General features: G+C 42.5%; 2 protein-coding genes across 4 annotated transcripts; one reads left to right on the top strand and one right to left on the bottom strand.

The window, feature by feature from the left end:
- Nucleotides 1–29,831: 29,831 nt before the first annotated feature.
- On the top strand, nucleotides 29,832–88,169 carry LOC147432173 (zinc finger CCCH domain-containing protein 41-like). 3 transcript variants are annotated; one of them, XM_086492157.1, is made up of 7 exons: nucleotides 29,832–30,373; nucleotides 30,574–30,692; nucleotides 31,143–32,116; nucleotides 32,198–33,445; nucleotides 33,587–33,976; nucleotides 86,251–86,689; nucleotides 87,436–88,169. In XM_086492157.1, the coding sequence occupies exons 1-7, from the start codon at nucleotides 30,303–30,305 to the stop codon at nucleotides 87,471–87,473; spliced, it is 3,279 nt and encodes a 1,092-aa protein (XP_086348283.1). In that variant the 5' UTR covers nucleotides 29,832–30,302; the 3' UTR covers nucleotides 87,474–88,169. The 3 variants fall into 3 exon arrangements, with proteins under 3 accessions (XP_086348283.1, XP_086348286.1, XP_086348284.1); XM_086492160.1 differs by lacking the exon at nucleotides 87,436–88,169 and adding an exon at nucleotides 86,825–87,241; XM_086492158.1 differs by lacking the exon at nucleotides 87,436–88,169 and having other exon boundaries at nucleotides 86,251–87,257.
- Nucleotides 88,170–132,710: 44,541 nt separating this feature from the next.
- Nucleotides 132,711–133,361, bottom strand: LOC147432172 (uncharacterized). Its single transcript, XM_086491779.1, has one exon. The coding sequence runs from the start codon at nucleotides 133,359–133,361 to the stop codon at nucleotides 132,711–132,713; it is 651 nt and encodes a 216-aa protein (XP_086347905.1).
- Between the last annotated feature and the right edge of the window lie 10,818 nt (nucleotides 133,362–144,179).

The following is a 144,179-nucleotide window of genomic DNA, read 5'->3' as shown; positions in this document are numbered from 1 at the left end:
ATGATGCATGCTTGTCAGTTGCTGCAGATTCACATGTGTGGTATTTTGACAGTGGTGCTACAAAGCACATTACCTCACATCGTGAATTGTTTACCTCTCTTGAGTCTGTTCCTCATGGGAATTCAGTCACTTGTGCCAACAACGCCTCTTATCCAGTTCAGGGAGTTGGAAAGATTGTGCTCACTGCTGCTAATGGCAGTTCCTTCACACGTGTTGATGCACTTTATGTACCTGGGATCAAGAAGAATCTCTTGTATGTATCCGCACTTGCTAGACTTGGACTTGTAGTCAAATTTGTGGATGACAGATGTACAGTTCATGATCTCAGTTTTGGTGATGAAATTGTTGCATCTGGGCTTTTGTGCCGTGGGCTGTATAAGCTCACTTTGTATGACAAGTGTGGACAAAATTTTGCAAATGCTGTTGCAGATTCAAGGGCTATTTCAGATGCAAAACTTTGGCATGCACGTTATGGTCATCTGAATTTTGCCAGTTTGCTGCGTTTGCAGAAATCTGATATGGTTGCTTCTTTGCCACCTCTTGAAGCACCTGTCAAACATGTTTGTGAAGGCTGTATTTTGGGTAAGATGCAACGTTCTAAGTTTCCAAAGGATGGTTCAGTTCGGGCCACATGCAGGTTGCAGCTTGTGCATAGTGATGTTTGTGGGCCCATGCAAACTCCGTCCTTGGGAAATTACCTGTACTTCGTGACTTTCATTGATGATTACTCCAAGCATGCATGGGTATTTCCGCTTAAAGCGAAGTCCGAAGGTTTTATGTACTTCAAACAATTTCTGGCTATGGCTAAAAATGTCTCGAAATGTACTATGGGCACCCTCCGTTCCGATCGAGGGGGGGAGTATATGTCTCATGAATTTAATGCATTTCTGGCTTGTCGTGGGATAAAACACCAATGTACAGCGCCTTATACACCTCAGCAAAATGGTGTTTTTGAGAGGAAAAATAGGTCACTGACGGAAATGGCACGATGTATGGTCAAAAGTCAAGCTTTACCGCATTCTTTTTGGCTTGAGGCCATCATGTGTGCCACTTATGTACTTAACAGGTGTCCTACAAAAGCTTTGCAGTCTACTACTCCATATGAAGCATGGCATGATAGAAAACCTTCTATTGAGCACATGCGTGTTTTTGCCTGTTTGGCATATGCTTTGGTGCCACAAGTGCAGCGCAAAAAATTGGATGATAAGGCTGTCAAATGTATTTTTGTTGGTTATAGTGCTGAAAGCAAAGGTTACAGGTTGTATCATCCGCAAACAAAACGTATTCTGGTTTCTCGGGATGTAGTGTTTGTGGAAGATTCTGTTCAGCCCTTGCTGTCATGTACTAGAGACAGTAATGTAAGCTCACAGGACATTTATGACACTTTGTTGCCTCTTTTCAGTGGTGGAAATATGAATGTAAGTTTCAATGAGGTAAGTGTACAGCCTATGGGGGTTTCTAAAAATGTTATAGATCAGCCTATTACTGATGCAAATGTACATGATGTACTTGATGAGGAAAGGGTTGAAAATGAGCAGGCTAGAGGTATGCCAAAATGCCTGGTGCACACTTTGCGTGATAGTAAATTGGATGCACCTTTGTCTAGTCGTACTCGTTCAGGCTCTCGCCATGCATCTTATGCATCAAATTGTTATGCTTTGGCTGTGTCTAGCTTACATGATGTTGAGGAGCCTCTGACTTTTGATGAAGCACAAAATTCAAAAAATTGGATGGCTGCCATGCAATCAGAATATGATGCACTTATAGAAAATGACACATGGACTTTATGTGATTTGCCTCTTGGAAAAAAGGCCATTGGTACGAAGTGGGTTTACAAGTTGAAACGCAAGCCGGATGGTGAGATCGATCGCCATAAGGCTCGACTTGTTGCAAAAGGTTATGCACAGCAAAAAGGCATAGATTATGAAGAGACTTTTGCTCCCACTTGTCGTATGACTACTGTGCGTTTTCTATGTGAATTGGCAGCTCATTTTGGTTGGGATGTACATCAATCAGACATTGTTACTGCTTTCTTGAATGGTGACATATTTGAGGAAGTTTATGTAACGCAGCCTCGCGGTTTTGACATAAAAGGAAAAGAGGACAAAGTGTGCAGATGTAAGAAGGCTTTGTATGGGTTGAAGCAATCTCCTCGTGCTTGGTATGAGAAAGCTGACACTCATTTGGTTAAACGAGGCTTTCGTAACAGTCCAACAGAACGCACTTTGTATGTAAAGCGTGAGGATGATGTACTTCTCATTGTGGTTCTTTATGTTGATGATTTGCTGATCACTGGACCAAATGAGAGACACATTGCTGAATTTAAGGCTGATTTGAATGCTACTTTCAAGATGAAAGATTTGGGGCTGTTGCATCATTATTTGGGTATACAGTTGAAGCAGTGTGATGGTGGTATTGCCTTGTGTCAGAAAAGTTACATAGAGACATTGCTATGTAAGTTTGGACTTGAGGATTGCAAACCTATTGCCACTCCCATGGAAACAGGTTTGAAGTTGAGTCTACATGATGCTGGTGATCCTGTTGATGTCACTCTTTACCAAGCAGCTGTTGGCTGCCTCATTTATGTATGCAACACGAGGCCAGATATTCAGTTTGCAATCTCACAGGTCAGCAGATTTATGCATAGCCCAGGGTCTAAGCATTGGCAGGCTGTCAAGAGGATTTTCCGCTACCTTAGTGGCACTTTACATCTTGGCTTGTTTTATCCCAAGGGGGGATCATTGCCACCAGACTTACATGCTTTTGCGGACTCAGATTGGGCTGGTTGTTTTGACACGCGAGTGTCCACAAGTGGTTTTTGTTTCATGCTTGGCAGTTCATGTATATCATGGTTGAGCAAGAAGCAACCTACTGTGGCCACTTAGAGTTGTGAGGCTGAGTACAGGGCAGTCTTCACAGCTACGGTTGAGTGTGTATGGCTCAGACGCCTTATGGATGATTTGGGTGTTGGACAGGACACTGCCAACACTATCTACTCAGAGCACATTGGCAGTTGCGAGGAACCCATTTTTTCATGCTCGCACAAAGCACATTGAGGTGCATTACCACTATGTCAGGGAGAGGCTCTCAGTAGGAGAGATCAGCTTGGCTTATGTGCCAACACAAGACAACCTTGCAGATCTTTTCACAAAGGCATTGTCTCGTGAGAAGCTTGAAGCTTTCCGCAAAGCTTTGGGCTTACTCCCCTTTGTGGACTGATCCTGTCCTCAGGGCATGGCACTTCCCTTTACTCATGTGCCAGCTCTCGTTCACCGCATCACTCTAGGGGGGATTTGTTACCATATACATGTGGTAGTGATGTGTGTGAACACACTAGGACCGTCAGGGCATTTTTTCCCTCTTTAGGAGGTTTTTTCCCCCGTGCATTGGATATACGCCCATCACTCTAGGGTTATCTATCTTTCCATTGCACACTAAGTAACACACTCTCTATTGTGTGCCTTGAGCTTCCTTCGTCTTCTCCAAGCTGTGTGTGTTTCTCTGCAACCCTAATTCCAACAAAGTATTCACTGGAATATTCCTTTTCATTGGAATATTATGGTCGGATGGTGGCTGGAAAGTGAGTGGAAAACAGTCGATTGGTTGGCCGGTGGCCAAAAAAATTCAACTCATAAGCTACGATCCTCATTTTATGTACGTTTCCAATTCGGATTGAAAACATGTGTTAAACAATCATCAAAATAAGATATCTTTCTGGAAGCAAAAGTCCTATTGTGGTCCCCTTAGCTTAGAAATTCATTTGATTCCAATGGACACGTGCTGGTGGCCAGTAGTCAATGGCTGGTGGTCGATGGTCAAAAGTCAATGGTCGGTGGCCGATTTAAAGATGGACTTGTCTTCTCAAGGGCAGCCACACATGGGCAAATTGGAGAGTCCAAGTTGAACTTGTCAACACAAGGGCGGCTACACCACATGGCTACCTCTCATGAGAGAAGGCAGTCCCTTTGGCCCATAAAAGGAGGCCTCTTCTAAATACAAAAACGGATTGTGAAGCATTGTGGTGCATTGTGAAGTTGATGTGAGGTGGTGAGAGTGAAGAAAGGCGGAAGCTCCAAAAGGGTATAATCCCTTTGTAATCTACTTCTTGTTTTGAGGTACTAAAGCCATTGAGTGGGTGCTTTCCTGTGGATGTAGCCCACATTAGGTGAACCACATATATCGTATGTGCTCTCCCTCCCTCCCTCCCTCCCTCCCTCTCTCTCTCTCTCTCTCTCTCTCTCTCTCTCTCTCTCTAATCTCTCATGTGTGAGATTATCTCTCCATTAAGTAACTACTCAATTATCTACTTAGCTACGTCGTATTTCCTAACAAGTCATTTAGCCATGCACTTATATTGTTGCAATATAGGATTGTTCTTGATATTGGAATCAAAGACATTTAAAGTGGTTGAGGTTGAAAGTTCACGCATTGTAGAGTGTAGAGTAGCACTACTTGACCAAGATATTAATGGATTATCTAGCACTGACCCACGCTCTAGTAATCCGTGTGTTATAGCATGTGTAGTTTTTGTCACTTTGATTGAGATGTCGATAATGCTGAGCAATTGTATATGTAGTTTTCATGCAAAGAGAACTCTTTGTATGTAGTTAGGTGCATGGATGACAACATATCTTCAATGGAAATTAGATGTTTTACAAGAAATGCAAGAAGTCCATGTGTATTTGACTTCTGCATGTTCTAAAGCACCAAGCAATCACACTGAAGTGACGGTAGCATGATTGTCTATTTCAAAGTTTGTCACCATGCAAGAGAAAATATTTCTAGATTGTGAGCAAGAATGTCACATTGCATGGTCCAATCTTTATACGATGCAGTAATTTCAAACCATGCCTTAGCATGTGGACGGTGAGCTCATTTTAAATTAATTGCAGCTCCCTCTGTAGCTTTTTGACGCTTAGAATCTAGTCTTGTAGACCTTGAGATCCTCATATTGAGACCTAGTATGTGACAAACAATGACATAAATAGAATGACGTCAAGTATTTAAGAATAAAGTAAATATGCATAAGGTGCATCAACAAATGTAATATATAATCGTACAAAAAGAAGTGTGTGTTTAATTAATATGTGCAAATGTTAATCGAGACCGAGTGTTTACTAGTGAAAATAAATGTAGGTAAACTAAACTAAAGGACGCATTATGGTATTATAAAAACAAGCAAATAAAACTTTCTAAAATTCCTTAACAAAAATCCAAATAAATCATGCCACAACAAAAATCAAATGGATGACCCAAAACATTTGAAACCTTTGAATTAGAAATGCTTGTAATTGTACAAAAAATTGGTTTTGAAAATTTGGAGTAGGCAAGCAAGAGTGAGTCCATTAGGTAAAGGAAAGTTCTATTACCTGCCACCATCACCAAAAGAAACAAACAAGAGTTAGATTTCTCCTGGTGGAAGGTAGGTGTCATAGAAATTTCCTACTTGTCATTGATGTCCACCTAATAAAATGACGTAGCTAATGCTAAACCTATGTAGGATGCTCCATCTTGAGAGTAGGACAAGAGTGTTGTCCTTTGCACAACTTTTTGTGAGGACCTTGAATTGCATTTCTCTAAGGACATATACTCCTTATGTTCTTGGTGGCCAATTCTTTAATGCAAGGGGAGTTTCTTGAACGGTTAGGAGAGGTGGAGTAAGGTAGTGGGGAGGGCCCATTTTGTTAGAGGGGCCTTTATGGTTCTCCAAACAAATGAGAGGAGATGTGGTACATTACTAGAGGTGGAAGAGGGAATACCCATCAATAATTGCCCAAACCAAAAAAAGAGATTCTTAAGGCAAGCTGGGGGGGGGTTGTGAGAATAAAGGAGACCCACCACCACGCACACTAGGGTGGTTCATCCCTCTTTAGGGGCACTAGAGGGGTCCTAGTGCCCCCCAATTTTTAGTAGGTCCAACAATTCCATGGGGTTACATGCAAAAGAGGAAGCTGAAAACCCTTTTTAGAAAGCACCTAACAAGTCTCCAAAGACATGCTCTTTCATAACCATTAACACAAAAGGCATTTATGAGAGTTTTGATATCATCAGCAGCTTCAAATGGGAGGGTATTGCAATACAATATGGGTTTTATTTGGAATATAATTACTTTGTGAGCCCATAATGAAGAACTATTACTATACCTTTTTAAATATCTAATAGGGGGATAGGGTAGGTTGGCCTCCTTTTTAGTCAGTGTTTTGACCAGAACACCATGTTGTATTGTGAGATTCAAGTTGAGAAACTTGGTGGTGGTGATATTGTTTTTGCCTTCTATTGTGAGACACTTGGGGAAGATCCTCTTTTGTTCCATGAAGCATGAGGGGCCTTGTGTGTTTACAAGTAAGATGTCATCAAAGTATCTGAAGGGGATCCCAAGTTTAGGGAGCATATGACGTGTAAGGGGATCCATTAAAGCTTTATCCAGGAAATCAAATTCAAGGGAGTGAAGATAAAAGTTACATCAAAGTGGGGAGCATGGGAGCATACTAGTCCCATGGGTATGCCATTAACCTACCTAAAAACCAACCCTTGACATTGTAAAAACATGTTGTTAATGAGCCAAATGTTAAGTTCTACTAGCTCCTCTAGAGTGAAGGACTCTGGAGTAAAGGAGAGTCCAGATTTGTAATCTTGTGTAGACCATGTGCCTTATATGCAATGAGTTGGGAGTTTTTTGAATGATATGTAATTACCACGCATGGAGAAGAATGCATAATTGAAGAGCTTGGTAAGATGGTGTATCAAGCGCTATGTGCCCATATGTGGGATGTTTTCATAGCATCTTTTAACATCCCCTTAAAAAAGCAACGTTGCAAGATTGGGAAGATTAATCACACAATCATAAACCAAGTCTATGATCCACCATGATTGCAAATGAATATTATGACATAAAAGTGCTTTTTGATTGAGTTTTCTTGCCCGAGTCTTGAGTGGTAGTATGCATGTTTTAAAAATGCAAGCCATCAGGAGTGAGACCACTGAGTAGCAACACAAGGAGCCACATGTAATCCATCTAAAGGCGCTTGCGTTGCTTATAGATGGTTGTGAGGTAAGGAAGAGAAATATGAAGTGGTGAGAGAATGGGAGCAAGATGCTCATGTATTCTTCCCAATGTTTTGTTTATTTCCTCATGCCAAAGTGAGAAGGCATTCTTCTTTTTTGGCTTCCAAGGAAATGTAAGATTTGCAAACTATTCCCAAATTATTCGGTGCTATGTCTAAGCATCTAATGAAGAAGTGTTCCCAAAATAGCTCAATCTCTAAATTGAGGTCATTGTGGGGTTGATGTTTCCTTTTGAGAGGGAAGTGTGATAGACAATATGCTTCAAAAAGCCTTGATGTCTCAAAAAGCAAGAGATTTTGTGGGAGTATCACATCGTCTCTTGAGAAGAGTCACTAACACTTGATTAAGTTCAACAAACGCATTTTGAAACTCGTGTTCTTTTGTAGGGATGTGTCCCAATCCATTTTCACAAAGCATGGCTAATTGTATGCTAACAAAAGGCTTGATATGTGTGGTGAGTACGTGTGTTGTGCCATCGCCATGATCATGCAAAAAATCGCTACAAAAACACTTAGAATCAAATGAGGTAGAAAAAACTTCTTTTGAATTACCAAGCGTGGCCTTCAAAGGAGAGTCAAAAGTCCAAGAGGACATACATTCATCCCATAGTGGGGTAGTAATGATATGAAGACCAAAAAAGAAGACAGAGAAAAATACCCTTAGGTTGCCAACATCAAGGAGCAGGTTCTTGAAGTAGACAGGGACTTAGCGCTTGTAAGACAGTTTGGGTTGAAGGCTGTCCGGTTCCGAATGGGAGGCACGGACTGTTGGGTGATTTGTTGAGGGTAAGTCGGTGTTATTTGGGGTGTACAGTTATTGCCTAAAGAATCAATTGGAGGAGGGGCTTAAGAGGCATGGCATTTTGGAGTATATTGCCTTCCACGGCCTCTTGGGGTCCGTCCACCACCATCACCTCGTGCACGCTTGTGGTTTCGAGAGTCTGAAGCTTCCTTGGGAGGGGTGATGGCCAAGTTAATGTAGTTATCCATCTCTACACGTAGATTGAAGGTTGGAGGGAGTTGATTGAGTGAGTGAATGAATCCTTTAGCTTTTCCCTATAATAGAAATGCACCAAAAGAGAATTAATCACCTCTTGTCCTTCCTTTGCCACCCAGGTCATAAAAGAAATTGTAGACTTTTTTAAGGTAGGGCTATGGAAGAAGGTGGAGAGTTGATTATGAATCATCCATAAAGCATGGTTGAGCCATAGGGCTTGCAATGGCCTCCTTGGCCTCTATTCTCACAAGCACATTTGAGAAAAGGGAGGTGGACGTTCGAAACCTGTGTAGTATAATCCATATCCCTTCCTGAGGTTGAGATCACATCCTTCACACCCACAATGCACCCAAAAGAAGCATTGCACCTCTTATTTTTAAAACAAGACATAGTAAAGGGAGTGGCAATCAAGGTGTTTTCCATGATGTTAGAGGTGTTAGTATCAAGAATTTGTTGTAGACCAAGCTTTAGAGTATTCTTGTCCAAGCTATTGAGAAGGGTGAACAAGAAGTTCTCATCAGTAAAAGAAGCAAGAAGAGTAAAGTTACCAAATGACCATGCTTTGTGATGTTCCTCCACAAGGTAGACTTCCAAAGTCCTTGTTGGCATGAATGGATCAGTGTAGGTCTCAAAGGGTTTGGTGGTAAGACCTCGACAAGGGATTGCTATCGTGAACTCTTGGCAAGTGATGCACTGCTCCTCCTCATCAAGATTTGCTAGGAGAAGAGGGCTATTGATAGAAGAAGGTGGCAAGGGTGTGATCTCCGATAGACCAGAGAGCATATGCTTACAGTTTTGCCTTACCAATGGGTCGTTGTGGAGTTTATGGCCATGTGCATCCATGAAGCGATGCATGATAGCCAAGGCGCTTTCGAGCCACTCCTTTTGTTCACAAGCATCATCAGTGTTAGCTATGTTATGGAGATTCACACTAAGGTCTTTCAATTGCCCTATAGCCGCAGATGGGTTCTCTCTAGCCAATGCATAGAGACGAAACCATGCACTGATGTCAAGTTGGCTAAGGATTGAAAAGTTAAACTAGGCCTCCTTGCGTCCCACCGTGGTAGATTCAAGCTCGATCAATGTAGTATGAAAAGCAGGGTCGCCGATGCAGAGCATCAACCCTACAGAGGAGGAGGTGAGAGATTCACATAAACAATCTGGGAGAGTGCGGGATCCCATTTCAACAAATTTCTCAGTGTAGCAATCTGAATGTTTTTAAGAGACATTAGGAAATTAACAACAAAAACCGTTCATAAGTCATGATGGTCTATCTTCTAAACAAAACTATTACAAGCATAGCGCAACCAAAAAAAACATAAGCAATCTACGGAGCATCCTGAAAATCAAGGATAAGCTACAAATACCAATTGACAAAAACAATCCATCACTTAGGAAGAAGCGGTCTCAATCACCTAGTGTATCACCTTGTACATCCCCAAAAGTGCAGCTTCACAGTTCATTAGTACCAGTTTGATTAAAAACGCAGACCAAGCCATCAAACCCTCAGTAGTCAGTGCTGGAAATCTAAAATGAAAGGAAAAATTATGTTGTCTCAATCTCTCTAGTGTGTATGACAATCTCTTTATGAATGAGAGTATGATCTAGCAGCAAGCGCCTGAACATGTATTAGAATAGGGTTAGTCAACCCAAGATTTGCCAAAAAACACAACCTCTAGTGGTAACAATAAATGTAAATTGTAATGGGGCATACAATATGCAATAGACCGTACCCTATAACCCCATGACCAATAGCAAAACAATAGTTAGGAGCATCAATTAAGTTTAAATGTACATATGTCATTCCATAAGGCAACCTGTTAGGAGTGTCATATCTTTGAAAGAACCTTGCAACTATAACATCCAAAATAGCAATGACAAGAAGTAGGATGTTAAGGACAAGAGAGATTCTCCTTGTTGTGGGGGCAAGCCAAGCCTAAGGCTGCATCAGAATTGTAAAGTTTAGAATCAGGTTGCACAGGAGAAAAAGGGATTCGGCCTTACTCTAGAAGGTGATGGAGGGAGAGAGATGGATTATCTATTAGCCAGTTGCATTTTGCAAAGAGAATCTCATGACCTCACTAATTCATGGGACGACATGAATCTGCTAAGAGAGCCTCAAGGCATATAATCTCTTGTTTTATTTAAAAAAAAGGAAAAACTAGTATGACTACCTTCTTTTTGGTGTTGGGAATCTTTCTCCTCTTTTCATGGGTGATATGATTGTTTTAAGATTCAATTATATACGAGTCTATCTTCAGAGGATCTGCTACTTGGTTTGATCCAGTTGTGAATAAGATTCTAACTTGAGAGGATCTTATCTTTAATCTATAGCACTGATTGTGGCTATGGGAGTGGTAGTTCCAGGGGTGTGACCCTGCTAATTTTAAATCACTCCATGAGTGTTGATGGTCATTGATTGACCTCTTCACACTTGTACTTTCACAAAAAGTAGTTCTTATTTGCCAAGGGATAGTGGCTAAGTTCAACTTACCAAGTTTTTTTCAAAATCACTATTGGTGACACACTAGACTATGTTGGTCACAGTTCACTGATAGTTTAAGCAGTTTCGATGCAAAATCTAACCAAAGGGTCTGGATTACAGAATCTAACCAAGGGGTTTTGATTGCCAGGCAACACTCAAGGTTACTAGTTAAATATTAGTTTATTTTCACTAATCTCTCATTTAGTGTTTAACAGGTCATAGAAGTATTGGGCCTTTTGAAGCTGGACTTTTGGTAATGTACCTTTCATGCTCGGAAAGTTCACTTGACTTTGGGCCAGTGAATGTTATTTTCCACCTTCTTGTAAGCATATGGTTTGGTTTCATTTCATTTCTGAATATGCTTTGATCGAATTTCACAAGTGGTATATGTTGGAATGTATCCAACAATAGTGTATCAAATACAGTTATGCACCTTGCAGTTATAGGCCTACATAGTAGAATTTTGTTTGGCATGTGTTGTTAGTCACAAGGTACGCAACATGGTCTAGGATCTCATGGAGTCTAATTTAACCAGTGTGGAGTAAGGTTTATGAGGGTCCCTCTCACTCATGTCTAAGAGTGTTGATAATTACCTCCACACACTAGTACGTCTCGTACTTGATAGATGTCATTTTTTCAACATCATTATATGAGACATATTCCACACGTGGAGACATATGAGTCTCTAGGCTTGACATAGGTGTCTGCTTACTTAATCATGTGCTTTGACAGCGTCTCTAAGTGCTGGTCAGATTCGTGTATTAGACCATTTTGAGCATGTCATACCAGGAACAATTTCAATAGCCAAAAATTATGTCAAATACATAGTAAGAATAATGAAGATTACAAGTACTATTGAATAACATTCACGGATGGTTGTTTTTGCATCTAGCAAGGCTATATATTTTCAATGAAAACGTTCATTCATTGTACCTAGATATGATTTATGTTTCACATTCTATTATGGTTCGTACGTTTTAGCAAGGTTTTCATGTGATTGCAGTGGGAAGTATTTAGTTTCTTTCATAGAGCTATTCAACCTCCTATTCCATGTGTGCTATGAGCCTACATTTTCCATAAGCATTGGCACCTATCATCATAAAAATGCACGCTCAGATCAAATTTTGCTAAATGCATGCACACTAGGTGTTATGGGCCCTAGTGTTTAGCAAAAACAGATTTGGAGCGGCATGCAAAATCATGAACTGGATAGCTTATAAAGCATTTCACACTATATGTGCAATATCTTTGTGAGGTTTATTGTGGGTCTACCAATCACCATAAGAGGTCATGGCTCAGTTTGAGAGCTTGTAGATAGGTTAACTAACTTTTGTAAAGTTTATTCAATTCCCTATTAACTCGGAGATCTACTCGTACATCTCGTGCACCTGAGCGTTTTGAACCAGAATTTGTCTATTTACTAGTCACTGATTGCGGTGACCCACCTGCTACAAAGAGGCCATTTAAATGGACGATAGTGTGAAGTGGGAAGAGGCTATGCAATTTGAGTATAACTCAATTTTAGTAAATGAAACTTGGGATTTGACAGAGTTACCTGCGGGTAAACAGGCATTGCCATGCAAATGGGTGTACAAGAAAAAGTATATCACAGATGATCCCGAGCCTAAATATAAGGCTAGATTGGTTGCAAAAGGGTTCAAGCAAACAAAAGGCATGGATTTTGATGAAAGATTTTTTCTCCAGTGGTCAAGATGACTACATTGCGTCTTGTGCTTGGTCTAGTAGCCATCGAGGACTTGGAATTGGTCCAAATGGATGTGAAGACAACGTTTCTTCATGGGGATCTTGAAGAGGATGTTTACATGAAATAGCCATAGGGTTTTGCGATAAAGCCTGAGAAGCCAACATGGGAAGAATTGGTGTGTAGACTCAAGAAAGCTTTGTATGGATTAAAGCAAGGATCAGGACAATGATATATCAAGTTTGATAAGTGCATTCATTCCCAAAGTTACGTCCGGAGCCAAGAGGATCACTGCTTGTACACAAAGAGGTTGAACGATGGTTCCCTCATCATTCTGGTTTTATACGTTGATGATATGCTCATAGCCGGGAAGTCAAAATATGAGATTTCACTTCTCAAGGATGCCTTTGTTGGGGTATAAAGCCCAATGTGGTCGCCCAGGTAAGTGGGTGGGCCGCCAGGTATGTACACATATTCTTTTGTAAAAACCTAATAAGAACTCACTATGCTCTACACATTACAGTAGAGCGAGTTCACCATATCGTCGTGCTCTTCTTCTCGCACTCTCTCTCGCGTCACACTTTCGCTCGTACTCCTTCAACTGGTATCAGAGCTCAGATCGAGGCTCGGGGTAGCACTGCAGGAGGCTAGAGTCACCAACTCAGATTGGAGTGAAATTCGACAGGCGAAGACACGGCCCCAAATCTCGTGGGCAAGCCCGAAAGGGCTTGGTGTTGTCAGAATTTCATTCTAAGGTCATCTCAACCACCGTTCGGCTTCGACAAAGGTCTGCGCAGGCCATTTTCGACTACGTGGTCTCGACAGGTGCAAATCCGACTCTGCAAATTTGGGGTTTTCGGCCTACGACTGCAGGTGCTGAGGATATCGACACTCCCAGAGTGTTGATTTGTGGCTGTCTACACATCGAAGTACGGCTCACAGTTCTTGGAGGCGTGTCACATACGACACGGGCGCATCTACACACAGACTGTAGGCGACATCCACTAGTTCATCAGGTAGCTTGTGTTTGCTGCTTGATATTCCAGATTTCATCCTGACATTGCACGTACTTCCACATGGGATGTATTGTCAGAGATGATGTATGTTTGTTGAGGGTTTGCTGGCTGTGACTCACGCAGCAAACAACCGCCACAGCGGTTACAGCATACAGTGGGAAATTTGTGGATGTATGACTTTGTGGGAAGTCTATGTACTGTCAGATTTACTACAGCCTTTGTTGAGGGTCGAGTGAGGTTTTATTGAGCTGGGGGTTTCTCGAATGTTGAGATCCTTTCGGTGATACAGGTCTTGGAGCGATCCCTCGAGCACCCTTAGATAGGCAGCTAGGATGTATTGATTGTGAGTTAGACAGTTGGGATTGCATCTTTGCTTTACTGCCCTTGAGGCATTGTCGCAGTCTATGCTTATAGGACAGTGACAAGACACTGAGAGATAGTACAGGTGCAGGACACGTTTACCTGCAGCTTACAGTGTCAGAGAGACAATGTTTTTTGAGCTGTTTTTTGGTCTGTTTTTAGTACACCAGAGCCATTTTACAAAGGAGACTCTGCCAAAATTTCTGCAGAATCTGAAGCTTTCTTGGTTCATTTGACAGGTTGATATTGGTTCAGAGGTCAGTTTACAGGGGAAACTCTGCCGAATTTTTCCCAGAAAAGTAAACTTCTGTGAAGCGTAGCTATGGCTGGATCACAGGACACTGCTCTTTACAATATCAAGAAGCTGGATGGAACCAATTTCCCATTGTGGAAGAAGCAGATTTGGCATGTGTTGGTACAAAAGAAGCAGATAAAACCTATAAAGCTCAAGGGGATAAAACCAGAAGATATGGACGAAGATGAATGGAGCGAAATGGATGAATTGGCACTTTCTACCATTATGCTGACTTTGGCAGAAAGCGTTTACTTCAATGTAGCAGACGAGATGTCGGCTTATCAAGCATGGTTAAAGCTGAGTGATCTTTATGAGAAGCAGAGTGCAGCTTCACAGGTATACTGGCTTAAGAAGCTTGTTGACTTGAAGATGAAAGAAGGGACACCTATGTCCAATCATCTAAATGAATTCAACACAATCTATAGTCAGTTGTCAGCTCAAGGTGTCAAGTTTGATGAACCTGTTAGAACTATGTTCATGTTGATCACATTGCCGAAAAGTTGGGACACTTTTCGCACAGCTTTGAGTAATTCTGCACCTCCAGATGGTTTGAACATAGCAGGTGTAGAAGGAAGTCTGCTTACTGAAGAAACCAATAGAAAGACAATGGACAAAGGCCAAGGAACAGCCTTAGTTGTCAGGGGAAGGACCAAAGAAAAGTACAAAGGTGGAAAGAGGAATCAGTCTCGTAGCAAGTCCCGCAATGCTAAAGGCAAGAGTGACATAGAATGCTACCATTGTGGCAAGAAGGGTCACATGAAAAGAGACTGCAGAGAATGGAAAGCAGAAAAAGGCAAAGAGAAAGTTGAAGACCATGGTGAGAAGAACAAGTCCTCAGTGAAGATTCAAGAAATAAATGTGACAAACACTGTTGCAGAGGATGACAGTCTAGTGTCAGGAGACATCTACTTCTTGAAGAATACAATGGACTCAGCTCTTCTTACGGCATCTGATGGAAATGCACTGAGTGACTGGATTATAGACTCAGGGGCATCACTTCATGTGTCTCCAAACAAGGAGTGGTTTACTTCTTATGTGACCACTAAAGATCATGTTCGGCTAGGCAATGGGCATGCATGTGAGATCTTAGGTGTTGGAGATGTTCAATTGAAGTTTCAGAATGGCTCTTCTTTCACGCTGAAGAATGTGAGACATGTTCCTGCAATTACAAAGAGCTTGATCAGCACAGGTTTAGTTGATGATGCTGGCTACATCACCATTTTTGGACAAAACATGTGGAAGATATCCAAGGGTTCTATGACAGTAGCACATGCAGTAAAGTCTGGAGGACTTTACATGATTCATGTATCAAATGTCTCTAAAAATGTAATCAATGTAACCGAGCAGCCGAACGTTTCTTTGTGGCATAGCCGGTTAGGACATATGTCCAAGAAGGGAATGGAAATCTTGTCTCGTTCTGGTTATTTGCCTGGCTTTTCATTTAATGATTTTGAATTCTGTGAACCTTGTCTGTATGGTAAGCAAACACAGCAGCCACATAAGCATAGAAGCAGTAGAAGAGATACACAGTTGGCACTTATTCATAGTGATTTGTGTGGACCTATGCCTAACCTATCTCTAGGGGGAGCTTCTTACTTTATGACATTTATAGATGATTACTCGAGGAAAGTATGGGTTTACTTTCTCAAGCACAAGGATGAAGCGTTTAGTGTTTTCAAAACGTTTGTGATACTTGTGGAGAATCAGAGTGGCAAGAAGCTCAAATGCTTACGCACTGACAATGGTGGAGAGTATGTTTCAAAGGCCTTTCAGGACTTTTGTGAGTCAAAAGGTATAAAACGTGAACTTATTGCTCCTTACAATCCTCCTCAAAATGGTGTTGCTGAGAGGATGAATAGGACCATACAAGAGAAGGTCAGAAGTATGTTGTCTAATGCACAGCTGCCAAATGGGTTTTGGGCTGAAGCTGTATCAACAGCTGTTCATCTTGTAAATAGATCTCCTAGCAAGGTTTTGCAGAAGGATTCAGTGCCAGAGATGGTATGCTCAGGCAAAATGCCCTCATACAAGCATCTCAGACTCTTTGGCTGTGAGGCATATACTCACGTTCCAAAGGAATTTAGGAACAAACTTGAGCCAAAGAGTAGAAAGTGCATCTTTCTAGGCTATGGTAATTCTGGTGAAATGGGGTACAGACTTTGGGATCCCGAATCCAGAAAGGTTGTCCGCAGCAATGATGTTCACTTTAATGAATCCAAATATCATTCTAAACCAGAGAGGGTTGAGGAGATTAGAAGAGTTGTCTTCCAAGAAGATGGACCTGCACGTGCAAGACAAAATGTCAGGGCTCAACAGGAGCAAGGACAGGATAGATTGGAACCACAGGTTGTGGCTGAGCCTGAGCCACCTATTGTGCGTAGATCTAGACGTGTCACGCGACCTCCTGATAGGTTTGTTCCATCTATGAACTATGTCATGTTGAATGATTGCAATGAGCCTTCATGTTACAAGGAAGCAGTGCAAATGAAGGACTCCGGGAATTGGCAATTGGCCATGCAGTCAGAGATGACAACTCTGCATAAAAACCAGACATGGAAGCTAGTTAAATTACCACGGGGCAAAAAGGCTCTACCCTGTAAATGGGTTTACAGGTATAAGATCACCGCTCATGATAGTCAGCCAAAGTACAAAGCAAGGCTTGTTGCCAAGGGCTTTAAGCAAGAACAAGGCATTGACTTTGATGAAGTCTTCTCTCCGGTGGTCAAGATGACTACATTGAGATGCTTTCTTGCATTGGTTGCCATATTAGATTTGGTGTTGCACCAAATGGATGTCAAGACAGCGTTCTTGCATGGTGATTTAGATGTGGAAATTTACATGCAGCAGCCAGAAGGGTTTGTTGAGAAAGGCAAGGAAGATTGGGTATGCCAGTTGTTAAAGAGTCTTTATGGCTTAAAACAATCACCGAGGGCATGGTACCATAAATTCCACAAGTTTATGCTTTCTCAAGGCTACAAATGTAGTGAGTTCGATCACTATCTATATACAAAGAAGGCTAAGGATGGCAGTTGGCTGATCCTTATTTTGTATGTGGATGACATGTTGATTGCTGGCAAGCACTTGGAAGAAATTTCAGCTTTGAAGTCAAAGATGGCAAAATCGTTTGACATGAAAGACATGGGTGAGGCAAGTCATATACTTGGTATGCGCATTGAGAGAGACAGATCAAAGAAGTTGATTTGGTTATCTCAAACATAGTATATTGACAAGGTTTTGCAACATTTCAATATGGAGAAGGGAAAGGCATTGAGTGTTCCATTGCCACCATATGTGAAACTTAGCAAACAAGATTGTCCTGTGTTTGAGGAAGAATAGGCTGAAATGGATAAGATTCCATATGCATCTGCAGTGGGTAGTTTGATGTATGCAATGATTGGTACTCGCCCAGACATTGCATTTGCAGTGGGAGTAGTAAGTCGATACATGTCAAACCCAGGCAAGAAACATTGGGAGGCAGTGAAAGGAATATTGAGATACCTGAAAGCTACAAAGAGTATGCGTATATGCTATGGGAGTCAGGAGCTAAGTGTAAAGGGTTTTACAGACTCAGATTATGCAGGTGACTTAGACAACCGAAGGTCTACGTCAGGGTATGTCTTTACATTGGCTGGTGGAGCAGTATCATGGCGTTCTAGATTACAATGTTGTGTTACTCAGTCTACTACAGAGGCTGAATATGTTGCAGCATCAGAGGCATGCAAAGAATCAATTTGGCTTAATCGACTAGTAACAGATTTGGGAATCAAAGAAGAGATGCCTGTGTTATATTGTGATAGTCAAAGTGCTATACAATTGGCTCGCAATCCAATTTATCACTCAAAGACAAAGCATGTGGATGTGAAGTATCATTTCATCAGGGAAATTCTCGAGGATAAGCAACTTCAGCTTGTCAAAGTTCACACCACAGAAAATCCTGCTGATCTACTTACAAAAGGACTTCCCTCAGAGAGCTTTGCGCATTTTCGCAAGCAGTTAGGTGTAGGGTAGTACATCTCTTGTATATTAGCTTGTATAGTAGCTTCTCTCACACTTAAAGTACCACATTGGACTTTAAGTGGGAGGTTGTTGGGGTATAAAGCCCAATGTGGTCACCCAGGTAAGTGGGCGGGCCGCCAGGTATGTACACATATTCTTTTGTAAAAACCTAATAAGAACTCACTATGCTCTACACATTACAGTAGAGCGAGTTCACCATATCATCGTGCTCTTCTTCTCGCACTCTCTCTCGCGTCGCACTTCCGCTCGTACTCCTTCAGCCTTAAGCAAGCAGTTTCCTATGAAAGATTTGGGCGATGCACATCACTTTCTTGGTATGTGTATCAAGAGAGATCGCAAATGTGGTATACTTGAACTTTCATAGTAAGAGTATATTCACAAGGTCTTGCGACGTTTTAATATGCAAGGGGGGAAAGCATTGAGTACCCCAATGGCTGCATACAAAAAACTTAGCAAGCATGATTGTCCCAAATCATATGTTGAAAAGGCAACGATGGCAAAGGTGTTGTATTCTTCAGCAGTTGGCAGTCTTATGTTTGCCATGTTTTGCACACAACCAAACATTGCATATGCAGTGGGAGTGGTCAACAAGTTTATGGAAAATCCACGCAGAAAGCATTGGGAAGCAGTGAAGCACATCTTGAGATACGTCAAGGGCGCCTCAGTTGGCAAGTGCTTACGCTTTGGGAACAGTGATGCATCCATAGTTGGATACACTGATTTGGATTATGCGGATTTTTTGGACACTAAGAGATCCACATCTGGCTATGTTTTCTTCTTTTCTGGAGCAACAGTTTCTTGGAGATCATGTATCCAGAATTGCACTTCCTCTTCCATCACTCAGGCAGAGTATGTTGCAGTTTCTAGTTCCAGTAAGGAAGCTATGTGGTTATCTCTTCTAGTGGGATATTTTGGTATACACCAAACTCCAGTGCTACATTGTGACAGTCAGAATGCAATTGCGTTAGCAAAGGACCCCGTGTGTCACTCCAAGTCGAAACACATAGAGGTCAAGTATCATGTGGTACAGGAGATTTTGGCTAGCAAACGTGTTGAGTTAGTAAAAGTTCACACATATGAAAACCCAGTGGATGGTCTAACAAAGAGCCTAGCCTCAGAGCGTTTCGCACATTGCATAGAGATGATGGGCGTAGGGTGAAGCTAGCTAGGGTCATGCTTCATATTTTGTACATTTGTACATAGTAGCTCCTACATTCTTTAGCCACTTGGGCCACATTGGCCTTCAAGTGGGAGATTGTTGGGTTTCAGGCCCCATGGCCAGCGAGCGCCCACCCACCTATTCCATTATTGGTTATAATGACAATAAAGAGTGTAATGGAAATGGCCTATGAACTTTGAGAATAGCGAAATTAAGAGAATTAAAGTGAGCATTTTTGTGAGATCACTTTGAGAACATAGAGGCTGAACTTAATTGATAGTAGCAACATAAACATAGTCCTTAATTAACTTGGCATGAACAATACTTTGCAAGAGAGAGAGTATTAGAGAACATGACAATAGCTGAGGACCGGATTTACTTGGAGCCGGTCCCCCCTCCAAAAGGCGTTTGTATTATAGATTCTCCCATCAAGAGAGACTTGGTACAATACAATCTTTGTGTTCCTTGTGACCTTGGTGATGCTATGAAGATGGAAAGCTTCATACATCAGAAGCATAACATAAACTTTGCAAAAAGCATTAACTATCCCAAGCCTCGGTCCTAAGGCTTCAAACACCTTCAAAGTGGAGAGAGCTAGCGGGGAATGAGGGTAGAGAAGAGGAAGAAGAATCATCCATAGTAGAAAGAAATAGTTCCTCACTTATCATCACTATTCTTGCTTAGCATAACATAATAGCATAGTAATGATAATGAAGAAGATGGCAAGCTTAAGCATTGAAGCATGGCTCTTGGTTGGATTTGCATTCCATAGCCAAGAGTGTTGGTGTAGGCTCTCCACTTCTCAACGAGCTTGGAGAAGGAGATGGAGCTCTTGCACTTTGCACTCCACACAATGAGAGTGTGTGTGTGTGGTTGTGGGAGAGTATACCCCCTCTCATGCTTGGTCCACGTCTCTCTCTCTCTCTCTCTCTCTCTCTGTCTCTCTCTCTTGTATTATTTAATTATATCATTTGGACATGTGTCCTCTTTTTTCTCTTTGAGAGAAAGAACTAATTTTTTTTTTTTTATGCATCTAAATTCTCATTGGACTCCATTAAAGCCTATCCAATAGGATTCAAGCACATCATGAGGGCCACATGTGAAGGATTCTAACATGTGTCTTTTATGCTTCTTAAGTCATTTGGTTTGAATTGAACACTTCAAGCACTTAGTCAATTAAGCATGGAAACCGTTTTATGTCTCTTGAGAGTTTATCTTTGAATTGAATACTTCAAGAACCTTAGTCATTTAAGCATGAGAATCATCTCAAGCTTGGGCAAGGTTCCCACAAATACTTTAAGCACTTTAGTTAGCAAGCCGACAAGCACTTTAGTTAGCAAGCCGACAAGCACCTCATGCTTAGGTAGGATTCCCACCTCAAGGTCACAGCCCTAGCTTACTTAAGGTCAAAGGACTTTTTAACACTAACTTTTGGAGGTCTTTAATGAAACTAACCCTAAGGTCTTTTAAGCTTCATTAGATGCACGTTGCTCTTTGATAGACTACCTCCTTTTGGAGCCCTATTGAGATGTAACCATCTCTCGTCTTGGTCCCTTGCTGAGGTAAATCTAGAAGCACTTATTGCACATTGCTCTTTGGTAGACCGTCTCCTTTTGGACCCCTACTGAGATGCAACCATTTCTCCTTTTGGTCCCCTGTTGAGATAGGTCTAGAAGCACATATCTATATCCTAACTTTTGTTCCCCTTTCATCTTTCCATATTAAATGATCAGTTTAATATGAGAAAATCATTTGGTAAAGTTAGATATTATATTATATGACATTACCTCTCTCTTGAAATCATAGTTATCCTTGACTATGAGGTATAGAAGATAAAGCCTAGTCATTAGTCCATGTTTCTTAGCGGGTAGAGGATCCCTTTTTACCCTACAAAATCATCCAGAATGGATGACTAATCCATTTTGTGCTCGAGACACTTAGCTGCCGCAAGCATGTCTACTCTTTAGTCTATGTAATACTTCCAAAGTAGAGTGACAAGTTCCACTTGGTGTTTGGGAGACGTCGTCACCACAAACATGATCCTAAGCATGCATATTTCTTAAATTTTGTGCACAATAAAAGAAAGAGAATGAGTCTTATAAGACAAAAACATTGTTCATTTAAAATGCATTTTTATTTGCTTACTCTAGTGTAGCATTGTACGCATTGACAAGGTTCATATTATCCTTAAGCTAGGTTCCTTGCATCCCTCTAGCATCTTTAAAAGGATAATCCTTAAACTTAACAAGATATCATTGGATAATCTTGCTGTTTCTTAGTACCTTGTCTTGGTGTCAAAGAATCAATTCGAGCTGCAACACCTCTTCTTGATCTTCGATCTCTGGCAGGTCCTCAATTATTGGTTCTTTTTGTGACTCTCCTTTGTAAGGCTTGAGTAGGCTCTCATGGTTAGCATTGTGAATGAGCCAACGGTTGGGCAACTTCAACTAATAAGCCATCTCATTGATTGACTTAAGGATATTTTTTTTAAAGGACCATAGTATCTTTTTGCTAGTTTAGCATAATACTCTTGGTGGCCCGTAGGATTCTTGCCCGGAGTATGCCTTAGACGACGAGCCTTGAGAAATTTTAGCAAGACCCAATTATTTCCCTTAAAGTCTAAGGCTCTTCTGTGCCTATTAGCAGCAACCCTTTTTGCCTTTGGTTTGAGATGGATATAACCTCTTTAACCTTTGGAAAAGATTCTTGTGAGTCTCAGCCTCGTCTTGGCTACATTCATCAACAACATAGATCTTCTCATACACTTTAAGTAGTAAGGGACTTTTAGATCTTTCGTTTTGAACCTCAAAAGGTGCTTTCCCCATAGAAGTATGTACAATGTCATTGTACGCATACTCTATAAGAGGTAGGTAATTCTCTCATTGAGAACATTGATCTACTTCTGTGACATAGGTTTTTAGTTGATACAAGAATCGTTAGATTAGTTATTTCACTTTGGTCATCCGTTTGTGGATGATAGGCCGAAAAAGAAATTTAATCTACTTCCTAGATTCTCAAAAAGACCCTTCTAGAAGTTACTGGTCATTCTAGGATCTTTGTCCGACACTATGGATGTTGGCAAGCCATGATACTTGAAAATTTGAGATCTAAAGAGGGTTGCCGTTTGATGTGCCTTAATAGTCTTTTTGACGGGCATAGAGTGTATTTTTTTGCTAAGCCTGTCGACTGAAACAATCCAAGTTGTGTGGAGTGAGTAACACATAGCCTATTGCCGTTTGGAAGATAACCATCCTTCAAGATGAATGGTTCTTTTTTCTTCCCTAATGCAAAGGTTGCAATTACCTACTTAAAGTCCGGTCAGTAACATACTCATCTATCTTAAAAGATAGATCATTGTTGTGAGTTTCTATAAACACCACATTTACCCTTGGCCGCTGTGAAAGAGCATCAACCACTTGATTGTGCTTGCCATCAATGTGAGCAATATGTAATTTAAATTGCGAAAGAAAATTTTCCCACCTCATTATTTTGTCGGAGAGCTTGGTTTGCGCCATGAAGTACTTGAGGCTTTGTGATTCGTTCGTAGGATGAATGGAGTCCCCAAGAGATAGTGCTTCCATGTGTCTAGGGCATGGAGAACAATTGAAAGCTCTTTTTTGTATATGACCAAGACCCATTCATCGGCATTGAGCCTTCGGCTCTCATATGCTATGGCATGCCCTTCTTGAAGCAAAACTGCTCCAAGGCAATCACCACATTGGACCTCAAATGGCTTTGAGAGATTTGGACGCAGGAGGACTTGTTGAGAGGTAAGCTTCTCTTTGAGCTTGTCAAAAGCATTTGTTCGTTAGCAATCCATGAGTACTTAACGTTCTTCTTTGTTAAGTCATGCAATGGTCCTGCTATTTGAGAGAATTTTGCTATGAACTGTCTATAGTATGCAGACATACCGATAAAGCTTCTTAGCTCATGTAGATTCCTTGGATTAGGCCATGCTTTTATTACCTCCAACTTTGATGGATCCATACGGATACCATCTTGAGAGATAATGTGACCTAAATATTGAACCTCTCATAGGAAAAATTCACTTTTATTTTGATTAATGAAAAGCTTATTCTCTCTCACAACTTGAAAGATTACCTGGAGGTGTCACTTGTACTCCTCAAGAGAATTTGAGTGGCCTGAAGATTTTTGTTCATCGTGAGTTTGAATGCGTATGGAGCATTTGTCAGGCCAAAACTTGTAACTTATCAAATAGATCTTCTACCTGCAGCACGGGATATTTTTTTATTTTTATATAGCGATCCTATTTAGTGCTCTATAGTGGACACACATGTGATATGTGCCACCTTTCTTTTGCACTAAAAGTACTGGTGAATAGAATGGAGAGGAGCTAGGCCTCACCATCCCTTTTTCCACCAATTCATGCACTTGCCTCATGATCTCATCTTGTTGAGCTTGTGAAAGGAGGTTTATTAGGCGGTGAGCTTCCTAGTAGAAGCTCTATTGCATGGTCATCATCCCCTCATTTTGGAGGTAGCTCACTAGGGATGTCATCAATGAAAATATCTTGGAATTCATTTAGGAAATTAGACAATCTAATTCCTCTTGGTTCCCTTTATTTGCTACTTGTGAAAGCATTAAAATCATTTACAGATTCTGTAACAAAAAATCATATACGCAAAAATAGAGCTTTTCATTGACTTATCAAAAGCAAGCATATTTACCAGGGATATGGTGTTCCTCGACTCATTAGCATCTATGTACATGCTCTTTTCCATGTAGGGGTGAAATAAATTCTCCTTTCAGGGAACTTCATGTTGGCAGCCATGTAGTTGAACCATAGTGCCCCTAGGATAACATCCTCATGTTGGAGAGGAGAGATAAAAAAAAGTCTTCTTTGTCGATGTAGCTTTGGACATGAAGCCTCAACTTCCCAATCAAGGGCGTAACGGAGGCTTGTTGTCCCTTGAAAGCTGTGTCAGCAGTTACAACATCTCCCATCTCAAAAGCTTGAATGCCCAACTTCATTGACGTGAAGTTTGAGTAGAGCTAGGGTCAAACAAGATGAAGGCATCATGCTCCCTTACTTTTTCCCAAACATAGGAGAGGTATGAGCCTTTGCAATGAGTATCCTCTTTTGGAGCTTCAACCATGGAAACTCTAGGAGTGTCATTGAGTACATTTCTTTTGGGGCAAGAACAATAACCATGTCCTTGCTCTCCACACTTAAAGCATTTATGGTCTTTATGAAAGGCCTCTAATTCTTCAGGAGAGAGCTTATTTTTACCTTTGTAAGCTCCTTTCTTCTTGGCCTTGTTGTTGTTGGTGTTGGTGTTGGTGTTGCCTTCGGAAGAGTTTTGAGCATTGCTCTTTCCTTTAGCTTCATTTTGATCCTTGTTTTCCATGGACTTGAAATTTCTTCTTGCCCCTCGTTGGAAATCGATCCTTGAAGCAACCACAGTGTGGTGGATGACTTTGGTGATAGTGCTAGGCCGTTGTGAGTTGACATACTTGGCCATTTCATCAGGTAATCCTGCACAAAATTGTTTCTTTTGTTCGGTGAAGTCTATCCTTTGAAGATTGTAGCTTTGAGATATAAATCCCAAAACTTGTCTACATATTTGTGGATAGACTCGTTAAAGAGTAGCTTCAAACTTTTCCATTTGGTGAGCACTTTGTCCTTGGCATCGTTTGCAAGGAATTGCTTCATGATGGAAACTCGTAGAGTTTTCCATGTCTTTGGGGCCTCGCCATTGCCACGAAGGCTAGCCCACCATTTATGAACAAATTATTGGAAGTGCATAGCTACATGGTGTAGCTTGGAGGACTCCGTGAAGCCCTTGTCTCCAAAGGCCGCATCAAATTGTTGGATGAAAGCCAATACTTTGTATGTGGCACCAAAGGTGCCATCATAGGTGAGAAAAGAGATACTCTTTCCTCCCTCTTTGAACTTCTTGAGCTTTTGTGATCTTCGCCATGTAGGGTATGATTTGCAATGTCCTCCCCTCTTGTATTCTCTAGGAGAATAGCCATAGCTTTCGTCGGAAGAGGAGGAAGGTGAAGAAGAAGGAGAAGAGGGTGATCTCTTTCTTGCCTTTTTCTTCCTTTGTTTCCTCTCTTCCCTTTTGGAGTGACGAGGAGAAGGACTATGGGTTGCCCATTTCCTCTTGGGAGGAGTTGACAGCTGTCTACACCACCGTCTTCATGGAGCCACATCTTCAGAGGAACTTAGAGATTCGCTTCTTTCTTGTTCTTTGGATTCCTCCTCTCTTATGGGAGAGAGTCTTCTTTCGGGAGTCTCATCAAGAGACCTCCTAAGCTTTCTCTCTCTCTCTCTCTCTCTCTCTCTCTCTCCTCTTGGAGAGGAAGGGAAATCCCATAAGCACCAAGTTGTTGAGTAACTTTGGCTTGCAAAATAGGATTGCCCATAGCTTGCTGCAACTTAGTAACAAGATAATTGATAAACATGGGGGCATTATCATTAGCACATTCATGTGAAAAATCAAAGTTGTCAATGTTCATTCTACTCTCTTGGTTATTGTCAGCCATGCTAATTATACTTATGTGTTTACTTAGTGTATTCTTTGGCAATTCAAAACCTTAGTTGCTACTCCTCTTAGCCTTTGAAAATAAGCACTTAAGTATCTACACCCACGGTTCGAATTAGTTAATTATAAAGAGTAGTGGGGTGGGTCTAACATAGCAGAATTGCTAAGGGATAGCTCATTTTGGACTTATTATGGCTCAATAATGATAAAGCCGCAGGCAAGTCTAAAAAGACCCCATTATTAAGACCAAAGCTCCCGAGGTGTGCACCATATCCCACATAGTGGGCTCAACAAAACGGATAATAGATCCCAGTCCCACTTACCCTAATATAATTAGCAAAATCAACCATTAATAGGCTACTTAAGGACCTCTCTTCTTAGAGAAACCAGATGCTCTGATACCAATGTAATGGAAATGGCCTATGAACTTTGGAATAGAGGAATTAATAGAATTAAAGTGAGCATTTTTGTGAGATCACTTTGAGAACATAGAGAGTGAACTTAATTGATGGTAGCAACATAAACATAGTACTTAATTAACTTGGCATGAATAATACTTTTGCAAGAGAGAGAGTATTAGAGAACATGACAATAGTTGAAGCCGATTTTCTTGGAACCGGTCCCCCCTCCAAAAGGCGTTTGTATTATAGATTCTCCCATCAAAAGAGTCTTTGTACAATACAAATTTTGTGTTCCTTGTGACCTCGGTGATGCTATGAAGATGGAAAACTTCATGAATCACGAGCATAACATAAATTTACAAAAAAGCATTAACTATCCCAAGCCTCAGTCCCAAGGCCTCAAACACCTTCGAAGGTGGAGAGAGGTAGCGGGGAATGAGGGTAGGGAAGAGGAAGAAGAATCATCCATAGTAGAAAGAAATAGTTTCTCACTTATCATCATTATTCTTGCTTAGCATAACATAATAGCATAGTAACGATAATGAAGAAGATGGCAAGCTTAAGCATTGAAGAATGGCTCTTGGTTGGATTTGCATTCCATAGCCAAGAGTGTTGGTGTAGGCTCTCCACTTCTCAACAAGCTTGGAGAAGGAGATGGAGCTCTTGCACTTTGCACTCCACACGATGAGAGTGTGTGTGTGTGTGTGGTTGTGGGAGAGTATACACCCTCTCATGCTTGGTCCACCTCTCTCTCTCTCTCTCTCTTTTGTATTATTTAATTATAACATTTGGACATGTGTCCTCTTTTTTCTCTTTGAGAGAAAGAACTAAATTATTTATTTTTATGCATCTAAATTCTCATTGGACCCCCTTAAAGCCTATCCAATAGGATTCAAGCACATCATGAGGGCCACATGTGGAGGATTTTGACATGTGTCTTTTATGCTTCTTAATTCATTTGGTTTGAAATGAACACTTCAAGCACTTAGTCAATTAAGAATGGAAACCTTTTTATGCCTCTTGAGAGTTTATCTTTGAATTGAATACTTCAAGAACCTTAGTCATTTAAGAATGAGAATCACCTCAAGCTTGGGCAAGGTTCCCACAAATACTTTAAGCACTTTGGTTAGCAAGCCGACAAGCACCTCATGCTTGGGTAGGATTCCCACCTCAAGGTTAGCCCTAGCTTGCCTAAGGTCAAAGGACTTTTTAACACTAACTTTTGGAGGTCTTTAATGAAGCTAACCCTAAGGTCTTTTAAGCTCCATTAGCTGCACGTTGCTCTTTGATAGACTACCTCCTTTTGAACCCCTAGTAAGATGTAACCATCTCTCATCTTGGTCCCTTGCTGAGGTAAATCTAGAAGCACTTATTGCACATTGCTCTTTGGTAGACTGTCTTCTTTTGGACCCCTATTGAGATGCAACCATTTTTTCTTTTGATCCCCTGTTGAGATAGGTCTAGAAGCACATATCTATATCCTAACTCTTGTTCCCCTTTTATCTTCCCATATTAAATGATGAGTTAAATATGAGAAAATCATTTGGTAAAAGTTAGATATTATATTTTATGACAAGGAGAGTGAGAGTCTATTCTCTCACAAGCTCCACCAAAACCTGTGTCTACTGTCATCCTCCCCTTCCCCTTCTCTCCTTCCCTTGCACTCTCGGATCCAGTCCATCATTAATCTCATGCTAGAGGATATGCTAAGAGCGTACATTAGCAAAAAGAAATCCAATTGGAAAGGTTATCTCTCTAGTTGGACTTTTCTTATCAAAATGCAAAACATGTTGCGATTAGGTTTAGTCCCTTCATGTTTAGGTCATGTTCTCAACCTCGATCGCCGGTTATGGTGGGGTTGTTTACTAATGATAAATGATAGCAAGACAAGGACTCAATCTTTGCTGATGCATTATGTCAGCGTGTCACTTTCATGGAAAATTGAGAAGAAGTATTCTTGCATGTTCCAGTACCTTCAGAAAGTCTGAAACCTGGTCATTCATTTAGACAACTCTTAGTTGTAAAAATTCGTTTAGAATACTCAAGTGAGTTATAAATAGACGTTACACACTATGATGGATATAGGCTGACTACACAAAACGATTGCAAAAAGACAACAATGTGGAAAATCTAGATGTTTTTTTTGCTTTCATGGAACATCCTACTGAACCATGTATCGGTCCAATGGACAACTAGATCCGTGAGGGATGCCATTGTGGAAAACATTAGTGTTCTTATGAAGATAGCACCATTTTTTGTTTTCGAGGACAAAAACAAGGGGGGAGTAACGTCAGGCCTAGGGTAGGACTAGGAAGGCCAAGGGCTGGAACACACATGCAATTCAGGGGGTTATATTTAACATGCCAAGGGTCTATAGATGGCATGGATGGGCGGAGAGATGCATGCGTAAGTTCCAGTCTCTTATTCCCACAATCTCTAACCTACAACGTGCTTTGTGTACCCCAGTGACCATGCAGTGATGACCCTCAATAGTGCAATGCTTCGAGCCCTACGATTCCTTACTCTTTGGCAAGGTCCCCGTTTCAATTAAACATCCTATTTTGCTTCTTGCCTGTGTCAATTGCTATGTGCTTCATGAGTTGCCTATGAATTTGACAAAGGTTGGATTGATTGTAGACTGCCCCTGCGTTGCACATAATAATAGTCATCTAAATGCTGAGTCAATTTTCAACATCGACCACCAGACACGTTAAATACATTTGATTGCATATGTTGCCTCCATTGCATTGAATTCTCCCTAGTTCCACACTCATCATACATCTAAAAGTCAATTTCTCTCTTTATGAACCTATAACCGTAGCTTCTCACAAACAAAGCGACTATACATTCCTTTGTTCTATTTGAAACGGACTACAATAACTCCAATCTTAAGCTTCAATCCCACTCGAAGCTCCTTGCATGCATGCCATCTCGACTCGCTCCCAAACACCAAGCTACTAGCTCTTATACCACTTGTTGCGTAGGAATGCACATGCACGAGAGAGAGAGAGAGAGAGAGAGAGAGAGAGAGAGAGAGAGAGGGAGAGAGAGAGGGTGGAGCATCTACTATCACAACAACTTACAATAGCTCCCTTTTTCTCTAAATTAGATAAGCGTCTAAAGAATGGGTTAATAAAGGGAGTTAGAATGTGGGCAATTGGTCATGGTGACGGACAACCAAAGGCACAGATTGCCTTTAACTCTCAGCTTTAACTCCAACAAACACCACTTCCAACATTAGCATTCGTCTTGGTAAGTTAGCCAATTTGCTATGTTACTGGATTGTTTAAATGACAAAAGCTGTCAATCAAGGAGCAAGAATTACTAGCAACTACCTTTTTAAACAGCTTGCTAAGGAGCAAGCTACGAGTGATAATCCCACCTACAAATTTTGAGATTAACCTTTAAATATAGAACTTTTAAAATTCAAAGAAACCTAGTGTACAAACCTTCAAACGTTGTGAATTTACCTCGAGAATTTTTCATTGATAGATTCTCCCAATGCTTAGAAAAGTTTATTTCAAGCATTGGTAGAGAGAGAGAGAGAGAGAGAGAGAGAGAGAGAGAGGAACTGTGGGCATGCAACAACGAATGTGTGATGCTCTCACACCCGTGGAGCGGCGAAAAAGGAAGCTTCATAGTCGTGTAAGGATCTCAATAGTTGAGCATATAGATCAATTAGGTCCGACAACAGGAGGGTTACCTCTAAGGCACTAGGCTGTAACACAATGTGCAAGCCTCAAGTCCAATACGGTATAGCAGAGGAGGTCGTTTGGCTGTACAAATTAATTAATCTAGGAAATGGTACCCTTAGAAAATAATCAAGTGAGTGCTGCAAAAGAAGGACGTCCTCCTCTCTTTCTCAAGAACAAAGGTATGATCATCTGCTCTCCTGCGTGCGAGAGTTCTCTGATGTGGGTGTTCGGCGCACCCCTTGTGGTTCACACGCCGGAGCTTTTTCAGTTGCCCTCTATGTGCTTGCTACGCGAGGGCCTCTCTCTCCTCGAGATTGTCTACTAGCAGCTTGAATCTTCTCAGAGGTGCGCTTGCTCAATTTTTGCGGCCGCCATTTCCTCGTTCAAGATCATACGCACAGAGTCAGAAAGGTGTGTTTCACGTATACACGTAGCCTCGTGTACATACACATCTCTACCATTGTTGGGCCCAAGGCGCTTATCTTGATCAGAGTTTTGTGATGCCTTTTTCCCGTGATCATGCAAGCTTTTGGCTATCAATCATGTGAAATTGAGGTGGTGGCCGATGGGTTAGCCCCTCTTCTATCACTTTTTCAGCAATGGTGAGCATCATGAAGATTGAGGATGATGCTGCCCTTAACAATTACCTTGTCAAACATCTGCAACCTCTGTAAGTTATATACTTATGCTCCATAGGCGTATGCCTCATTTTTCTACACATCAGGAGCTAGATTCTTTAGGAGTAGCCACATTGTTAGCTTTCAATTCCAGATAATGAGACGGCATTATGCTTCTTTTGTCATCTTCCTCTAAGCAGCTAAGAAAGAAGATATGCCTCTTATTGCGATGCCTCTCTTTATGTGCATACAGGACAGAGGCCGACCCCAACATACTTGCAAAATATGTGTGGGCCTTACTCAAGAATAACAAGCCAAAGGCAGAGCTACAAGCGTTTTGCACGGAAAAATTGGTCGACTTTTTGGGAGAAGGTTTATCTTTTTTCCATTTTCTCAATCAAGCATTTTGTTGCTGTATTAAGTGTGCTGCATTGTGAAAATATAAGGGTTTAAGGGTATGCTGGTGTGGTTATAGTGAGCTGTTGTTTTGCATAAGATCCTTTTGGTCCAGTGTTTCTGTTTCTAGCTTAAATGGGTTAGACTTAGCTGGCACTAGAGAGTGTACCAGTTTTTGCTGCCTGGAGACGATTTAGCTATTGGTATGCTACTTATTGAACAAAGAAGGCTCTAAGTAGTACTCACGCAAATTTAAGTGATGCAAAAGGGTCAACAAAAGTTGCAAGTACTTTGTAGGTCTTTGTTGTCTGTTGTGCCTTCATTGGCTGTTTGCACTAACAAATACTTGGTTTGGTTGATGTTATTCGACTGGTTCTCTGCATTAAAGTGCCCAAGTTCACAATAGTTCTTTGCTGCTTGGTACAGATTCAAAGATCTTCATAGTGAACCTTTTCCGTGCTCTCGAAGACGGCACTATTGCAACACGTCAAGAGGAACTTGACACGAGGGTCGAAGACGAACCAGGTTCGATGCCAGCCCCTTCAATGGCTAGAGTTGCATTAACTGGGGACAATGCAGAACTTAAGTCTTCTTCCCAATTGCAAAAGCATACCGACTCAAACAATCTGGGTAGCACAGATCATGAGGAGGAGGGCAGTGATGATGAGGATGATGACAGAAATCACAAGCACCGAAGACGTGCTGACAGATCCCGCTCGCTTGATAGAGATACCCACGATGGCCCCCTCCGCAAGCGTAGTAGATCTGATGATGAAAACCCCACAGATGAATTTCATCAGGGTCCTAACTTATTGGAGAAAGATGGGCTGCCTAAGAGGCGTTTGGGTCGTGATCATGTGTCTGGCGCTGCTACCAGGCTTGGCATGGATGCGAACCAGCGTGGATTATCACGTGGAGCTCCAGTACTTCGCAACGATGGTCTGGGATCCAGATTTGAACATCAAAATGGTTTATCCCGAGGGCTTATGGGCAGAGGCAGAGGGGGAACTCCGTCTTTGTCGGGCTCTCGTGAGCAAAGAGCTACTCCTGTAGATGCTGACTCTACTGCACTCATGCTGTCGTCAGGCCTTCCTAAGAGTCTTTATTCTGGAAGGTCCGGCTCTAGTCGAGGAAATCCTTCGCACTCCCCATGGCTCGGATATAATCGTTTCACAGGAATGACAAACGGTACTTTGGATCATCCATTGCCTTTAAACACAGGGATGCCAGGCTCTCGAGGCGTTTCAATTAGCCCTGCTGTTGGGGTGGGAATGAATATGGGGTTGGGAATGGCGCTGCGGCCTCGATGTCCAGATTTTGAGGAGCGTGGGTACTGTCTTAGGGGTGACTTGTGCCCCATGGAGCATGGTGCCAACAGGATAGTGGTTGAAGATGTCCAGGTTTGTAATATACCTTTCTTGAGTTTCTTTGACAGATCTGTCTTTATGAGCTTGCCTAATTCTGAAGCTGGTTTTGTACAGTCTCTCTCAAAGTTCAATCTGTCGGTGGCACTTCCAAGTGGACGTGGTATGGCGCTTGGTACTGTGTCTGTTTCATCTTCATCCTTATCTCCTTATTCAGGAGTCTCAAACATGGTTACTAGAGATGTAAACTTGTCAGCGTTGATGGACTCAAGCTTTTCTAAGGTAGGTTCAGGAAGTAATGCTAGCACCGAACCTGACTTGTATGATCCAGATCAGCCCTTGTGGAACAAAGAGCAGCCTGCTCCAATAGTGAAGCTTCCTCCTTTCAGGAAGGATAGTGAGAACGAAAGTTCAGCCTTAGAGCGAAGTGGGCAAAGCCCCGAGGATGAAGCTTATGGGAGACCTTCATTAGCAATGGCCAGGTCTCAAGGTATGGGACCAGGGCAGTCTGTTTGGAATCGCATTGGGCGTGTGGATCAAGGTGACATTAAGGATGGCAACATTCCTCTGTTCATTGAACCACCTGTTGACAGCTCACAGTTTCAGAAGGTCTTCAAAAGAGAGGCTCATGGACCATCAAACTCACCGGGTAAATGGAAAATCGATTCTGAAGAGAGGTCAATGAGAGCATCAAAAGGTACGATTGTGAAAAGCGCAGGTAACAGTACACCAGAAAGAGAGGTTGGATTGCAGCAATTAGGTTATAATCCACATGGGGGAAGAAGTTCAAGGGCTCCTTCTGAGAGGGCACAGAATACATTGTATGTTGGGTGCTTACCAAATAATCCTAACAGGAAGGAGCTCTTAATGTCGCATTTTCAGAAGTTCGGAGATATTGTGGATATCCGGGTTCCTATCCATGGGGATAGAGCTTTTGTACAGTTTTTAAGACATGCGGATGCAGAAGCTGCCCTGAACTCACCTGAGGCTGTGATGGGGAATCGCTTCATTCGCTTGTCTTGGGCTAAACGAGATAGCTTACCCGTTTCTTCAATCGAAGGTACCATGGTTTTACCATCTCTGGCACAGGGGAAGGATTTTGGGCCTGGAGATGTCCATGGGCCAGCTGGTGATACTTCGCCTTCCATATTGAAGGGGAAGAAGCAGGCCGATGCTCTGCCAACTGTTTTTGAGGCTAACAAAATGAAACAAGCCGCAAAATCTGGCACTCTTTTATTGTCAAACACATCTCAAAAAAAACAAGAAGAACTTGAGCAAACGATGGAGGCAATAAGGAAAAAGCAAGAAGAGCTGGCTCAAAGGAGAGATGAATTTCGACGCAAATTGGAGCGACTTTCTAAACAGGTGAATTGCATTGAAGTGGAAAAGGACAGTGCCACTCAAGTGGCGGTTTTTATTAGCAAATAGTACCATGCTTTTTAATGGAATCCAATCCAACTGTTTATAAGAGCTTTTTTTTTCATGGTTTTTTTGTTAATCCAACAGGGCAATGGTACCACAGCTGAACACGAAATCACCGTACTTAGAGGTGCTAAGGGAACTACTTTGGAACAAACAACAAACAAGGAGGCACTCCCAGAAAAGGAGGGAACAGATGACAAGGGTGTCCATAAACAGACTTTGCCTTTTTCAGTTGAGAGAACTTCATCAACATCAGATCAAGGAGTCAAAAAAGACACATCAAAGCAGCCTCTTGGCCTAGGTCAGGGGTCCTTTGGAACTTTGTCTCAGCCTTCTCCCAGAGGTTTGAGAGGCCATTCTCCTTGGCCAAGCCCTGGAGTTGTTGGATCGCAATGGGCTCCCTTGCGTTACAAGCTCGACAATCGCACAACAGTCTTTCGAGTCCTTTCACCCCTTCCAGATAATTTACTTGATGTAAGTCCAAAAGTCTTTTCTACAATTTGCTATGCAAGATGCTGACATTGAACACCTTATATTGGGAGCTGACTTGATTTATGTAGTTTTACAAGGTTGATTGCTATATAACAGGTCTCTTTAATGAAAGAACCTTCATTCTTTCCTGTATAGTTTTTTTGGCTTTAAAAATGGACTGTATTGAATTCATTTTTTTCGCTTTAAATGTATTGCAGAAATATGTCTGTTCGGGTTTTTGTAGCAAGCTAAAAAGATTATATAGCTTCATATGGTTTTCAAAATTTGACGGAAGCATAGTATGCATAGCTTTGTACGAATGTTAGTTGTTTTCTATGTTTGTTTCTCAGTTTCAGCCACCTCGTTGGCTAGATCATAGAGAAGCTCTCTCATTAGCCTATGCCTTGAATGGAACACTTTTGTCACGGAGATATGCGTGGAAATTACGAAGTTTTAGAACAAAGACTTTGCTCAATTTACGTACTGTAGCATTCTCTTGCCCTACGTGCTTGCATAGTTTGTTGTTTTCTTACTCGGGAGTCAATTGCAAGGCGATGGAAGAGAATATGGGCCCCAGGAAAAAAGTGACGAAGAGCTTGGAGCATGTCATTGACATTCATTCGTTTGCAATGCTGTTTCACTTTGAACAATATGGAAGTGTGATATTGTAATCTCATTAATTCTATATACGATTCTGTTAAGAATGAGGAGAAGGCTGAGCAAACTGTTGGCCGTTCCGATTCATTGTTTAGTTCACCTTCTGTTCTGGCTCATCGTTTATTTCACCTTTGTCTTTGATGTCGTAGTATCCAACCTGGTTTTAAGCTCTATGTACTTGTTGCCCGGCCCAATCCAAATAAATTATGTCAAATTCTTATCAATGACTAACTTAATAAACAAGTTAAAAATTGGGCACGTTCACATGAATAATGAGATGCATAACTTTAACACCTCTTCGCAGCTCACATGGACTGAAGCTGATTAAATAGTTGAAGCAGAAGCGACCATGGATACCCTAGCACTCGGGATGTTGGATATTCCTTGAAGGATGCAACTCCTGACCATTCTTCAATTGATTTGTCCCTTATGTCTACACCAGCTGATAAATCAAGGCTCGTGGACACCCAAACCAAGACTCCACGCTCTTGAGTTGTGAACCCATCCCGTTCTTTATCCTCGAATAATGAATACGTTCTGTTTCCTGTTTACTCGAATAGTCAACACATTTTGTTACGAGCATTTTGATAGGGAGAACCATGAGAAAATCATGCCCAAGCCATCCACTCTCGGGTCACAAACACATCATGACTGCAGTTTCTCAAGCTCTTTTTGAGCCTTGTATCAAAGACTTCCCAACATGTTGCCCAAGATACTCATTAGGCCCGGTTGCCAAGCAAGTTGTCTATTCCAAGAATCACGAACACACTTCATTGGGGCAACAATTTGCTCCTTTTGCCTCTCATGTACCGGAATCTGGCAAAAACGTGTGAGAGGGGTTATACTTTAAAAGTATGAAGGATGAATCAATCCCTTATTCCTCTTTACTTCGGTAGCATGAGGAAGATGAGTGAAGAAAAGCTTTTGATCCATGAAGGAATCTAATCAGCCAACCATGCAAGCATCCAGCCAGCCAATAGAGGCTTTCTAGAGCATATGGCTATTGGCAAGACCGGTCTTATCACAAAGGTGTCTCGCACTGTTCTCTGCGACACTCCTAGGTGATCACTCCATTTGTTGACAGTTGGAGAAATTGATCTTGGGTATACTGGCGGAAGACTAGAGAAGCGATTGCAATGCTTATCGGATAGAGTCCAGCGGTTTCTCCTATACAATTTGTGTCAGTAGGGGAGTGGCCGCAAGTGCTCAATGCTCGTTGTTCTTGCAAAAGAGAGAAAACGGGAGAGACATGTTGATAGTTTACCTTCGAGATACTTTTCCTCTTGCTTACAGGCTTCTCATCAAATGTGGTGTCACAAAGTGATGATGTGGCATGCCCAACTGGAAGAGAAATGGTCGAGTGGATAAGGGAAGCTAAACCTTAAAGAACATATAAAGATTGGCCTAGTGGCCTGAAAAGATTACGTGACTTTTGAGGGATTTTGAAAAATCCTAGTTCCCTGCAAACTTGAAGAACATACGGAGCACTGGTCGAGGGGCCTAAAACTTAAACACAAAAGCTTGAACTCTGAAGCCAATTTTCGTAAATCGCATTGGCCATTGGTGACGTGGCAATTGTACGGAATCTCGTGATTTGCGGTGTTGTGATGACATGGCAGGCTGCGATTACGCTATTGGCAACTTTTGGCAGTCACATAAGCTTTTGGCAGGAGATGCTTTTGGGGATTATTGCTTTTGGGAGGAGTGCTTTTGGGGCTCTGCTTTTAGGCAACCCTTGTACGGTTTATAAGGAGCCCTTGGGGCCTCACTTTGCAAAGCATCTGGACACAGTGTCTCAGAGCAAAGGACCCTCGGGAGTTGTACCCTTGCGACATCATAGTAAAGAAATACCAAAAGGGGCGCCGGTCTTTGGGGCCAGTGCTTCTGGACACGAAACTCCACCGTGACGTGTTGACTCTCTTCTTCTTCTTCTTCTCTCTCTCTCTCTCTCTCTCTCTCTCGTAAAGTTAATTGACTTTGCAGTTTCTGTTTGTGTGTTGCTATTGATTTCTTGCTTGGAGTGTCCAAGCTTGTAATAGTGGTATCAGAGCTTTAGTCGTGTGCTTTTCTGAAAGTATACCGGTCCTTCAAGAGCACACAAAGCAGTCAAGATTGTGTTTGCAAAAGAATTCCCTGCCCCGGACTTACTAGCACTCCCACCCTTAGTCCATCACGCATTGGACGCGCTCCCGTGTACATCACTCTGTCTCAAGGGGCTTAACCCATAAAGAATCTGTAAGGATTCTAAGTACTAATCCTTAATTAAGTACTTAAACTCATGATTAAGACTTAAGAAACTTGAACTAGAACTCAGAAATAAGACTCAGAAGACTCTGTGTTTGATTGATTGAATGACTGCTTGAAACTGAGTACAATAGGCTGCTTATATAGGAGACGACGAGACACAAATGAAAAGGCACGTCTCTTGGTGAAGAGACATGACTTTAGATGTAAAGACACATCCTTTCGGCGAAGAGCTGCAACCATTGGGCGAAGAGTCGCACCCATAGAGCGAAGGGGTGTGACCAGTCCTCGAAGGAGTGTGGCTTTTGGCAAAGAGGCACGTCTCTTGGGCGAAGGGGTGTGACCATCCAAGCATAGGGGTCCTCCTTGGCATGGCACTTCGCGTATCTGCAACTAGGAGTAGATGTAATGTTGTTAACATAGTCACAATCGTGACATTCCCTCCCTCTTTAAATAAAACCCAGGGTAGTTGAAGAAAACTTTGGGAGAAGGAAATATATTTTTGTAGTGCTTTTGCATCCAAAGCTCTTTCTGTTAAGTCCCATGTCATGGCACTGGTACTGACCATGACTATTTTGCCAAACTGAAAACTGATCATATTTGCAACTTGATAAGTACCTTTGTCAAAGTCATTTGTAACTTCGAGCTTTGTCCAATAAAAGATTGAATCTATATCTGCTTTGAGTGAAATTATTGGTAAACTGACTTGAGTTTTTTGTTGAGTGATGACCACTAATTGAAATTTGTAAGGTATTCCATTGGTTTGTCTGGAACAGTAAAATCCTCCTGAAGGGATGTCGTAGACGGAGACAGAGTAGTGTTTGGAGGTATATCCATTTGTAAAGGTTTATCTGTGAAACAAGTTGTGTCCAAAGATTCAATTGCAGCGACTGAAGTCATGTTGCAAGAGCCTGCATCTGTTTTGTCCTTTGCACCATTGAAGGTAAGGACTGGAGTCTTCGAGTTTGAAGAATTATCATTCACCATAGCATCTGGTATCTGTTTAGAGACAAAGACTATATTCTACAAGGGCGGTGACGAGGCAAATTTTCCTGCCTGGATCACCGCCAAAGAAGGGGTTATGTGCTTGTCCGTTGTCACACAAGAACTGGAATCTTCTGAATCTACAGCTTTCTCAGCGGGTATCAAGGCTTCCAATTGAGAAGGGGAAGATTGAGGGAGTTGTTGCCTCTTAGACCTCTGAATGATCCTCTTGCACAAGGAAAGGATCAATAAATCTTTAAATTTACCACCATCAGATAAGAAAGACTTAAATGTAGGGCATGGCTCGCGAGGGAGAACTTGTCCAACATCGCAGCATTCACGACCGAGTACTCGACTAGGGTCGGATATATGTGCCACTAAGTAAGTCCATCTTGATATTGGTGATGATCCTTTGGAAGCTTCATGTTGCTGCTTTTGTTGCAGATGATTCCGATAAGAAGTTGGTTGCTTAGAACTGTAGCATTTCCAAGCATATTCATGCTGAGACTTTTGCTGCTCGCACGAAGGTACTTTGTGTCTAGTTGTCTCTGAAAAACCATGCTTTGGGTGAGAAAATTTTGGTTTGGTTCTTTTTGGTCGACCACTGAAGCGTTGGAAGAAGATGCATGTATTGTTTGAGAAGTTGTTGGTTGACTCTGAGAAGAGGTTTGTATTTGCATCTGATCCAAGTGAGTGTGAATCGATGCGAGGCTTGTTGAAATTGCTGCCATCTGCTTTTTGAAAACTGCTATCGGATCTTCGGTAATATATTGTCATCGCCATCTTGTTTCCATCGCCGATTTTGTGTAGCATCAACTACTAGGAAAGAGGAGTGTGGGGAACCACCCGGAAACATCAGGAACAAGTCCGAGAGAACAATTGTTTCTTGCTGGGCTTCGCTTTTCTGTAATCTGGGCACCAAGGTAAAGGCAAAGACATTCTGGCGACCATGGGCGGTCAATCACCAGTGACCAATAACTAGATTGGGGCTGTCGATTGTGCTGAACCCACGCTGAAGGTGTCCCCCAGGGGCTGGTTCGCTGCTGAGAATCATGGAGAGTTCTTACGTTGGAAGGATGTTGGTGGCTGATTGTACGTTGGCTGCCTGATGGTTTATTATGGTAAGTGCCTTTAAATTATGCCAAGTCAGCATATTTTGCCACATCAGCAAACTGGTGCCACGTCATTATAAATTTAAGGCTAGCGCTGGCTGAAATTTGAAGGGCTGCGTCGATTGAGGAAAGGCAGCGCTGAGACCTCACTTGACTGAAGAGGCGCGTCCTTGCGTTGAGAAAGAGGCAGGGATTGGCTGAAAACAGCAGCCCCTGGGTGAAAAGGTACATGCAATGAAGAGGCACAAGTGTGGGCTGAAGGGAGACGCTCCTTCATAGCAATCACCAGCAGAAGGGGGCAGCCAATTGGGGATTATACATAGGCTGCCGCTGTAACCGGCGTGCTAACTTCAAAAAGGGCGGTAGACTTTACTTCAAACCTTGATTTAGCTTTCACCCATTATTATTGTCTATTCTACCTATGCTATAATGACACAAGAGAGGGGAATGGGATACAGATGCTAGAATGCATCTGTATGCGAGTCAGACACTAGATTGGCCCCTAAATAGGCGCCCCTTTCGGTATTTCTTTATTCTTTTACAGTTAAGAGGAAGTACAAAGAGTGCTTATAGCACTAAACCTGTATCCCACAGTTTCTATTCTGTTTGGAGGAATTTGGGCAGCATAACGGTGCAGAACCCTGCCCAAAACAGTCTTCAAGTAGGGAATCCTAAGGAGACCACTGTCCTTGTCCCGATTCCACCTTTAATTGACCAAAACAGAGCATAACCAGTCTCTGTAATTTTTGATTATTGACTGGTTTTTCTCTGTTTTCAGCTCCCTGTAGCCCCTGCACTGTTCCCTGCACCTTGAACTAGTTGCCCCTTGAATCTGGAAGGATTTAGGGCATCGAAACAGCCCCAAACCTGCAAAAATCAGAGTTCCGGGAATCCTAATCTGTATCCAGCAATACAACACCTGTTTTGGCAGCACAACGGCTCCAAAATTGACCCCAAACAATTCCCAACACTGGAACTTGATTCAACTGACAAAAACCCTCTGATTCCAACTCAAAAAGAGCAATTACAGCTCGCTGGAATTTCTGGTTTTTCACTTGTTTTGAGCCCCAACACTTACCAGAAGTGTTCTCTGACAATTGGGCACTGTTCCCAATGCACCTGGCATCCATACGGCTGCAAAACAGTAAATTTCAGACCGCTGTATTTTCTGGTTAGGGCCTGTTTCTGACCTAATTTCAGCTGTCAGCTGTCCCTGCACTGTTCCCAATGCCTTGGACTACGTGCCCCTTGATTCTAGCATGATTCCGAGCACAAAACAGTCCCAAAACAGCCCAAAATCAGCAATAAAACAGTGCTGATTTTTGTGTGTTTACTTGAGAGGTTATCACCCTCTCGTTTCCCTGCTTTGGAGTAGCAGTTAGCTACTCCTGTTCCTGTTCAGGGAGGCTCTTGCCTCAGCAATAGAGCATCAAACCACAAGACTGTACATGGTCAATCTGATGAGCCCACTAGAGGGGCATAACCATAAAGAATAGGGGAGAGAGAGCAGTGAGAGGTGTGCAGGTCATGACATCCTGCACCTCACTGTACATAGAGGGTAAGCCAACACTCCATTGAAGCTCTCCCACCTGTGACAACACTCAAAAACGAGCTCACAGCTGAAAATCACGTTTTTGCCTTCTCTTTAAGTAGTAAACTGGCCTCAGAGTGCCAAGTGTCACTCATTTGTGCATTTTCCCGCTTTAGATCCTCGGGTCTAAAAATATCTCACCTGCAGCCTCTGTTGACTTGGCCACATAGTAACAAAATGATCCCCATGTCAAACGGCACGTAATGACGCGAAGACATTTTGCCGTCCAAAAATAGCAGTCCCTAAAATTTAGGAGTTTCTGCCATTACATTCTTCTAGGTCATCTGACCCTCTTTGTACACTGCAGCCACACCCAGAACTGAAATGTAGCCTATGTAGCAAAGGATTCCGCTTTGGCTGGCCAATGACCCCACTTTGGCTAACCGTAGTCCTTGTCCAACCTTAGTGCTCTTTAGCCCTCAGGCCTGGACTCTCTCTGAACAGTTCCACACTGGCTATGCAATGCAGGGCAGTTAGATTTCCAGAGGGGTGTTTCCAAAAGGTAAAACAAATAAATTCCCCAAAGAAAGAGAAAATAAACAAAAATGGAATTGCCACTGGCTGGTGACAGCCGCCAATAAGCAAAAGGCAGCGATGAGGCTTATGTATGGAAAGGGGTCAGCGCCAGAGAGGAATAGAGGGTGGCGAATGTGTAGGAGGGACCATCGTGAGGCTAAGGGGGGGCTTTTCCTGCCGGTCAGAGGGCCACGTTGAGATTCGATTCTTGCCCACGCTGGTCAAATTTAACTTCAAAAAATTGGTCCAGCTGTTTTAAATATGGCCGCCCTCCATATGAATTGTGCAAGAGGCACAACTGAACGTAAGTGGAAAGACCAGCGATTTTAATTACTTCAACCAGTGTGGCTGTCCAATGAGGGAGTGCGATCACTAGGTGAGGAGGTGCGTTCAACCACGAGAGTCACCACACTTTGCGAAAGAGTCACACAGGGCAAGTTGCATGAACCTTTGAGTACCATTGCCTTCAACACCCATAATCATATGAGTAAACAGAGAACCCATCGCCACCTTTCATAGCACCTCTTCGCTTGCTCTCTCTTCCTTTCGCTCAGAGATTCCCAACTAGGCTTTGAGGTTAGCGGGAAGGGTGCATGCCAAAAGAATCACCCATAGACCACCGTTCCTCTGCTTCCATACAACTCTAGGAAGGAGGTAGAGTGTAGCGGCGAGGTGAGAGGCTCACAACCTTCAGATCTGAGAAAAAAATTTGCTATGATACCATTGTAATGATTCTAGGTACTAATCCTTAATTCAATACTTAAACTCATGATTAAGACTTAAGAAACTTGAACTGAACTCAGAAACAAGACTTAGAAGACTCTGTGTTTGTGTAAGGTGCAACGGAAGTGAATGTTAAACTTTGCTCAAGATAGTGCTCCGAACTGTGCTCAAGGTTCCTTTTACTTACGGAAGGGGGAGCCTTCCGTTCCTTTAGTGAGAGAGTGCAATGGACACAAACAAAGTGGTGAACACTGTGAATGAAGGTGCATGAGACTGAGAGATAGAGAGAGAAGAATACGACACCAGAATGTTGTCAAACCCTCCTCCGAAGGCCCCACTCTCTATGGTGAGAGTGGTCTACTATTGATTGCACAAATCTCTACAATGCTTTGGACTTGCCGACGATGAGGACGACGACGAGATGGGTTGAAATCTGAAAACGCTAAGGGCTGAAATCTGCAAATCTAATATTTGCCGAATTCTGACTCTATGTCGGTGACGATGTCGATGGCGACGATGCTACGACGACGCGCTGAAAACGCAGATGCTGAAATCTGCGTTTTCGGGGTTGAAACTGCAAATTTCGATGGATTTGACTGTGCGGCGAGGATCTGGTGCAGGAAGGCGAGATTTGCGAGGTTCGGGACTTGCGGTGCGGAGTCTTGATGCTGAAAACTGAAAACACTGGTGTTTCTGGTGGTTCTGTCGCGGTGAATCTGCAAAACGCTGATTTGTCTTGCTGATGCAAAAACGCTAGGGCTGAATTTTGTGTTGCTGCAAAAACGCTACGGGTCTGCTGCGTCTGCTAATGCCTGGCTGATCTGCAATGCAAAACGCTAGGGGTTGATCTTGCTGAAAAACGCTAGCAATGTTTGATGCAGAAAACGCTAGGGTTCATCTGTTGCAAAAATGCTAGGTGTCTTGTTGGGGGTCTTGCTAAGAAGGTGCCTGTTGAATAAGTGTTCGTGCTGCCTCTTGTGCCAGATTATGCTAGCGCTAGGTTTCTTATATACATGCATGGCTAAATTGCCCTACCCAGTTCCCAACAAAAGTCACTTAAAAATAATAAGTGAAAATTGGCTAAAATAGGGAAAATAGGTCCACTGTAAAAATGCTCCTGATGGGTTCTGATGCAAATATGATGATCATGCGCTGTGCTACCAGAGGATATGCAACTACTCTTAAGTGCTTGGACATGCACGGTCTATGAACGGACTCACAAAAGTGCCAGAACACTTCCTAATCTAACTGAACTGAACCCATGTCATGAAGTAGCTTGTCTACGTACACATAGGGTTAGATGTGCGCGTGACATCCCCTCCTTTTCAAAGTGAGGTAAGATTAATCAGCACGCATTGTTCGAGTGTTTCATTCGCGATGCTTTCCTGTATTTTAGTCACCGTCCTTATGTGATCCCTTTTCATAGGCATGACGATAAACACGATTCACTCATGAATGAGCGTGGATTTATGCGGATTACTCATGAAAAGATGAGATGTTTGCACCCAAGGAATTCACATTTCATGTCTTCCTTGGCATGACACAGTATCAGAAAGAGCACAAGAAGGATTGAGCATCAAGTACATTGTGATTTGCCACAGTTGATAGATTTAGATCAGAAAGACAAGTTTCGATTCCATTTTTTGCATGTGTTTGATGAACGGTTCTACACTCTGTCTCTATGTTCATCTGCATTGCTTGCACAGTTTTTTTGAAAGAATAGTCTTTTTCAGTCACTTTACATGGAATGGGTATGTTCATGGTTTTGCGTTGGAAATGGTTTCAAGAATTTTCCTCCTCGGAGATTCTTGAAGACGGTGGACCTATGTCCATAGACGCAGTTGGACCAGTGAAGCAGTCTCAGATGACTTTGTGTCGCTTTCGCACGGCCCAAAGAAGCAAGCATTGCAGACCTTTATGAAGTTCAAGTATCGCACGACCCACGCATCAGAGTGGGCCGGCGAAGAGTCCTTTCCAGGATTCCAGACGCTGTTGGCGATCTCCCTCGACGCCATACAATTCGGTACCAAAATCATGTGTGTCGTGCTTTGGAAAAGAAGAGACTAAGAGTCTCCTTCTCTTGATCCTTTGCAATCTGTGCCTGCATACTAGAAAAGAGTCGCAACAACTCTTGCATGTGTTGGGCTCTCTGTGCTTCACACTTTAATCGTCTTTCTTCGTGTTCACGATCCAATGCGGCTTCTTGTACTTGGGCTTCCAAGTGTGCTTGCTCGCGCTCACTCTTTATGGCTGCCATTCTTCTTAGTATTTACGCTCCATGGCTGCCATTCTTTCTGTTGTTCTTCCTTCGCATTCTAACTTCTTGTGCATCATCATCTTGTCGAAGGCCTCCATAGGAGTTAATGCAATCCTTTGTGTAGATGGGGAAGGGGGAGGGTCGGAAAAACCTCCTGGTGGGGAAAACTTTTCTTCGCCACTCCCATGCTCACCACCTCCATGTGAAGTATCCATTCCACTTCGGGTGATGACCATCCACTAAAGTCTTGGGTTCTTAAGTTCACGAGGAACTTGTGTTCTTGTGATTCTTGGGTTCTTGGGTCTTGAGGTTCTGGAGTCTTGAGGCTCTTCTCTAGCTTGCAATCTGTGTTAGAGAAGGATCTTCTCTTCACCCGAGCTCTTCTCTTTCCCGTTGGCGCACTCCTTGGCGGCCTTGCGCTCACATCAAGGTTGCTTTTTCCCACCTCACGTCGAGTGGCCGGCTGCTAAGTGCACAGTCCGCTCTCAATGAGTGAAAAGAGAAATAAGGGGAGGCTGGACAAGCCCTTCTTTTTTGGGTTTCCTGTCACTCTTCAAAAACACGATTAGGAATCGATACGCCCAAGAGGACTTGGGTTACGTGCGACCTCAACAAGCAAAAAAAAATTCTTGTGGTTCTTTCCTTGTGTGATACAGAACACTGCCAAAGCTCTGATACCAATGTAAGGTGCATCAGAAGTGAATGTTGAACTTTGTTCAAGATGAGTGCTCCGTACTATGCTCAAGGCTCCTTTTACTTACGGAAGGGAGAGCCTGTTGGGGGTAAAGGCCCCCTTGTGGCCCCCTTTCTTGTATAGTGTACACATACTTATACTTAAAACTCACTTATAAGTGAGTACACACATTTTTTATTAAGTGTCCGGCCACTTTGGCCGGACAACTTGTAAGTGTACTTAAATAAAACAAAGAACCCTCAAAATGAAGAATTGTGGGTTTCTTTCGCTCTCTCTCTCTCTCTCTCTCTCTCTCTCTCTCTCTCTCTCTCTCTCTCTCTCTCTCTCTCTTTCGATCTGCTGCGCATCCTACTTCCACTCTCCGTGTGCTGTTTGCGTTATGTGCTATCTTGGATTTGGAGCTGGATCAAATGGATGTGATCACTGCTTTCTTACATGGTGACTTGGATGAGGAGCTGTATATGCAGCAGCCTGAGGGTTTTGTCATTCTAGGGAAAGAGCATTTTGGTATGCAAATTGAAACGTAGCTTGTATGGGTTGAAACAATCCCCTAGACAGTGGTACAAGAAGTTTGATACTTTTATGCTCAACCATGGGTTCAAACGCAGTCATGCAGATCACTGTCTTTACACTAAAAAGGTTGAGGATGGAAGCCTTATTGTGTTGGTCCTTTATGTGGATGATATGCTACTTGCAGGAAAGCATAGAGCGACATTAGATGCATTGAAGAAAGAGCTGAATTCAGCCTTTTCTATGAAGGATTTGGGTGCAACTAAAAATATTTTGGGCATGCGCATTAAGCGAGATAGAAAGAAACGATTGTTGTTTCTCTCACAGGACAAGTACATCAAGAAGGTACTTGAACGTTTTCATATGGCTGATGCTAAGCCTCTTGGTGTGCCTTTACCGCCACACACAAAGCTTAGCAAGCTTGATTGCCCAAAAGATGATGCTGCCAAACAAGTCATGAAAGGGATTCCTTATGCATCCGCCTGTGGTTCTTTGATGTATGCCATGGTTGCTACACGTCCAGACATTGCTCATGCAGTGGGAGTTGTTAGCCGGTTTATGTCCAACCTTGGCAAACCACATTGGGAGGCAGTGAAATGCATCTTTAGATATTTGAAAGGTACACAGGACATATGTATATGCTATGGTGGGAGTACACTTGCGCTGCGGGGTTATTGTGATTTGGACATGGCAGGTGATCTTGACACTAGGAAATCTACCAGTGGGTATGTCTTCACACTTGCTTGAGGTGCTATTTCTTGGTGTTCAAGGTTGCAAAAGATTGTCGCACTGAGCACTACAGAGGCTGAATATATTTTAGCCACAGAGGCTTCTAAGGAAGCCACATGGCTTGGCAGGTTGGTTAGGGATTTTGGTCTTCTTGCACATGCTCCAGTGCTTGGTTGTGATAGTCAGAGTGCTGTATGCCTGGCTAAGAATGCCATGTTTCATGCTCGTACCAAACACATAGATGTTCGGTACCACTTTATACGACAAGTCTTGGATGATGGTCTTGTCTCATTGACAAAGATCAAAACACAAGGCAACCCTGCAGATGTCCTCACTAAAAGTCTTGCAAAGTCTCAACATGAGCATTGCATACGCTTAGTGGGAGTTGCATAAAGGTATCACATTGGGCCTTTAAGTGGGAGGTTGTTGGGGGTAAAGGCCCCCTGTGGCCCCCTTTCTTGTATAGTGTACACATACTTATACTTAGGCCCCTGTCACACTGGGGCACCAAAGCGCGAACAAGCGTATGTGGCGCCTCCTCATTCGTTGGCCAAAAAGTAGTTTTGGTCTAGAGGCTTTGTCAGATGGCCGGCCTCACCAGCCCGACACTTTCGAAAGTGATGGACAACCCTCAAAAAGCAGTGTGCGAATGTACGCGGTAGGCATTGAGCCCTGACAGTCAGCGGGAGAGGCGGATGGTCTGCCACCTGGCCTACTGGGGTTGGGTGACTACGGACGCCATCTTTTGAACTAAAACCCAATGTGACTGAAACTGGGGCAGGCGGCCCAGTGTGACAGGGGCCTTAAAACTCACTTATAAGTGAGTACACACATTTTTTATTAAGTGTCCGGCCACTTTGGCCGGACAACTTATAAGTGTACTTAAATAAAACAAAGAACCCTCAAAATGAAGAATCGTGGGTTTCTTACGCTTGAGCTCTCTCTCTCTCTCTCTCTCTCTCTCTCTCTCTCTCTGTCTCTCTCTTTCGATCTGCTGCGCATTCTACTTCGTGCAGTGTGTGCTCATCTCCTCCTGCTCTCACACGCTCCCTGCGCTCAACAGAGCCTTCCGTTCCTTTAGTGAGAGAGTGCAATGGACACAAACAAAGTGGTGAACACTGTGAATGAAGGTGCATGAGACTGAGAGATAGAGAGAGAAGAATACCAAGCCCTTCTTTTTAGGATTACTTGCCCCTCTTCAAAAACACAGATTAGGGATCGACACGCCCAAGTGGTCTTGGGTTACGTGTGCTCACAACAAGCAAAAAAAGTTCTGTGGTTCTTTATGCTTCTTTCCTTGAGTGATGATTTTGAACATTGCCAAAGAGCTCTGATATTAATGTAAGTTGTAGCGGAAGTGAATGTTGGTGTATGTTCAGGATGAGTGGTTAGTCCGTGCCCAAGGTTCCTTTTATTGAAGGGAGAGAGAGCCCCCTTTAACTTAATGAGAGATTGCGCAATGGACTAAAGCAAGAGAGAATGGAAGAGTGTGTGTGTGTGTGTGAGAGAGAGAGAGAGAGAGAGAGAGAGGGAGAGAGAGAGAGAAATGAAATGAAATGTTATATTAACGTCTTCAAAAGGCCAAAGTGACCTATGAGACCAGAAAGCTACAATGCGGTGTATCTGATACAAAGTCAGATAAACAAAATAAATTAAACTAGGATAACAAAATATAAATACTGTGGAATCCTAAACTAAGCTGAGGAAGTAGAGATCCATCTTCATAGAGATCCATCTTCATCTGCACTCTGGACGACGAAAAAGTATGGCTCGAATCCTTTGCTGTAGCCTCCTTCGAAACTGTGAAGCTCCTCTTCTCCATCGGGGTCATCTAGATCTCCCTAGCTCCAATGCTCGGTCTATGAGAATGCCAGTAGTGCGGGCAGACCTCTCCACTGTTGGCTGCTCCTCTGTCTGTTCTTCTGGGTGTACAATATCTAGTGTAAAGAAATCTGTGATTTGTCTCTGGGGTTGTCTCTCTTCAGCTCTCCTCAGTAAAGTTTTTCTATGCCTGTGTAACTCAAGTAGATATAGCCCAAGACATCTCTGATCCTCATAGCTCATGACCCTAGATAGAGGCCCAAAACCTTCTCTGAATAGACAATGAAAACCGCCTCGTATCTCATAGTACACTGTGCAATGACATATGTAATTCACCTCTGTCTTTGGCTCTAGATGGCATAAGCGGCATATCCTGCTATCTGCTGGTGTTTCTGTCACAAACGGGAGCGCATAACAATATAAAATATACTCGGATAAATAGAATTTATCACTTAATATTGAAGCCAAAGGACATAGAGAGAAATAAATAGAGAGAGAGAGAGAGAGAGAGAGAGAGAGAGAGAGAGAGAGAGAGAGAGAGAGAGAGAGAGAGAGAGAGAGAGAGAGAGAGAGAGAGAGAGAGAGAGAGAGTACTGGGGACCAGAAGATGGGCTCGTCCCCCCCCTTAAAGAGAATCCTTATTAGGGAGAATCTTTTTACAAGCACAAGAACTGGAGAAAACCCCTCCGTTCTAATTCTCTGACTTGATGGTCGTTCCTTCCCGTAAGGGAAATCCGAGAGACGAGCTCTCAATCCTTTTTCCGTCTGTACTCAGAGTAGAGACTCCGCAGACAATTTCCGAATTCCGTTCCCGGAATTTCCAAGCGTAGGCTGAAGCCTTCTTGCTTCTCCTTCGCGATGAAGTATCTGCAAACACACACGCAAACACGCGACAACAATTCGTATGGCAAATCCACAATAGATACCTGTCGCTCTTGCGCGGGAAAAGCGACTTCCGTGCTTCGTAGTCTCGCGATCTCTCGCGTCTTCTGGCGGCAGAGTCTTCTCTTGCTGGCGTTGGCAACTCCTTTTCAGTGAGGGCATGTGGTGCTTTTATAGCTTCTTGACCACGGCACGAATAGCTGCTCGCGTAGAGATCGCGGCCGTTTTTTTTAAAAATAAAAATTAAATAAATATTTTTTTTTTTGGTTTTGTTCTACCCGAAATAGGGAGAGAGAATTTGCTGGCTGGTTTTGTTGCTTTATTTTCTACGTGGCTGCCCACTTATTAAGTGGACGGCCGGCATATTTTAAAATTGGTCTGAACCTGCCCAAAAACTCAATAAAACCTTGTAAATTTAAAACAATGCTTTTCACAACACTTCCCAGGCGTCCCTGGATGCAACCACGTGCACGAATGCAATGCAAACATAGATTCCTCGCGGGACAGCGTCTGCTCTTCCCGGAAAACTCTTTAAAATATTCCGCTTTTTAAGAAAAGCTTCTCAGAACCCATCGTTATTCTTGTGCTTGCGTCTTTACGCGTATTCCTCTTTCCAGTTCGGATTTCCTCTCGACTATGGATATCCCCTTTCCGATGCACCCGTCACCCACCTTGTGACGCATCAGGAATACCCATCGCCTAGTCCTTTCCTACCGAACTTACGGTACAATCCCCTTCACGATGCTCTATGTCACCAATCCTATGACGCATCAGAGATGTCTGTTCCTGGATGGTCGGATACTTCTTCTCGATGCTCCTTGTCACCCATCCGAGGTGACGCATCAGAAGTATCCGTTCCTGGTGGCCTTACAGATATTCCCGTTCTCAGTGTTCCTGTCATTACTCTGAATGACGCACTAGGAATACTCTGTACTCGGATGTCTCCAGTGAGAAAAATCCTCTCACTTAAAATTGCAATAATTCATTTAGAATTATTTTTTCCTGGTGTTCCAAGCAAGAAAACTCTCTCACTTATAAATCCAATAATTCATTTAGAATTATTTTTATGTCAGATAAAGCCAATTTAGCAACATCCCTCTCACTTATAAACAGTTGTCCTCAACTGTAGAGGTCCAACTGAACTGTCGAGGAGAAGCCGGAAAAATTCCAAATCTTGCTCAATGGTGAGTTGAGCTACTCCTTTCTGAAAAGAGATCTTAGAAATTAAATTAAACAAAAATTCAATAATTCAATACTTACCTTACCGGTTCATGTCCTTCCTCTAGTACCTCGAGGATATCCTTCACCAATCATCAAACTTACGAGCCATGTAAGAACTCGTCATTCGCGTCTTTCCAACAGATCGGAAGTTTCCTCATCCGAGAATCTGTTAACGCAATTCCACTTTCTCAATCCCGAGAAGAATAATCCTCCTAGAAATGAATCTAGGTCTATGTCCTTGCGCATAACCTTGCGCTATTAGTCATGAGGATATTAAACCTCTTATGTCCTCCCACATAGGGAATGCCCAAGTCATAGGGCATTAAGTTCGATGTCTTTCTTTCACAAACAGGGTTCGCTAAAGAAGGTTCTTGTTTCGGGCCGGCGCTCAACGTAGACAGACGGTTCTAATCCGAAGATTCCTTGTGCAGGGCGGCACTTTCTTCTAATCTTTTCCTCTTGCGAGTTATTACCACCAGCAGTGTTTTCTCGATGCCCATTAGCGTCTCTTCCTTACAAAATCATAAAAAATGATTCACCTTGCAAGCATCAATGACGACTTGCAAAATCTCAAGCAGATAGGATTCTAGCCATAGCATTTTTTGAACGTACATTCAAACCCGGTTCACAATAGAGCAAACTCTCTTTGATTCTTATCATTTTGAAACGGTTGGCGAACTATATTCTTACGAACATAATAGTTCGAATTTATTCCAGCAGCGTGTAAATGCTACTTGACCTGCTCATGGAGAAACATATACCGCAACCAAAAGTTGCTACTGTAATGGTAAAAGCACATAGCGTACTCAATGATCAACGACTATCAGAAAACCTCTTCTCCGTAGAGAAACTCAAATTCCTTCTACCGAACACATCTCAAATAGAGATTCTCGTGTCGGAATATCCTTGGCGCCAAAAGGCGCTCAAGAGAGTATAGCAAACTCTCGTCCAGTTCCTTGGCATAGGTCTGCATCTTCGTGTGTTATCCATATACTCAAAAGTGTACATAATTCTTAAGCTGTTTAGAGTTTCGGTGAACCTGGGAAATTACCTTCCCTTTGTAAGATCCTTAGAGCGAAGACGCTCAACTTGACGATCCCTTGGCTCGATCTTAGAGCAAAACCAGCTCATCAAATAATCTAGGATTTCAATCCTTGGATTCCTCGAGCACAGGCCGTAGTGGTTGCTTGTTCCTTCCCTCGTAAAGAGAGTGTTCATTCACTTGTGCAAAAAGCACTACAATATCTGCCCTTACCGGGTAGGGGTTGTGGGCTTAAAGAGTACCCAAGCTTCATGAAAGCTTTTCTTTGCTTGAAAGCTCAGAATGGTTCCTTCATACTTTCCTATCCACAATAGCAGGTAATTTGTTGGAGAACTATCGGATACCAGATCAATCATGGACCTTCCGGATGGTTAAGCAAAGTAGTTCATAGTATAAAACAATGTTCTGACTCAACCTTACTCTCATAAACACTCTAGAGTGATTGTCCTGGTTAGACACGTGCATATCTCGTGTATAAAAGCAATACGCAGTTGATGAGTTCCTCAAAGATTTAACTTTGATCAAAGACCTACCCTCTCACTTAAAGTGTGAGGGTCAAAAACTCAAGAGTTAGATTGAATTCCCTTACTTCAAACTTTCTCCGGATAGCAATGTATCCTTCGAGGAGAGGTAACAAAAATTCGTTGTTTCTGTGTTCAATGGTTCTTGTTCCACTGCGGGGATTGTATTCTATGTACACTAAGGTGTACACTTTCAACTTTTATTGCTGACTCCACCATCTGTTGCAAAGTATCTTGTAGATGGGTTTACAAAATTCAGGCAAAAGTCCTTCGTTAAATTTGTTCATCTTTCCTTCCTCAGAGAGGATCAAGAATGGAGCTACCTTGGCAAGAGTGAACCACTACTTGCTTTGACTCGCTCGTGTTCCTATTAGGCAAACCGATCCCAATCTTCTTGGATGCCTTCCTCAAAGCGTAGAGGAAAAAAAATTTGTCGGAAAATTCAGCCTTGAATTGAATCCAAGTTTTGTTGTAAGTTCCTTGCAGAGCCTTGGTATACCACCAAGTGCTTGCAATCCCCTTGGGGTGTTTGGTCACATGCCTCACCTTCGACGCTTCTGAGAAATTGCCGTTTGCAATGGCAACTTCAAATTGTCGAATGAAAGCGGTAGCTTTCAGAACATCTTTCCTTCCGTCAAAAGTATGAAACTTGACCGGAGTGTTCTGAGGTCTAAAGACCTTCTTCATATCCTTCCCGAAATGACGGGATTTCTTGGCTATGGTTCTGGATTGATGTCCATGGATATCTTCCAGGTTCTGAAGGATCTTGAGCATTCCGCTCCTTGGATTCTCTAGGTTCTTGAGCATCATGCTCTTGTCGCCTTCTCAGAGAATCCCAAGCCTTGTGTCGACTTCTTGCAGAGAGAGAATTATTTTTTTTCCAACTCTGCGAGCTTTTCTTGCAAGACTTAGGTTTCCGCCTGCTTGCTTCTCTCCTGGCTTGTCATGGCTTCTTCCCGTATCTTCCCAGAGTCGTCCTCCTTTACGGAGAAAGAGAGGAGACCATGCTCTGATACCACTGTCACAAACGGGAGCGCATAACAATATAAAATATACTCGGATAAATAGAATTTATCACTTAATATTGAAGCCAAAGGACATAGAGAAATAAATAGAGAGAGAGAGAGAGAGTGAGAAGATCGACACAGTACTGGGGACCGGAAGATGGACTGGTCCCCCCCCTTATAGAGAATCCTTTATTAGGGAGAATCTTTTTACAAGCACAAGAACCGGAGGAAACCCCTCCGTTCTAATTCTCTGACTCGATGGTCGTTCCTTCCCGTAAGGGAAATCCGAGAGACAAGCTCTCAATCCTTTTTCCGTCTGTACTCAGAGTCGAGACTCCGCAGACAATTTCCGAATTCCGTTCCCGGAATTCCCAAGCGTAGGCCGAAGCCTTCTCGCTTCTCCTTCGCGATGAAGTACTTGCAAACACACACGCAAACATACGACAACAATTCGTATGGCGAATCCACAATAGATACCTGTCGCTCTTGCGCGGGAAAAGCGACTTCCGTGCTTCGTAGTCTCGCGATCTCTCGCGTCTTCTGGCGGCAGAGTCTTCTCTTGCTGGCGTTGGCAACTCCTTTTCAGTGAGGGCATGTGGTGCTTTTATAGCTTCTTGACCACGACACGAATAGCTGCTCGCGTAGAGATCGCGGTTGTTTTTTTTAAATTTCTTTTTTATTTTATTTTAATTTTTTTTTCGTTTTTTTCTTTTTTCTGTTCTACCCGAAATAGGGAGAGAGAATTCGCTGGCTGGTTTTGTTGCTTTATTTTCTAAGTGGCTGCCCACTTATTAAGTGGACGGCCGGCATATTTTAAAATTGGTTTGAACTTGCCCAAAAACTCAATAAAACCTTATAAGTTCAAAACAATGCTTTTCACAACACTTCCCAGGCGTCCTTGGATGCAACCACGTGCACGAATGCAATGCAAACATAGATTCCTCGCGGGATAGCGTCTGCTCTTCCCGGAAAACTCTTTAAAATATTCCGCTTTTTAAGAAAAGCTTCTCAGAACCCATCTTTATTCTTGTGCTTGCGTCTTTACGCGTATTCCTCTTTCCAGTTCGGATTTCCTCTTGACTATGGATATCCCCTTTCCGATGCACATGTCACCCACCTTGTGACGCATCAGGAATACCCATCACCTAGTCCTTTCCTACCGAACTTACGGTACAATCTCCTTCACGATGCTCTATGTCACCCATCCTATGACGCATCGAAGATGTCCGTTCCTGGATGGTCAGATACTTCTTCCCGATGCTCCCTGTCACCCATCCGAGGTGACGCATCAGAAGTATCCGTTCCTGGTGGCCTTACGGATATTTCCGTTCTCAGTGTTCCCGTCATTACTCTGAATGACGCACTAGGAATACTCTGTACTCGGATGTCTCCAGTGAGAAAAACACTCTCACTTAAGATTCCAATAATTCATTTAGAATTATTTTTTCCTGGTGTTCCAAGCGAGAAAACTCTCTCACTTATAAATCCAATAATTCATATATAATTTCTTTTATGTCAGATAAAGCCAATTTAGCAATAGTCCCTCTGAATTTGCCAGTCTCAATCTCGAGCTGATGTGAGGACGTGTGTATCTGGCCAATGGCACAACGCAAACCATGGGAAAGATGCGTGTCCATATAGCTAGGTCGAATCACAAACCCATCCCCCATGAGGTGGAGAAGATGCTCTCTATAGAAAGCCATCTTTGTGCCCAACTCTTGCATCGGCTCTATCCATGTTCTCCTTGTGTCCAGTTGGATTAGATCCCGAGGAATGAGTCTATTAATCTCTACCCGCGTAAGAGACCTCAAGGGTGCCTGTAGAGAGTATTGAAAAGGAGGCAACCTGTCCATGGTGAAACCATGTGTCTGAAACCATGATGCCATCTGTGCATACCAGCATGATGTATCCCCATTAAGAGCTAATTGTCTGGAGGACTCTAGGGCCACCCTGGCATATCTGTCTTTGGTAGTATCCCACAGACTGTGTACAAAGGAGACTGATCTGGTAAGCGCGTCGATCTCCATAGGGGGGGTAGCTAATTCTGCTCGAAGAATATCATGCGCTATGGAAGCCTTGGCTCTAATGAGCCGAGAGATTATAGATACCAGGGGCTTCTCCATACGCCTCTAACCATCCTGGCCTACAGAAGGTCCCCAAACCTGCACCCCATATAACATAGTAGAGGCAACCAAAGTATCAAAGAGCCATAACTTTGTCCTAGGTTCTTGGAACTGAACTTGCGAACACATCCTCTCCATTCCTCCCAGAGCTGCACTAGCTCTAGTTAGTCCAGTCTCTGCTGCTCTTCTCAAAGAAAATCTCGGCCCAGTAAAGACTACCCCCAGGTAAGTGTATGCATCTGTATACTCCACAGTCTCTTGACCATATTTGAAAGTAGGTACTGATCTCCTGACCCATTGCGGTGTGGTGTTAAACACCATCACCTTGGTTTTACCTAGGTTTACACACAATCCACTATCCTCTGCAAAACTGCGTAGTGCATCCAAATGTCGTTGCATACCTTCTGGTGAGTCAGATATCAGCACAATATCATCAGCATAAAGCAACAATGGGATCCACGTCCCTGCCAGCTGGGCACCCCTGCCACCCTCTCTGTCAATGTAATCAGATACCTCATCATCATACATACCAAATAGAGTAGGAGACAATGGGTAGCCTTGTTTCACTCCAATAGTAGAGTGAACTAAATCAGATACCCCTTCCGGAGTGCGTACATGTCCCATCACTGATCTGTACAAAGCCATAATCCCCCAAATCACCTCTATGGGCACCCCCATCTCTTGTAGTTTGCGCATCAATCTAGCTCTTGGGTACCATGTCAAATGCTTTGCGAAAATCCACAAAGCTACAATAGATCCGTGCTTTGCCCTCCTCATTGATGGCCCTGAGTGTCAGAATATGATCAAGAGTGGAGAAACCCCTCCTGAAGCCGGCCTGACCCTTTGCTCGTACACCCTCGCCCTCTGCCCAATTACTCAAGTGTTGCTCCAGAATAGATGCATACAACCGTGCCAATGTGTGTCCAACCATAATAGTGCGGTAGTTCCCAGGCTCTGTAGGGTCACCAGCCTTGAAGATGGGCACAATATTAGACAACCTCCAAGTCTCAGGTAATCCCTCACACATGGCACGATTGAACAACACTGCGAGAACCTCCATCAGCATATCCGTGGCATGTATAAAGTGCTCTGCTACTAGACCGTCATGATCATATGCCTTCCAGGTCCTCATCCTGTCGATGGCCCTTTGTACCATCTCAGGTGTAAAGAAAGTGCTCGTAGCTGGGCAAGGCTTGGTAGGGTCTGGAAGGGGTTCCTTTCCAGGAACCGTATATAATGATGTCGCATATTGGCCCCACACATCAGGTGAAGTAATAACTGGGGGAGGGGAGTGCTCATGGAAGAGTCGCCATGCCTCTCCTGAGTCCCTACTCAAGAACATCTGATATAAGTCTCGCTCCATCTGAGCTCGCTTCTTCCGTTGCACAAGGCGTCGGAAAGCAATCCGAGACTGTCTGTAAGTGATGACTCCTAAAAGAAGATCCCTCTGAAGCTGGGCTCTCATCTCTCTACACTCCTCATCATACCAACTATTCTGGGCATGCTCCCAGAATGTCGTCTCTTGCCCGGTTGAGTGTGTGGGTATGCCACTGATGCAGCCCCATGCAGTGTCTCAGTCAATAGAGTGGTGCACTCCTCCACTGAGAGGCCTGTACCATTTGTGCCAGCTGTGCCTTCCAATAGACGGTCCCAGATCTCCTCTGTATAAACGAAATCAATCTCTGGTGTAAATGTATAGCGGGTGTGTGACCTGCCTCCTGATGTCTGGGTTGTACTATACTGAAATTTAACAGACAGTGTCAAGAGAGCATGATCTACTGCCATGCCTACTGGCCTGGCTCCCACTGTGAAATCCTGAATGCAGGGGACAAAGCTCGGTTGTGTCATAACATAATCCACTGTACTGGCCCCATGTTTGTATGGAAAGCACGTGAAACCGACTGCTCCAGGAAATCGCTGTAAGCCATTAAGTATGGCTAATCCATGTGTAGTCGTCATGAGGTATCTCCCATACTCTGTCTGCTCTCTGTCATGTGAGCATCTGTCAAGTCCCAACTCACCCACATCCAGCTCTCTAAGCATCTCATCTGAAGTGTCGTAGAAGACTGTCTGCGAGTTGCCCGTTCGGGCATTGAAGTCTCCAAGGAGAATGATATCACCATCCCTAGAAAACTCCCATATGTCATTATCTAGTATAGAGAAACGTGATTGACTCTGGATGCAGCATACATTGATGTACTGGGAGGAAAGTAACATATGGCAATATATAGGAATCGACCTGTGTCAGCTCTCAATCTCACCCACATATATCTAGCATGATCATCTCTTCGTACAATATGCAGTAATGGTTGTAGTTCCTCTCTGAATAGCACTGCTACTCCTCCTGAACCTCTACTCCCATGCTCAGATCTCGCATTTGTCCTGTGAGTTGTCTCCCATCTGTATCCCAACACATGTGGCATCACTTGTCCAGGGGCCTGATGAGTCTCTGAGAAGAATACAATGTCCTTGTCTTTGAAATTGTCCTCAAATGCACCCACGTCCAACCTCATAGACCCATTACAATTCTAGGTAGCCATCTTCAATGTGGTCCCATAGGTCTTGCACCGTCATGCAGTGCGCCGCTCTAAAATCACCACCCGTCCATCTCTGTAGAAGGCTATCTTTCCCTTCTCCCTTCCCGCTGTACTCTCTGGCATACCTCTCTCATATATGCGAGCTGTGAGAGAGTCAAGTCATCACACAGAGAGAGAGAGAGAGAGAGAGAGAGAGAGAGAGAGAGAGAGAGAGAGAGAGAGAGAGAGAGAGAGAGAGAGAGAGAGAGAGAGAGAGAGAGCTCAGCTTCCCACGTAGTGTGGCTTGCAGTTTGCTTTCTACTTAGCAGAGTAGGTGTTCAGCATGGATTTCTTACTTGGGGATCTGTCTCATGGTTGATACCGATGCCCGGCCCCCATCTTTTCTACGAGGGCTCAGACACAGATCCAGCCTTTATGCTCACATCGGCTGGTTATCGGCGAGGTACTTTGGCTATGCTACCACAGATTGCTTGGCAGGGGGATTCTCAGACACGTGATGAAGTTTTTTCAGTCATCACTAGTATTACACTATGGAGTCTCCACATTCTAAGTGCGGCTCCACAGCTCCTTCAGGATACCCTCACTGCCATTTGGCTGGACATCATTCATACCCTGATTTGGCAGTGGGATTCTTCCTCAGGTACATCTCGAGCAGCCGAGGCTTGCCGCTTTGCCTTCCTTCGGCGTTGGGCACGATCCCCACTCTTCTTCACACTTACAGGTGGCTAGATTACGTGGCATTATGCCCCTCCTCGGTGGTTTCTCCTCCACTCATCACACAGACCACCATGAGATTGTTCTAGTCGAGTTGTCACTATAGTGGCTCTCCTCGTTACATTCAGCTTGTACACCCCACGTGATAGGCTATTTTGGCATCCGCTGGGGATTATATTGTACTCAGTAATATACAGCCCTGACTTTTTCCAAAAGAGAGAGAGAGAGAGAGAGAGAGAGAGAGAGAGAGAGAGAGAGAGAGAGAGGATCGACACCAGATGAGGTCCCAAACCTCCCCCCTCTCTATTTTTTTTCCGAGAACAAGATCCTTCCATTAGTTAATCAAACTGTTCATAGGGCTACAAACCAACTCTACTAGACAGAGCTACATCAAGAAAATGGGGAGACTCTCCCAGTGAGTAAACAAAATATGTACAATGGGGGACTAAATCACGAGATGGGAGGAGGAAAGAGCCACACAGGTGGATGGTAGTGCCATTTGGGTGCACCGTGGACCATGGTGAAGAAGGGTCCTGGGTGCCAGAGTCGCAGGAAAGCCTCTCTGCGCTCTTGCATGCGGTAAGAGCTGCCCTGAAGTCTCTCGAACTGACCCCTAAGAGTGTGAATCAGCTCCAATCAAAAATCACGAATAGTCTCTACCGATGGAACAGGGCAAGCCTCAAAGATGCGGAAGCAGCGGGCCCTCCAAATGAACAAGAGTGTCAGGCCACAGACGAGCTGCCAACACACCTCTCTCTCACTACACCACTCGTGGGGGCTAAGCTCTGTGGCTAGCTGAATTGTAGGTTGACTCCTTGGATCACTATGATCTTGCTGGTGGAAGCCAACTCAAAATGGAGCACCGGGCGCGTGAGAGTGGACCAGGCTACATCACACCTAGTGTATCGTCGGGCTTTGGAAAGAGCCGGCATCAACCGAAGAACCTGAAGCCAAACTTGCTGTGCCATGCGGCAGTCCCACAGACAGTGTCGCTGACTCTCCAAAGGATGGCCACAAGCAACACAGACTGCCAAAAAGCTGCTGTGTACTAGCCAACTCCCAACTGCTGTAGCTCTGTGTGCAACTAGCCACTGGAACAAATTGGACTCTCCTCAGTTGTCATGAATCCCACAATCGCTCCTAGAAACCTGACAAGAACTCAACTGTGAGACCCTCCTCCTGTGTGAGGTCCCCACCCCGCCATATCAAACAGCGGATCTGATGGTGAACCTGGTGGCCACTAGATCTATAGCGGAATCAAACAAAGTGGTTTAGGGTTCAGCTAGCGGACGATCTCTCATCACAAAGTAAGTCGAGCTCAAGCCTACTAGCAATGAGATCTAGCTCCACCTCGCAAGGGAAGCGTACTTAAACCATCTAGCGATCCTAAGACCCACCTTTCAAGAGGAGAGAAACCCCGAGTGCCTTTTTCTCCATGTTTCAAAGGCACGTACTCTCGAGATTTCACCGCTCTAGGGGCAATGAGTATTAGTAATATCGAATTAAACACTATGGGGACAGAGAGTTCCCGACTAATCGGGACCACCCATCTCATAGGCATTGGCAACCTGAGCCAAGCCCCCACTTTCCACCCCCCACTTCCTTGTGTGTCCTAATTACTACCACAATGGTTGTTCAACATAAAGATTCCTTGATTAGATTCCAAATCACAATGTTCGTTAAGACAGCCCTTCAACCAGTATGGCAAAGCGGCACCAAGATAGAGTTCTAGTAAAAATTCTACTCAAACTTATTCATTAAAATTCCAATGTTCTGGAGGTACAACATCCCTTCTCCAGCGAGAGTTTACTCCTCCCGTTGTCGCCTAGCTGCCCATACAACTAGGTATGTCCACCGCATAGAAAGCACGACATGGACATTCCCACCGCTTAACCAGCAGACGTGGGTTCCCACCGCTTAACCAGCAGTCGTGGGTATCCACCGCTTAACCAACAGTCGTGGATTTAAGAGCCCTTAACTAGGAACTTTGCCCCTTGTGATCAGGAGGGGGTTCATGACTAATTCAACATTGGAAGTAGAATGAACATGCCGAACTAAATTTTCCCTAGCAGACATTCTTTCCTATTGCAAACAGTATATCCGTCAATCATTTCTTTCCTACGTTAGACTTTAATATACAAATGAATTCAATTGCCGAGGTTTCCGTCGGATTTCTTCAACATGTTTGGGGATATGTTCATTCCTAGCTAAACGTATGCAATGTTAAATTAAACAACTTGAATAAAACTGTGATCTACCTCTTCCATTTCTTCGTCATTGGCTCGTGAGATGGCCGGTGCTTGTTCGACCATGGGAGCTTTTCCTTTTCCATTTGTATTGCTCGTTCCCGCCTCGTGGTCGTGGGCACCACCGAAGCGAGTTCTTTTAACCGGGGCCATTTTAAACTCACTACTTTAAATAATTAACTTGGGGAAAAGAGCTAATGTCCGCAAGCGTCATAACAAGCCAAATGATAGATTAGCAACATCAAACAATGCGTGCTACATGAGAGGTTTAGATTTTTTCATATAGCAATCATTATGGACGACGCATATTCCTATGGGAACCGGCTCTAAGGATAATTACTCGACTTAGATGATTAAGAATAATAAGGTCTCATTAATAGATTTACCTGAAAGATGAATCAAGCATAATTAATCTCTTCCTAGCAATTAGAGGATGCAGGTTCACCTCATGCATAGGTGTGAGAAAAATTAACTCTTAGAGACTCAATGACAGCTTTAATTTTACCTTAGTTACATCTTAATGGATAAGAGAATGGATCTAATTTAGCTACATTGTTAATAAAAAAGTGATTTTCATCAATCTACACAGTTACCGGCTTATCGATTAATCATTATGCTACCTAGAGAGAGAAAATTCTGTTAATCATGTACTAATCACTGATTAAGGATGATGAATGGCTGATAATTCAGCTATGGCGTGATGATTACATAATAGAATACGGTTAAAGAGAAATTAGAGAGTAATTATAGAGAATTACGACTAGGAATAAGCATAATAGACGAGAAATTTAGATGGTAATAAAAAGGATTTGCAGAAAGCATTAATTAAACCGTGGTTACCGTGATTAAGGGCTGATAATCCTCTCGATTCTCTGATTTAATTGAGCTTCTTGAAACGAGAATTCGACAACACCTCCCTCCTTGCTTCTCCTTCAAAAGGTGTGTGTACCGGCAACACCTTCCCAGTGTGTGTAGGTGTGTGTGTGAGCATATGTGTGTGTGTGTGTGTGTGTGCAGGCCTTTAAATAGGCTCCTACAGGCTGAAAATCGACCAGCCTTGCTATTTGCATCTGGGGAGCACTGCGTCTCTGCATTGGCAAGTCCAGTTTCCCTACCCACCAAGTGTCCAGTTGGCTTGGTTAACTGGCTCTGACAATTAGCTACTGGCTTGGAAACTCTCCCAAGACTCCCACAAAGAGAGAAGGCGTCCCCTAGCTGCTAAAGCTGAGCTGGAGTGGGTTGGAGCCTGTTCCCACACAGCCTCGGGCCCCTGGTGCCTCCCCGGCCAATTTTGGAAAAAATTGATTTTAGGCTAAAACGGGTCATACGAGTCGGAATTTGATGTCGAAAATTGCTATAGCAAGCTCTAACTAAGGCGTACTGGCCCGAGTACCTACCATATTTAGCAACCCTCGGGGTTCGAAAATGCATTTTTTTTCAAATTTGGAGTACGGGTGCAGTTTTTCGAGACAGTCAAAACTGGATGGGTCGGGTGACCAAAAACTTACTATTTTTGGAAAATTTTTACAAAAATTATTTTAATTCACATTTTGAAGCTTAAAAATATTCTAAACATCATGGCACTGACAGAATTTGAAAAACTGCTAAAAATAGTAACTTTTTTCATTATATTCATTTCAAGGTACAATGGTGCTCTTTTTGATCGGGGTCAGAGACCTTACATCCTGCCAATGAAGTGCTGCAGCAGCAGGGTGAACCTCTCTCTGTGTTGTTAGTATGTGGCGTCCCAGTCGAAGTGTGTATCGAAAGAAGGGGATCCCGGGGTGATCGGCTCAAGAGAAGGGGTCTCTCCAGAACCACTCTCCAGGGTTCCACTCCACCTGTGCCAAAGGGCAACTCTCCTGAGTCCCAAGGCCATAGCGGCCAGTGGCTTGTCTCAAGATCTGCTGGGTTAGGATCTATGACACAGGTCCTCTTACAAATGCCCAAAACTCGTATCCACGGAAAGCAATTGTCACGAGGACGTGGCGATTGCTAACTTGAGTTGTTGGTTTCTTTCAGATGATTTTTGTTTAATTTTTGGGACCCTCTTTTTGAAGTTGCAAATGGCCGGACATTGTATAGCCAGTGTGAAACAGCCTACGGCCAAGAGTCACTGGAATCCCAGGAGTAAAAGGGTGTCTAGGTTCAGTTCAAAGTCATTCAGAACCACTCTCCAGGGTTCCACTCCACTTGTGCCAGAGGGCAACTCTCTTGAGTCCCAAGCCCATAGCGGCCAGTGGCTTGTCCCAAGATGTGCTGGGTTAGGATCTATGACACAGGTCCTCTCACAAATGCCCAAAACTCGTATCCACGGAAAGCAATTGTCACGAGGACGTGGCAATTGCTAACTTGAGTTGTTGGTTTCTTTCAGATGATTTTTGTTTAATTTTTGGGACCGTCTTTTTGAAGTTGCAAATGGCCGGACATTGTATGGCCAGTGTGAAACAGCCGACGGCCAAGAGTCATTGGAATCCGAGGAGTAAAAGGGTGTCTAGGTTCAGTTCAAAGTCATTTAGGCCCCTCGCTATGCTTATAAGTTGGTTGGTACTAGAAAATTAACTCAAAAGAGGCAAAGTGGACACATGGCGGCTCGAGATGCATCTGCCAGAAGCATCAGCAAGAGGGGGCGCCCATTTCAAGAGAGGGGGCTGACATAGTTACCGGGGAACACCCCCTAGCCTCCGTTCCGGCGTTCCGGGGGGCAGTTCCCTTCCCGAACGTTCCGGAACGTCCCAGAATGTCTGACGTTCCGGGTGGCCAATGCAAACCGGAACGGCCGTTCCGGAACGTTTCGAAACGCCCCCGGACCGTTCCGGAATGCCCCTGGAACGGCCAACGGCTACAAACAAATTTGGCAAAAATTGAAAAAATTGAAGTAAATGTTTGGGCTTCTTTTGAAAGTGTGCAAGGCCTCAAGGACTCATAAAATGCACCCCCCTCCCCCTTTCTCTTCACAAGCTAATCCTCAAGGCTCAAGCTCTCTCCCTCTCACTCTCAAGATCTCTCCCTCTCAAGACTCACTCTCTCAAGGCTCAAGGCTTCAAGCCTTCAAGCTCTCTTCCTCTCCCTCCCACTCTCTCAAATCTCTCTCTGTCTCTCTTAGTGCAGCCGTTTTTTGACCTAGTAGACAACAGTCCACTCTTTTGATCATAACTTCTTCATCCGAACTCCGATTTGGGTGATCTATAGCCTCAATCGAAGAGCACGAAGTCCTCTACGCATTGATGTAAAGACAGAAATTTTCAGAGTTATGGAAGGCGTTTCTGTAGCAGCATTTCTGAAGTGAATAGGTTCAACAAAATTGATTCTCATCTCCTATTTTACATACAATGTCTTCCGGCACTCGCAAGGGTTCTTCTTCTTCAACAAGGTCCACAACCATTGTGGAAAATGATCCAAAATCTCCTAAGTATGGAGATAGCAACACAACCACCCAACCAACGACATCGGAAACCATGATCATGGCGTACTTGGTATCATTGCAAGAGACCGTAAACAAACAAGGCGAAGACTTACGAGCACTTGCAATGGAGAATGGCACACTAAGGATACTTGTGGTTGAGAATGAGAATCTCAAGAGGACACTTGAGATGCAAACAACACGTTTGATGCAACTTGAAGAGGAAGTCAAGGAATGTAAACGCTCTCTTGTGGACTTGAATGCTTTGAAGGAGCGGATGAGCAAAGTAGAGCATGACCATGTATTGAAAGAGGAGAAATTTGACACTATGAGCCGGGATGTATGCGACATGAAAAATGTATGCACAAACAAGTCTTGGGCTGATGTATGTGGTAGCAATGTGGTTTCTAATTCCTCACTCATGCAAGCTATGGTTCAAACAAAGAATGTTGAGAATGTGGATGTGGAGGAGTTGAAGGAACGGGAGCGACGTTCCAAGAACATTGTTATTCGTGGAATTCCCGAAGAGAAGTTAGAGACACCTCCTTCTCTTGCCATTGTTATTGAAGATTTCTTCAAAACCCACTTTGGCATGTCCGGACTTATGGTCTATGGAGCACATAGAGTGGGGAAGCAAGGAGCTCCTCGCTCGGGAGAACGGCCAATTGTATGCACCATGCCGGATGAGACGAAGCGAAAGATTATCCTTGATAATAGTTGGATCTATTTGAGGGATACAAAATGTTTTGTATGTGAAGATTGCACTATTAAGCAACAAAATATGCGTCGCAAGGCATATGAGGAAAAGAATAATAAAAACAAGGAGATCTCTCATGAAGAAAATGTACCCAAGGAGGAGGCAAGTCTATCAAGCAAATAGGGATGCGTGACCTATGAGACCGAGTTACAATTGAAAATATGCTTTTGGAATTGTAATGGATATCCATGGAATGCGGGGGTTTGCATTGATGAACTAAGAAGCAAAGCCGATGTTGTACTTCTTGTTGAAACTTGGGAGCATGATACACAAAGGATTAACGGCTTGGAGGATTACAATGTACATTCATTGATGTGGTCAAAGAATCTCAAGCAACGAAGAGGACAAATAGGTTTGGAATGTATGGTTAAGAAAGGATTGGAAGATTTTGTATCAATTGTGAAAGATGACAAGTACAAACGTTATGTATGGCTGAAAATTATGACACCAAAAAGAGCACCCATTTTTGTAGCTGGTTGCTACATTCCTCATCATGATTCTCCCTTTTATGCTTGCATGGATAGAGATCAACCATTTTCTGATTTGGAAGAGGACATTGCTTATTTCAAAGGTGAAGGTGATGTTATTGTATTTGGGGATATGAATGCTCGTACAAAAACATTGCAACATGATACTCAACAATTTGATATGCCATACATTTCAAGGGAGTTGGAGGAAGTTCACTTGTATGATCGTACTTCAATGGATGAGAAAGAGCCGGATCACTATAGAAAGTTACTTTTACACATGTGTAATAGCACGGGTATGCTCATTGCCAATGGTGTATCTTTGTGGAGTGGAACCAATGGATTTACATGTAGAAGACATAATGGGGATAGTGTGATTGACTATATGCTACTCTCTGAAGCCATCATGTATCGCATAAAGGGTTTTATGTTTGGTCAATGGACCCCGGAATCCGACCATCGCACCTTATGTATTGACCTTTCATGTGGAGAAGCAACTAAGCATGATAATCTCAGCCAAAGGAAAGAGAAGTTATCACTATGTATGGATTTCAAACGGGCACCAATGTACATTGAAATGGTTGAGCAAAAATTATGGATGACAAAGCTTCAATGTGATGCACCATTGGAAACTAAATGGGAAGCTTTCAAGAAAGCTATTTGTTCTTGTGCGGAAGAATGCTTTGCCATAAAGCATCTCCATGGTATCAACAAAGATAGATCACGCAAAAGGTGGTTTGATAAAGAATGTCAAGATGCTCGAAAGTCCTTGATAAAGCTTGATGCAACTATGGACAAAGACAACTATCAAAGTCATTTGCATACATACAAGGCATTGATTCAAAAGAAGAGAAGAAGATGGGAAGTAAAGTAACAAGAATTTCAAGTCCAAGAAAAGGCACATGCATGTGGAAGATTTTGGAGAAACTTGAGAGGCAAGCGGGTTGAGAATTTTGGTAACTTGAGTCTAGTGGATATGTACACACATTGTAGGCAATTATATGAGCAAGAAAATACTGAAAAAATGCCATTTTATGGTTCACTCCCATGTATGCCGTCTTTTTTTACTATTGAGGATGTATGCAGTGGGCTTGAAAAGTTGGCCACTCGCAAAGCGGGAGATCTTCAAGGTATCAAGCCGGAGATGATCAAATGGACGGGAGATTTTACCCATGAGTGGATGTGTGATATGTTCAACCTTGCACTTCAACATGGTATGCCTTATGATTGGAGTACTAATTGGGTTAAGCCTTTGCATAAAGGAGGGGATGTAAAGAATGTAAGCAACTACCGGACTATAATGATTGGGTCTCTTACGGCAAAGTTGTTTGGGTGCATAATGGAGATGAAATTGAGTGATTGGGCTGAAGAGAATGACAAGCGTGCAAAGGGACAAGCGGGTTTTCGTCGATGCCATAGCACCATTGATCATCTTGTCACTCTTCGTGTTCTCATGGAGGAAAGTCGGTTGAAAGGCAAGCGATTGTATTGTTGTTTTGTGGACTTTAAGAAAGTCTTTGATATGATTCCACGTAACAATTTGTGAAGAAGGATGGAAGAACTCCAAGTGCCAAGTGAGTTTATGCTTGCGGTTTCTTGAATCTATGAGAAGGTGATTTGTCAATTGCGCATGGGAAGAGAAATTTCAGAAATTTTTGTAAGTACTATTGGGGTTAAACAAGGATGTCCATTGTCACCAACTCTCTTTGGTCTATGTATCGATCAATTGGAACAAATGGTACTTGACTTTATGCAAGAAGAAGGCATTGAAGAGGTCACTATTTGCAATGCGGTAATCATGCTTTTGTTGTATGCGGATGATGTAGTACTTCTAGCACACACTTTAGAAGATGCTCAAAAGCTTATGGTTGTCCTTGAGAACTTTTGCTTGCATAGTGGGCTGATTGTAAATGAATCCAAAACAAAGGTTATGCTTGTGAAAACCAACCATAAGGAGAAGCCATGCATTGTGTACAACAACGAGACACTTGAAGTTGTTGAGAGCTTTAAGTACCTTGGCCTTGAGGTTCCATCCAATCACAAGTGGCATGAATGTGCTATGCGTCATTTGGAAGCGGGAAAGAGAGCATATTATGCATTATGTGTAATGCGGGAAACATCAAGTGTTGGGTTCTCAAGAAGTATCTTTTTGATGCATTGGTGACACCGGTTCTTCTTTATGGAGTTGAAGTGTGGGGCGGGAGCATCTCAAAGTCTACTTGGAAAGAGTTTGAGAATGTCCAAAAGCGTTTTCTTACAAACTTTCTCCAAGTTAAGACACAAACACCATATATGCTCCTACTTCTTGAGTCGGGATCTCTTCCAATTGAGGTTATGGGCATGGAAAGGGTTGTGGAGTACATGATAAAGATGCGTCAAAACCCCTCACATCGACTTCCTACAATTGCATGGGAAGCAAGCAAAAAAGTTCAAAAGACGCATAAAAGCAAGATCTTGAGCACGGGATGGATGCAAGACATAAAGAAGTGGTTTGGGAGATGGGATGCATTACACTTGCTACATGATGCTTCAATTGACTCTCAAGTGAATGAAGCTTTTCTACAACGCCAATGTATTACGGCTTGGGAGAAATCCGGTGGGTCACGCTTCATACATTACACCACCTATATTGCCCCCAACTACAAAACCATGTTCTTTGCTGAGAGAGGAAACCGTACTCACACTTACATGCTTGAGCCTATTCCCTTGTCCGCGATACGCACTATCGCAGCAATTCGGCTTAGCTCCCATTTCCTTCGATGTGAGATAGGGCGTTGGGGCAATGGAGAAGAGTCAAATCGATTGTGCACATTATGCTCACTGCAAGTTCGAGAGTCTGAGTACCACACACTACTAGAGTGCTCAGCTTTTGATCACATCCGAACTTGCTTCTCTCACATTTTCAGCCATAACTTAGACCTACACACTTTCCTCTCCCAGCCAAAGTGTGGGCTCTCCATTGCGACTCTCATCACTACAATTTTGGAGCATCGAGAGTCACTCATTAGCCATACACATACTACATCACATGTAACTTTGGTCCCATAGGTTATATTTGACCTCCGAGGACGATAATAAAATCTATCTATCTATCTATCTATCTCTCTCTCTCTCATCATCTAGTCATAGCAAGGTTGAATGGTCTTCAAAACGAGTTTTTTGTGAGTATTAGAGTGAAAGCACTGTAATACTCCTTGTATTTAAACACAAGGAGCTAAAAATTGCACTATTTGGGTGTTTTTTATACCTCCCGTTCTGCGACGTTCCCGTTCCGGACCCCTAGCCGTTCCCCCGTTCCGCGGGGATTCCGTTGCCGTTCCCGTTCCGCGTTCCGGGTAACTATGGGGGCTGATTTTTGCCCATTAGAGTGCTATAATGTGTGTGAGTAGTGGGTGCAGATGCTCATAGCTTTAATGGAAAGTTTGCCTTCTCCCTTGCTCTATGTAGCGCGATGATTTGCTCTCGCGCACCCCTTTGCATATATGGTAATGCTCCTCTAGTTAGGCTTCTCAGATGACCATGTAAGTTATGGGGGTTTTATGCGCGCTTGCCAAGGAGTGGAATGACTCCTCTCTTGTGCAGCACGGATCGCGCGAGATTCAATCCACACATTCAATGTGCACTTTTGGAATATGCTCAACTAAACCAAAAGCCTCAAAGTAAAGCTCTAGTATCTAAGGAGTATCTGCTAGGTCCTCCTCCTCCTCCTCCTCCTCCATCCACTTTGCATCAAAACCGGATAATCCCTATACTTGACCAAATACCTGTGGACCGGCTTACCCTTCACTTTCCTTACCGCGTACGCTAGGAAATGATCAAGTATAAGAAATTCCTCAATTGCTTCAACCTCTGGTTGCTCCTTTGGCTCATTGTCCTTTGGCACTTCGCCTTTGAAAGGTCTCAATAGACTCACTTGAAAAGTAATGTGAATCTTCCAAGTATCCAACAACTTCAATCCAAAGGACACATCGTCGATCGTCGAAGATATCTGAAAGGCCCGTAGTATCTCATACTTAGCTTTGGAAAAAGCCTCTCCTTACCCTTCTTATTTCTATCTCAAATGTAAAAAGCACCTAATCACCTTCCTTCAACTACAAGTTGCGGCGATGCTTGTTTGCTGCTCTCTTATGCCATCTTTGAGACTTCTTCAAAGCCTCCTTAACCTTGGCACAAGCAGTCTCTACATTGTGTACAAAATGATTGCCTGAAAAATCTTGTCCTTGGGGCATAAAATAGGCAGGACCTTTTTGCGACCCTCAACCTCCTCAAATGGTGCCAATCCCATTGAAGTGTGAACAATGTTGTTATAAGAAAACTCCACCAATGGTAAATATATGTGTGGTCTAGTACGTCAGTACTTAGAGTCAATGTCTACTGAACTAGTTTTTGTCTTATGTCTCTTTTGCAGGCGCAATCGAGGGCGATTACAATTCTTTCAAGAGGGGGGTATGTCACAAAGTGATGACGTGGCATGGCCTAAAGGACAGAACCAAGCCGAGGTGCCTAGAAAAGGAGCAGAAGAAGTTGTTCCAACTTACAAGTTCCGACGGAGTGGCCCAAATAGGGTCAGGCCTAAAAACCTTATCCTTCCAACTTGCAGGATCTGGCTGAGGGGCCTAAAACCTTTAGAAATAAAAGCTTGGACCCGAAATTGCATGGAGCAGTTTACGTGGCAACTGGTACTTCCGCGATTTGCAATGGGATTTGCGAATGTTGTTGAGATGGTCGTGTGTATGGACAACCCACTACACGCTAGCTTTTGGGAGTCAGAACCTTTCATAAGTACAACTTTTCATGTAATTGCTTTCGGCCAGGGGCCTTTAAAAGTGTGCCTTGGGCCCCACTCTTGCTAGATTAGCTTGGGAGCATTGCCAGAGAGAGGACCCTCGGACATGGTACTTTGTAAAGCATAATAATAAAGAAATACCGAGAAGGGGCGCCAATCTTTGGGGCCAACTGGGTCCGGAACTATGCCGTGCCGTACCGTGTTAGACTCTCCTTAGGCCACTGCGCTCTAGCGTTTGGGAGTCAAAAGATTTTAGAAGCACAACTTTTCATGTAATCACTTTTGGCCAAGGGCCTTTAAAAGTGTGCCTAGGGTCTCACTCTCAGTAGATTAGCTTGGGAGCATGACCAGAGAGAGGACCCTCGGGCATTGTACTTTGCGAAGCATAATAATACCGAGAAGGGGCGCAATCTTTGGGACCAGTGTGTCTAGGTGTGAAACTATGCCGTGCTGTGTCGACTTTCTTCTTCTCTTTCCCTCTTTTTTCAAGTTGTGTTCAGTTGTTTCTAGATCTTCGGCTGGGAGTGTCCAAGTCTATTAGAGATTCTCCATAAACCGTGGCAAGACCTCTGTATAATGTCTCTTGAAACCGCTACGCAACTCCTCAAAGCTAGAGGCTCGTCTTGGGGCTTCTACCTGATTCCCATTTGATGGAAGCTCTAGATGGATCCTCCTGCTGAAAGCTGACCCTTGCCTGCAGACTCCCAGTTCCCCGGATTGGAACTCTTCAGCTTCAGATTGGTGGCTCTCGATTGCTAGAGGAAGATGCAGATAGTGTGAGCTCAATGTGCCGCCTATCATGATTGTGACTAAGTTAACAACATTACATCTACTCCTAGTTGTAGATACGTGAAGTGCCATGCCAAGGAGGACCCCTACGCTTGAATGGTCACACCCCGTCGCTCAAAAGACGTGCCTCTTCGCCAAAAGCCACACTCCTTCGACGACTGGTCACACCCCTTCGCTCTACGGTTGCGACTCTTCGTGGTTGCAGCTCTTCGCCGAAAGGATGTGTCTTTACGTCTAAAGTCGCGTCTCTTCACCATGGGACGTGTCTTTTCATTTATGTCTCTTCGTCTCCTATGTAAGGAGCCCTTGTATCACCTTTCAATCAATCAAACACAGAGTCTTTTGAGTCTTGTTTCTGAGTTCAGTTTAAGTTTCCTAAGTCTTAATCATGAGTTTAAGTACTTAATTAAGGATCAGAACCTAGAATCCTTATAGTGGTATCAAAGCAAATTTTTTCCCGAGACCCGAAGGTTGTGAGCCTCTCACCCTCGCCGCTATCCTCTCCCCCCCTTAGCGGAGTTGCATGGCTGCAGAGGAAAGATGGTGTACTTCTACGACGCGTATGAGGTAACTTAAATTTATTCTGTTCCAAATATGTAAATAAAGACCGAACACAGATGTGTGTGCGTGGCGTACTCGGAGAACCTTGCGTACCCTTCATCGGATTGCACTCCTTTGCACCCGTGTGTTAGCACCTCTACATGTGAAAGGATAACACCTCTTCGTGAGAGGGCACCACGGAAGGCACCCCCTTCACTGAGGCAGCACCCCTTCCTTCCCCCAAATCGCACCCCTTCATTCTCCCATGCGCTGGTTGTTAATGCGGCCTGCCTTCATGACGTTTCATCACTGGGCTGGAATTGAACATCAAAACAACTCTTTGCTGGCTGAAGCGTTGCCTTCTTTCGCTGGCTTTTCACGCTGCTGACAACTCTTCGTTGGTCTCTTTACGTACAACATATAGAGCGCCCAATTATTAAACCCAGCAGCGCACTGTACTTTAAAAAAGTCACATCACATCAGCGCTGAAAATTGCCTTCGCTGAAACATTTCGCTGGCTGCTGGCTGCCCCTTCATAAAAGCCTAAAAAACTCTTCGCTGGCTGAAATTTCCCAAATCGCTGGCTGGGCTGCGATGCTGCAAGTGACTTTTGGCGCTGAAATTTCCTTACGTAAAAATCCAGGCAGCATGACTTATTAAACTTTAAAAAGATAGCCCAAATTTATGAAAACCTCAAGTGCAAGGGGCTTTGTCTCTCGCATCCTACTGCATGGAGGAGTAGAGCAGAGACCCAGAGCTGTAACCTTGTGGAAGCAAAATAAGGAAATATCGAAAGAGGCACCAAGATTTGGGGCCAATGCCGTCTGGGAGTGGAACTTCGCCACTTTGTGTCTCACTTGGATTCTCTCTCTGTTTCAGTTTAGTTGTTTTGAAGTGCTAAAAGTCAGTTCCAGTCTGTTCTTTTAGTTGGCAAGTGGTGTCATCGCGTTATAGTGTTTTTAGAGCTACAGGCATCTGCTTTTTTGAAAGCAAACCTATCCCTCCAAGAACTGACAAAGCAAGAAGGCGATTCTTGGTTCTATTGTGTATCTGCAATTCTCCTTGACGAACTCCCCGACATACTCTCGAGACATCTTCAAGAGAACCTCTTGATTGTGCAACGTTTTCAACAGTTTTTGAACTACATGTTGCCGCCTTAAATTGTTCCTCCTCCTCCGACTCTAGAAAACACAAGGGCTTCTACCCGAGAGCCCACTCAGTCCTCTTTTCCAATCGGGGGAGGTTTCAGAAACATGGGGCAACCATCTGATTTATACTCAGTGCAAGTGCCTCTGCCACGGCCGTTGCCACCACCACGTTTACTGCCACGTGGGTATAATGGTTGGAGCTTGTATACCTACCCCTATTATCCACATCCTGGATTTGCTGGACTTAAAGGATGGTGGATCTACAGTAAACCTTTTCACCTTTTCACGCATGAAAGATACAAAGAAAGCCTTATAGTTCCTGTAGCAGTTTGACAACATCTATGCCATGGGGAACTACACTAAAGAATCAAAGATCTCTTGAGCCGTCGGTTTTCTCAAAGATAATGCTATGCGGTGGAGTTCTATAGTTACAAAGCCGCATGCTCCAAGGTCTTGGCAAGCTTTCAAGAATATTTTTGCGCGAAGCCACATGACATCCCTATTTGAAGTAAAGCTTTTGGCAGAATGGGGTAACCGAAAAATGTTTGCCATGGAAACTATAGAAGACTACAACCAAAGGTTCCTCGATGTTTACCTTATGGCGTCTTTCTTCAAGCTAATAACCTTGGAGGACTAGTGTGGATGCTATACCATTGGATTGCCATCACCTCTACAGGAATATTGTTTGTCTAGACAAGTTTCTACTATGCAAGAGCTTTCTGTGGATTCTATGTATACGCTTGTGGATTGGTTGCATCATGACATGGGTTCATATGTTTCAAATTATTTGCATGCTTGCCAGAGATGGTATGATACTGAGGCTTGTGAGTTGATGCGTCGATTTGGCTTTCTAGGTTGTATGCTACTGTGGTAGCTAGGCATTGGCTCTGCGTTGGTTAGTGATAGTGCTTCTTTCTCTCTTGACTAGCAGGGATCTTTATGTCTTGAGTTGGACCATTATTGGATTATAGTCATCCAGAGTGAAAGCTCCTACTCTGGGAGGATAGTTGGAGATGTGGACATTTTGTTTGTTCAGGAGCATAAGATGGCCAAACCATTAGGCAATTTTATGTATGCTTGATCTCGCACCTTTTGGGAGCTTGCTCAAAGAGAGGTGTCTTGCAGCTGTGTGCATCTGTGTGGGTCCACACTATGCTGCTTCTACTAGACACCATGGTTGTTGGTAGAGCCATTTACATTACCATACAGATCGGTGATACTTCGGTTGGTGTAGGAAAAAAAACGTTGTACGGTTGTGACTTCGGGGGAGGTGTGTGTGTGTGTTCACACTACAATGGAAATGCCTATGTAAAGTGCAAATATTCATGTAATATTATAAATAAATTTATGACATAGGCATGTTTGTATGTGCTCATGCCACACTAAGCTTACATGTGGCAATAGTAAATACAAAGAAGAGCAAGTTGCGGTGATATCGCTCACTTTCACAACATAAGAAATCAAATAGCGTTAGCGTTTTACGTAAATGAGATTCCAACGAATCTTTATATATATATATATATATATATATAGAGAGAGAGAGAGAGAGAGAGAGAGAGAGAGAGAGAGAGAGAGAGAGAGAGAGAGAGAGAGAGAGAGAGAGAGAGAGAGAAATGAAATGAAATGTTAACGTCTTCAAAAGGCCAAAATGACCTATGAGACCAAAAAAGTTACGATTGGTGAATCTGATATCATGTCTGAGTACGGATGTTAGAGAGAGAGAGAGAGAGAGAGAGAGAGAGAGAGAGAGAGAGAGAGAGAGAGAGAGAGAGAGAGAGAGAGAGAGAGAGAGAGAGATGAAATGAAATGAAATGTTAACGTCTTCAAAAGGCCAAAATGACATATAAGACCAAAAAAGTTACGATTGGTGAATCTGATATCATGTCTGAGTACGGAAATTACAAAGAACTAACACTAAAAACTAAAACACTAATCGGAAACTGATTCGGAGTTGAGACGAGATATAGGGGAGGGGGGGAGGGGTTGGTGGGTTCAAATGAAATCTCTCATCGGTTGCTGTCGAATCTCATCAACCTCCTCCATGGTCAGTACTCTGGTTGGGCGTCTTGCATGTCGAGCTGGAGTGATCTATATCTTCTGCTGTAGCCTTCGTCGATGGTGGGAGACCCCCTATGGTCGCGGGCATCTGGATCTGCCTAGCTCAACGGCTCGGTCAAGCAACGTACCTCTAGTGTGGGTGGGCTTTGAGATCTGCTGTGATGACTGCTCCTCTGGCTCTCCCTTGCCTGGTGTAAGGAAATCTGTGATTCGTCTCTGAGATTGTCTCTCCCCTGATGTCCTCAACAAGCTTTCCCTAAGTCTGCGCAGCTCTAGCAGGAACAATCGGAGACATCTTTTGATCCTCGTATCTCATGACTCTAGAAAATGGTCCGAAACCTTCTCTGAACAGCCAGTGGAAGCGGTCGCGTATCTCATAGTACACTCGTCAATGACATGTGTAGTGTAGCTATGTCTCTGGCTCTAAGTTGCATAGGTGACATATCCTGGCCACTGCTGGTACCCCTCGAAATCGGCCAGTCTTGATTTGGAGCTGATGTGAGGATGTGCGTATTTGCCCAATAGCGCATCTTATCCCATGAGATAAGTGTGTATTCATGTATGTAGGCCTAGTCACAAAACCGTCCTCCGTGAGTTGGAGAAGATGCTCTCTATAGAAGGCCATCTTCGTGCCCAACTCCTGTGTCGACTGTATCCATGTGCTCCTGGTATCTAGTTGAATCAGACCCTGGCGTATGAGTCTAGGATCTTTGTCCATGTGAGGGACAGGGATGGTGCATCCAGGGAGTATTGAAACGGAGGCAATCTATCCATGTTGAAACCATGTGACTGAAACCATGCTGTCATCTGTCCATACCAACATGCTGTATCGCCTTGTAGCGCTAGTTGTCGAGATGACTCTATGGCAAGCCGAGCGTATTTGTCCCTGGGGAGATCCCATAAACTGTGTATAAAGGATAGTGATCTAGTCAATGTCTCCACCACGAGAGCCGGGGGGGGGGGGGGGGGGGGGGGAAGGGGGGTGGTGGTGCGGCTAGCTCGGCTCGGATAATCTCATGTGGCACTGAGGCCTTAGCTTGAATCATCCGAGCGATCATAGACCAGAGGCCTCTCCATATATCTCCATCCATCTGTGTTGCTAGATCTCCCATGATGGTCTACTAAGGGTCCCCATACCTGAACTCTGTAGAGCATAGCTGAAGTCATTAGAGTGTCAAAAAGCCAAAGCTTTGTTCGCAGTTCCTGAAACTGAACCTGTGAACCCTGTAAATTGCGATCTTCTTTTTCTCCCTTGTTGCTCTAATTTCCGGCATTACTTATTGCATATGAGCAATCTGCAAGAGGGTGAGGTCATCTCCAAGAAAGATGCCTGTCTTCTTTAGAGTTGGTCTCTTCTTCGAGAAGTCCTTCTTTGCTTCCATGGAGGGGAAATGGAGGATGAGTGCCCTTTCTTTCGAGGTTTCTCTGTTGCTCCCACTTTGCTTATTGCCCACTCTCCAAGCCCTCGTATGTGTCTGCTCATTAACCCCCACCAGAGTTATGAGTTCTTTCACCTCTTCATCCACATTATCTTGGTCTCTCAAGCCACATATCCTTACGTGTAAGGCCTGCACACGTCTCCTTTGCTCCTCTTCTAGTGTCAAGTTAATGATGGTTGGTGTGGGGGTGGGGTTATTTCCTTGCCCTTTCCTTTCTTGACAATCTCGATCCATTTTTCGGCCTTTTCTGCTTTTTGTTGGGTCTTTGTGATGACATCTACCCACGAGGTCGTCATTTCTTTTTGTTGCTCCTCACCTTCTTTGATGACCCGCATTTGTTCTTTAATCGTGTTAAGCTCTTCAATTACTGAGGGTTGAAGCTCTCCCTCTTCGAGAACATTTTGCGATCGCACCTCTGCAAGTTGTAACAAACTGTTGACGTGTCAAAGCCTAAAGAATGGAGCCAACTTACAGATGACGTGGTTGCCCAAGAGCAGAAACCCTAACCCTAATTTTGCAAGAAACCCTAACTGCTGAAACCCTAATTCTGGAAACCCTAACCCTAAAATTGCAGAAACCCTAACCCTAACCCTAAGGGCAATAGCAGACAGATTTCCAAAATTTTCGTCAACATGATGACGTGGCAGGCTATGCGGATTTCCGCGTTTTGTGCTGGTTGATGACGTGGCAGGCTGTACGAATTTCCGTGATTTACGTTGGCAGCTTTTTAGCTTTGCTTTTGGACCAGAAGCTTTTGAGTTTTAAAGGCTTTTTATTGTAACTGCTTTTCACGCCAAGGGCCTTTAAATATGAGGCTAGGGCTCATTCTCTGGCATGCTTCCTAGCGAAGGTGCAGAGTCTGGAGTACCGACTTGTACTGTGTGGATGCAATATAAAGAAATACCGAAAGGGGCGCCAAGGTTTGGGGCCAATACTCTCTGGGGTGGAATTCCGCCACTCCGTGTCGTCTCTCTCTTTCAGTTCAGTTGTTATTGAAGTGCTAAAAGTCTGTTCAGTCTGTTCTTTTCTATTGGCATGTGGTGCCCGTCTTGTGACAGTGGTATCAGAGCATCAGGCGTGTGCTTTTCTGAAAGCATACCGGTTCTACAAAAGAGCAGACAGCTTTTTGAATTTGATTTGAGGTATCATCGCCCTCCAACCCGGACTTATTAGTCACTCCCACCTTACTTCATCGCGCATTGGTGGGCGCGCTCCCGTCTTCACCGCAGTGTCTTACAGGGCATAAGCCAATTAAGAACCCAATACTTGGAATTCATGGATTCAGCAGAATATTTGCAGTTTCTGCTCAACGAGCTTCACGACATTCTTTCGCGGCATCCTTAGCAGAATCTTTCGATCCTGCACAGTTTTCAACAATTTTTGAACAACATGTTACCCCCTCTGATGCCCCAGGTGGTACCTCCTCCTCCGGCACCAGAAAGTACGAGAGCTTCCAATAGTGATGAGGCCCTCGCCGATGTTGTAGAGATTGTTAGAAGATTGCATGCAGATGCAAGGTGAGAGGGAGAAGACAGAGCTGCTTTTGTGGATGCATTGGTCAATGATTTGGAAGGAGACACGTCTCAAGCTCAAGGAGGTGCTTCAATGAGTACGCATGCTAAGGGAACGATCAATGTCAGTGGCTCTTCCAAGTCCAATGTGGGGTCCTCAAGCAAGATTAGGAAGGCTGCTCAAGGGGGTTTGGCAAGTGCATTTGGCTTGCAAACACGGAAGCAAGCAGACCAAGCCTTGCGCAGGTTTTTTTATGCTGAAGATGTTCCTTCATGGAAAGTAAGGAGCCCTTACTTTTTGTAGATGGTGAAAGCTATGGGACAAGCAGGTTCCTCGTATGTTCCCCCTTCTTATCATGCTTTGCGCACCACAGGATTGAATGAAGAGGTCAAATGCGTAAAGACTGAGATCATGGGTGTGCGCGAGAAATGGAAAAGATATGGATGCTCTATTGTGTGTGATGGATGGTCTGACACTAGGCGCATGCCTATCATTAACTTTCTTGCATGCTCTATTCATGGGTCAATGTTTTTGAAAGCTGTAGACACATCTTGGGAAACACACACATTAGAATTCATTGCTAAGCATCTCAAACAGGTTATCAGAGAGGTTGGCCCAACAAATGTTGTGCAAGTATGCATAGACAATGCAACCAATTGTGTTGGTGTTGGGGAGATGATTGAAAGGGAGTGGAAACACATTTCTTTTTACCAGATGTGCTTGCCATTGCTTGGACCTTTTCTTTGAGGACGTTGGGCAGATTGGTTGGGTTTCAAAAGTGCCTGAGGATGCAACAAAGATTGTCACATTTATGACAAGAAAGTCTACTGTGTGGGCATTGAGCAAGAAGAACTTGGTAAAGTCGTCCGCCACTCTATTGTGTACTACTTTATTATGTTGGCCAATCTTGTGGATGAGAGATGCATGCAAGGTATGCGTAAGCTTATGATTGATGACAAATTTGGGAAGATGAAGAGATCCAAGACTGAAAAGGCTACCGAGGTCTCTAACATTGTGTTTAATGCATCCTTTTGGCAAGAGGCCAGGCTGATTTTGAAAATAACTGCTCCAATTTTGAAAATTCTCCGATTGGTTTTGGAAGGAGCCACCATGGGGCTTATGTACGAGCTTACGGATCGCATGGTAGAGCAAATTGAAAACATGCAAGGCATTTATGCTGCAAGGATGAGAGAGATTAGGGATGCATGCATTGAAAAATGGAATATGTTGCACACACCATTACATGCTGTTGGATATATGTTGCATCCTATATAGTATATGGCGAGGAAGAGGGCAAGACAGTGATGGCGAGGTGCATGAAGGATGGATGACATTCCATTCTTGGACAGGTACACCAAGGGTGATTTGACCTTGCAAGGCACCCTAATTGATGAGTTTGACATCTATAAAGCTGAAAGCAAGTCATTTGCTCATCCAATTGCAAAAGATTCAAATAGGATTCAAGAGGGAGTTAAATGGTGGGAAACTTTTAGGGCTTGCATACCCGCTTTGCAAGCTCTTGCTTTGAGGGTGCTTTCTCAAGGGACATGTGTCTCTCCATGTGAGAGAAATTGGAGCACCTTCTCTCTCATTCATACCAAGAGAAGAAATAGGCTACTCCCATCTTATATAGAGAAGCTTGTGTACATACACACAAACTTGAGGCTGTGGGGGAGCAGGAGAGAGAGCCCACTTGTTATCCTATGCAATGAGAGTGAAGGAGAAGAGGAGGGTGGCGCAGAAGAAGCTCACGCAGAGAAGAACGTGAGAGAGAGAGAGAGAGAGAGAGAGAGAGAGAGAGAGAGAGATTTGGGAAAAGTCACGCTTTTGTTTTTGGGCTTCACATTTGAGTATATGAGTAAGTGACTAGGGGGCCATTCACACTTGGGCCCCCTCACTTATAAGTCTTTTTAACTTATAAGTTATAAGTACAAGGCACTTAGGCCTTTATTCCCTAACAACCTCCCACCTAAAGGCAATGTACCTTGGGAGATCAAAGAATCAGCTAACTATAATACAACAGCTGATCATGCACTTACTCATCCAACACCCATCATCTGACGGCAATATGCAAACCGCTCTGCTGGAAGACTCTTGGTCAAAAGATCTGCAGGATTGTCATCTGTGTGCACCTTGACAAGTGTAATGCTCTTGTCATCAAGCACACTCCTGATAAAATGATACTTCACCTCTATGTGCTTTGTCTTGGCATGAAAAACAGGATTCCTTGCAAGCATAATAGCACTCTGACTATCACAGTGTAGCACAGGAACCAGTGACTTAATGCCAAGCTCTTCTACCAAACGCATGAGCCACAAAGCTTCTTTGCATGCCTCAGTGGCAGCCACATACTCAGCCTCAGTGGTAGACAAAGCAACACATTTTTGCAGTCTAGAAATCCAAGAAACTGCACCTCCTGTGAATGTAAACACATATCCAGAAGTAGACTTCCTACAATCTGGATGTCCAGCAAAATCTGCATCTGTAAAGCCATGCACAGATGTCTCACCCTTCCCAAAACAAATGCACAAGTCTTTAGTGCCTTTCAAGTATCTCAAGATACACTTCACTGCTTCCCAATGCTTTTTGCCAGGATTGCTCATGTACCTGCTTACCACTCCCACCGCAAATGCAATGTCCGGACGTGTAGCAACCATATCATACATCAAACTGCCAACGGCTGATGCATAAGGAATCTTGGCCATTTCAGCCCGCATATCATCTGTGTTTGGGCAGTCATGTGCAGTCAGTTTTACATATGGAGGCAGCGGAGTACCAAGTGCCTTTCCCCCATCCATATGAAAACGATGTAGCACCTTATTAACATAATCTCGTTGAGATAGATACAGACGCCTGTTGAGTCTATCTCGAGAGATACGCATGCCCAAAATATGATTAGCATTACCAAGATCCTTCATGTCCAAGCGATTCTTTAAGCTTTGCTGTAGTGCATCCAACTCCGTGACATTGTTACCCGCAATAAGCATGTCATCAACATACAAAATCAGCAATAGAAGAGATCCATCACTTGCCGTTTTGATATACAAACAGTGATCAGAATTACTTCTTTTGTATCCTTGAGACCTCATGAATGTATCAAACTTGTGATACCATGCACGGGGAGACTGTTTCAAACCATACAAGCTCTTCAAGAGTCTACATACTTTCTTCTCTTGCCCCTTTGACACAAAACCTTCTGGCTGCATCATATAGATCATCTCAAGCAAATCGCCATGCAAAAACGCTGTTTTGACATCCATTTGCTTTAACTCCATATCTTCAGAGGCAACCAGGCCTAAAACAAGACGTAATGTGGCAAGCTTTATAACAGGAGAAAAAATCTCATCAAAATCAACACCATGCTTTTGTTTGTACCCTTTAGCAACCAAACGTGCCTTGTACTTAGAAGAAGCATCAGATGTGACCTTGGTCTTGTAAACCCATTTACATGGCAGAGCCTTATGCCCTTTAGGCAAATCAACCAAGTCCCATGTATGGTTTTTCTCCAAAGACTGCATTTCCGAAACCATTGCTTTGAACCATTTCTTACTGTCTTCCCGTTGCATAGCCTCTTTATAGCAAGACGGCTCACCACAATCAGTAAGCATGACATAGTCCAAAGACGGTTCATATCTATCGGGGGGCCTTGTCACCCGAGTAGACCTACGCACCCAATGATCCATAACAGGTGGATTTTCAGCCTGTAAACCATCAAAAACAGCAGGCTGTTCAGCTGGTTGCATCACAACAACGGGCGGTCTAGGAGCATCAACCTGTTCCCCTACCTGTGGTGCATCAATGGCAACTTGTTGGGGCTGATTTTCAGCAGCTAATGGCTGATTTTCAGCAGCATTTTCAGCATGTAAAGGCTGCTGAACATTGGGCCTTCTTGGCTGTCCATATGTAACATCTTCACGAAAAACAACCCGGCGCACTTCCTCGACCTTTGTGGGCTGTTTGTGCATGCAATTCTCATTGAAGATGACATCATTGCTGCGTATGATTTTCCGTAATGCGGGATCCCATAATCTATACCCCATTTCACCATCCTCACCATATCCTAGGAAAATGCATTTATGAGACTTCGGTTCTAGTTTGGTGCGAAGTTCACTCCAGATGTGAACATAGGTCTCACAACCAAACACTCTTAAATGTGCATATGAGGGTGGCTTGCCAGACCACACCTCCTCAGGCACCTTTCCACCCAAAGCCTTGCTAGGTGAGCGAGTAATCAAGTGAATAGCTGTTTGCACAGCTTCTGCCCAAAAACCATGAGGTAATGCAGCATGTGACAGCATACTCCGAACTTTCTCTTGGATAGTCCGGTTCAACCTCTCTGCAACTCCATTCTGAGAGGGATTAAAAGGAGCCGTGAGCTCTCTTTTAATACCTTTAGTAGCACAAAAGTCAATAAATGCTTTTGATACATACTCCCCCCCATTGTCTGAGCGCAAAGACCTAAGCTTCTTGTCAGTTTGATTCTCAACAAACGCAAGAAACTTCTTGAAAGTATCCAAAACATCGCTTTTAGCACGTATTGGATACACCCACACCTTACGTGTAGCATCATCGATAAATGAGACAAAATATTTCTTTCCCCCTAAGGACAACTGTGGCATTTCACATACATCGGAATGCACTAAGTGTAACCTGTCAGACTTCAAAGAAAGTGACCTTTTGTGCGGTGTTTGACTGTGCTTACCATAAATACAGTGCTCACAATGAGAAAAATCAGCATACCTCAAACACGGCAAATAACCACAACGAGACAGAGTTTCCATTCCTCTTTTACTCATGTGTCCCAACCGGCCATGCCACAAAGAGACACTTGGCTGCTCGGTTACGGCGACAACATGGTCACGCACACTAGATACATGCAAAGGATACAAAGTGTCCGATTTACAACCCTTGGCTACAATCCGGGCCCCTTTACAAATTTTCCACTTGCTATCACCAAAAGTGGTGTGATAGCCTGCATCATCTAGCTGCCCTGTACTAATCAAACTCTTCTTGAGTTGTGGCACATGACGCACTTTGTGCAAAACAAAAGTCATACCATCAGCAAAAGAAAACTGGACACTGCCAATACCTGCAATGTCACATGCATAGTTGTCTCCCAAATAAACAGTGCCCTGCACCTCACCTGAGTACTGTGTAAACCAATCCCTATGAGGTGTTACATGAAAGGAGGCACCTGAATCAAGAATCCAAGTATGCATGTCCACATCAGAACCCATAGCAAGGGTATGTGCATCCACAGAAGAGGCATTGAGTACATCAGTGCTGCTGTCACTGTCACAACTACTAGCAACATTGATCTCCTCAATCAACACAGTGCTCTTCTTGGCATTTCCCTTGTCCTTTGCATCAGTTTCAGCACCCTTGTTCTTCTCTTTCTTCCACTCATAGCATTCCCGTTTATAATGCCCTTTCTTTCCACAATGATGACACACAACATCTTTCCTACGAGATTTGCTGCGTGCCCTGTCCTTACTGTCAGATTTCTCCCTCTGTTGAGACCTGCCTCTCAAGTGCAATGCATTAGAAGACCCACCTGTGGTGTTCTTCCTGTTCATCTCTTCCATCAAGAGAGCTCTCTACATCTGCATACTTAAGTGACGCACTTGAGTTACTAAGAGCTGTCCGGAATACATCCCAACTCTCGGGCAATGTGCATAGCAGAAAAGTAGCTTTGAACTCCTCATCAATCGTGAATTTCAGCTCTGTCAGTTGGCTGAAAATAGAATTGAATTCATTGAGGTGCACTGACATGTGCGTACCCTCCTTCATGCGGAGATCCATAAGCTTCTTAAGCCAATACACTTTACTGGCAGCACTCTGCTGTGCATACAACTCGTCTAAACGCTTCCACATGCCCCATGCTGTCTGCTCATTCTCTACATTGAAGAGTAAATTGTCAGACACCGAAAGCATGATCGTGGAGCGAGCCAACTCGTCCACTTCTTCCCATTCTTCAACCTCCATATCAACCGGTTTCACACCCTGTAACTTAATAGGTTTCGCCTGTTTCTTCTGCAACATCACATTATAACATTGCTTCTTCCATATAGCAAAGTTATGGGCCCCTTCAAGCTTGCGAATGTGCAACAAATTGCCACTTTCACTGCTAGAAACCATTCTGAGTGATTGCAAACACTGAAACCCTGTTTTGCCGACCTAAACACGTCCAAATGTGCGCAATCGGGCAAAAAACAGCTTGCTGTTACAGAAAAACAGCGAGCAAATTTCACGCAAAATCACCCCAAAACAGCGTACATTCACTGCCAAACCCTTACCAAAGGTTTCCACAAGGTGTATACATCATTTGCTTGCTGAAATTCCCTGTTTTAGGGCAAAAATCAGACCTGTAAACACCTGTTTTGCTGAATTTTCAGAACCTCGTTGGTGGAAACACCTGTAAGATTGACCTGTGAGACTTGCCCTAATGAAATTGCATCAAATTGACCCCGAAATTGGTCAATTTCAGCAGAAATAGGCTGCTGTTCGCCAGTTTTTGAAACCCTAATTTTGGGGAAACTGTCACCGGAGGTCGATTCTACACGGTGAGAGGATCCCTTCGCGAGAGAGTTGATCGAAAACGGTTGAATATCCTTCCCGCAGCGAGCAAGAACAGAATTCTGATCTGTGTTGCGAAAATGGCTCTCTTGGAAACCCTAAAGCTCTGATACCATGTGTGGGGGAGCAGGAGAGAGAGCCCACTTGTTATCCTATGCAATGAGAGTGAAGGAGAAGAGGAGGGTGGCGCAGAAGAAGCTCACGCAGAGAAGAACTTGAGAGAGAGAGAGAGAGAGAGAGAGAGAGAGAGCTCGTTTAGAGATTTGGGAAAAGTCACGCTTTTGTTTTTGGGCTTCACATTTGAGTATATGAGTAAGTGACTAGGGGGCCATTCACACTTGGGCCCCCTCACTTATAAGTCTTTTTAACTTATAAGTACAAGGCACTTAGGCCTTTATTCCCTAACAGAGGCTCATATCCAAAATCAAAGAGCGTGGCTATGAGAGAATGGAGGTCACATTGGAAATGCTCAATAAGGAAATAGATGAGGACCGCTTGCTTGCCTTGCAAGAGATTCAAGAGGCCATTGCAGAGAGTACTACAGATGCGATAGAGCCTATTCCCATTGCTGGTACCAATCATATTGGAGCATCATGCTCAGTTGGTGGTGATGAGGATGAGGATGAGGATGAGACGAGGATGATGCTGCTTATGACGATGAGGATGTGAGCTATGGTGAGAGTTAGAGCTCACTACACATGGCCACCTGCTTTTGGACCATGGTTTTGGACATTTACTTATGCCGTATGGTGTTCACTGTTGACTCTAGTGTTAGTTAGATTCTAGCAGATAGTCTCTAGTTATGTTTTGGATTTAGCCTTTAGGAGACTACACTCCTGAATGTTTTTTGGCCTGCTTCTACAGTCCTCACTCCTTTTTGTTTGGAGGCTACTTTATTACTTAGAGGCACCATCCCTCTCAACTTTCTCTCTCTACGCAACCGCGGGGGGGGGGGGGGGGGGGGGAACTCCAGGGAGCAAGGTAGCGTGAGGCAGCGGGGGAAATGGGGTGAAGAGCGTGAGGCGGCGGGGGGGGAGTTTGCAGAGGGGGAAGAGCACGATGCAGCAGGAGCGCGGGAATAGGGCAGCGGAAGCGTGAGAGAGGGAGAGGCAGCGAGAGCGCGGCGGGGCAGGCTAGCAGGAGTGCGAGGCAGAGCAGGAGCAGAGCAGGGGAGTGGGGGAGAGGGAGAGAGAGAGAGAGAGAGAGAGAGAGCGTGATGCAGCAGGGCAGCGGAAGCGCGAGAGAGGGAGAGGGAGCGAGAGTGCGGCAGGGCAGGGTAGCGGGAGCGCGAGGCAGAGCAGGGCGGGGGGGGGGGGGTAGCTAATGTTGAGATGGTTGACATGGTTGTTGCGTGCTAGAGTTTGCCACGCATAGCATGATTTGCAGCACTGCCAGCGGCCAGCCACAGGCTCAGCCCCACAATCAAATTTGGGCCCCGTAAATCTTATACCTACCCTAATAAAAATCAAGGCTTAAAAGCCTTTGAAATTCTGCAAGTGAAGAAGAAACAAACAAAACGTATGTACTGAAACGCCAATCCGTAAGCCTTCAAAAATTTTTAATGAAGAAAAAACAAACCCCAAAAAGCAGAAGCTCTAAAAACAGTAGCTCCCAAAAAGCAACAGCGCAGACTGCCGTTTGGACTGCCACGTCAGCTGCCGCAAATTGTGCTGCAAATTTCGGGTAGTGCCACTTCAGCAGTACTGCAGCTCTGCGTTATTCTTTGAGTTCTGGCTTTCATCAAATTAATGTCTGGCCTTTTAAAGTAGATCCCTGCAACCTGTCAAGAATGCCATCTAGTTGAGGAATAGGGAATCGGTTTTGATGGCTACTTGTTGAGTTCCCTCTATTAATACACATCCTTCATGACCTGTCAGGATTCCCTTTCCTGTCTTGCTTTTTGCAAGAGCACTCTGTGTTTTGCTCACGCTTCACCCTCTGGCTGCTTTTGCCAGCATAGCTGCATCCTGGCAGGTGATCTGATGACAACGCGCATACCAACGATTGCTGATGCTAATTTTGATGTCACACTATTTAGTCACTACAACACATATTTGAGCTGATGGTTATATAACTGTGGAGGGTTCCTGCGAACTTGCGAAGGTGATTTGGGCTTTTCTTGGATTCATCTAGGTTTATTTCAAAGTCGTACCAGTAAACATTCAGATTTCACATTGTGAGATTTTTGCATCAGTTGCGACCAATTAAAATCATTCTAATTTTCTCTCTTCAAGGGTGCGTATGTCTGTCTACTACATTGTGGGAGATTATTCATTACATAGGTTCATTGTTAGTGCTAATCCTTCCATGTGACTGAATCTGCTCTCTTTGGGGCCATGACAGAACTCAATATAGAGACTTTGTTTTAATGTATGCCGCCTGTGTGTACGTCTGTGTGTGTTGCTACCCAGCTCTACAGCCATTGGTAACATTACTGAGGACACTCTAATTTTTCAACACTATGCATGTTGGAGCTGATGGTCATGTTCTCTTTTGGAGGACTAGCATGAATCTACATCTTGCATTTTTTTTAATAACTGAAGTTGAATTTCTCCTGGATTCGTCTAGATATGTGGAAAAGAGATTTATCACTAGCACTCCGTTTCGTGATTCTGTATTCTTGATTTCTTTATTCAGAAGTACATAAATAGTCTTTTTAAATGCATTACAGATAGCCATATTGAAACATCATTTCCAATTTTTTGGGGATGTGGTGAGTGTGGAGATAGAAGATTTGGATAGACAAGGAGAATCCAATTTCACAGAAAAAGCGACTGCGAAGGTGACCTTCAGTACAAGAATTGCTGCTGAGAAAGCTTATGCGCAAGGTAGGTGGTTCCAAGGGACAGCTCTTCAGTTTAGCTGGGTCAATCCTCCTTCGAATACTACTAGTGTAACATCATCAGATAATGCGCATGTGGAGATGAAGAATAGTCCAATCAGTGGTTTGAAGAACGAGAAAGGAGCAGAAGACGGGCAATCTTCACGGACTCGCACATCAGCTGCTGGGAATGGCTCTGACATTGAAGGTGGATGTGAGACAGACAGTCAACTGAAAAATGAGTGTGTTGCTACGCTTGCAGGTGACTTGGAGAAGGTTTCTGAAGAAGGTAACGTTGTGGAATCTAACACTGCTGGTTGATACAGTTTGATGAGTGGGTGATGAAGCTTGTTAGATTCCGATCATTTCATTGGATGCTGTAAAATTGTGAGTAGCATCTGTTTAAATTATATACTGGTTGTAGGGTAAAAAATTTTGCAGATTGAGGTGAAAGGTCCCATCATTTACTTGAGGTTGCCAGGGTTTCATCGAACTCAAGGAACACGCTAAGCTGCTAATGGCCAGCCCATGTACACGGTCTGCTCATCCGCATCAGTTATGATTAATTTTTGCTGTGGTTGGAAGCTAGAATGGCTCCAACCTTTGGTTCTTTACTTTGCTTTTAACAAATGTTTATGCGGCTCCATGTTGGAGGGCAGAAGCAGACATTAAGGGCCATAGGTGGCATTGAGCAAGCTTAAAATACAGTATTATGGTCTGAGACTGTACATTATATCACCTTGTCATGTTTAAAAAGGGAACATCTCAGAATCATCTGGCCTTGTCACCTAACAAATACTCTGTTGGTCAGCCACCATTGAAGAGAAGGGGTTTATAAAAAGGTGATTTCTTCAGTTTATGTTACTGTTTGTATGGAAGTAGTAATGATGCACGGTTGAGGATAAATCTCTAGAGGGCACGTGGTTTACGACGTCTAAGTAGTTCCTGCTTGTGACTTTTCATATTGAAGAGTACTGCATATTGTTTTTTGTTTTGCAAAATTTTACTCCTGAAATCAGGAACTTGTGTTTGTAGTTCAATTGTCTCCATTGCCAGCTATTGTGGAGTTGTAAGGTTGCAGAAGGGCCTGAATGACGACTCTAGATCCTCGTTGTTCCTAGCTGATTTATAGATCCCATCATGTCTCCGTAACATCAACCAAGGTACCTCTCGTTTTCTGTACTCTTTTCTTTACTCTCAGGAAAGGAAGCCTCAGGGTGATATAAGCTAAAACAGCCAGGGTGGTATAAGCTAAAATAGCCAATGAATTTACTGGCGACATTGATCTGTTGAACATGTGAAGTTTGAGGTTTCTGGGTGAGAAATTAACACAGTTTTCAAGCAAAAGGCATGAAGTGGGCCTTTACAATGGGTGGAGACTATTTTTCAGTGACTTGTCTAGAGTGGATGAAAAACCGAAAGTTGAGTATTTTTCCTTTTTGTTGCTCTAGAACTGCAAGAGTAAAAGCTGCTTAATTATGCTAAGCTTCAGATGTTGCTTTTCGAGTAATCTGAAGATGGTCCAACAGCAGGAGCAAGTCGAAGCTTACTAAAAATGAGAGTTCTTATATGTAGGAGGTATATGAGAGCCGAAAACAACAGAAAAGTGAGAAATTGGAGCTTGTGCCTGTATTTACCTTTACTTCAGGCCTTAGAGTCTGGAGTTTCAATGGGTGGAGAGAAGTCCTAGGCTTTACTTCTGTTGTTTACCATACTATTTAACCTGAGTCTCATAGAATCGGTGCTGTTATGGTGTATGCCAATCTGGAAAGGGGCGTCTTTTCTTGGATGCATGCCCGCAGCCCATGTATATTGCCTTTGGCTGCAAAATCCAATATCTTGCACAGGTTTGAGTGACGAGAGCGAGCAGGTTATTGTGAATATAGCTAGCAATGGTGGAAAGCATCTCGTCCCCATCGGCAGTGCAGCCTGTTGTGTTATTGCCTCGTAGTGTCAAAGTCTTTTATCTAGAGTCTTACAACTGGCCAAGGACGAGAAATAAAATGCACATGCAATCGGCCAAAGTCTTCTAGTTATAGCTATTGGTGCGAGGGTAGAATTGTGTATTTTTGTGCACACGTGTTTTGTTGAGTTTGACCGTTTGTAGACCTTTTGACTATTTGAACAGGATGTTTGGTACCTTGCTCTCTGTCCTTTCTAAGTGTACTTCGATGTACTTACTACTGTGCAACAAGCTATGTCCTAGGGTGTAAATTGTCCGGGGCAGTTCTCCTCGAGCCTTGTTGTTTCCACCTTGTAGTATACTTGTCATGATAAACAGTAACATTTTGGCAATTAAACCCTGCCACAATGAGATGCACGGCAAGGAGCGTTCGATGCAATAGGTAGCCTACACAAAACTTTTAAGATTCGGAAGAACTGTTGAGGGATGGAGGAGTTGATAGATTCTCTTCACTAAAAGCTCAGGGTAGCATGGTTACTGCTGCCCAGAATTTTGTTTGTTTCTCAAACAAAAAAGGATGAGGATGCCAATGTTCAAGTTTAGAGTTTGTGGGGTTCAGAATGTGGCTAGACTTTGTGATGTGAAACAGGTTGACCTAGGGGAGTTGAAGAGGTGCATTCTTTAAGTTGTTTGGGAAATTTGTCACCCAATGGGTATTTGGCTTTTTAGGAGGTCAAGTTGGACGTATATTGAGAGTTTGGTTTAGGCATGCAAGACAACAGAACATGGATATTGGATTTTTCCCTTTTAAGTATTCGCCCAACCAAAGGATATGTAATTCAATAGTGTTTTCTGATAAGCATATTTCAGACTGGTTCAGTCCAAACTTGAACCTTGTGTGTCACAAAGCAATGAACAAGGGGTAAGGGGCAAATGAACAAGAGCCCGCTAAGTTGGTAAGGAGTGAAGGGGTGAAGGCCTCCATGAGCCATGCTATAGTCAAGGAGGGGAGGTGGGGAACCCATGGTCATTGATGAGCATGAAAGGATGTGTTGGGATCATATCTAAGGCTAGTAGTGGCTTATCTATTCACCCTAGCTTGGTTATATGCAGTACTTAGGCACATTTGGAGCACTTTGCCCATGCGCCACTTGCCTAACCCAACAATGTGCGCTCTCACGAAATTTGACTGAGCTTTACCATGAGCCACCTAAAGAGGCTACTCTAAGAAATGAAGTACATCAAATCATCATACAATGCCAAGTGTACCATGTGTCATACTTCACTCTTACCATCAGCTATAGATGATGCCAAATCGGAAGTACCCTATATGAGCATATAATACTTTTAAATTTTCCAAAGGGGTTCGTATACTTGTGGGTAGGCCATGAACCACGTAGAGCTATATTTTTCAATTTACACAAGAGGGGATAATTGTGTGTTGTTGTTATGGATTTGTACATAGGTGTAAAGCCTATCTCATATTGTTGTTGCAAATTCCAATAATGTCTTGCACCAATATTCTATTTTGCAAGTACAAGCGTACCTAGTGTTCTTTTCTACAATTATCACAATGTTAATCGTTACCCAACTTCCAAAATGGTGCTGTTGAGGGATCATATTCACCTAGAGAAGATGTATGGACTAATAATTACTATAAGCCTACTATCTACGAGTCAACACATCCCAAAGCTAAAGTTGCTACTCAAAGAATTTGATGAGAACCTTTTATCTTTATTTTTGTTTCTAGGAGGAAGCACCCATCTAAAAGATCGGAGGCTCCGGTTTTCCGGTTTTTAGGAGGAAGCACCCCTTTAAAAGATTTCTCTTTCGTTTGATTCATGTTGATATCATGCCAATCGGATGCAAGCATGCGGTAGAGTTAAGACAATGAACCATAAGGGCATGGCACAAGTGTTAAGATTGTTGAGAACTCCGTGACTGTTTCACATTGCACAATTGGGCACTACATCAGGCTAAGTTGGGAGCACGTCTCTTTGGGAGCTTGTTGAGCTCCAAAATTATTTTGAGCTCTCAGTTTGGGTGCATATAAATTCCTTACCGACGTCCAAAGATAACACTATGACAATCCCGGATAAGTGCAACAACAACCAAGAGCTTATTCTGAGCTCATGGATGTTGAAAATATTTAACCGATTGCAATCATGACAATGGAGCAATTAGCTCAAAAAGCCAAAGAGAACAGACCTCCGAAAAGTGTGAGAGCGGGAACAAAGGAGGAGGAAGAATGAAAATCTAAAAGAGCTGAATTTGGTAGAGGGGAAAGGAAAGTCTAGCCTTGACCATTATCCATAGGCTATGATCTGCATTGGCGTTGAGATACGGAGGCAAGATCAACCTCCAAAACTCCGGAGAATTGTCATGGGATTGTGCCACAAGTAGATGTAAATAGAAAAGATGATGTGGAAGTTGGAAGGAATGGCCAGTAAATGTAGATTTTCAAGAATCCAAGCTTTTGCAACTTCCAAACTTGGGTAAATGCTATCAAGAAGAAAGGAGGATCTCTATGCAAAGGCGCAATGGCTAGATGAAGAAGTTGTGTGTGAAGCTCTCCGATAGTCGAGCTTTCTCCGCAAAAAAGAAAGCGAGAACAAAAGGACATGGGACCTAGAGCTAAGGCTAGTGACAACTAATTGAGAGCGTTGAGATTTTGAGGGCCAAATGCAAGTGAGTGCTGCCAAGAGAGGTAGTCCATTCAATAGAGGAGCTCTTAACATAGAAACTACAAGAAGCCATAGAAAAAGAAATAAGGCTTACTGAATAGCTTTTTCAAGTTGAAGCCAAAATTGCTTAGCTCTCTAATAGCATGGCCTTATTAATTTCACAAAATCTTCTAAAACAACATGGTAATAGCATTGCAAAACCTAAGATCAAGGGAGCCGCTGCTTGGAAGACTCTCTGGTGCCATGGAAGTCACCAAGTTTACACGATTGTATGTAGCTCTTGGGGTCAGTGTGGGAAAATAAATCATGGAAATGAAGAGCCGCTCTAATGAAGATGTGCATCAAGCGTATAGAGCAAAATGGAACAAGTCATGATTGAGGCAAAGGAGATGGAAGAACATGGCGATGGTTGATAGCCAAAATTGCAAGCAGAAGATGAAGATAGAAAGTAAATGGAGATAAGCTTCAAGAATAGAAGCAAACCCTCAACTGTTACACATCTATCCTAAATGGTGATTGATCAAGAACAGGAACATAAACACGAAGGAGTAAACCAGCCTGAAGGCTTGTTAAAAGTACAAGAAAACCTTGGGATGGCTGGTTTACCTATCTTATTAGAAGATTAGCATCGACAAATACTCCATGCAACTACAAAGATACAGAAATGTGGAGAAAGCACCAGAGGGCAGGGTTGAAATCCTTGCCTAGACGCTCTCTTTAGGAAGATCCACATGGAGATAGATCAGAGCATAGGGTAGAGAAAACCACTCAATTGTAAAGCAAGATGAGATCTTGCAAGGAGTCCATCACAGAAACTGCCATAGAAACAACACAAGATGTTTGTCAAGGGCCACTCATTCAAGAATCAATGTCTAGTATGGCCAAGGTAGCATTGATCTCTAAGTTGGATGAGGATCTAAATAAGGAAATCATGAAAATAACTCTCAAATACGAGAGAGAATAAGAGAGCAATGCCAATCTCAACCTAGGGGTGGTCAACATATAGCAAGAGATGGATAAAACAAGGAGTGAAAACAAAGAGTTGGTCGAAACCAACAAAATTTTGGTAGAAGATCTGCAAAGAAGAGATGCACAATTAGCACATGTCAGTGTAGAGCTGGCAAAGTACAAGGAGCTTTATAAAGAAGAACTGATGGCCTAGCAAATACATGAGAGTTTAGTTCAAAACGATAAACTTGCCTTGGACCAAAAAGAAAAGAAATATTAACAAGCCCATCAAAGTGCCAAAGAGTTAGCAACATTAGCTAAGAAGCAAAGAATATCAATAAATGTGCGTAAAGATTGAATAACTAATCAAAACAGATGACTAGAGGCAAAAGGTCCCTTGCTCATCCTGACAAGTAGGTATGAGTAGAATAACATATATAAGAAGCAGATCGCAAAATTGCAATAGAAGAGACAAAGTGGGAGTGCAAAGCAGTTCAAAGGCCCGGTGGATGTGGGTACTTCAACTGAACCCCATAAATACCTCAAGAGTAGTCACATCTATTGGAGGAACACTGGGAAGTGACTAGGGAAGTTGTGGCCAGGAACCTCTGCTACGAGCATCATTTATTAAAATTAGATATACTAAAATACATCACTCCAAAATAGATACAAGAGGTGATTCCTGAGTCAGAACTTCCCTATCCACCACTCAAGTGACTGACAATAAAAAAGAATAAAGAGCTACTACTGGCACTTCTACAAGATGTCGAGGGGAGTTACAAGGATGCTAACCTTTTGGAATGAACCACATAACAAACTAAAGAGACTAGGCCATATTGGAAATTTCAGTTCATGGGGGAGAACAAGAGGCAATAATAGTGAATTCTTTTGCTCCAACCCACCTTTAAATCGACCCAACACACTACCCAATCATCAAGAGGAGAAGGTGGTCTGACTTCAAGCAATTGCGTGTCTCTCACCCCACATGTCTAAACTACCCGGTCTTCCCCGAACCTAGAGAGGCACCTTCACTTGCTTACAAGAGGAAGGCTACCAAGCATATGATCAACCTAGTTCAAGAAAAGCTAGATATAGCATGCAAAATGATGCTAAAGATTTGCTACATGCTTTCCGCATGTATCAACACTTTTAGAAATACAAAGGCAACCAAAGTAAAATGGACATTATTCTTGGAGGGCTACAAAGGACTTATCTTCAACTTGAATGATACCCCCAAGATGAAGGTAATCTATGGCATGTTCTCCAAAATTATGTTCCTCCCAAGCCACTACATGCAGATGTTCAAGAAGGCTTTCTATATGGGATACTTTGAGATGGATTCCACAATGTTCATGCTAATTTGCAAGGATCTTTGGCTGAGATTTGTGGACTACACCCTCCACGAATGAGAAAACCCCTTAATAGAATGTACAAGCCACATGAGGAAGATCAAGTACAACAAATGATGCTAGAATTCAAACAATACATCGATGAACAAAAACAACAAAAGCCCTTTCTGAAGGAATGAAGTCTTGTCAAGGACGGCAAGAAGCTGGGAGGGGGGAGTGTTGAAGCAAAGAACCCAATCACGCCAATTTGGACGGGCCTGCAAAACTTCTCCCTCTTAATCATTTATTTTTTGCCTAAGCTTGCCTTATTGTAAATCCTGAACCAAAAAGAGTCTATTATTTCCACATAGTTCTATACCTAATGAAGAGACTAGATACCCTAGTCCATCACATTTTTGAAGTAATTATCCCTTTCTAGCCAGCATGGAGGGATCATACCACCTAGAGATGAATATATGTACTAATAATTATTATTGATGGTAATCTTGTGATTGATGAGCCAATGTCCCAAAGCAAAGAGTTCTCTTCAGTAAATGATGGTAATCAAATGCACATATTGCTTATGTTATGACATTTTGTAATTTAAATGAGTGCTATGATAATAGTACCTCTTGGTAACCATCTTTTGGCAATTTTTATATAATGAGGATGTGTAATTCACCTCCTTGTTAAAGAACCTATAGCTACGTGCTTATTTGCAAACTTGGCAATCTTTACTTAGGTATATTTGGTGACATCCAAATGTACGAAAAATTAAAGACACTGACTAAATATTACACTTTAAGAGTAGTGACTTTAGATTATTACAAGGACATGACAACATGATCTTCATCATTTGTTATCTTGACGTGCCTGAAAAACAACAATTGATGAATGTAGGAAGGACATCATTTGCACTAATAGATAAAATTTATCATACAGTGAAAAACATTCATTGCCTTTGAGAATTATTTGCCCTTGGATCTTGATAAATAACGAATAAAGCTTGACATTTGAATTGACCCACTACAATTAGCAACCTCAATGTTGAACCATCCCTTGACATTTTAGTATAAGCTTTGGCATTACAACACGTCTTTGGCATTTCAAAGCAATATTTGGCATAATAGTGCAACATATGAATATCATTTGACAAGGGTCAAGTTGCAAACTAGAGTGTAGATATACACGGCTGGTGCTACTAGTCTGGGGGTGGAAGACAACAAATTTTTTTTCCTCGCACAATACATCTCTCTCTCTCTCTCTCTCTCTCTCTCTCTCTCTCTCTCTCTCTCTCGTGTGTGTGTGTGTGTGTGTGTGTGTGTGTGTGTGTGTGTGTGTGTGTGTGAGAGAGAGAGAGAGAGAATTTAAAGGCCACTTGCAATTTTTTTGTACGTGAGGAGTGAATGTTGTGTAAGAGAGGGGTAAATGCAATCTATAAGCTAAATTCACTCTTCCATCATTATGGTATGCTATGAGTTGTGTACTCTCGTTCTCTATCCACGTCCTTTACTAAGTTGAGAGAGAGAGAGAGAGAGAGAGAGAGAGAGAGAGAGATCTCTCTCTCTCTCTCTCTCTCTCTCTCTCTCTCTCTCTCTCTCTCTCTCTCAACTTAGTAAAGGACGTGGATAGAGAACGAGAGTACACAACTCATAGCATACCATAATGATGGAAGAGTGAATTTAGCTTATAGATTGCATTTACCCCTCTCTTACACAACATTCACTCCTCACGTACAAAAAAATTGCAAGTGGCCTTTAAATAGGTGTGGTTGAATATTTTAGGTAGCTTGGTATTTGGTAGATGGTAGCCCCTGCAATTGAGCCACTTTGCTGGTTATGCCTTTTGTAGTTGAGTCCCTTATTAGACTGCAACCCACAAGCCTTTCATTGTGCACATCTTCCTTTTGTGGGGTTGACATCCATTTCTTAGAGACTATGATTACTCCATGGATTCTATCCCTTCAAATTAAAATACCAAGGATAACCATAACTTCTTAAGATTAAGTTGGGTGCGCCTCTTCATTCCATCAAACTCTTGACATTCCATGCCTTGTAGACTATGATAAATTTGATGATAATTTTCCATTCCATATAATCAAAATACCACAAAAGGATACCAGAAGCTTAGGATTAAACGGACTTCACATCACAATTTATGAGAAAGACCTCTTAGCAAACAAATGAATGCTTCTGCTATATAAAGTTCACTAATTTTTTTGTTTTGACTATCACCACATGAATTTATTTTTGTCCTTATCTACTAGAATCAATTGCAAATTCATAGTCAATATTGTGCAATAGTTTATCTGAATGTATCACATTCTAGGTGCCATTCAAACAAGGGTTGTAGCCACAAATTACTTGACCCATATTACATGCAAGAGACTATGCTCTACAAGAATCACCCCTTGCACATACAAGAATAAAAACAAGTTTAAGTGTTTTTTTTTTTGTTTTCGCTGAGGGTGTTTTGCCCCCTAGAGTCGCATATTGATTTTTTTTTCTTGTTTGTGCCAATTTTTTGGGCTTAGTTTCACTCCAAAAGGGGTGTTCTTTTAGCGCCCTTGAAGAATTTGGACAAACTATTAGCTACCTAACCAAACATTTGGAAATTTGGGTTTAGACATATGTTGCCTAGTCAATTAAACTAGTTATGCCTAGTCAATCAACATGGAATCTAACCTTACAAATTTATCCCCTTTCTTCTTTCTTACCTTCTCTGGATGGTGGAAGAAGACTTACTAGTGTGGCCAAGAGTGATCAGTGTAGCCAAGAGGGTAAGAGGTGAGGAAAGAACGAAGCCTCATTGTTTCAAATTCACAAGTGAATAACCTACTTTAGGATGCAAAATTGCATTAATGACTATGTTCTGACGCCCAAAACTAGGTGGAGGTTAGTACACATGCAAAAAGGTACAAATACATATGGAGGGGGAAAATGAATCTCTTGTCCCCTTCCTCTTTTTTTCCCGTCTTTCAAGTGTGCTTGCATCAACTTGGAAAAATGATAAATGCTCTCTTGAAGAGTTGCTTGAAACAATGCCTTGTATGTTTCACGAACAAAAACGAGGCAACCGGACAACAATATAAGGCAAGATCTAAGGGGGTCCAATAGATTCCAAAATCTGCAAGCAAATGAGCTTATATATTCCATGTGGAATCTTATGATTGCGTTAAGATGTGGCATAATGAAAATATGGAATAGAGTGCTAAAGCATGGTTGAGTTGGCAAGGAAGAGTGCTTGCATTTCGATCAATTCCAAAAATCTAAAGATAAACCACCAAAGAACAAGAATGACAAATAGATTAAATGCCCAAAAGAGCAAAATGGAAAAATGAAAATAATCAAGGGGAATTAAAGGTAGAGGGGCGAGAAAATAGAGGTCCACAGAGATCATCACTAAAACTAGGCAAGGAAAATAGAGAGACCAACAAAAATCTAGCAAGTAAGGAGAAAAGGAAAAGTTGTCAAGGATTGAAGCAGAAAAAAATTAAAAAGAGTGGTAATTTGACTCTGTAATAAGCTTGGGCAGACTTCAAAATCTCGAGTGAAGAGGGAGGCAATTGAAAGAGATGCAAAGCCATTATAAACAATTCACACTCCAAAAACATAACTTACAAGCATAACACACATTGAATCAATATGGATTTATCTGTCATATTTATTTTTGGGGGTGACATAATTATCTATCCATTGTACAGGAGGCTAATATTGACATCTTTATTGGAGACTCTCCAAGAAGGTACCTAAGACCACTTCTAAAGCCAAACATAGGGGAAAGAACCTATGGAGCATTATCAAAACTTTCCTAAACAAGCAACCATAGTTAGACTCCACACACAAACCAGGGCATCATTATCAAAAATCACCACCGACCTCCAAGCCAATGAGCCTTAGGCATTATTATCACAACCCTGCACAAAAACTTTGTTTGCCTCATTGATGAATGCACATGTGCTTCAAAGCTTGGGAGGCATTGGGAAAAAACTTTGGATCTAGAGCAAAAAAAAAAAAAAGGTGATTTTGAAGACAATAGCATAGGGTTACGGAGGATGTTGGGGAGGACATTCCAAGTCTAACCAATAGACTCAAAATCATAGTTCCACAACTTACCGGCATCAAAGTTGATGTACAAGAAGAGGAAAAAGTTGCATTATTACTAGGGACACTTCCAAGCCAATATGACCACATTGTCACTGTTTTAGAATAGAGAGAGCCTTCTCAAATCTTCAAGCAATTTTCAACTCTTTGCAAGAAGAGGAAAGAAAGAAAAGGACCCTATACAACTCAAGGGGAGGAGTGTATCTAGCTTCAACTAAATCTATACATGTAGAAAGCTAGGCCACCAAGCAAAGGAATGCTAAAAAAATAAATAATACGTCCGTTGTAGCAAAGTATGTCATCTACTTGTAAAATGTTACTTCACAGATCAACAACCCCAACAAAAAGAAGATGACCAAAGATAGAGAAAATGTTGTAGAAAGACATGTTGAGGATCATGGATCCACTCACTTTGTTTATGATTGATTCAAACATTTTCAAGAGCACATACAATTATTGTCCTCTACCTCATTCTATTGTATCTTTTTGGAGATAGACTTGGAGTGCTTGGTTTCAATTATGAGCACTAATAAGCGGAGGATATTATGAGATGAGGCACTTTGACACCTATGATTCATCTATGATTTATGAGCCACTTGTAGGCTCTTATGAGTATGAGCTATGATAGGCACCTTGTAAGTATGGTCTGAGCCACTATTAAAATATGAGTGTTTCTAAATTTGTCAAAGTGTAAATTCCAAGGGGAGGTTTGATGAGGATGGGCTTTAGCCTATGAACCAATCCTTAGGGAATGGACATGAGATGAGACAAAGTGTGTGTGTGTGTGTGTGTGTGTGAGAGAGAGAGAGAGAGAGAGAGAGAGAGAGAGAGAGAGAGAGAGAGAGAGAGTTAAACCAACCAACCTTTGGCAATGATATGCTACCCTCAACTTTGTACCTGAGCATAATGCCATCTTGAGCATCGGTTGTCTCTTAGAGAATTGAATTGTAGAGCACACTATGTCCAAGAATCCCATTCGTGAGCTGTGAACACATCACGTTCAAAATACTTTCGAGATAATGAACTTTTGGAACACATCCTGTGTCATAATAACTAATATCTACTTCTCCTAAATATATTGGTAAAGCTAGTAGAGTGGTCACAATAGGGATCCAAAGAAGGGAAAAAAGGGATCCAAAGGGGGACCATCTGCAGAAGAGCAATGTGCAAGCAATGTGCTTGAGATGCTTGAGGTGCTTTATTATTGAGATGCTTGAGGTGCTTGACATGCTTGAGATGCTAGGGTTGCACTTGAGGTGAGAACCCAGCCCAAGCTTAAAGTGCTTATGAGCCAAGCTTGTGGTGGGAACTGGGCCTATGCATGAGGGGCTTGAGGTGTCAAAAAGTCAAATATTCAATCCCTACAAGGAGGGGGCGAGCCCTACATGAGGGGGGATGAGAGAGAACACCCACACACTCACACAAGGCATGCATGGTACAAAGAAAGCAGAAGGGACACTTGTCAAGTTCCTCCTCATGTTGCCCTCATGGTGTGCCTGAAGCCTATTGCTTGGCCACCCAAGGGGTCCAACGATAATTTATGATATTTAATTAATTGATTTTGCATTTATAAAGTGCTCTCTCCCAAAGGGGAAAGGGGGACACTTGTCCCAAGGCTACCCTTGTTGCTTGTAATGTCTCCTGCTTGTGATTGGCTAGGCCTGGAGGGGTCCAATGAGCTTCAAGCATGAGCTACAAGGGGGGGTCGACCCAAGCAAGCTAGGGGGTTGCTTACGGGTATACTCACCCACACACACTCACAAACACTCTCATTGTGTGCTATGCAAAGTGCAAGAGCTCCCTCTCCTTCTCCAAGCAAGTAGAGGTTGAGAGCCTACACCAACACTCTTGGATATGGAGTGCAAATCCAACCAAGAGCCATGCTTCAATGCTTAAGCTTGCCATCTCCTTCTTCTTCATTACTATGCAATTATGTATGCTAGCAACAATAGTTATGATAAGTGAGGAACTAATTCTTTCTCCTACGAAATGTTTCTTCTTCCTCTTCCCTACCCTCATTCCCTGCTAGCTCTCTTCACCTTCAAAGGTGTTTGAGGGCTTGGGAATGATGCTTGGGATAGTTAAAGATTTCTTCAAGTTTATGTTATGTTTATGATGCATGAAGCTTTCCATCTTCATTGCATCACCTAGGTCACAAGGAACACAAATATTGTATTGTAACAAGTCTCTCTTAATGGGAGAAATCATAATACAAATGCCTATTGCAGGGGGGACCGGCTCCACATAAATCCGTTCCTCAACTGTTCTCATGTTCTCTAAATTCTCTCTCTTGCAAAAGTATTGTTCATGCCAAGTTAGCTAATTGCTATGATTATGTTGCTATCTTCAATTATGTTCATCCGCTATGTTCACAAAGTCATTTCTCAAAAGTACTCTCATTAATTTCTGCTACTCTCAAATTAAATAGGCCAATTCCATTACATTGGTAATAGAGCATTTGGTTTCTCTTTTCTTGCTTAAGAAGAGAGGTCCTTAAGTAGCCTATAAATGGTTGATGTTGTTAATTATATTAGGGTAAGTGGAACTGGGATCTATTATCGGTTTTGTTGAGCCCACTATGTGGGGGATGGTGCACACCTCGAGAGCTTTGGACTTAATAATGGAGTCTTTTTAGACTTGCCTATGGCTTTACCATTATTGAGCCATAAGAAGTCCGAAAGGAGCTAGCCCTCGGCAACTCTGCTATGTTAGACCTACTCCTCTACTCTCTATAATTAACCACTTCGAGCCGTGGGTGTAGATACTTAAGAGCCGATTTTCAAAGGCTAAGAGGAGTGGCAACTAAGGTTTTGAATTGCCAAAGCATACACTAAGTACATACATAAATTTTGTTAACATGGCCGACAATAATCAAGAGAGTAGAATGAACATTGATAGCTTTTATTTTGCACATGAAGGTGCTAATGATGATGCTCCCATGTTTGTGAATTATCTCGTCACTAGGTTGCAGCAAGCTATGGGCAACCCTGCATTGCAAGCGGAAGTTACTCAACAACTTCGTGCTTATGGAATTTCCCTTCCTCTCCTAGAGGAGAGAGAGAGCTTAGGAGGCCTCTTGAAGAGACCCCCAAAAGAATACTCTCTCCCATTCGAGAGGAGGAATCCAAAGAGCAAGAAAGCAATGAAAGTTTAAGTTCCTCTGAAGATGTGGCTCCACGAAGACGGCGGTCTAGACGATCGCCCACTCCTCCCAAGAGGAAAAGATCAACACATAGTCCTTCTCCTCATCACTCTGATAGGCAAGAGAGGAAACAAAGGAAGAGGTCACCCTCTTCTGGTTCTTCTTCACCTTCCTCCTCTTCCGATGAAAGTTATGGCTATTCGCCTAGAGAATACAAGAGGGGAGGACATCGCAAATCATTTCCTGCATGGCGAAAGTCACAAAAGCTAAAGAAGTTCAAGGAGGGAGGAAAGAGTATCTCTTTTCTCACCTATGATGGCACCTTTGGTGATACCGACAAAGTGTTGGCCTTCATCCAGCAATTTGATGCGGCCTTTGGAGACGAGGGCTTCACAGAGTCCTCCAAGCTACACCATGTAGCTATGCACTTCCAAAAATCAGCTCGTCAATGGTGGGCTAGCCTTCATTTCAATGGTGAAGCCCCAAAGACATGGAAAACTCTACGAGTTTCCATCATGAAGCAATTCCTTGCAAGCGATGCAAAAGACAAAGTGCTTACTGTATGGCGCAGCTTGAAGCTTCTCTCTCATGAGTCTATCCACAAGTACGTAGAAAAGTTTTGGGATTTACATCTCAAAGCTACTGTCTTTCAAAAGATAGACTTTGTCGAGCAAAGGCAGCAATTCTGTGCGGGATTACCTGAACAGATGGCCGAATACATCAACTCTCAACGGCCTGGTACTATTAGCGAAGTAATCCATCACACCATGGTTGCTTCACGCATCAATTTCCATCAAGGGGCTAGACGTAATGTCAAGCCCATGGAAAACAAAGACAAAAATGATGCAAAGGGGAAAACCAATGTTCAAAATACTTCCCAAGTCACTTCCAGCAACAACAACAATGGGTCCAAGGAGAAGGGAGTTTACAAAGGTAAAAACAAACTCTCTCCTGAAGAGCTTAAAGCTTTTCGCAAGGACCATAAGTGTTTCAAGTGTGGGGAGCAAGGACATGGCTATCGTTCTTGCCCCAAGAAGAATACTCGCAATGAGACTCCTAGGGCTTCCACCATCGAAGCTCCAAAAGAGGATGCTCATTGCAAAGGATCATCACTTTCCTATGCTTGGGGAAAGGTAAGAGAGGATGATGCCTTCATCTTGTTTGACCCTGGCTCTACTCTCAACTTCATATTAACGGAGTTGGCCACCGAGTTGGGCATTCAAGCTTTTGAGATGGGAGATATAGTAGTGGTTGATGCAGCTTTCAAGGGACAACAAGCCTCCGTTACTCCCTTGATTGGGAAGTTGAGGCTTCATGTCCAAAGCTATGTCGACAAAGAAGAATTCTTCATCTCTCCTCTCCAACATGAGGATGTTATCCTAGGGGCACCATGGTTTGATCGCATGGCTGCCAACATGAAGTTCCATGAAAGGAGAATCTACTTCACCTATAGGGGAAAGAACATGCATATAGATGCTAGTGAGCGTGGTCACACTATTCCACTTGTAAATCCTCTTGCTTTTGATAAGTCAATGAAGAGCTCAGTTTCTGCGTACATGATTTTTATCAAAGAGTCTCTAAAAGATACAGATGTTTCATCAAATGTAAATGGTAGGAATCAAGAAGAGTTAGACTTGTCTAATTTTCTAAAAGGATTCCAAGATGTGTTCATCGATGATATCCGTATGAACTTACCTCCAAAACGAGGGGATGATGACCATCGCATTGAGCTCCTTCCTGGAAGCTCACCACCTAACAAGCCTCCTTATCGAGTCTCACAAGCTCAACAAGAGGAGATCATGAGGCAAGTACAAGAGCTGGTAGACAAAGGGATAGTGAGTCCTAGTTCCTCTCCCTTTTGTTCGCCAGTCCTTTTAGTGCAAAAGAAAGATGGTACATACCGTATGTGTGTGGACTATCGAGCACTAAACCATATCACTATCAAAAACAGATTTCCCGTACCTCGGGTAGAAGATCTGTTTGATAAGCTACAAGTCTCTACCTACTTCAGTAGGATTGACCTTAAGAGTGGCTATCATCAAATAAGGATAGTGGATGAAGATATCTTAAAGACCGCGTTTCGCGCAACGTTTGGTCTTTATGATATCTAGTCATGTCTTTCGGCTTTACTAATGCACCAGCTACGTTCAATCGTTTGATAGAGAAAATTTTTAGACCATACCGCAAATTCACTAGAGTGTTCTTTGATGATATCATCATCTACTCCTAGTCTTTGGAGGAACATAAGCAACATCTCCAAGTGATTTTTCAAGCATTGAGGGAGAACAAGCTTTTTCTCAACCAAAAGAGATTCAATACCTAGGTCATATTATCTCTAAAGATGGTATCCGAATGGATCCATCAAAGTTAGAGGTAATAAAAGCATGGCCTAACCCAAGAAATCTACATGAGCTAAGAAGCTTTGTTGGTATGTGCGCTTACTATAGACGCTTCATAGCAAAATTCTCTCAAGTAGCAGGACCACTACACGACTTAACTAAGAAGAACGTTAAGTTTGGTTGGACTGCTAAGGAGCAAAATGCTTTTGAAAAGCTCAAAGAGAAGCTTACTTCCCAACCAGTCCTCGTGCTTCCGGATCTCTCAAAGCCATTTGAGGTCCAATGTGATGCTTGTGGTGATTGCCTTGGAGCAGTTTTTCTTCAAGAAGGGCATGCCATAGCATATGAGAGCCGGAGGCTCAATATTGATGAACGAGTCTTGGGAATTTATGAGAAAGATCTTTTAGCTGTTCTACATGCCCTATTGGGGACTCCATTTATCCTACAAACCGACCACCAAAGTCTCAAGTATTTCATGACGCAAACCAAGCTTTCCGACAAACAAATGAGGTGGGAAAATTTTCTTTCGCAATTTAATTTCCATATTGCTCACATAGCTAGTAAGCACAATCAAGTGACCGATGCACTTTCATGATGACCCAAAGTTAATGCGGTGTCTATAGCTACTCACAATGATCTATCCTCTATGATAGATGAGTATGCTACTGACCCTGACTTTAGAGACATAATGTTAGCCCTTGCTTTGGGGAAGAAAGAGGAACCATTCACCTTGTAGGATGGTTATCTTCTCCACGGCAAACAATAGGCTATGTGTTACCCATTCACTTCCTGAGAAAGTTATGTATGAATCCCATGCTCCTCCATATGCGGGGCATAGAGGTATTCAACCCACTCTCCGAGGAGTAGAGACGTACTTCTATTGGCCTACCATGAAAGTGGACATACAAGAGTATGTTTCAAAATGTGTAGTATGCCAAAAGACCAAGTATGATAGAGGGAAGCAACCTGGATTACTCCAGCCATTGCCTATCCCAAATTCACCATGGGAGAGTATGTCCATTGATTTCATCTTTGGATTACCCAAGTCTATCCATGGGAATACAAGAATATGGACAGTAGTTGAGAGGTTTAGCAAGCAAGCACATTTTATTTCTGTCAAAAAGACTATTAAGGCACATCAAATGGCGACTCTCTTCATATCTCAGATTTTCAAGCACCATGGATAACCCACATCCATCGTGTCAGATAGAGATCCTAGAATGACCAGTAATTTCTGGAAAGGTCTCTTTGAAAATCTAGGAACAAGATTGAATTTCTCTTCGGCCTATCACCCACAAACGGATGGCCACAGTGAGATAGCCAATCTTACGATACTCGATCTACTCAAGACTTATGTTACCGAAGTAGATCAACGCTCACAATGGCAAAAGTATTTACCTCTCATAGAGTATGCCTACAATAATACTGTACATACTTCTATGGGAAAAGCACCTTTTGAGATCATTGAGGGAAGACCTAAAAGTCCCTTGCTACTCAAAGTACATGGGAAGATCTTCGCCGCCGATGAGTATAGCCGTGACCTACAAGAATATTTTCAAAAGATTAAGGAGGCTATATCCATCTCTCAACAAAGGCAAAAAGCTGCTGCTGATAAGCAGAGAAGAGCCTTAATGCTCAAAGAAAATGATTGGGTCTTACTCAAGTTTCCTAAGGCTCGATTAAGGCAAACAACCGGCAAAAATCCTACGGGCCATCAAAAGTATTATGCTAAACTAGCAAAAAGATACTATGGTCCTTTCCAAATCTTGAAGCCCATCTATGAGACGTCTTATCAACTCAAGTTGCCCAACCATTGGCTCATACACAATGCCTTTCATGTAAGCCTACTTAAGCCCTACAAAGAAGAGCCACCAACCGAACCAATTATTGAAGACCCTCCCGAAGTTGAAGACCAAGAAGAGGTGCTACAACCCGAAGCTGTCCTTCGGCATGAAGACAAGGTACTATGACATGGTAAGATTAACCGACGGTATCTTATTAAGTTCAAAAATTATCCTTTTGAAGATGCTCGATGGATGCATGGAATACAGCTTAAGGATAGTATGAACCTTGTCAATGCTTACAATGCTACATTAGAGTAAGCAAATGTACAAATTTATTTTAAATGACTCATGTTTTTGTCTTATAAGACTAGTCCGCTTTTTAATTGTGCACAAATTTAACTAGTATGCATGCTTAGAATCATGTTTGTGATGACGACGTCTCTCAAACACCAAGTAGAATTTGTCACTCTTCTTTGGGAGAATGAAATGAACTAAAGAGCAGACATGCTTGCGGAAGCTATGTCTCCCAAGCACCAAAAGGATTAGTCATCCATCTTGGAAAGATGTCGTAGGGTAAAACGGGATCCTCTACCCGCTAAGTAAAATTGACTAATGACTAAGGCTTTATCTCTTCTACCTCATAGTTGAGGACGACTATGATTTCAAGAGAGAGGTAATGTCATAAAATCTAATATCTAATATTTAACCAACCCAAATAATTTTCTCATATTAAATTGATCACTTAATGTGGGAGAATAAACAGGAACAAGTGTTAAGATATAGACATGTGCTTATAGATCTATCTCAACACGGGGCCAATGGTAAAGGGGCCCAAATGAGAGATGGTCTATCAAAGATCAAGGCTAACAAATGGAGCATAAGACCTTAGGGTTAGCTTCATTGAAGACCTCCAATAATGTGTGTAAAAGACCTTTGACCTTAGGTAAGCTAGGGCTGAGCTTGAGGCGCGGGAACCCGACCCAGCTCGAGGTGCTTGTCCTGCTTGATGACTAAGGTGCTTGAGGTGCTTGATGCTTGAGGTGCTTTATTATTGAGATGCTTGAGGTGCTTGACATGCTTGAGATGCTAGGGTTGCACTTGAGGTGAGAACCCAGCCCAAGCTTAAAGTGCTTATGAGCCAAGCTTGTGGTGGGAACTGGGCCTATGCATGAGGGGCTTGAGGTGTCAAAAAGTCAAAGATTCAATCCCTACAAGGAGGGGGCGAGCCCTACATGAGGGGGGATGAGAGAGAACACCCACACACTCACACAAGGCATACATTGTACAAAGAAAGCAAAAGGGACACTTGTCAAGTTCCTCCTCATGGTGTGCCTGAAGCCTATTGGTTGGCCACCCAAGGGGTCCAATAATAATTTAGGAGATTTAATTAAATGGTTTAGCATTTATCTAGCCCTCTCTCTCAAAGGGGAATGGGGGATACTTGTCTCAAGGCTACCCTTGCTGTTTGTAGTGCCTCCTGCTTGTGATTGGCTAGGCCTGGAGGGGTCCAATGAGCTTCAAGCATGAGCTACAAGGGGGGGTCGACCCAAGCAAGCTAGGGGGTTGCTTAGGGGGTATACTCTCACACACACACACAATCAAAAACACTCTCATTGTGTGCTATGCAAAGTGCAAGAGCTCCCTCTCCTTCTCCAAGCAAGTAGAGGTTGAGAGCCTACACCAACACTCTTGGATATGGAGTGCAAATCCAACCAAGAGCCATGCTTCAATGCTTAAGCTTGCCATCTCCTTCTTCTTCATTACTATGCAATTATGTATGCTAGCAACAATAGTTATGATAAGTGAGGAACTAATTCTTTCTCCTACGAAATGTTTCTTCTTCCTCTTCACTTAGGCTTGGGATAGTTAAAGCTTTCTTCAAGTTTATGTTATGTTTGTGATGCATGAAGCTTTCCATCTTCATTGCATCACCTAGGTCACAAGGAACACAACGATTGTATTGTAACAAGTCTCTCTTAATGGGAGAAATCATAATACAAATGCCTATTGGAGGGGGGACCGGCTCCACATAAATCTGGTCCTCAACTGTTGTCATGTTCTCTAAATTCTCTCTCTTGCAAAAGTATTGTTCATGCCAAGTTAGCTAATTGCTATGATTATGTTGCTATCTTGAATTATGTTCACCCGCTACGTTCACAAAGTCATTTCTAAAAAATACTCTGATTAATTTCCGCTACTCTCAAATTAAATAGGCCAATGCCATTACATTGTAAAGACCGCATTTTGCACTACGTTTGGTCTTTACGAATATATTGTCACGCCTTTTGGCTTGACCAATGCACCAGCCACATGCAACCGCTTGACGAAGAAGCTATTCAGGCCTCACCGAACCTTTACTAGAGTGTTCTTTGATGATATCATCATCTACTCTAATTCACTAGACAATCACAAGCAACACCTCCAAGTAACATTTCAAGTCTTACGAGAGAATAAACTTTGTATTCGCCGAAAGAAAAGTGAGTTTTTCTTACAAGAGATTCAATATTTAGGTCACATTATCTCTCAAGATGGCATCCAAATGGATCCATCAAAGCTAGAGGTAATAAAAGGATGACCTAATCCACATGAACTAAGAAGCTTTATAGGCATGTGTGCATACTTTAGACGCTTCATAGAAAAGTTCTTACAAATCACTAGACCATTACATGACCTAACAAAAAAAAACGTTAGGTATACATGGTATACCAAGGAGAACAATGCTTTCGAGAAGCCTAAAGAAAAGCTTATCTCTCAACCTGTGCGTACATCGCCGGATCTCTCAAAGCCATTTGAGGTCCAATGTGACGCTTGTGGTGATTGCGTTGGAGCTCTTTTGCTCCAAGAAGGGCATGCCATAGCCTATGAAAGTCTAAGGCTCGACCCTATTGAGCAAGCTCTAGGCATATATGAAAAGGAACTCCTTGCAGTTCTGCATGCCTTGGACTCATGGAAGCACTATTTATTGGGGACTCCTTTCATTCTGTAGACGGATCACCAAAGCCTCAAGTACTTCATGACGCAAAACAAGATCTCCGACAAACAAATGAGGTGGGAAAATTTTCTTTCGCAATTTGATTTTCATATTGCTCACATTGCTGGCAAGCATAATCAAGTAGCCGATGCACTCTCAAGATGACCGAGAGTGAATGCTGTTTCCATAGAAACTCACAATGATCTATCTTCTATGATAGATAAGTACGCTATTGATTATGATTTTAGAGATGTGATTTCAGCCCTTGCACTAGGGAAGAAAGGGGAACCATTTACCTTACAAGATGGTTATCTTCTCTACGGCAATAGACTATGCGTTACTAACTCACTACCTGAGAAAGTAATGTATGAATCTCATGCCCCTCCTTATACAGGGCATAGAGGGATTCAATCTACCCTAAAAGGGATTGAAACATATTTCTATTGGCCTGCCATGAAAGCAAACATACAGGAGTATGTTTCTAAATGTGTGGTATGCCAAAAGACAAAGTTTGATAGAGGAAAGCAACCTGGATTGCTTCAACCTTTGCCAATCCCTAATTCACCATGGGAGAGCATATCCATGGATTTTATCTTTGGATTGCTTAAGTCTATCCATGTGAATACAGGAATATGGACGATAGTAGATAGGTTCAGTAAATAAGCTCATTTTATACATGTCAAAAAGACTATCAAAGCCCATCAAATGGCAACCCTCTTCATATCACAAATCTTCAAGTACCACGGCTTGCCGATGTCCATATGTCGGATAGAGATCCTAGAATGACCAGTAATTTCTGGAAGGGTCTCTTTGAGAATTTAGGGACAAGGTTATTTCTTTTCGGTCTATCACCCCCAAATGGATGGCCAAAGTGAAATAGCTAACCTAACAATTCTTGATCTACTAAAAGCCTATGTAACGGAAGTAGATCAAAGGTCCCAATGGGAGAAGTACTTACCCTTAGCGGAGTATACCTACAATAATATTGTACATACCTCCAGGAGAAAAGCACCTTTGGAGGTAATTGAGGGAAGATCAAAAAGTCCCTTGCTACTTAAGGTACACGGGAAGATCTTGGCTGCAGATGAGTATAGCCGAGACCTACAATAATCTTTCCAAAAGATTAAGGATGCTATCTCTATATCTCACAGCAAAGGAGTAAGCAAATGTACAAATGTTTAAAATGAACAAAGTTTTTGTCTTATAAGATTCTCTTTTACTTTATTGTGCACCAATGCTAAGTAGTACGCATGCTTAGAATCAAGTTTGTGGAGACGACATCTTCCAAACACCAAGTAGCGCTTGTCACTCTACTATGGAAGATTGATAGGACTAATGCGCAGACATGCTTGCGACAGCCGTAGGCTCTCAAGCGCCAAATGGATTAGTCATCCATTCTGGAACGATGTCGTAGGGTAAGATAGGGATCCTCTACCCGCTAGAAAAAGGACTAATGAATAGGCTTTATCTTCTCTACCCCATAATCAAGGATGACTATGATTTCAAGAGAGAGATAATGTCATAATAAATCATATCTAATTCTCCTAAATGATTTTCTCATGTTAAATTGATCATTTAATATGGGGAAGTACCAAGGGAGGAAAAGCTAGATTATTGGTAAGGCTAGTAGACTGGTCACAGTTGGGATCCAAAGGAGGGAAAATAGAGATCCAAAGGGGGACCATCTGCAGAAGAGCAATGTGCAAGCAATCGGCTTCAAAGACCTAAGGTTCAGCCCATTAAGACTTCTAAACTACTAAGGTTCCAAAATTCAAAGGTTAAGTCCAATGGTCAATGCTTAGGAAAATTGGATGCTTGATAGTGTACAAAAGCCTTTGTAATCTCCTAAAGAGGAGGGCGCCAACCCTTTTAGTAGGGGATGAGACAAAAACACACACACACACACACACACACACACACACACACACACACACACACACACACACACACTCATGCAAGTCCCTTTACACAAAGGGCATAGTGGACACATGTCAGCTCTCTAGCCCAATTGCCCACAAGGTACACTCAAATCCTATTGGATGGCCATAGAGGTGGACCAATGAGAACTAGGTTAGAATAAATCTAGTTTAATTCATTTAAAAACACTTGGTAAAAGAACCAATAAGAATTAAGCTCTCTAGAAGACTATTGGACAGTCTCCCAAGGGGTCCAATGAGCATTCAACAGCCCAATGTCTTGCCTGCTTCCTATTGGCCAGAAGACAAAGGGGTCCAATGAGAGTTTAATTGCATTATTTAATTACCTAAAGCTCTCACAAAAGGGGAAAGGGGGACACATGTCACAAGGCTATCACTTATGCTTCTCAATTATGATTGGCTAAGCTTTGCAGGGTCCAATGGGGTGCCAACATGAGTAAATTGCAAGAGGGGTCGACCAAGAGAGAGAGGGGGCTGATTTTGGCAAGGCATTATCACACACACACACACTCACACAATCTCATGTGTGAAGCAAGAAGACTCTCTCTCTCTCTCTCTCTCTCTCTCTCTCTCCTTCTCAAGCTTTAATGGAAAGCTCATCATCTACTCCAAGCTTGTGAGAAGGGAGGCCTACACCAACAACTCTTGGCTTTGTGATGCAAATCCAACCAAGAGCCAAGCTTCAATGCATTCTCATCTCCTCTACCATGCTAATTACTAAGCTATGCTAAGCTATTATGAGTGATTATGTGAGGAGATATACTTCTTTCTCGTAAGACTACTCCTTCTTCCTCTCAATCTACTCTCATACCCCGCTAGCTCTCACCATCTTCGAAGGTATGTGAGGTCTTGGGTTTGAGACCGTGAGGGAATTGATGTTGTCTTTTATAAGTGTGTGCATGGTGCTTGAAGCTTCCATCTTCATTGCACCAGCAAGATATCGAAGGAACACAAAGTTTTGTATTGTAGAATGTCTCCCTTGATGGGGGAAACCTGTAATACAAAGCCTTTTGGAGGGGGGACCGGCTCCATGTAAATCCGGTCCTCAATTGCTGTCAATAGCTTAATTTCTCTCTCTTTTGAAGTATTGTTCATGCCTATCTAACTAGGTGTTATGCCTTTTGTGGCTCGCTCCATCCAAGCACTCTTGCTATGCTCATTTGGAATCTATTCTAATGAAATGCTCACTATGTTTATGCTATTTTCCTCTATACACAATTTACTAGGCCATTAAATGTTACATCTTGCCCATAATCCGACCAACAACAATGGATTGGTGAGCACTCATCTATAATGTTTTAGATACGTCTTAGTGCTTCCCTACCACATGCATGTGCCTTGAACTTTGAACTCTAACACAAGGGTCCAATATTATTATATGGAGCACTGTTTGATCCTCTCTGCCACTCAAAAGTCTTTGACTAAAGCTAGTGGTGACACTTGCACTTTGACTAGAAATCTTACATCGAGGCCGCTCTGGTCACCACCACATGTGCCATACTGATCTCCTCTCTCAAATATTTATTACCGTAATCTCTGTCCAACTTGCCGTTATCTTTTGTATATTTATGAGTTCGTGCTTTTGTCTTTGGCTTCAAACTCCCGAGCGAAACAAAGCATCAAGTCACATTCATAACAGCTGTGGTCGTACCTTGTGGGTACTATGGCAGTTAACTCAGTATTAGTACTGCCATCCTTGTCAGGTTGACCTTTGCCTCCGTCGTCTAGCGAACTTAGGCATTTGCTTTTGGCTTAACAATCTCGGGCCAAGAACTTTGCCGATGCATATGCTTCTTACTAGATGGTTGATGTGCTATCCATTGCCGTTTGTTGGTTTTGGTCTTTGTCGTCATGGGCGCTCAAGCAAGGGGAGGCCATTTTGAAGCTACAAGATCTGGAAAATATGTATCGTTCTTGTACTCCAAGAGGTTGGCCACAACAACTCCCAAGCCGTTTCGCCCCTGGCCGATCCGCTTTCACACCTCTCAAAGAGTGGCTAGTCAATTCCAAAAGATTTTGTTGTCCTCGCAGAATTTGTCCACACTTCCTAAAGCCAATTGATATCCCTTGAAGCCCTTGCAAGACTTATTTCCAAAGACTCTCTGAAAATGCGTATCTTGAAGTCACCATGCAACTAACTGGCGCTCCTCCTTTGGAAACACACTGACCACCCCTTGTTGGCTCACAATCTATACTACGTATAATGGGGGAAGGGATTCCGGCTCCCTCCGGGCACGTGGCAAAAGGAGAATCCTCCGGCTAGTGTTCCCTGCACCAGCAAACTGTGCGAGACAGAGAGAGAAAGAAGTGGCTTTCCGGCTCCCTCCTTTGTTGTCGCAAGGACCTCCGTCCGGTGGTGTTCTCTGCAACGCTAACAGCACAGGGGGACATCGCAGTTATGACAGAGAGGAGGAGAGACGTGCTGGCCCAAAGAGAGAGAGACTAGGCGGTAGAGCAGCAGCAATCAGAGGTAGAGGTTGTCGAGCAGCTCGCATCGGAGTTTGGTTTGGCCAAGCATTCTCTCTCTCTCTCTCTCACACACACACACACACACACACACACACACACACACACACACACACACACACACACACACACACACACACACACACACACACACACACACACACACACACACACACACACACACACCCACACCCACGTGCACGCGCATGCACACACACACGAACCTGGTGCTGTATTCAAGCGACAGTTGATTATAGGGAAAATTACCAAAATACCCCTCTAATTTGTGAAAATTCCCAAAATACCCGTCAATTCAAAAATCCCAAAATACCCATGGTTGTCAGAGTAACTTTCTATAAACATAAAAATGTTTGGAGCTTTCAAAAGAACGGATTGTCTATCGTACAAGATGCTAAGACTAGAACTTGAGCTGGTTTTGTAGTCAGCGAAGATGGATTGCTTCATTATTTTATAAACAACGGTGGAGATGGATTGCTTCATTATTTTATATAAACATAATTGCCTTTTTTTGCGAGATGTTTTTTGACAAATCACATGCTAAGCACTCATAAACGGAACTCAAATTGTCAAAAAGGAAAAGATTAGAAAATTTTGAACAATCCAACATAGATACAAGGGTATTTTGGGATTTTTTGAAATTTGAGGGGTATTTTGGGAATTTCCACAAATTAGAGGGGTATTTTGGAAATTTTTCCTCGATTATTTTTTTGGATTTTCAATGTTTATGTTTACCCTGCTTTAGTTGTTGAGGTCTCCCAGGCAATATGCGTAGGACGAGGAGAGGGTTTGTGCCGCCCGTGTCGCTTGGTATTGGGGATAGCCAAGAGGTGGCTGTAGAGGCGCCGACTAATTTGATTCCTCTCTGATACATCCTACTTAAATATACTTGGGCCTCTCTCTCTCTCTCTCTCTCTCTCTCTCTCTCTCTCTCAGAAGTGTGTGTGTGTGTGTGTGTGTGTGTGTGTGGGTTGCGTGACAGTGTGAGTGGTGAAAGGCAGGAAGAGAAAGAAGCAAGCGGTTAGGGTATAGCTAGAGCAGAGCATCAATGGGGGCTAGCACCCAGCTAATCAAGAATGCATGCCGGTGTTGCAGAGGGGAAAGAGGTAGGGGTTACAAAGGCAACACATGAGAAGCACAAGAGTAGGGGGACGGGAGGGGCGAGTATGATTGGGGGGGTTTAGGGTGTGAACAAGGTTCAGAGCAGAGAGGACAAAGGTGGAGGTTCGAGCCTTGCAGGGGCAAAGGGGGACGGGAGGGGCGGGTACAATTGGGAGGTTTAGGGTGTGAAGAAAATTCAGATTAGAGAGGATAGAGGCGGAGGATGCATAGGCAAAGTAGGAGAAGTGCACAAGCAACAAAAAGGAAGGGCAGGTAGGGTTGGGATGAGTTAGGGTTGTTGAGGAGGGTCGGACAATGGAGGGGGCTACAAACGCGGACCTTTGCAAAGGAATCGGCTCCTTCTTCTTGGCGGGATAGAAGGTCATCGGGTTCAACCCCTCTGCAACCAGCATGCCCGCATTGCAAGGACGGGTATCTATGCCCATTTCTAAAGGACATATCACATACCTGCTTGGGTGTCATCCAACATAGTGCATAAAGAGGGGAGGAATTCTAGCCCCTCCCTCCACCATGTGTTGCAAGGAGCTTCATTTAGCGGTGTTCCTTGCAGCCCTAATGACACATGCAGATAGCATAAAAAGAGAGAGAGAGGCCGTCGAAGGCGGCCGGCCATACTAGTGCTTTAAAATGCCGGGTCAGAAGGTGGGAGTGACAACAGGCTTCACTGCTCAAGGGGAGGAGGAGGTCTTCATTGTCGTCGTCAAGGTAAGCGTTTCAAAACGGAGGGAGGCTTGAGGAAGATGCATCGGTGCAACCAAGGGATGCCAAAGGTCACTTGCATTTGAAACCGCTGGCCAGGTGTGGTCTGCCCACGATCGTCACCAAGGGACGCAGGAGAGGCATATCAAAACGCAGGCTGGGTGGGGACAGTAGGTCATTGCCATCGAACGCCCACAACTGTGGCGTTTTAGAGAGCTTTCGACTGCAGGAGCTTCTCCTAAGGCAAGGAAGAAACACACAGATGATGATAGTAGCTCTCGTAGCATTTCAAAATGCTCGTACAGTAGCAAGGGCCTCCAATAGGCTCCACACAACTACGTTTTGCAATGCCGATAGCGGAGTAATGAGAGGGACGTCGATGCCGCAAGTTGACGGTCAATGCTTCTTCTCTTCATGGGGTCGTCTCCTCAAGATGTTGCCTTGCTCCACCAAGGTCAAGGAGCACGTAGCTCTGATACCATGTCAAAGTCGATGATGCGGAAGCATAGGGACCAAGGGGAGAAAGCGAGAGAGAGAGAGAGAGAGAGAGAGAGAGAGAGAGAGAGAGAGAGAGAGAGAGAGAGAGAGAGAGAGAGAGAGAGAGACTGTTGAACCAACCAACCTTGGAAATGAATTGATGATAATACAATGGCGATTGATGGTGCTTCTATAGCAACCTTAGTGAATTGCCCTACCCAGACTTTGACAAATAAGTAAAATAAATACCTAAAAGCCAAACTAAATAATGGGATCACATTGGGCAGTTCACTTGAGATGCCAAAACTCTAACACTCCCCTCCTTCATAATGACCATACCCACCTTGGTTTGTTGCTTTGAAGGTTTGTACCCAATGTGAAATCGGGCACCGATTGCTTGACTACCCCTTTACCTACTCTGATGGTATGGGGTTTGCATTCTAAATCCTCTCTTACCCTCATTCCCAACCGCTTGATGGTAGGATCATCCAAATGATAAGAGGTTGGGCTTGAACTTGCCTTGCATCTTGAATATTGAAGAGTTCTCTCCCCCACACACTTGAATTTATGCCATGGGTGATTTGAAAGTCTACTTTGGCTTGAGGCATCCTTTAACACTTTATTGTCTAAAGAAAAAGTGATCTTCCATCCCTATGTGCTAGTTGGGACTGATGAGGACCATGTTGAGGCTATAGATGTGAGAATATGAATGCCAGCTCATAATGCTCATGTATCTGTTCCTACTCATACAATGTCTTTGAAGTAAGACAGTGTCTTAACCTGTCTCACCTTTTCATAGAAGTAGTAAGAGCTTCAAAACACGATGGTTGGTATTGAAGGATGTTTGGGCATATTAGGCTCGATGAGGAATGAACACTACATTGAAGCCTCTTATGAAATGTCATGATACTACTCTAAGAGTGTGTAGTGCTGACTTGTGATATTGATTCATGAAACTTAAAAAAAAAGGAAAACTCTGGACAATCATGACTTTGATGAATTCTAGGAGAAATTACTTCCATATATTAAGAAATCTCTTTTGTCATTTAAAAAAAAGAAGACTTTTTGACAATGATAATACGAACAATTGCTAGAAACTTTTCCACTGAAAGGATTGATGACTTTTTCATGATGATAGAAAATTAATATTGGAATAAATTTTAAAAAAGAAAGATTTGTTTTACTTAGACAAAACAAGGATAGTAGAAAATTTTAATTACAATATGGATTATGAATGATAAGTTCTTTGACACTTATAAAATGTATCCAAGGGTAATGAATATGTTATCTTGTTTATATTGACGATAAGTTCTTTGACACCTGTAAAACGTATCCAGGGGTAATGAATATGTTATCTTATTTATATGGACGATAAGTTCTTTGACACTTGTAAAACGTTTCCAAGGGTAATGATTTTGTTATCTTGTTTATATGGATGTACGTGAGAATTCTATCTTTTATTAAAAAGGATCAGGTTTATTGAAATTTGACCTTGAAGATGATGGCCTATTTTATGTCTTGATAATTGGAACGATCCCACATTTTGACCATATTGAACAAAAATGATTTGAATGCAAAAGCATTGTTGTAAAAATTACATTCCTAATGTGTAAAGCTAGTTGTCTTTTGAACATTGTGTTCTTTTTGTATAAATATTCTCTGTTTTGCAACAACAAAAAAAACACACACACACACACACAAAGTAAATCAATTGGAACTAGTACTCACTTCCTCTTTTAGAGTTCCTATTCTTGTCAAATTAGTTCAAAATATTATCAAATAGAAGAACCTTGATTTGTTTTATTTGGAATCTTAGCTTAACTTGGCAATTGGAGGGTATTGTTGTTAAACTTGTTTTCAAAGCTATCGAGTTCATTGCCATTGATAGACTGCTTGACAAACTTGGCCTTCAACTTATCAAAACACTTAACCTTAGCATTTTCATGTGCTCTTATCAACAGAAGAGAACCTTGGCTTAAGATGTTATCATACATATGTGGTGGTGATGTGTGTGAACACACTTAAGACAGTCGGGGAATTTCTTCCCTCACTAGGTTTTTTTCTCCATGCATTCTATATATGCCCATCACTCTAGGGCTATCTTATCTTTCCATTGCACACTAAGTAATACTACTATGTGTTGTGTGCCTTGAAGTTATTCATCTTCTCCAAGATGTGTGTTTCCTGCAATCCTATCTCTAACAATTGATACCAGAGCAAGTTGCGTCCTCTCGGGCATAATTGCCAGCATCGTCAGTATACACCTACTCACTTTCTTAGATTTCAGTGAGCTTTGGTGAGTGTCACATTATGAGATTTCGGAGGTCTTTTAGAAGAGAGAGGAAAAAGCGTTCCTCTAATGAAAGAAGAGCTTACGTTAGGTAGAAAAATAGATTGATATTAAGAAAAATATAAAAAAAGTATCAGTGGTCCTTGAAAACGGACGCCTTTTCATTCAATGCGAATGTCTTTTTCATGAGGTAGGCGCCGCTCATTTAATATGGCTTTCGTCATCATTAAAATTAAAAAAAATTCACAAAACTGTCAATTGATGTTGGAATTTGAAGCTTTTTGACACCGCCAATGCGTCCGGAACATCCAAAAACCTAAAAAACGCCTATTTACTTGCCTCAATTTGACACCCAGAGAGGCAAAAATTGCCAAAAAACCTCTGAAAAGGGGATTTTGGATCATGGCGCACGAGGGACGATCTGGAGAATTCTAGATGACCCTCTGTGCGCCGTGATCCACTTTTTCTATTTTTTTCCTCACGGGGCACGGAGGGCCATTTGGAATTTTCCAGATGGTCCCCCGCGCGCTGTGAGACAAAATCTTCTTTTGAGAGGTATTTGACAATTTCTCCCTCTCTGGCTGTCAGATTGAAACAAATAGATAGACATTTTTTAAGTTTTTGGTCATTTTGGAGGCATTGGCGGTATCAAAAGCTTTAAATTCTAACACCAACTAATAATTTTGTGATTTTTTAAATTTCAATGATGACGAAAGGTATTGAATGAGCGTCATGTACTTCATGAAAACGACACACACATTGAATGAAAAAGTGACCGTTTTCAAGGATTTTTGAAAAGCTAGGTCCACTTTTCAGAGTGTTCAGTTGTCCTTTTGGACGTACACAACAAGTGCAAGTATATTTTAAGAACATTTTCTCGAGAGAGAAATAGAATCTCTTAGAAGGCCCTCCAAATGACCTCTAAAATCTCCTAATGAGAAAGTCGACAGATACTTTGGGAGAGCTTGATGACCTCAGTTTGCTCAGATTTTCCATTTGTGCTCATTTCGGCCTCCGTTTTCACTACAGACAGTACTGCGCATGCAATTTTGTCAGTTTCGTTTTCCAGCATAACAGGTCCCTTACAATCTTTTCGGGTTGTGCTATATAGCACACATTAGTCCCCCTTCCTTTCTCCTCTTTTTGGGTATTTTTCACATCAAGTACATGCAATCGCCATGACTCACAACAACATAGATGTATTCAAGGTTCTTGTAAAGGATTTTTGTCAGTTTCGTTTTCCAGCATAACAGGTCCCTTACAATCTTTTCGGGTTGTGCTATATAGCACACATTAGCCCCCTTCCTTTCTCCTCTTTTTGGGTATTTTTCACATCAAGTACATGCAATCGCCATGACTCACAACAACATAGATGTATTCAAGGTTCTTGTTGCTGAGGATAGATTGGATGGGGACAATTACCCAACGTGGGATTACATGATGCAACACTTGTGTCAAAGGAATTAGGTCTTCGAGCGAGCTCAACAGAGCGAGTTTTTTTTTTTTTTTGGAGGGATGCTCTTCCTACCTCCCTTTTCTCCTCTCGCCGCCCATGTGCTTCCTCGTCTTCTCTTGCTGCTCCTCCTAAGCCTCCTCTTTCAACATCCTCCCTCTTCTCCACTTTTTCCCTCCATCTCCTCCTCTAGCCGCCCTACTTTCCTCCAAATTCTCCTCCAATCACTCTCTCTTCATCTCCTCCTCCCTTCCTCAAGGTCCTCTTCTCCTAATGCCTTCTTCCCCTACCCACCCCCCCCTCCCCCCCCCCCCTCTCTCTCTCTCTTCCTTCCTCTATCCTCTAACTCCCCCTCCCTCTCACTCTCTATCTCTCTCTCTGACTCTTTCCCTTTCATCTCTCTCTACCTTTTACTTTTCTATTTGTCTCTTTCTACCTTTCACCTCGATCCCCCCCCCCCCCCCCCCCCCCCCTCTCTCTCTCTCTCTCTCTCTCACAGTGACTCTTTTCCTCTTCTCTCTCTCTCTCTCTCTCTCTCTAACTTCCCTCCCTTTCTCTCTGACTCTTTCTAGTGTATCAATGGCTTCATATCTGCTATGTATATATATCGCCAATCATCAAACATGTTAGAAATTTATGAGGGTCATAAATTGTATGATAGAATTAGCATTTTTCATCAGAAACTACAATTTTTGGTTTCCAGCAAAAATTTGAAGATTCTGGAGCGATCGAATGGAAGCAATGAAACGCCTCACAGTGGCAGGCTACTCTCCTAAGTTAGTACCGTTAGCAACGTACATGGATCGTGATCAAAGGTGGCTGTGGATGGATCGCGATCAAAGGCGAAGCCCAGTAGCACTGTCAACCTTGCTCCAAGCTCAGTCTCTTCCTTCCAACTTTGCAGTGTAAAGATCGCCAAGCTACCCCAGCGCACACCCCTCAAGTCAAACCGCAAAGCTCCACCACCACAACCCTCATAGACCTGGTCGCTCATAGATCGCACAACTCTCAGCAAGTCGCTCACAACACGCAGATCTCACCATCTCACTTCAAGGCAAGGCTTTTTTTAACGGACTTGTTTTTTTTTTTTCCTAAAGCAAGTTGAAATGAGCCTTTTTCAAGGAAAGTTGAAAAAGGCCTTTTTTAACACAAGATGAATGGACTTTTTTTAACGCAATCTGGATAAATTTTTGGACGATCCAAGCTATCCACAAATCGGGGGGAGAGAGAGAGAGAGAGAGAGAGAGAGAGAGAGAGAGAGAACAAATACTACTGTACTGGGATGAAAAAAAAAGCACTAGCGATATTTCTAGTGCTTGGTTTTTTTATTTTTAAAGACCCAATTCAAGGCCATAGAGAAAATGAGAGAGTCGAAAGAGGAGGGAGGTAATAGTGCGCAGAGAGAGAGAGAGGGAGAGAGAGGGGAGGTAGGACGCTACTCTGTTGGAGGGAGAGGGGACAATGGACGGTGGTGGTAGGAGTAGGGGTGGCACATGATGGTAGCAAGCTAGAACCACCAACAACTAGTGGTTGGCTAGTGTGGTGGTAGTGATGGGTGCTAAGTGGCGGCAATGGGTGGTAGTGGTGGTGGGATTAAAAAAAAAAACTCGTCCAAAGGTCGCTCTATCGTGATCGCTCCATAACTACCCCTGTGTGAAAGGGTGTTTGAAATCTTGTGCAGGGCATTGATGTACGTCTTGAATCTGTGGATATAGGCTATGTTGAGGATGTTACACGTTTTGGTGGCAGATTTGCTACTGCTAGAGCTGTTTTGCCTACGAATTAGCAAACTCTTTGGGTTGTAAGAGATGCGTAGACTCATGTATTGATTGCATTATCTATGAAACACACTATTACTCCTCACATTTGTTCAGCTAAATCTGCAAAACATGCTTGGGATATTCTGGTTGGTCTTTGTGCAAGTCGCATTGAGGCTAAAATTGCATTGCTCCGTAAAGATCTGGAGCCAAATATTATGCATGAGAAAGATGAAATGGACACTTTCCTTGCTGGTATCAAGGATATTGATGAGCAACTTATTTCTACAGGCGAAGTCATTTCTCAAAATCCCTTGTGCAGACTGTTCTTGATGCTTTGCCAGATTTTTAACAGACTTTTGCTACTACTTGGAGACTTATGACCCAAGGAAATCAAGGCTAAACAGCGTGTAGTTGAACAAGCCTTTATTGCTGCTCAAAGAAAAAGTGGTAACAATAATATAGCCATTTCTCATGGTTCTTCTACGAGTGGTGAATCACCTGTTTCTAATGCTTCTGTTCGCAGCACTTTCGTCTGGGAATTCTGGTGAAAAGGGAAAAAAGAAGATGTGTTGCCATTATCATAAGGCTAATGATCACTTGATCAAGCAGCGTACGAAATTGAAGGCAAAAGAGGCTAAGAAGAAAGAGGCTGGTTCCACTACAAGTGCAACAATTGTAGAATCTTCTATGAAAGGAGATTGTGATAATGATGTAGATGTAGAGTGGTCTTTTAATGCAGAGTGCACTTATGATCCTTCTTTCCACGACACATGTATGTTAGTTTCTGCAGAAGAAAATGTGTGGTATTTTGATAGTGGTGCTACAAAGCACATTACCAATCATCATGACTTATTTACCTCTCTCGAGGATGTCCCTCATGGGAATTGAGTCACTTGTGCCGACAATGCCTCTTATCCGATGAAATTGTTGCATTTGGGATTTTGTGCCGTGGGCTATATAAGCCCACTTTGTATGACAAGTGTAGGTAGAATTTTGCAAATGCAGTGTGGATTCATAGGCTATTTTAGATGCAGAACTTTGGCATGCATGTTTTGTTAGGAAATAAGACGTAGCTAAATAGATAATTGAGTAGATTATAATGGAGAGAGACAGATTTAGATACACGAGATTAGAGAGAGAGAGAGAGAGAGAGAGAGAGAGAGAGAGAGAGAGTACACATGATATACGTGGTTCACCCAATGTGGGCTACGTCCACGGGAAAGCAGCCAATCAATGGATTTAGTACTTCAAAACAAGAAGTAGTTTACAAAGGGATTATACCCTTAATGGAGCTCCCGCCTTGCTTCACTCTCACCACCTCACACTCACCTTGTTGCATCAACTTCACACTATGAAATGTGTGTAGAAATGGCCTCCTTTTATAGGCCAAAAGGGCTGCCCTCTCTCATGAGAGGCAGCCATGTGTAACCGTCCTTGTGTAGATAAGTCCAAATCGGACCCTTCAATCCGCCCATGTGTGGCCGCCCTTGAGAAGACAAGTCCACTTTTGAATTCGGCCACCGGCCATTGACTTCCGACTACCGGCCACCGGCCAACCGACTGTTGTTTTCCGACCACTTTTCGGCCGCCATCCGGCCATAATATTCCGGCGAAAAAGAATATTCCGGGGAGGAAAAAAAAAGTCTCGGGGGCTTCCGCCCTCGAGGCCCCTAAAGTTGCCCCTGATTTTTGGCTGTGAAAATTTTGGTTTCCCGGTGAGTGATTTTCCTTCACGCACGATGGCTTCTCCTCATAATGGGGGCCTTACAAATGTGCGCTTTTACCACGGAAAATTACAAGGGGTAAATTAGGCTCCATACTTAACAATCTCCCACTTGGAGACTAATCTCCAGACTGCTTTCCATCCTGGCTTCTTATCCTTGAATGCCGATTGAAGATGAGCAAAAGCTCAACTTCTCCTTGTTGACCACCTTTGTAAACATGTCTGTAGGATTTTCACTTGTATGCACCTTTCCTAGCTTTAGCTGTCCCTCTTCCAAAAGAGTGCGTATGAAGTGATATCTCACCTCAATGTGCTTTGTCCTTGAATGAAAGGCTGAGTTTTTCGCAAGATGGATAGCACTTTGGCTATCACTGTACAAGACACAATTGTCTTGTTTGAATCCAAGCTCTTCTAAGAATCTGTGAAGCCACATAATTTCTTTGCTTGCCTCCGTCATTGCTACATACTCTACTTCCGTGGTGAAAAGTGAAACCACTTTCTGCAGCTTTGAAGCCCAGCTTACTGCTTTGCCTCCAACTGTGAACACATAGCCAGTAGTGCTCCTTCGAGTATCTTTGTCACCTGCCATATCTGCATCACTATACCCTTCTAGAAAAATATCAGTTTCTCCAAAATACAAAGCATTTGTTGTTGTCCCTTTTAGATACCTAAGTATCCACTTCACAACTTGCCAATGCTCTTTACCTGGGTTGTCCATGAACCTACTCACAACTCCCACTGCATGTGCAATGTCTGGCCTTGTCCAGACCATAGCATACATTAGAGAACCTACCGCTGCAGCATATGGAACTTTAGACATATAGACTATCTCCTCTTGTGTCTTTGAACACATATCCTTTGTTAGTTTAAAGTGACCAGCCAAAGGTGTAGAAACTGGTTTTGCATTTTGCATTGCAAACCTTTCTAGTATCTTCTTGATGTAATCTTCTTGAGATAGCTTTATTGTCTTCTTCGTTCTATCCCTTGATATTTTCATACCAAGTATCCTCTTTGCAGCACCTAAATCTTTCATTGAAAAAGATTTAGACAGCTCCTCTTTTAGGTCTTTGATGTCCTGCATATTAGCACTTGCAATCAACATGTCATCAACATATAACATTAGGATGATGAATTTCCCATCTCCCAAATTCTTCGTGTAGACGCAGTGATCCGAGTTTCATCTTGTGAATCCATGCTCCAACATCCATCGATCAAACTTCAAGTACCATTGTCTTGATGCTTGCTTTAAACCATACAAGCTCTTCTTTAATCTGCAAACCATTTTCTCTTTACCTTTTACTTCATACCCCTCTGGTTGAAGCATGTAGATTTCCTCCTCTAAGTCACCGTGAGGGAATGCCGTATTTACATCCATTTGCTCGAGATATAGATCATGAGCAGCCACAAAGCTTAAGAAAAGCTTAATTGAGTTCATTTTTACAACAGGAGAAAATATTTCATCGAAGTCAATACCTTTCTTTTGAGAAAACATTTTACCACAAGCCTAGACTTGTACCTTTTCTTCCCACGTTCTTTTTCCTTCACCTTGTACACCCATTTGTTTTGAAGTGCACGCTTACCTTTAGGCAACTCAACCAATTCCCATGTTTGGTTGCGATGTAGTGAGTCCATCTCTACTTGCATGCTCTTCGTCCATTCTTCTTTGGATTCATGTTGCATAGCTTCTTCGTATGATTTCGGCTCTCCAGAATCTGAGATCAAGAGATGGTTGAAGGAAGGAACAAACCTTTCTGGAGGTCTACTTGCTCTTGTAGATCTTCGGGGAATAGGTTGAGGCTCCTCATTTGGTTGACGTTGTTGCACATTGTCACCGTTTACAGTCCTTGAGTCTTCACCGTCCTCAAGCTCCATGTACTCATCACCTGTTTCTTTTGTTTGATTTCTTTCCAAGTAATCTTTGTACATATTTTTTTTGTTAAAAATTACATCCCTACTCCTTAAGATTTTACCATCTTCAGGATTCCATAGGCGATACCCAAAGTCACCTTCTCCATAGCCAATGAAGAAACACTTTTTGGACTTTGCATCTAGCTTTAATCTTAGGCTTCTATCTATGTGTATGAAAGCCTCACACCCAAACACTTTGAGAAATGCATAATTCACCGATTTACCTATCCATGCCTCTTCTGGAACTCCCCCATCCAATGCCGTTGAGGGTGACCAATTGATTAAGTACACAAACGTACTTACAGCTTCCGCCCAAAGCTCAAGTGGTAGGCCAGCATGTAGCCGCATGCTTCGTGCTCGCTCCATGATTGTCCTGTTCATCCTTTCCGAAATCCCATTTTGTTGAGGTGTCCTTGGGGTTGTCCTTTGTCTCCAAATGCCATTGCTAGCACAAAAGCTTTCAAAATCTTGGTTGCAATATTCGCCTCCATTGTCGGATCTAAGGCATTTAACCTTGGTACCTATTTTATTCTCCACAAAGGCTTTCCACCTTTGAAATATGGAAAATACATTGGATTTATTCTTCATGACATAAACCCATGTTTTTCTAATCGCATCATCTATGAATGTTACATAGTACAATGAGCCACCAAGTGATGGTGTACGTGCAGGACCCCAAACATCAGAATGAACCAACTCAAGTTTTTTATTTTTTCTTTCATTTCCTGATTTTTGAAATTTCACCCTCTTTTGTTTACCATAAACACTATCTTCACAGAACTCCAAGTCCACTTCTTTCAAACCTGGTAGAAGCTTCTTTGTTTGAAGGATTTGCATTTCTTTGGCACTCATATGCCCAAGCCGGTAGTGCCACACGGCACTGTCAACTTCTGTAGTTGCTGCACAAGCTGAAGGTTGCGTGCTAACAATACACAAGTAAAGTGTACCGACCTTTTCTCCTTTGGCAACCACCAAAGATCCCTTTGAGATCTTCCACCGTTTTTTTCCGAATGCAATGTTGTGACCTTCATCGTCCAATTGTCCTGTAGAGATCAAATTTTTGCGAAGAGAAGGAACATGCCTAACATCTTTAAGCTTCCATTCATTTCGGAAGTTAGCAGTTTTGACAGAAACTGTACCTTTGCCGACAATCTCACAAGCTTCGTCATCTCCCAAGTATACATACCTAAAATTACCTTTGGTGTAGTCTTGGAAATGTTGCTTGTGTGGTGTCGCATGGAATGAAGCCCCGGAATCTACTATCCAGGAATTAGACACATTGTCTAATGAGAGAATTAGAGCATCTTGCTCTACTTTACCTGCCACATTGGCCTCCGATGTTGGCTTGTTGTCTTGAGACTCTGTCTTCTTCTTTTTCTTGGACTAGCAATCCTTCTTGACGTGGCCCTTCTTGCCACAGTTCCAACATTCAAGAACTGACTTTGTGCGTGACTTGCTCTACCTTGAGCGATCACGACCCTTTTGGTTTTTGAACCTCTCCTTAGGCCTTCCTCTTGTTTCTACTGACAGTGCAACACTTGATGATTCTCCTGTGCTTCTCCTTCGTATTTCCTCGCTTAGGAGAACACCCACAACATCATCAAACTTAAGAGTATTTGTGCCAGAAATAGAATTACTTACAGCCATCACAAGCCTGTCCCAACTATCCGGTAGAGATGATAGTATAAGGAGAGCTCGCACTTCGTCATCGAAATTGATTTTCACCGATCGAAGTTGACTTATGTTTGTGTTAAAGTCATTTAGGTGTTCTGCAACTGAACCATTCTCTGCCATCTTTAGATTGAACAGGCGCTTCATAAGAAATACCTTATTGGATGCCGATGGTTTCTCGTAGAAGTCGTCAAGTGACTTCATCAAGTCCTCCGTGGTCTTCATCTCCGAAACATTGAAGGCCACCGTGAGAGAGAGAGAGAGAGAGAGAGAGAGAGAGAGAGAGAGAGAGAGAGAGAGAGAGAGAGAGAGAGAGAGAGTACACACGATATACGTGGTTCACCCAATGTGGGCTACGTCCACAGGAAAGCAGCCACTCAATGGCTTTAGTACTTCAAAACAAGAAGTTGTTTACAAAGGGATTTTACCCTTAATGGAGCTCCCGCCTTGCTTCACTCTCACCACCTCACACTCACCTTGTTGCATCAACTTCACACTATGAAATGTGTGTAGAAATGGACTCCTTTTATAGGCCAAAAGGGCTGCCCTCTCTCATGAGAGGCAGCCATGTGTAACTGCCCTTGTGTAGATAAGTCCAAATCGGACCCTTCAATCTGCCCATGTGTGGCCGCCCTTGAGAAGACAAGTCCGCTTTTGAATTCAGCCACCGGCCACCGGCCATTGACTTCCGACCATCGGCCACTGGCCATTGACTACCGGCCAGCGGCCAACCGACGGTTGTTTTCCAACCACTTTCCGGCCGCTGTCCGGCCATAATATTCCGGCGACGAAAAAAAAAGTCTCGGGGGCTTCCGCCCCCGAGGCCCCTAAAGTTGCTTCTGATTTTTGACCGTGAAAATTTTGGTTTCCAGGTGTGTGATTTTCCTTCACGCACGATGGCTTCTCCTCATAATGGGGGCCTTACAAATGTGCGCTTTTACCACAGAAAATTACAAAGGGGTAAATCAGGCTCCATACTTAACATGTTTTGGGCATCTGAATTTTTCCACTTTGCTGCGTTTGTAGAAATCTGGTATAATTGCTTCTTAGCTGCCTCTTAAAGCACCCGTGAAACATGCTTGTGAAGGTTGTATTTTGGGTAAGATGCAACATTCAAAGTTTCCAAAGGATGGTTTGATTAGGGCTACATGTAGATTGAAGCTTGTGCATAATGATGTTTGTGGGCCTATGCAAACTCCATCCTTGGGGAATTACCTTTACTTCATGACTTTCATTAAGGATTACTCCACGCATGCATAGGTGTATCCGCTTAAAGCGAAGTCCGAAGTGTTTATATGCTTCAAGAAATTTTTGGCTATGACTGAAAATGTCTCTAAATGTACAATGTGCACCCTCCATTCTAATTGAGGGGGGGAGTATGTGTCTCATGAATTTAATGCATTTTTAACTACTCATGGGATAAAACACCAATGTATAGTGCCATATACACCTAATCAAAATGGTATCGCTGAGAGGAAAAACATGTCAATTACAAAAATGGCACGATATACGGTCAAAAGTCAAGCTTTGCCGCATTCATTTTGGCTTGAGGCTATCATGTGTGCCACTCATGTACTGAACAAGATTCCTACGAAAGCTTTGCATTCAATGACTCCATATGAAGCATGGCATGATAGAAAGCCATCTATTGATCACATGCACGTTTTTGGTTGTTTGGCTTATGCTTTGGTGCCACAGAGGCAGCGCAAAAAATTGGATGATAAGGCTATCAAATGGTTTTTGTTGGTTACAATACTGGAAGCAAAGTTAAAGGTTGTACCATTTGCAAACAAAGCGTATCTTGGTTTCAACAGATGTGTTTGTAGAAGATTCTGTTCAACACTTGTTATCAGGTACTAGAGACTGTAATGTAAGCTCACATGACAATTTATGATAGTTTTTTGCCTCTTTTTAGTGGTGAAAATTTGAATGTAAATTAAATGAGACAAATGTACAAACTATGGGGGTTGCAAAAAATGCTACGGATTAGCCTATTACTGATGTAAATGTACATGATGTACTTGGTGTGGAAAGGACTAAGAATGAGCACGCTAGAGGTATGCCAAAATGGCTGGTGCATGCTTTGCGTGATAGTAAATTGGATGCACCAATTCTTGTTGTACTCGTTCAGATTCTCGCCATGCATCTTGTGCATGAGATTTTTATGCTTTGGCTATTTCCAATTTATGTGATGTTGGGGAACCTTTGTCTTTTGATGAAGAATAGAATTCAAAAAATTGGGTGGCTGCCATGCAATCATAATATGATGCACTTATAGAAAATGGCACATGGACTTTATGTGATTTAACTCCTGGAAAAAAGGCCATTGGTATGAAGTGGGTTTACAAGTAGAAGCGTAAGTCGAATGGTGGGATTGATCGCGACTTGTTACAAAAGCTTATGCACAACAAAAAGGTATAGATTATTATAATATGATGCACTTATAGAAAATGGCACATGGACTTTATGTGATTTAACTCCTGGAAAAAAGGCCATTGGTATGAAGTGGGTTTACAAGTAGAAGCGTAAGCCGAATGGTGGGATTGATCGCGACTTGTTACAAAAGCTTATGCACAACAAAAAGGTATAGATTATGAAGAGAAATTTTCTCCCACTTGTCGAGTGACTACTGTGCGTTTTCTATGTGCATTGGCAGCTCATTTTGGATGGGATGTACATCAGTCATATATTGCTATTGCTTTCTTGAATGGTGACATATTTGAGGAAGTTTATGTAACAAACCTCAAGGTTTTGTCATTAAAGGGCAAGAAGATCAAGTTTGCAAATGTAAGAAAGCTTTATATGTGTTGAAGCAATCTCCTCATGCTTGGTATGAGAAAGCTGACACTCATTTGGTCAAACGAGGCTTTTGTAACATTCCAACAAAAAGAACCTTGTATGTAAAACGTGAGGGTGATGTACTTCTCATTGTTGTACTATATGTGGATGATTTGCTAATTACTGGTTCGAATGAGGCACATATTGCTGAATTTAAGGCTGATTCAAATGCTACTTTCAATATGAAAGATTTGGGGATTTTGCAACATTACTTGGGCATACAATGTAAGCAGTGTGATGGTGTTATTGCCTTGTGTCAAACAAGTTACATAGAAACATTGCTATATAAGTTTGGACTTGACAATTGCAAACCTATTGCCACTCCCATGGAAACAAGTTTTAAATTGAGTCTTCATGATGCTGGTGATCCTTTCAGTGTCACTCTTTACCAAACTACTGATGGATGTTTATTTATGTATGCAACACAAAGCCATATATTCAGTTTGCAATCTCACAGGTCAGCAAATTTATGCATAGCCCAAGGTCTAAGCATTGGCAGGTTGTCAAGAGGATTTTTTGCTGCTTGAGTGGCACTTTACATCTTGTCTTGTTTTATCCCAAAGGGGATCATTGCCACCAGATTTATATGCTTTTACAGACTCAGATTATTGGGTTGGTTGTTTTGACATGCGAGTGTCCACAAGTGGTTTTTGTTTCATGCTCGGTAGTTCATGCATATCATGGTTGACCAAGAGGCAACCTACTATGGCCACTTCGTTGTAAGGCTAAGTACATGGAAATCTTCATAGCTATGATTGAGTGTGTATGGCTTAAATGCCTTTTGGATGATCTGGGTGTTGGATAGGACATTGCCAACATCATCTACACTGATAGTCAAAGTGCATTGTCAGTTGCGAGGAACCTAGTTTTTCATGCTTGCAAAAAGCACATTGAGGTGCATTATCATTATGTTAGGAAGAGACTCTCAATAGGAGAGATCATCTTGGCTTATGTGCCAACATGCAGTTGATGCTGCAACACCTGGCAGTGTGGCGCAACAACATCGCCTCCCCTCCCCCCCCCCCCCACCCCCACACGTTCTCCTCTGACGGATCTCACAAGTGCCCTGCATGACCCCTTGGCCTCTGCCCTCCCCTTCACACATCTCACATCTGCCCTTTTGCTTGTGGTGTTGCACCCTTGTGATGCCTCTTCCACACGCATGTGAACACACACACACACACACACACACACACACACACACACACACACACACACACACACACACACACACTCACACATGCACTTAGTATATCCCTACAATTATTTTTGCTAAGACGGTTCTATCATGAGAGGAAAAAAGAGGTAGAATGACGTCCATCAATTCAACCCCGCGCCTTGAACTCTCCCTTGCCCGGAGTACCGTGCATGCATGTCGTACTCGGGTTCCAATTTGTCTCTGAACATACAAGCACGCCTACACTATCTCTTGTACCATCCCATAGAGACACCATCGTCTTACACCCTAGTCTTGTTTCATAGCAAGAGAAGCACAGAGACAGAAAAACACACACACGCACAGAGAGAGAGAGAGAGAGAGAGAGAGAGAGAGAGAGAGAGAGAGAGAGAGATCCTATCTTTTTCCACACACACTCAATTAAAACGTAATAAGATCAAGTAGCATGAAAAAGACCTTTGTGAAAAATTGTGTTATGATCTTCACCATAAGTGGTAGGAATATACTTTTAATTCAAGAACCTTCTTTTAAATAAGAATAGTTAATAATTTACAAATGTATTTTTGCTTATAGAAATAAAATCTTAAACTAAGTAGAATTTTTGAAGGTCTATAATCAAATGTATACAGTTAAAAGCTATACTAACCTTAATTTTCATTTTTAAAGGTCTATAATCAAATGTACAAAGCAAAAAGCTATACTAACCTTATAGAAAATTAAAACAATAGATGAAGGTTCTAAAAACAATAGAAAGCGCGCTATATTTTCTTTTTTTTGTGAACTCTCGAGACATGACTTGATAACTTATTGTGTTTGTTTATATATTCTATTAATTTACTATGTCATAAATGTTTAAACTATATTTAAAACTTATGGCTAAATTTTACTAAGTTAATTAATAGATCAAATTATATAAATAAATAGGTTGAATGTCAATTTTTAAATCTATGTCTGATTCTTCAAAAGGTAAAATGCCTCAAGGCCCTCCTTATCCAATTGCTATTGATATATCCTTGGAATGAAGTGGCTTAAAGGCCCCTCTATGTATTGTGTGTGTGTGTGTGTGTGTGTGTGTGTGTAGAGAGAGAGAGAGAGAGAGAGAGAGAGAGAGAGAGAGGGAGGGGGGGGGAAGGGAAGAGATATTTAAGCATGGTAGGATCTATCCTAGGAGGCCTAATGACATGTATATTGTTACATGTGTGTGAAAAGTGGGTGTGTGTACACACACACACACACACACACACACACACACACACACACACACACGTGTGTGTATGTACATTATTTTGAAACAAAACACATTGAAAAACTAAAACAAAAAATTATTTTAATGCATTTAAAAAAATTTTGATTTAATAAGCCTAAAAGATAATGAAACAATTTAATGAAGTGAATCTTTGTGAAGTCTTTAAATGAAATGACTCTTTACAAATCATGGATCAAATTTCTACCCATACTTTTTTAACTTTTGTTTTCTCTACATCTTTTTTAGCATCTCAAACAAATGAAGGCAATCTTTGGAAATAGCATTTGAAAAGATATGATGTTTTCACTTTAAAGACTTTTTAGGGATTTCTTGAGAGACACATGTCAAACAACTAAAATTGAACGACCTTCACCCATATGGATAGTAGTAGTACCAGTAATAGGATTTGAAGGGCTATCCCAAATGTCTAATGACATGCATATGCTTATGCCCTTTTATATTGAAGGACAAAATTCACAATAGCCCTTCTAATGAACAAAAAGAATTTTTTGCACCCATTTACATCAAAACACCAAAAAAATAATTCATTATTAAACAAGTTATTAGGTCTCCCCAATCTCATAAAAATAATTTCAAAACATATTAAGTGCATAAGTGAAGGGAGTCTAGGAAATGAAAATATTGATGAAGATGGAAACTCAAAAAAACATGTGAAGGTGGAAAGTCAAAAGACATTTTGTGTCCATATAAGCAAGTATTTCTCTTCTCCTTTATTTTTTCTGTAACTTTTTCTTCTCTTTGAAGTGTCCTTTCTCTCTCTCTCTCTCTCTCTCTCTCTCTCTCTCTCTCTCTCTCTCTCAATGTTGTATCTGTCCTGCCTAGCTAATATTATTGCAAATCTACTTGCTTCATCATTGTTCACTACTAAGTGCTATAGAATAGTGCATCATTTTTGTTGTTGTTAAGGGAATCTTTGAATTAGGAATACCTTATAATTTTTTTGAAGCCATTAGGAATACATAAGTTAATATGTCACTTATCTCATACATTAATATCTCACTTATCTCACACTCTTCCATGCATTTAAACCATCCTTTTAATAAAGCTTTGATAAAATTCATTGTTTAAACAATGTATACTCAAACCATGCTCCACGGATCACAACTTGGTAATTTTTAAAGATTACAAAATAATAGAGCAAACAAAATCAATGACAATATAATAATTATGAGTTCATTTTCCTCATGAAAGTACCAAATTGGAGAATAAAAACTACTTTGAAAAGAAGATTAAAAGGCATTCAATACCAGTACAATGCAAAAGAACCTTAGATACAAAATTATATCGTCCGGCTTGAGCATCAAAGCAAATAAAACTCCATAGAGCAATCAATTTGTTTCCAAGCTTGCTAGCCATCGCTTCCTCATATATTTCCACTATCAAAGCATTCTTCCCACAATACATCTTGAGGACATGAAGCTTTTGGAGTATTGAGTCCAACAAACATTGCTAAGCCCAATGATTCAAGCGATAACCTATTATGAAACTTGTTTTTTATCTTATTCATTTTAGAGAAGCCTCTTTCACAGGCAACTGATAAAAGTGGAAGTAGAAGTAGAGAAAAGATACCTCCCATCCATCATGGTTACAACAATCTTGCCATCTGAATGCATACTCTTACCTTTGAAGCAGTTATGAATGCGTGATAAAAGATCTGCGTTCTCCTTTGCATTCTTCTTCATTGATGAAAGAGTTGGCTCCCTTTCCAAAATGTTTGCACAATATATCTAGCCACCTTAAGGTAAAGAAATCTAGTTTTTGTAAGTCTTGATCATAATCCTTTGGGCTAAAGTACTTTGCTACCTCAAAGAGATCAAAATCAACCTTAAAATGATTTGACAATGAATCCACCAAGCCTTTGATGTAGATAATTGCCATGTAAGCAAAATTATTCAACACCCCCTAAAACGTTTCATGTGGATCAAGAACATCCTTGTCACACGTAGGGCCAAGATGTAGTGAATGAGAATGTGTATTTCCTGAGGAATCAATGTAATCAATGGTGTGATATTGATTTCTCACCTTTGACAAAAAAAGTTGAGTATACCTGGCTTCACATCCAAATACATTTCGTAGAAAAGCCATTTGCAAAGACTCTATAGCAGCCTTCAAATGGTTATCTATAGCAAAACTATCAATGTGATCCTCTTGAAGTTTACAACTCAAGACATTGAACTCTCCAAGGACATCTGCAACAAAGTGCAAAAGAAATTGTAGTTTTTAGTTTGTGAGAGATGCATATAAGTCGGCTTCTTCTGCCTTCAAGACTGTCAATAAAGCTGGCATTAAATGCACTACCCTTTCATAACTTGCCCTCTTGAGAGCCACAAAAATTGTGAATTTTTAACAACTTCAGCTTTCTGCTACGACCAAGATTGAAGTCCTTTACAACTTCTGCAAATGATAGATGTTGCTTTGTGGATTTGGAAACCCATTCATACAACTTTTTGGTCACTTTGTCCACAAATTTGAATTCCTTGTATAGTTTGAATGCATTACGTGTAGCTAAGGACTCCCTTTGTGCAACACAATGAAAACCCAAAAGATGCAGCACATCCTTCTTTAATCTCAAAACCACACCATTATTAGCACCTATCATAACACTAGCACCATCAGTTGCAATGCCTATCATTTTATGCAATGCGAGCTTCATTTTAACCAGAAATTCCATCAAGTTGGTATACAAGCTTTGAGATTCAACATTTTTGACATGTAACAAATCCACAAACGATGTGCATATAGATCCATTGTCATTCTCCCGCATGTAAGTCACATAAATAACCATGTATTGTTGAGTGGTCACATTTGTACTCTCATCAATTTGCAAAGAATAAAAGGGACTAGCAACAGTTTCCCTTTTTAGTCTCTCCCAATATACCTGTTTGATGGCATTCGCAAACTCCTTCCCAACACTTGTGCTCATATAAGCTGAATATTCCCTTGCAATTGGCATATTCGGTGTCTGCATGAAACGCTAGAAATTTGCAAAGATTTGAAAACTCATCAAAAGGCAAATTTCTATAAACCCATACCACAAAGTTTGCATGACTGAGATGATTATTTCTCTCTCCTCATCTGTTTGAACTGCAATGTGTTTCTCTATGGGAACATTTTCTTTTTTTAGTGCCACATTGTCTTCGCATATGAGTGCGGACTTGATGCCGCATGCTCATCTAATGCAAACCTTTGTAAGGTTGAAGAACCTTCTCCACTAAATTGAGACTTTGTATGTGCAAAGAATAAAGATACGTCACCTACATTTCACCCTCTCTTTTCTATCATTATCAATAATTGGAAAATCCCAAGAATGAGGTATCTTCCAACTTTCTATACATCATCGTGTATATTTCTTTTTGCTAGAACTACCTTCAAATCCATTGCTATCTAGAGCTGTAGTAGCCACTCTCCAGCCTGTTTGTCAAGAGAAAGTTGAGGATTATACAAGCCAAGGACTTGTTGAATGGTCCTCTGCTTTTTAGTTTGCTTAGGTCGTCCAATAGGAGCCATCTACAAATAAATTCCAAAAACTATCTTTATGACTATAAAAGATAAATTTAAAATATACAAACTAAATCTTCAGAATAAAAACACTTGCGATACATTGATTGAAACAAAAGAAATACATCTTTGATGGCCAACATCTAGTCCAAAACAAAGTTACACCTTTGACGGCTAAATCTTTCACAAAGGCAAAAGAGTTTAACTCAATAAAAGACTGACATCATTTCTACCAGTAACCGCAGACATTTATTCCCATCCAAGTGCATGTGGGTTAGGTCTGCATACAATGCTTCAAATTATTTTCTATTCTTTTCTTTTAGAAGATACCCAAATTTTACAATCTCTTGAATATGGTAAGCTTCACTTGCTGAACGAGTTGCTAGCCAGTTGATATTTTATTCCATACAAAAATCTGTAGGAAACTTGACCATTTGATCAATAAGCCATGCTAATGCATAGACATCAACCTCTCTGGTATACACATGGTCGTTATGTGTGTCCTTCGATAGCTCTGGAGCAATCCAAGGTTTAGGCTTATGGGCTTTGCTTTGACAATAATTGAGTGACTACTGCCTCTCTGATTCACACCTCATGTCTAATCCCCAATCAATGATGCCAACTCAAAGATCTAAATTCTTCACAATTTGACTAAAGCTACCTTTCTCAAAAGGTAGAAGGCTATGCATCATTTTCCCAATGCTTCCTCCATTGAAGCAAAGAAAAATGGCTATCAAAGGCTTATTGCATGTATGTGCAATACTGCGCACAATCCCCATGTGTCAAAGATCAAAGCTGACCTCATCCTTGAAGGACTTCAATTTTTGTCCAGGCATTCCTCGATACTGCTTTGTTGCATACATATTTTCACTTGGAAGATACAAAATACCATTAATTCTTACTTGGAAACATGTACCAAAGGAGCCGACACCCAAGCTCTATAAATAGGTGATAGTATCATGTGGTATGCCAAGTGTCAAAGTACACTCCGAGTTTCTCGCCGACCTCTGCAAAGAGTTCACAGCTAGATGTCCATGGCATTCTATCTCTGACTCCGTTTTCTCTTGGGCATGGTTGACTTGCTCCCTTCGTAGCTTTTGAAATAACACATATTCTGTATATATCTCTTTGGCACACTTACTCTTCTCTCTTTCTGCATGCCAACCAAATCCCAAGCTTTGAGCTTTATCAACAGCTGAACACCTTCAGAAAGAGCTTCATATAAAGCATGGGCGTACTTTTTCATGTTACCAATGATACTATAAGCAGAATGGTGAGCTTTGTCTTTACTTATAACTTACTCTTCTCTCTTTCTGCATGCCAAGCCAAATCCCAAGCCTTGAGCTTTATCAATAGCTGAACACCTTCAGGAAGAGATTCATATAAAGCATGGGCGTACTTTTTCATGTTACCAATGATACTATAAGCAGAATGGTGAGCTTTGTCTTTACTTATAACAAAGGTTTCCTTGGAGACCGTAGTTACAATTGCTTTTTCAAGCATTTTGTTTATGAGCATCTCATTTTGTACGATACTTTGCACCTGCTTCTCCGGTACGTCACTAATAATCTTGCAGAGAGTTGACCTTAGAGATTGAAGAAATGCCTTCTTCTTACCTAGTGACTATATAGATATCCTATTAAAAAAAAGAAGCATTCAAGTCAACCTACATATATATATAGATCTTTTTGAGTCTATTTTAAACTATCACATTAAGGCTCCTACACTAACCTAATGTGACACAATTGTGTACGATATATCACTTTGAAAGCTAGAAGAACTAAAGGTAAAAATTGATAGCTCAAAATGGCACACCTGGCCAAGCCGTACGAACATGTGACAAATTGAGACTATTTTTGTAATTACATGCAAAATAAAGACACTATGTATGTGTTACACACATACCCAAGGTATGCTAGACGTGTCTTGGCAAGAAACTATAGCTCAAGATAACACACCCCGTCAAGCCATATGACCATGTGGGAAATTGAGACTAGAGAATGTGTAACTACATAAAAAAGAAACTAACATTCTTAAAATCAGGCACAACTTAACATTTGGTAAGAATGGATAGCTCAAGAGACCCGATCAAGCCATATGGATAGCTAAAAGAAATTTAGGTAAAAATCCATAGCTCAAAATGGCACACCCGGTCAAGCCATATGACCATGTGACAAATTGAGACTATATTTTTTAATTATATACAAAATAAAGACATTGTGTATTTGTGACACATAGACCCAAGGTATGCTACATGTGTCTTGGCAAGAAACTATAGCTCAAGATAACACACCCGGTCAAGCCATATGACCATGTGGGAAATGGAGACTATAGAATTTATAACTACATAGAAAAGAAACTAACAATCTTAAAATCTTTAATGCTACGATGTCACACACCCAGTTTTTGAGACTAAATGCACATTCTTTATTGAGTTAATACAACACTACCACTCAAAATTGTGAGTATGGCCAAAACAAAAAAAATTGAGGCGTATTAAACTCTTTAAGACTGAAGCATATAAAGTAATTTAACCACATTAAACACAAGGTTTACGAGCTCCGACACACGGCATTTTCCAAGTTTCCAAGTCCTTTTTTCGTTGAACACCTTTCACTATGGTAGATGGAGTCGCTATTTAACAAAAAATCAATATAAATAATATATACATAGTCCACGTTGTTTAATGGAGAGTTGAACTCTTTAATGGACATTGAAAATTGAAATAATGCATTCTAATTTCCATAGATTATTACTAACTTACAAAATCTAGGCTAGATTTTGAGCTTGCCTTGAAGAAAAGTTAGCCATATATGAGTATATGAGCTACCGATTTCCATAGATTATCACTAACTTAAAAAATCTAGGCAAGATTTAGTGTAATCACCGATATATGTTGTCATAAATATATTATCTAACTTTACCAAATAATTTTCTCATATTAAATTGATCATTTAATATGGGAAGATAAAAAGGAAACAAGACTTAGGATATTGATATGTGCTTCTAGACCTACCTCAATAGGGGACCAAAAAGTGAAATGGTTGCATCTCAATAGAGGTCCAAAAGGAGACGGTCTACCAAAGAGCAATGTGCAATAAGTGCTTCTAGATTTACCTCAGCAAGGGACCAAGAGGAGATATGGTTACATCTCAATAGGGGTCCAAAAGGAGGTAGTCTATCGAAGAGCAACGTGCATCTAATGGAGCTTAAAAGACCTTATGGTTAGCTTTATTAAAGACCTCCAAAAGTTAGTGCTAAAAAGTCCTTTGACCTTAGGCAAGCTAGGGCTCACCTTGAGGTAGGAATCCTACCCAAGCAGGAGGTGCTTGTTGGCTTGCTAACTAAAGTGCTTAAAGTGTTTGTGGGAACCTTTCCCAAGCTTGAGGTGCTTCTCATGCTTAAATGTTGGAATTAGGGTTGCAGAGAAACACACACAGCTTGGAGAAGACGAAGGAAGCTCAAGGCACACAATAGAGAGTGTATTACTTGGTGTGCAATGGAAAGATAGATAGCCCTAGAGTGATGGGTGTATATACAATGCACGGGGGAAAAAACCTCCTAAAGAGGGAAAAAATGCCCCGGCGGCCCTAGTGTGTTCACAAACATCACTACCACATGTATATGGTAACAAATCCCCCCTGGAGTGATGTGGTGAACGAGAGCTGGCACATGAGTAAAGGGAAGTGCCATGCCTTGAGGACAGGATCAGTCCACAAAGGGGAGTAAGCCCAAAGCTTTGCGGAAAGCTTCAAGCTTCTCACGAGACAATGCCTTTGTGAAAAGATCTGCAAGGTTTTCCTGTGTTGGCACATAAGCCAAGCTGATCTCTCCTGCTGAGAGCCTCTCCCTGACATAGTGGTAATGCACCTCAAAGTGCTTTGTGCGAGCATGAAAAACTGGGTTCCTCGCAACTGCCAATGCGCTCTGACTGTCAGTGTAGATAGTGTTGGCAGTGTCCTGTCCAACATCCAAATCAGCCATAAGGCGTCTGAGCCACACACACTCAACCATAGTTGTGAAGACTGCCCTGTACTCAGCCTCACAACTCGAAGTGGCCACAGTAGGTTGCTTCTTGCTCAACCATGATATACATGAACTGCCAAGCATGAAACAAAAACCACTTGTGGACACTCGCGTGTCAAAACAACCAGCCCAATCCGAGTCCGAAAAAGCATGTAAATCTGGCGACAATGATCCCCCCTTGGTATAAAACAAGCCAAGATGTAAAGTGCCACTCAGGTAGCGGAAAATCCTCTTGACAGCCTGCCAATGCTTAGACCCTGGGCTATGCATAAATTTGTTGACCTGTGAGACTGCAAACTGAATATCCGGCCTCGTGTTGCATACATAAATGAGGCAGCCAACAACAGTTTGGTAAAGAGTGACATCAGCAGGATCACCAGCATCATGTAGACTCAACTTCAAACCTATTTCCATGGGAGTGGCAATAGGTTTGCAATCCTCAAGTCCAAACTTACATAGCAATGTCTCTATGTAACTTTTATAACACAAGGCAATACCACCATCACACTGCTTAAACTGTATACCCAAATAATGATGCAACAACCCCAAATCTTTCATCTTGAAAGTAGCATTCAAATCAGCCTTAAATTCAGCAATATGTCTCTCATTTGGTCCAGTGATCAGCAAATCATCAACATAAAGAACCACGATGAGAAATACATCACCCTCACGCTTGACATACAATGTGCTTTCTCTTGGACTGTTACGAAAGCCTTGTTTGACCAAATGAGTGTCAGCTTTCTCATACCAAGCACGAGGAGATTGCTTCAACCCATACAAAGCCTTGTTACATTTGCACACTTTGTCCTCTTGTCCTTTTATGACAAAACTGCGAGGCTGCGTTACATAAACTTCCTCAAATATGTCACCATTCAAGAAAGCAGTAACAATGTCTGATTGATGTACATCCCAACCAAAATGAGCTGCCAATGCACATAGAAAACGCACAGTAGTCATACGACAAGTGGGAGCAAAAGTTTCTTCATAATCTATGCCTTTTTGCTGTGCATAACCCTTTGCAACAAGTCGAGCCTTATGGCGATCGATCTCACCATCCGGCTTGCGTTTCAACTTGTAAACCCACTTCGTACCAATGGCCTTTTTACCAGGAGGCAAATCACATAAAGTCCATGTGTCATTTTCTATAAGTGCATCATATTCTGATTGCATGGCAGCCATCCAATTTTCTGAATTTTGTGCTTCATCAAAAGACAGAGGCTCCTCAACATCATGTAAGCTAGACACAGCCAAAGCATAACAATCTGATGCATAAGATGCATGGGGAGAGCCTGAACGAGTACGACTAGACAAAGGTGCATCCAATTTACTGTCACGCAAAGTGTGCACCAGCCATTTTGGCATACCTCTAGCCTGCTCATTTTCAGCCCTTTCCTCATCATGTACATCTGCATCAGTAATAGGCTGATCTAGAACATTTTCAGAAACCCCCATAGGCTGTACATTTGCCTCATTGGAACTTACATTCGTATTTCCACCACTGAAAAGAGGCAACAAAGTGTCATAAATGTCCTGTGAGCTTACATTACTGTCTCTAGTACATGACAGCAAGGGCTGAACAGAATCTTCAACAAACACTACATCCCGAGAAACCAGAATACGTTTTGTTTGCGGATGATACAACCTGTAACCTTTGCTTTCAGCACTATAACCAACAAAAATACATTTGACAGCCTTATCATCCAATTTTTTGCGCTGCACTTGTGGCACCAAAGTAGATGCCAAACAGCCAAAAACACGCATGTGCTCAATAGAAGGTTTTCTATCATGCCATGCTTTATATGGAGTAATAGACTGCAAAAGCTTTCGTAGGACACCTGTTAAGTACATAAGTGGCACACATAATGGCCTCAAGCCAAAAAGAATGCGGCAAAGCTTCACTTTTGACCATACATCGTGCCATTTCCGTCAGTGACCTGTTTTTCCTCTCAGCAACACCATTTTGCTGAGGTGTATAAGGCACTGTACATTGGTGTTTTATCCCACGACTAGCCAGAAATGCATTAAATTCATGAGACATATACTCCTCCCCTCGATCAGAACGGAGGGTGCCCATAGTACATTTCGAGACATTTCAGCCATAGCCAGAAATTGTTCGAAGCACATAAAAACTTCGGACTTCGCTTTAAGTGGAAATACCCATGCATGCTTGGAGTAATCATCAATGAAAGTCACGAAGTACAGGTAATTGCCCAAGGACGGAGTTTGCATGGGCCCACAAACATCTCTATGCACAAGCTGCAACCTGCATGTGGCCCGAACTGAACCATCCTTTGGAAATTTAGAACGCTGCATCTTACCCAAAATACAGCCTTCACAAACATGTTTGACAGGTGCTTCAAGAGGTGGCAAAGAAGCAACCATGTCAGATTTCTGCAAACGCAGCAAACTGGCAAAATTCAGATGACCAAAACGTGCATGCCAAAGTTTTGCATTTGAAATAGCCCTTGAATCTGCAACAGCATTTGCAAAATTTTGTCCACACTTGTCATACAAAGTGAGCTTATACAGCCCACGGCACAAAAGGCCAGATGCAACAATTTCATCACCAAAACTGAGATCATGAACTGTACATCTGTCATCCACAAATTTGACTACAAGTCCAAGTCTAGCAAGTGCGGATACAGACAAGAGATTCTTCTTGATCCCACGTACATAAAGTGCATCAACAAGTGTGAAGGAACTGCCATTAGCAGCAGTGAGCACAATCTTTCCAACTCCCTGAACTGGATAAGAGGCGTTGTTGGCACAAGTGACTGAATTCCCATGAGGAACATACTCGAGAGAGGTAAACAATTCACGATGTGAGGTAATGTGCTTTGTAGCACCACTGTCAAAATACCACACATGTGAATCTGTAGCAACTGACAAGCATGCATCATGGACAACAGGATTGTAAGTGCACTCTGCGCTAAAAGCCCATTCTGCATCAACATCAGCAACACAGTCTCCTTTCACAGAAGACTCAACAATGGCTGCATTTGTAGTGGAACCAGCATTTGCAGTGGAACCACCCTCTTTCTTCTTAGCCTCTTTGGCCTTCAACTTAGGACACGACTAGATCAAGTGATCATTGGCTTTACAATAATGGCAACGCATCTTCTTTTTGCCCTTATCACCAGAATTGCCAGACGAAGTACTGCCAGCAGAAGCATTAGGAACAGAATTTTTGCCACTCGCAACAGAACCATAAGAAGTGGCTGCATTGTTGTAACCACCCTTTCTTTGAGAAGCAATAAAAGCCTATTCAATTGCACGCTGCCTAGTCCTGTTTTTTCTAGAAAGTGACTCTTGCAACAACAATGTGCATAATGCATCAAACTTGACAACTTCAAGATTTCCTTGGGTCATCAGTCTCCAAGTACTAGCAAAAGTCTGGTAGGAATCTCGTAAGGCATAAAGAACAGTCTGCACTAGGGAACTGTCTGAAATGACTTCACCTGCAGAAATGAGTTGCTCATTGATATCCTTGACACTAGCAACGAAAGTGTGCATATCATCTTCCTCATGCATAATCTTCGACTCCAGCTCTTTACGCAGCAAAGCAATTTTAGCCTCATTGCAGCTTGCATAAAGACCTGCTAAAATATCCCAACCCTGTTTTGCAGATTTTGTTGAACGAATGTGAGGAACAATGGTACGCTTCACAGACAACGCAATCAATGCATGAGCCTACGCATCCTTAACATCCCAACGAGCTTGTTCTGCCGTAGGCAAAACAACTCTAACATCTGCAATCCTTGCAGCAAGACCTGCAACATCCTCAACATCACCTACATCCTCAGAACCAGGACGTACATCAATGGCCTGCACAATGTTCCAGACACCCTTTGACACAAGAACATGTTGCATCATATAAGCCCACATAGGGTAGTTGTCTCCATCCAACCTGTCCTCAGCAGCAAACATCTTGAACACATATGTGTTGTTGTTGTCAGCCATGGTAAATGCTGCACCTGATGTGAAAACTGCCCGAAAATAGAAGAAACGGATCGGGGAACAACTTGTGCTATATAGCACAAACCGTAGAAGACTATAAGGCACCTGTTATGCAGAAAACGGCACTGACAGAAATTCTGCACAAAATGACGAAATAGCCTGTGCAGTACTGCCTGTAGTGGAAACGGAGGCCGAAATGAGCCCAAATAAAAATTCTGAGTAGACCAAAAAAAAATTTTCGACCTGCGAACGCTCGCCAAAGCTCACTGAAATCGGAGAAAATGAGCAGGCGTGTGCTGGAGCAGCTGGCGACTAAGCCCGGGAGGACGTGACCTGCTCTGATACCAATTGTTGGAATTAGGGTTGCAGAGAAACACACATAGCTTGGAGAAGACGAAGGAAGCTCAAGGCACACAATAGAGAGTGTATTACTTGGTGTGCAATGAAAAGATAGATAGCCCTAGAGTGATGGGCGTATATACAATGCACGGGGGAAAAAACCTCCTAAAGAGGGAAAAAATGCCCCGGCAGTCCTAGTGTGTTCACACACATCACTACCACATGTATATGGTAACATTAAATGCCTAACGTTCTTGAAGTGTTCAATCCAAAGATAAACTCTCAAGAGGCATAAATGGTTTCCATGCTTAATTGACTAGGTGCTTGAAGTGTTCAATTCAAAATTGATATCTTAAGAAGCATAAAAGACACATGTCAAGATCCTCCACATGTGGCCCTCATGATGTGCTCAAATCCTATTGGATAGGCTTTAAAGGGGTCCAATAAGAATTTAGATGCATAAAAATAAATAATTAAGCTCTTTCTCGCAAAGAGGAAAAAGAGGACACATGTCCAAATGATATTATTAAATAATGAGAGAGAGAGAGAGAGAGAGAGAGAGAGAGAGAGAGAGAGGGGGGGGACTGCAAATCCAACCAATAGCTATGTTTTAATGCTTAAGCTTGCCATCTTCTCCATCTTCATTACTATGCCATTATGCTATGCTAAGCAAGAAGAGTGATGATAAGTAAGGAACTATTTCTTTCTCCTATGGATGATTCTTCTTTCTCTTCTCTATCCTCATTTCCCGCTAGCTCTCTCTTGTTTGAGGCCTTGGGATAGCTAATGCTTTTTGCAAAGTTTATGTTATGCTTGTGATGCATGAAGCTTTCCATCTTCAACATAGCATCACCAAGGTCATAAGGAACACAAAGATTGTATCGTACCAAGTCTCTCTTGATGGGATAATCTATAATACAAACGGTTTGTTGGAGGGGGGACCGGCTCCAAGTAAATCCGGTCCTCAACTATTGTCACGTTCTCTAATACTCTCTCTCTTGCAAAAGTATTGTTCATGCTAAGCTAATTAAGTACTATGTTTATGTTACTACCATCAATTAATTTCATCCTCTATGTTCTCAAAGTGATCTCATAAAAATGCTCACTTTAATTCTCTTAATTCCGCTATTCTCAACGTTCATAGGCCATTTCCATTACATATGCTTCAAATTGTGATCTAAAAACCGGAATAGTTTTAAGTTTAGTATTTTTTCCTATTTTCTTATGTTAGGAAAAATGTTTTTGGCAAGCCCTGCAATGTGCACCAACCCTTAAGGTCGCTGAACTTTGAAGCAACTACATTTTATTACTAACTTAACAATGTTAGAAAAAAATTAGTGTCCAGTGTATTTTAACCGACTAATAGCGTAAAATCTCGATTAGATTTTGAGCTTGCCTTGAAGAAAACCAAAAAAATTACAAAAGTTTTAGTGTAAATATCGGGAAAACGCTTTAAATTTTGACCTAAAAAACAAGAGAACTCCCAGCTTGCCCTAATTTTCTTTCTGTTGGGAAAAGATAAAGAGTCAAGAGTCCTCATGACTCACAATTATAAAGACTACACAAATATAAGACTCACAATTAGGCAATGATGGTGAAAACTGAATGTTGTGGGCGAGCTTTGACTAATGAGGCTCTTGAGTCCTTGGCTACAGCATGCGTAGAAGGCTCCAAGAGGCAGCAATAGGTCCTAGGGTGAGAGCTCTTGTGGTAGGCCGTAGCGTTGCAGCTCAACCAGGTTGTGCCTCAGGTGCATCCGCAAACATGCAACAATAGTCTCAGGAGTCAACAGCAGTCGATGGTGCACATCAGCGCTAGCAGGTCGGACTCCATAGCTAAGAGCACCGAGCAGGCGAAAACGACTCGAGAGATGCACGCAGAGACGAAGGGAGCACTGAGCCAGAACTGAGTGAACTCACGAATTCAGAATTTAAGAAAACAAAATGTTGGC

This window comes from Adiantum capillus-veneris, chromosome 20 (genome assembly GCF_014529385.1).
Source record: "Adiantum capillus-veneris isolate H3 chromosome 20, ASM1452938v2, whole genome shotgun sequence".
NCBI lineage: Eukaryota > Viridiplantae > Streptophyta > Polypodiopsida > Polypodiales > Pteridaceae > Adiantum > Adiantum capillus-veneris.
This window is presented reverse-complemented; position numbering and strand designations above follow the sequence as displayed.

Excerpts from the sequence above, each read along its gene's own strand:
- LOC147432172 (XM_086491779.1), bottom strand. The coding sequence starts at position 133,361 with ATGCCAATTGCAAGGGAATATTCAGCTTATATGAGCACAAGTGTTGGG.
- LOC147432173 (XM_086492157.1), top strand. The coding sequence starts at position 30,303 with ATGGTGAGCATCATGAAGATTGAGGATGATGCTGCCCTTAACAATTAC. Across the intron at positions 30,693-31,142 it reads GGTCGACTTTTTGGGAGAAG|ATTCAAAGATCTTCATAGTG; the intron begins GTTTATCTTTTT and ends TGCTTGGTACAG. Across the intron at positions 33,446-33,586 it reads TGGAGCGACTTTCTAAACAG|GGCAATGGTACCACAGCTGA; the intron begins GTGAATTGCATT and ends TTAATCCAACAG.